This window comes from Mytilus galloprovincialis, chromosome 2 (genome assembly GCF_965363235.1).
Source record: "Mytilus galloprovincialis chromosome 2, xbMytGall1.hap1.1, whole genome shotgun sequence".
Classification (NCBI taxonomy): domain Eukaryota; kingdom Metazoa; phylum Mollusca; class Bivalvia; order Mytilida; family Mytilidae; genus Mytilus; species Mytilus galloprovincialis.
In genome coordinates, this window is record NC_134839.1 from 63723774 (window position 1) to 63867952 (window position 144179).

Genomic DNA, 144179 nt, shown 5'->3' on the forward strand with positions numbered 1-144179 from the left:
ACAGCTATGGGATTTAATTTAAGTTCACATGCATACTGATTCAATGAGGTTGAACTATTGACCTTCAAGTCAATAATACATCAGCGATGTTTATGAGCTGCTTTTCTATTTTGAAAAATTTGGACCAAACTTACTGCCTTTAAAGGGGCACTAGCTGTCAAATTCATGGTCACCGATTTGACTCAAATTCTCATATTTGATTTATAACAATGTAAAACATTTATCCAAACTATCAAAAGTCTAAAATAAACAGTTTATAGAGCATGGGGTAGATAATATATAGGTTCGTTTCGTGTGTATTTTAGTCCAGACGCCATCTAATTAACTGTCGATTTGACCTCAGATGACCATAAGAGCGATGTAAACATAAACAAAGATATGAAAAGATTAAACCAACACGTGCAATTGGATTTTTATAGGTCTGTTTGATTTTATTTCATAGATTAAAAATAGATGTTTCTCATTGTTTTTAACCGTATAAGAATGGTTTTATGTGCATCGAATTAGTAATTAAATGATTTACCGTAGTTTCACTTTCATTATTGACATTCTTCTTCTTTAAATAACAAGTACACGTACAATGCACGCGTTGTCAATCTCTAGCTTGGGGTTAAATTGAAGTTCACATGAATACGGATTTAAAGAGGTCAACTCATTCACTTTCAAGTGAATAACTAATTATCAATGTTTCTTAGCGTAATTTGACAAAATTGAACCTTTTTGGCTGCAAAAAGCGAATTGTTATTTCACTATTTCACTTCCATTATTTTTTGAACAGAAAAAAATCAAACTTTAGATTTTTTATATATCTCGTAGCTAGTGCTCCTTTAACGAAATACTATTTCAAAATTACGTTTTTGATTAAAATACTTCACACCAATAAAAATCGTATTTTGGATTTTAGTCTAAATCGTATATGTGATTTTTTAAGTAAGAAAATATCGACATTATGTATGTAAATTGTAACTAACATATGTAGATATTTCAACTGCATAACACGACGAAATATATCCTATTTATAAACGTAGTATGCATACCTAATTCTGACTCATGTTGAACATTATTAGCGTCTATTTCTTCAGATAACAAGAAAGATTGTATTCTGCCAAGGGAAACAACTGTCTAAAATTATACAAACTATCTTAGAAGTGAAAAGGGTAATAATGTTCATCAGACTATGAGGTAAAACAATGTAAAAAAAACATGAAAGTTTAAAGGCTAACGTTCTTTAGACTATAAAGTTGTGCTAGGTCAATAAAAACCATTATAAAAAACAAAGAATGTTATGTGGTTATTTATTATATGAGAAATATGTTATTATGGTGAATGTTAAGTGTAGGATACCAATCAACTACCATGAAAACAGAATCTGGGAGTGTCCATGATGTTTGCATAACGAGTTTTTGTAATTTCATTTCAAATGTTGTTTACCAAATGCGAAATAAAGAATATATCGTAATGTTGGCTTTGTTTCAAATTACAATCAATTCTGAAAAAAGTTAACGCCTTTTAATCTAACAGATAGACCATAGTTCTATATAAAACATTGTTGTCAAATATTGTTTTTTTTTCTCATACTCTCTTTGTATTTATTGTTTTAGTTGTAATTTTCCATGGGTGAGAGCATAAATTCTGTTTAAGTTGTTTTTGTTGAACATACACTGTTTGGTATCGAATTCTTCTGTTGTCGGTCGTTTTCTTTTTTATATAAATATATCAAGTAGATAAAAAGTAAGTTGGCAACAAGCGCAGTGTTAAAAAATTGTTAAATTATTCAAAATGATGCTCTCTGATATCACCTACGTAAATAAGTATTTGGTTTGGGTTCTCTTTTTGTTATTTTATCTCATTTGGTGTTTAGACTGTACTTGTCATTGGCCGAGATCCTAATTTCGAGTTTGCTCTAGATATGATTTCTTTTGTCACATTTGCTTTGTTCAGTTTCATACTTTTCTGTTGTTGGTTATAGTTCTGTGTTATACAGATAAATAAAAGTAAAAGTGAATTATATAAGTAAATGTTAGAGTATTCAGATAATATGCTCACTTGAACGACTCCACCAATAACAAATGGCATCAGTGTCAATTGACCCCTAACTACATTGACAACCGAAAGAGCTAGAAATGCTCGCTGAGCATCGTAGGGATGAGTTGCAATAAAACTGTATATTAACACCATGAAAAAGTTCATCTAAAATAGTATGGGAAAAATACAAATTAATCATCAAAACAAATTTATATTGCCCACACTGTATAATCAACAATTCAATTTCACGATATATTTGTGTATACTACTCGGTACTTTTATCTTTTATTTTTATTTTCATTTGTAAATATTTCATACTGAAAATAATCTTGTTAATTTGAAAATCAAAGAATAAAATAAGTAGTGTTGTATATACTGTATATTGAATTAATCAGGGATTGTGCTTAACGAATCAACACTTTATCAATTCTAACGACTAGGATAAAGGGCGGGGGGCAATCTGGAAAATAAGGGTAAATTAAATAGTGACAGACGTTTTGCCTAAAAATCTTCAAAGGTTTGTTGCATGAGTTCTTAACATTTGGAGAGCATCGGATTTAACGGTTTCATTCTGACCGGACGTTGCTGTGTGCATTCATACATCCCTCTCACTCAAATGATCGCTGTGCTTTGGTAATCATTATATTACCTGGCAAAGGAAGACAACGGGTTTATCATATTTCTATAACACGTCAACTATTGTGGTGCACTTGTAGTTATAAATCATTGGTTGATGTCAGTTCTAAGGCATGAAATGATTTGTTTAGACTCGTGTCAATTTTAAACTTGACATAGAGTATAAACGTATCAATTTTGGTGAAATCTTTATGTTTCTTTATTTTGTTTGCTTGTTATTTCTTATTTGTTTACTGTCATTTTATTTCAATAATAAGTTTAAAAAACAAAATCAAAGACTTATTGATATAGATAATCCATGACCATACAAATTAAGCAAAAATGTAATCTTAGATAAACTTATCAATCCGTTTAAAAAAAACTACATATAAAAGGTTATCATTTCAAAACTGTAGTAAGATCTTTAAATAATGTATTTATCGGTATGAATATTGATTTTGCTATCAGTAAATTTAAACAAAACTTAATATTTTTGATATTTACACATTTACATTACAGTTCTCTGATCTGTCGATACCAATTTTTTTCACATTCCACAAGGTCTTGTTTTTCTCTGACTGTTAGTCGTTATACTGAATCCATTAGATGCTGTACTGATGCTGGGTGTGTACTGATTGATATCTTAGTCTTATGCACATGATTTTATATTCGTTGCTAATGATTTTGAACTTGCTTTCAGTAACTGTGAGAACTCTCATTGGTTCCTCGTAGAGAATTTTTTCATTGGTAATCATATCACTTCTCCTTTTTTACATATGGAACAGGTATAAAATATATATACATATACATCAACAAAAGTCAGGTGATTTGTAACATAACGTAGAAAAATGATAAATTCAAAGTTACCAAGAATGGAGTAATGTTATTATTAACACCTTCCCCGGCTGCAACTTTAATCAGCTTGATGATAATTTCTATTTCTTTTGTCCTAATAGATGATACTTTCTCAGTATAAAATACTTCCCAAGCATACATTTTAATAATCTGCAATTTATAGAAAAAGATTAGAAAACTATGATATTTGTATGTATATGTTAAATAAAATGTCAATATTATAAACAGAACATACGATTTTTAAGTGTTAAATAACAATGTAGATGTATCGTGAAAACTCGCTTATCCCAATTGTTGCTTATTTCTATTTGCAGCAATTTCAAGGAAAGAAGTTCATAAGTAACAGTAACGAAACGCAAACTGTGTGGTTTCTTACCATAATACATCACTATTACACCTAAAAAAAGTGGTTCTATATCAAATGCATAATAAAAGGGTCCAGAAAATTTCACCATAAAACAGGAAAAGTTATTAACAATTTCCCCTTTGTCGTTATTATTATCCTCCGACACTCAATAACTGATGTTTATGGTTTGACCCAAATTTCTCATTCTGTCAATTCGTCCGTCCGCAATGAAAATGCGCTAATTCCGGTGTTCTGAAATCAAACAGTCGTCACCTTTTCAGAGAATGAAAGGACATAACAAAATGAAACTATTTTTTGGTTTTATGAATGTCGCTGCGAGGTTTCAGTGTGGTAAATTCAATAGAACCAAAATTGCATTTCCTGAACGAAGATTTATTTTTATATTCGAAGCTCTCTTTTTTGTAGTCCTCGTCTTAGCAACTTATTCGTCTCAAGCATATATACCATGAAGTTCATTCCTGAAACAAGTAGTGCCATGGCGGTCGAGTTACATCAAACTTTCTGGTCAGGCCGGGTATATTGAAACAACGGATAATTCGAAAACAAATAATCCAATAATCTGTAGTCTTGTTTTCAAAGAAATATACAAGTAAATTCACTAATCTATTTATTTAAAACTCCATTCCAGGACACAATTTACATTATATACAGTTTACAAAATGCATAGTTCATATATTCATTGGCACATTACTTTCACACATCACAAATGGATTTCATTACAATTCCGCATCAAAATCGGCAACAGTGTCCAATACTGTGCACCCCAAAGAAAAACGCCACAGGCATAGTGTTCTAAACCACGCAACAGTCTGAGCGGACAAAATATCAAAAATGCATACAGTTGAATAGTAATGACACAACTTTCTAAGAATCTATAAATTCTCCCAAAATCGGCTAAAAAGTGACCACAATAATAAAATCTTTTTAACGTTTCATAATGTATATATAGTTCCTTTCTCAACTTCAATTTCCATCCCCACTAAAACTTCTAAGGGCTCTTATATACATATTGCCACCAAAAATGCACCAACTATGCACCAATAATTTGACCTAAATTCTACTTGTTTATCTGACCTAAATTGCCACCAAATATGCACCAAAAATGCACCAACCTATTTATACATAATAAAATACTACTTAAACTAACACATACTAAAAGGCTATGACCTCTATGGAATCAGATACATTACAAACTACTGATAAATATTATACAAAAATAAAATGTAAAAGAATGAAATAAATGACTTTAGCAGATGATAATCAAAACGTAAATATGACAAAATTAATAACAGTGGACAAAATAACACTTGTACATTCCTTCCCCTCTAAATGATGACTGACCTCAGTCATCGAACTCTACTACAATGTCTATATTAAAATTTGATAAATAAAACATATTGATTGTTCAGATAAAATCCAACATAAACACCATTATAAATTGTCTGCACTTGTAAATCTTTTGTTTAAATATTTTGTATGTTCATTGACTTCACTAACGGTATTATAGCTGCCAAGGCGGAAAAGTCTATTTCTCTGAATTCAATCTGTTTGGATATTGGATATGGCTTCCACGTACTGTTTTCATCACCCCATTGAAATAAGAAAAGTCTCTTTGTATTAATCCATGATAATAGTTATAATTGTTTCATCTGTAATAACATGAGAAGAACTATTCATATCTCCAAATGTCAAAGTATCTGATATGGAAATAATGTCATCACCAGTGTCGTCTTCTTTGTGTTCAGATTTATTGGCACTGTCCTTAACAAGTTGGAAGTTATTTGAGATATCACAAAACGTTTTGTCCAAATTATCTAAATGTTTTTCTCCATCTATTAAAATTTCATTGTCCGAAACATCACTATGTAAAATTAGCGAAAATGTTGTATAAGGGTCTTCTGGTAGTGGTTCCTCATCAGAAAGCTCATCCATTTCCTCAAATGTACCAATGCTTGTATCCTTGAATAGTTTAGTAACTGGTTTTGAAGTTTGATTCAACACTTAAAACACAACATCTTTGTCACATACTTTAGTTAAAACTCTTGCCGGTATAACACTGTATTTTGAAGTTAATTGACTCTTAGGTTCAACGATCCCAACCATCCCATTTACATCTCCGTTTATTCTTCGAATTAAATCCATCCTGAACAAAGCACTTGATTCGACACTATTTTGATCACCACTTCCTGTAAACTTTACATACATATTATTCCAGTAAGCTGCTTCATCTTTCATATCAATAACTATTCCAATTCGTTTCATAATATCAGTCCCAATGATAGCATCATACAGTAAATTATCGACAACATACATATTGTGCACGGACACTTCAGAATTAACACTAATTTCACATCCAATAATTCCAGTAATATTAAGAGGCTGGCCGGTTGCTGAAACAATGTGTTTATAATTTGGTTTAATATTTAAAAGTTCAATATCTGGCACCATGTTTTTGTTGACTAAAGAAACAACTGCTCCTGTGTCAATTAATAAGGTTGCATCTCGCATGAAAACTTTTCTTTTCATCTTAATTCCTTGCATTAAAATCTACATTATCTACACAATCACTATGGAAATGTTGAACGTCAGTCCTATTCGAAAACGAGGGATTTTTATTTACACAAATGGCAGCCTTCCCCTCTATGAAAGAGACCGGTCTTAGTTTAAACCAGTCAGTCCACCTCCTCTCTGCTGTTGTTGTACACCTTGTTTAGAACAGCAGTACCGCTCAATATGGCCTATTTTATGACAGTAATGACATATCGGCTTTCCATCTTTTGACCTCATGTTTAAACCACTTCCTCTAGGATTTCCTTGTGCGAACTGGGTTGTATTACTCTGTCCTGGATATGATTGAACACTTACACTATTCATTTTTCTCTCCAGCATATCTAATTTTTGGGTTACATCTTCAAGTTTTTGAATAACACTTGCATCAGTGGATACTGCATTTACAGCGCAAGCAGTACTGACCTCTTCTATGCGTGTAAGCCGTTCATTACACTCTTCCCGTTTGGCAATTCGAAACGCCTGCTCAAAGCTCTGGGGGTCGCTCATCATAACAAAGGGTCTAAAACTAGGATGAAGTCCTTGCAAAAAGTGTTCCATAGCTAACCTGTCGTGCTCGTCAAGTGACACGCCTCCATGTGCCCGTCTTGCCAGTTTTAAGATTGCATTTCCGTAATCTTCAACACTTTCACCAGAAATCTGTTTCCTCTGAAATAACTCACTGTAGTACATACGCTCAAGTTCCTTTGGGCAAAATCTTTGCTTTAACTTTTGCACAGCTGTATCAAAATCATTTTGAATTTCACTATCCAAATCCTCAAAATAGTCAGCAGCTCTTTCCCTCAAGTACGATTTCTCCCTTCCTGCCATCACTCCAACGATTGGCTCGGCTGATTCTATCAAATATTTTTATCCAGCTTTCAAAATCTTCCCAAACTTCTCCAAAAATTTCGACGGTGTTACTTGGGATTTCACTTCAGGCAAATATCTGCGCTCATGAGGTGTAGATGAAATTGGTGTTCGCACTACAAACACAGATGGAGCAGGTGAAAGACTTCTATTTCTGGTTTTCCTAGTACGGCCCATAATTACGTATTTAAATAATCAAAAATAAAAATAATATTACGAAACACTTACAGTTCAGAAATATATTAACGTACATCCAAAAGCTATATCTGGTAGTCCATATGTTGAATATTTAAAATCCACCAGTTGTTCTGGTTGGATCCCACTTCTGACACCAAAAATGCCATGGCGGTCGAGTTACATCAAACTTTCTGGTCAGACCGGGTATATTGAAACAACGGATAATTCGAAAACAAATAATCCAATAATCTGTAGTCTTGTTTTCAAAGAAATATACAAGTAAATTCACTAATCTATTTATTTAAAACTCCATTCCAGGACACAATTTACATTATATACAGTTTACAAAATGTATAGTTCACATATTCATTGGCACATTACTTTCACACATCACAAATGGATTTCATTACAATTCCGCATCAAAATCGGCAACAGTGTCCAATACTGTGCACCCCAAAGAAAAACGCCACAGGCATAGTGTTCTAAACCACGCAACAGTCTGAGCGGACAAAATATCAAAAATGCATACAGTTGAATAGTAATGACACAACTTTCTAAGAATCTATAAATTCTCCCAAAATCGGCTAAAAACTGACCACAATAATAAAATCTTTTTAACGTTTCATAATGTATATATAGTTCCTTTCTCAACTTCAATTTCCATCCCCACTAAAACTTCTAAGGGCTCTTATATACATATTGCCACCAAAAATGCACCAACTATGCACCAATAATTTGACCTAAATTCTACTTGTTTATCTGACCTAAATTGCCACCAAATATGCACCAAAAATGCACCAACCTATTTATACATAATAAAATACTACTTAAACTAACACATGCTAAAAGGCTATGACCTCTATGGAATCAGATACATTACAAACTACTGATAAATATTATACAAAAATAAAATGTAAAAGAATGAAATAAATGACTTTAGCAGATGATAATCAAAACGTAAATATGACAAAATTAATTACAGTGGACAAACATGACAAAATAACACTTGTACAGTAGCATGCGCACTGAAATAGCTATCCTTCATTTATATTACTTTGGAAATATCTAGTACTAGTATCAACAAGACGAAATATTTTCTTTTCTATCAGATTCCTCTCTTGTGTATCTTTATTTCATATAAGAGGACAACGAACCAATGGTGACTATTGAATATTCCTACTGATTAATTTTTTAAAGGAATTATGAATACCTTTGTTTAGACAATACAATCGGTCTGGAAAAGTGGCAAGGTCTAAAGTAACCACATAACCATAAGGATCATATTTCTCCCTCTTATCTCTATAGTCTTAAGAACTAGAGTATGGCGTTCATTATCACTGAACTAGTATATATATATGTTTAGGGCCAGCTGAAGGGTGCGGGAATTTCTCGCTGCATTGAAGACCTGTTGGTGACCTTCTGCTGTTGTCTTCTCTATGATCGGGTTGTTGTCTCTTTGACACATTCTCCATTTCCATTCTCAATTTTAGAATTGTTGTTTTCAATATCAAGGTTGGACGTAATAGATATGTTAAAAATTGCTTACGCAGATCTGAATATGCAACGAAAACATCACATATACTTTTAAAAGTATAATTATTTTATTTTTTTAGGGGTGGGCAACAGCATCCTGTTACACTATTAAACAAAACTATGCATGGACAATAGTTTATCACACAACTGTGTGTATTGACATACTTTTATCCCCTTCACTATCTCGTCAAATAGCTTAACTCTTCTGCCTTTTAGTGCCAAGATATCTCCGAAGTAATTCTGTCGGATTTTTCCAAATAAAACATTTGTCACTGCTGCAGTAATAATTGCAATCACACATCCAAATAATGATATCCCTAATGGTTCCCATAGTTCATAAATGCCTATTGCCACTATGAACCAGATTGACATTAAAGATTGGGAAAATGCAAATGAATCTTGAATTCGCTGACAATCCACTGACACCAGGCTAAGAATTTCTCCAGTGGTAAAGTCTTTTTTAGAACTGTTACTTGACTTTAAGCACTAAAAAAACAATGTCAAATTTTAAAAATGGATACATAGATAAATATTTTTGGTATCAGTTTGAATAATTTCAAAATCTCGGCACTCGTGTCCAGTAATCCTGTCTTATCAATTGTTGCATAGCGTAACCGTAGTGTGCTGACAAGAAACGCACACTATGTGTGTTTTTTACAAAAGTATGTGTTTGTCCATTTTGGTTTTATCAGTACTGTACTCAAATGAGGGGGAGGACAGGGGTAAGGGAGACAGGGAGAAAAGGGTTAGGAGAAAGGAGAAAAAGTTGGAGAAAGGAGAAAAAATAAAATATCTCTCCTTTTAAAAAATTTTCTAATATTTCAAGAAAAAATATCTCAAAAGGAGATGTTTTATTCTAATGGGAGAAAGGAGAACGGGGGTAGGAGAAAGGAGAAGAGGGGTGGGAGAAGGGAGAAGGGTACCCCCTGTCCTCCCCCTCTCGAATAGTTACGCCAACAACAAAATATGGTACGGATATAACGTACCGTATCGGACCGTTGTTAAAATAAGTAAAACAAATAAAATAAATATTCGTTACAAAAGTATTTGTGTGTAAATTAATACTGTTTACATTAGCAAGCAATTATACAATAATATATGAAAAGTCATCTATATCTAGATCTGTAAATAATATGTAATTGATAATGGTAGTTTACATTCCTTTTCTATTCTTTTTTTAAGTTGGCAACTATATGTATAAAAGGGTGACAACTCAGCTTAGTCATCAATCCATTATTTTTTATTTTGCAACGTTTTTTATAGGCAATAATTATTATGAAACCATCGAAGTACTTATCGTCAATATAAATTTCAAATCATGTTTTTTTTTGTGCTATAATAGTTAATGTATGCAGCCTTCCAAAATAATGACGAACAATGATCACTGTTTTTCAATTTTAAGAACATTCCCCTTTCTTTCTAGCTAGCTATAAAGCAAAATATAATTTTCGTCGGGGAATGCATGTACCAAGTCATGAATATAACAATTGTTTCCATTCGTTCAGTTGGTCGATAAAGTCTAACGTTAGATTTTGTAAGTGTTTATGGACTTCCCCTTTTTGAAAAAATCTTGGAGTTCGGGATTTTTATTAATATTTTCTTTTTCTCCTCTAAATTTATTCGTGTCATTCATCACTGGCGTCAACGTGATGATCGTAACTGCAGTTATGATCATCCCAATATGGCGGACACAAATATAGGGATATTTTAGAAGGCTGATTTCTCCACTTTAACAGCTTATTTTCATATTTGTTTTATATCAAGAAAAATCTTTATAAGCATTGCCGTTGAATGTGTTTTTCATAAATTACAGAAAAACAACCACAAGAACGAAAATCGAGATTCAAAAAATCACGATGATGATCGTAACTTCCTCTACAGATGATCGTAACTTTGACTTGTTTTTATAAAAAGATGATCGTAACTCAGAATTTACGAATTTTTTTCCCACTTAATGAACACCCTATTTAGCAGTCACGATAAAAAAAATATTATTTTAAAATCGAACAAAGAATAAATGAAAACCGCTATGTCCTCAACATTATTTTCTTATGAGTAATTAAGTTAACATTCAAAATGGATTTACGTGGATATGAAGTTGATATAAATATCATTCTCATAAAAAGTAAAATCACAAAAATACTGAACTCAGAGGAAAATCAATTCGGAAAGTCCATAATCACATGGCAAAATCAAATAACAAAACGCATCAAAAACGAATGGACAAGAACTGTCATATTCCTGACTTGGTACAGGCATTTTCAAATGTAGAAAATGGTGGATTGAACCTGGTTTTATAGCTAGCTAAACCTCTCACTTGTATGACAGTCGCATCAAATTCCATTATATAGTCACCGATGCGTGAACAAAACAAACAGACATAATAGGTAAAAATGTCAAAAATAGGGGTACAGCAGTCAACATTGTGTTATCATCTTAATCACTTTAAAAACAACAAATGTAACGAAGAAGCACAAAAAGGCATACATCAAATTAACATCCTCATTTTGATTATATTATACGATTATATTTGTCTATGTAAAATGCACCCATCAAGGAAGGAGGGTATGGGTACTGGTGTAAAATTGCGCGTTTGAAATTCGCACAGGTAGACATGAAATAATTTTGTCGTTCAAAGTATGTCGGGATGCATAAATACAGTCACGCAAAATAGATATAACAAACACTGACTTAGCAGTTAAAGTAATAATAATAAATAAAATAATAGTGTGGTTCAAAGTATGACGTGATACATAAGTACAGAGTCACGTAAAATGTATATCACAAAAAAAGGGGTGGTTAACAGTAAAAGTAATATTAATGAATATAAAATAATTTTGTCATTCAAAGTATGACAAGATACATAGGTACAGAGTCACATCATAAAATAATTTTGTCATTCAAAGTATGACAAGATACAGTTTAAGAATACAGACCAAAACTTTCACTGAATAAAGTAAAGGAGGGCATGAAGTTACATTATTTTGATGACTTTCTATCGGTTTTAAATTGTTGACTGGCCTTGGTTTTTCTTAATCAAACTATGACTGTTAAAAATTGGAAGACTACAGAGGTGGACTTCGAGGGAGGGTCAAGGTGCTCGCATCACCTTTTTGTGGAGGAAATTTGGTTGATTGTATAGGGAATCAATGAAGCATGACTGTAGCAGGCCTACTCTTAGGCAGCCAGTCCCCAATCCCTTTTTGAAAATCTCTAGATACGCCACTGAACTACTGTTGCCTATATTTACCATGGGTTGACTACTTATGTAAAGAAGGAAAAGTTGAAATAGATGGTATACACGTTCATATTAGATTTTTCAAGCTACAAATTATTACATTTATACGGTATATGACATGTATTATTGAAGTTGGTCGAAGAAGTTGTGATGAGCCAAACAGATCAATAAAGGATCTACCATAAGGGGGGATGTTTGGGAAAAGGCAGGACAGGAGATTTGAGTTAAAAAAGGCCGGATGACAATTTATGTAAAAAAGAATCAGGATGAAAAAAGGAGGACCGAATAGAGTAAAAATAAAAACACAGGATAGAGAGTTCAACAAAAAAAATGCAGGACAAAATTATTCATCCTAGCCCCTCCCCCAAAATAAAAATCAAATAGTAGCTCCCTTTATTGACGGTTTCATTGGGTTTTTTTTTATTTAACAGATATGATTTCACTTCTTAATGCTTTATTTTTCCAGCCTCTCCCTTAAAAATCGTCAGTTAATAAAAGAAACTGTAAAGTCTGAATTCCCCCAAAATACCAGATTCTCGAAAGGTACTATTGTCCCTATAAACTGAAGGGAAAAAAATGAAAAAAAAATCTTCAATTTTAACAAACTGGTCATTACTATGAACTGTCCAATACCTTATTTATACAAAACATATGAAATCAATATAAAGCTGTTAACCCCCAATGCATTTTAATATTGAACTAGATAAATAAGAAATTCCTAATCTCGCGAAGTCATAACCATTTGTGCACTTACCAATAGGACGTTATGCTCCCCTCAGTGATTATTCCTCATTATTATCACAATATCAGCTGATAACGTACATTTTGTCGCATACTAGACAGCTGTATTTGTCATTATTTATCAGAAAATGCTTCGTTGGAACAGACAGTTACGATCATCTTAAGTACAAGTTACGATCATCGTTGATAAAAATAAATAAAAGTTACGATCATCATCGTGATTTTTTGTATCTCGATTTTCATTCTTCTTGTTGCTTTTCCATCCAGTCCGAAAAAAATATTTCATTGGCAATGCTTATAAAGATGTTTCTTGAAATAATACATATCTGAAAATAAGCTGTTAAAGTGGGGAAATCAGCCTTATAAAATTTCCCTATATTTGTGTCCACCATATTGGGAAGATTCATTGGTAATAGTTTTATCCTTGTTTTCAAAGTTGTTCTCATATACAATGTTCTATTGATAATTGCTAACCTTGTGATAAATAATTCCGATAAGTGACGTCTTTACTTTCAAAGCCAAGCGCAACATCATTTGTTCAGAATGTTGAAAACAAAAACAATTCATTTGAGATACAACATAAAACAGTACAGCAAGTAGAACACTTTTCCAAGTTCTTCTTTCTTCCACGATTTCGACTTGATGTATTATTTCCCTAAACATTAAAAACAGATATTTCTCGTTAAATCAGCTTTCATCGCGTGGATTTTACTAAATTCAAAGTTTGGTTAAAATGGTTTCGGAATCATCAATTGATGCTACTTATAAAAATGTTAACTCTTACATGAGAAACATGAGAAACACGACTGATGCCACATGTAAAACAGTTGGACCTGATTTACCTCCCCCTCCCGGACCAGCTAAGATTACCCCCGCCTTTTGGTTGTGTATGTTGGGTTTCGTTTACTGGTTTTTTTTTTTTTTTTATTTTGATCATGTTTAGTCTTTTGCAATGACATTGTTTGAATGTTTATTTGGTATTTTTCACCTCTATTTTACAAAAATGCACCCCTTACATTATGCAATAAGGCTTAAAGTCAATTATTTGTAATGAAGAATGTAAAGAACAAGAAAACAACTATACTTATACATTGTATGCGCGAAAACAGCAATATTAAACGGTACAATTAAATGCACCACATGAACATTTCGATCAATAACGCGATACTCGAAGCAATACTAATGAAACGAAATGTCAACAGCAGAAAAATTGACTATACATCACTTTTCTACTGTTTTAATCGAGTACCAATTGTTAATCGTTGTAGATGATACTCGTGTGTGTACACAATTATAAGCTAGGTATATTTGATGAATTTTTACTGTTTATTTAATTTCATCACTTTCAAGTCTTAATCTCATTAGAATAAAAACAAAAGCGCAAAGTAATTGATACAATATTTCTTTTTAACATAACTTAAAATGTTTTTTTGTAATGTGTTCAAACATAGACATAGGTTTTTGTTGACCAAAATAATATAAAAACATAATGACCCACAGACACTTATCTCATGTAAAATATTGGTTACATTTTTCACAGACAAGTGCCTATGCATTTGTCATTTCAATGCAATTTCCTTATATGACAGCACTGAATAAAAAGTGCAAAATATATTACTAACTAATGAAGAACGTTTTTTTTCCTTCAAAACATGAATATAACTATTGCCATTTATTAACAATTGATTTCTTAGTGGGGAGCTGTACTGGAATGAGGGCAATTGTTGTTAGTTGTACATACCTTAAAATGATAGGATTGAGCAGTGTAGCTCCACAACCTAATAAATACAACAAAGATGACCGTAACCATTCGAACCCGTACAACTTTATTAGACAACTAGTAAGTGATGGGACTGCAGCTTTCTTTAGATGGTCATCATCGTTTGATATATTTTCATGAAGTAAAGAAGTCTCTTCGTCAGATGGTTCTTTACCTTTGTACTCTTTGAGATATGATACATTATGTTGAAAATTCCTTGGAAAAAAAAATTAGTTATTATATTAATTTATCTTTATGGAAATGTCCAACATTTTTTATCTTTATCGAGCCAAAAAACATTGGTTTAAAACAAAAAAAAATATATACAAACTCTTTAAGATATAATAAATGATGCTAAAAATCCCTTGAAAAACAGGAAAATATCAGTATTCTATTAAGTTGTCTTAATGAATATGTCCAACACTCAGGGGTCGAAATTAGCGCTGGTCCGGTAGTCCGGGACCAGTAAAAGGTGCGTCGGACCAGTAGATTTTGTCAGCTGGTGGTCCGGCGGACCAGTAGAAATTTGTCGATTAAAATCACTGATTGCATCACAATCTCCGTTTGGTTACAAAACAATTTACCTGTGAAATCAATTACACGGTACTGGGGATATTACAATTGATCAAGTTAATTAATATCTCGGGTGAGCGTCCTTCACAACAATATAAAATGTGGAAATTTTTGGAATGAGTTAAACCGCCGGACAAAAAAATTAAAATAAGTGAAAATCAAAAGGAAGATCGAAATAAAGTATATAAAATTGACAAAAGGAAACGCAAATACCAATAATCATGAGAAAAAGGTCGCGAATGGTTGAATTATATAGTAGATTGGATATAGCATCATTTGATCCGGTCCTGGCTATTGAAATGTGGAATATTTCTGGACAGCGCTCCAGACGACCAAGTCAGACACCCTATGGTCTTCGTGAGGATTGCGTTGACGTGGAAGACAATATTGATACTTTTTCTGTCCTTGATCCTGATTTTGATAAATAAAATCATTGAGATTATCAAGGCATTTATCAAAATCAGAATCAAGACTATCCCTTTGTTCTAACTTATGTAAACGAAAGCATCAAAATAAAATTAAACATCTATCATTTATATTAGTGTTTGTCAAATGAATGTCATTTTTGCAGGACCAGTAGATTTGGAGCCGGACCAGTAGAGTTTGCAGTCCACTGGTCCGGCTGGCAACACTTTATCGAAGCATCAGGGCTTAAACATTGGTTTAAAACAAAAAAGGATATTGTTGTCCAAAAAAAAATCAATCATGTTGAACACACCTGTGTGCACACCTCAATTCTTCAGATTTCCAAAGCGATTGTAGACCCGTAATATTCTTTTCTGCTTTCAAATCTTGTTCTTGATTCCAAAGATTAGCCTTAGTAATTGTTTGTTTATAACATAAAATTATCATTCTATAAAAGAAATATAAAAGAATATAAATTTTGATATCAACTATAGTTGTAGATAGTTATTGAAAAAGTTAAAACGAATTTGAAATTAATCAATATATACAATGTATGTGTATGCTGGTGTATGCTGGTTAAAAAGATTCGTGTAGCATACACAATCTTAGCTCGAAATCAGTGCATCAATCTATTTCGATTTCATTAACTTTTCCAGTGATGGAAAGTTCACCCTCTTTGAAAGGATAAAAATGAATTATGTGAAAAAACATTTTTGCATTTTGTACTTTTTATGCAAATGTTGATTTTTTCCATATTTACGTTTAATAATTTATTTTCAAATTTTATTTCAGATTTTAAATTTATTCACTTGAACTTACGGTGTAAACCAACTGATGAAAAGTTTAGAAATCACTGATGCATACTGCAGTGGGCAAACATTCTGAAAGAAAAACGCATTAATATGATATATGGATTTTTTATATACTTCTTCTATAAACTACCGTCTTTGAAAAGAAAGTTACTTTTTCATGTGATAAGTGATCGAGTTAAAGAGTTTAAAGTAGATGTGTTTGCTTTTCTCAGTATTAGATACATGTGACGCATAGTCAATAAGTAACCCAAACTTTACATACAGTATTAAAACGGGTATTTGTGTCGTGTTACTGTAAGAGCGTCGTCTGTGTCTTCTTTTATTAGTATGTCATCGTAAACAAAAAAGTGGATAGATGCATTACGTTTTATAATTGATTCAGTTTTAATGCAAATGCAACGCTATAAGAAATCGCTCAAAACTAAGCAAACTACAAGTTTTCAGATGTATTTAGATAAAGCCTATTTGAAACACAAAAGTAAATAATTCGAAAACCAGTTTCTCATTCTTATGCCATAAACGGTACTTACATACTGTAACTTCCAGTATTAAACATCGCATGCATATTAAAGTCTACTAGTATTACAGTTTAAACTGTTATGTTATACTATATCCATATGAAGAAACATATACATGTATATTTTAAACGACATAGCTTCCTCGTTGGTCATGTTAACAGAAATACGTGTCACCCTAACCATTAACATTAATCTTTCCTGACGCGAAGACGACATGTACTTATAATCCTATTCCAATCAACTTTAGACTACCAAGTAGGTTTTAATAGGCGCGTAGCTACGTTTACGTCAAAACGCCCGGGCGTACACTTGAATTTTGGTTAAAAAAATATATTCTAATCTCAATAAACTAAAATTATATAGGCCTTGTAAATCTTTCTTCAATGGCTTGTATAATTGCGAATAAAAGTGACGAAATTTACTTTTCAATCAAAAGGTATCCGCGTATTATAAATTTGTTCATCTTCTGTCAAAGTCTGACTGTACTGTGAATTCTACTACTTTCCCTTTGTTTAAAGCTACTTCATACTGTTAAGATTTGCATTTTTGTCGAGCCTGCAACATTTCAGTCGCGAAAGCGAGACATAGCGATCCTAGATTCCGTTGGAGGCGTCAACATTTAGGTTCAGCATGTTGTTAAACGTTTTTTTTTATATATATATATCAATGATCGATCATCAATAACTTTGTCAAACAATCATGATATTTTACGAAAGTTGGACATATATAATTAATTTTCTCGTATTTACTGATAAAAGAAAGTTGTTTTTGCAGTTATATAACAAGTAGATAAAGTCTAGGGTTAGTTTGTTACACATTAATTAATTTGTCAATCCTTCATCGAATTTTATGAAACTTTAGCAGAAGCTTTTTTATGATTACTGTCTTAAGCAAAATTTTATAAGAATTTTGTTTTTATTTTTCAGTTGTGGACTTATTTTTTCGCAATTAACAGACGGTCTGGTAAATTTGTAAACCTTCATAGATTGTCATATGAAACATTGGCAAAAGAAATTATCAAGAAAAAATATCTGAGGAAAATCTTTAATATTTTTAATTCCTGTAATGGACTGATAAATAGATTTTTTTGAGGGAAGTTGTCCTAGACCGGAGTGCCAGAATTCCACGGAAATCTTTACGAATTTTCATAATACACCTGAAAATCTATCAAAGTTGATTATTCCATGTCCACTAAAGAAATTTGCACATAAAAAGAGGTCTTGGTTGAGTGATTGATTTACCCCATGGCTCTTTTTAAACATATTTTAAAGTAACTGGTTGGGTCATTTTCTCTGAAACTAATAACCTTTATATCTCAAATCAACAAAATGAAGAAATTAAACACAAAAGATAAACAAATTAGACTCTAAGTATGTTTTAAATGACATAAAATAAATGGTATCTCGTTCTTGACAACTCGTTAGCTTCAGGGGGCTTCGCCACTCGAACCAAATACCAACAGGTGCTATGACCAAGACCCGATGGGGCCCTTAGACTTCATGTCGAGGTTCGGGCGTACACTTGAAAATGGCCTAGCTACGCCACTGTATGTTACAGGGTTCGTTTTAAAATACATATAAAAGATAAGAACATACTTCGTCTAGAGGGTAGTAGCTGTTATTGTGTTGATACTCAGCAAAACTGTACAGCACAACTTGTAGACATAAACAGCCGGAAATGACATAAGATATAATGCTGTTGACACAAGATGGCTGCAAAAATGAAAGAATGTTCAGGAAAAGACTAAAACTCCTATTTTCTACTTAAAAGATAAAACATTACTTTTGTCTCGTAATCAAGTTAATATTCTAATGCAATTTGTATGTAACATTTGTTTTCATTGGCTAAAAGTTGCCGTCAAATCCACAGGTGACCAGGCGTAACTAAGGAGGCACAACCATTTTGAAATGATTGAATCAACAAATGTTCGATTACTACTACACGGCCGACACTCGGCTAACCGAGAGATAGGTCGGTTAATCTATATTGAGTATGCGGCTATATCGGTGGTGGGTCTGTTAATCGGGTTGGCTAAAGTCTGTTAATCAGGTGTTATCGTGAAAATCAGTGCAAGGTCAGCATGTTTCATTGTATAACTTTTTAATTATATTTATATCATAAAAACTATTCATGTCTGACAAAACGATTTGGAGTACTGAATCCAGTGGTGTGATTAATTTTTTTCTAGCTTCAATAAACGATCTATAAAATGAAAAGGCGAGTTACTCATCAGTAAATTTATACACATTTTACACACACAAAATGTACACAAAAATGACAAGTTGGTTGAGTTTACTTGCATGCAATCTTTTGAACATCGAAAAAAGACTGGCATTATGTTTGTTTACCATATTAACATCAATATGTGAAAAATCTACACGAAAAACTGTATTTTGGTGACATAAATCAATTTTTTATAAAAATATGGTCTGTTAATGGGTCGGATGTATAAAACTCGGTCTGTTAATTGGTCTGTTAAGAGTTATGAATGACATTACAATTATATAATTCAACTGTTATATGGGGTGTTATCTGAATAAAGAGATAGGCCCAATATTAGTGGCTAGAATAAATGGAATTAACACATGAACAATGAAACATAAGTTTAGACAATGGAATCTGAAAATTGATATAAATGATTTTAAAAAGTGTAAAATCAGAGTAATATTATTTCATCAAAGAATGGTCGCATATATCATGTGGATTCTGTTTCATTGATATGAATGGCACCAATTTGTCATTTACATAGTTAACAAGTACATAAATCAGAGATAAACTTCGTAATGTTTTGATTTTTTTATCAAATGAACTGAAATATGTTTATAATGCAAACAAATATAGACAAACCTTTCAACATTAACCTTTCTCTACACCACCTTGAAGGTCACTCGATAGAAAAACAAGCACGTTTGCGGACTGCGAGTCGGCTAAATGACTTACGATATCATTGGTATAGATCATTACTCGAAAAATAAAATTATTATTATGCATTCATTGTGATTTACAGGAATATAAAATTGTCTTGTTGTTACACATTAGATAAGCACCCAACACTTTAAAAAAAAAAACTAATGTCTATCTCTTGTTTAGAACCACGGTTTAGAACTTGGTACAGACATTTCCTTAGGCGGCAGAAAATGAGAATGATGACTCGGTACAAAGGAATATACATACCGGAAATAAACTCCTCATAGATACCAGGATTGAAATTTGATACTTGCGCCTTATATTTACGCCAGACACGCGTTTCGTCTACGAAAAACTCATCAGTGACGCTCGAAAAAAATGTTTAAAACGCCAAAAACAAAGTTGAAAAGCATTGAGGAAATACAACTAATAATAACCAAGTCAGGAGCCTCTGTCCTTTGTTAGTCTTATATGATTTTTAATTTTAGTTTCTTGTGTATAATTCGGACTTTATTTTGACGTCCATTATCACTGTACTAGTATGCATATTTTTTAAGGGGCCAGCTGAAGGACGCCTACGGGTGCGGGAGTTTCTCTCTACATTGAAGAACCATTGGTGGCCTTTGTCTGTTGCCTGTTCTTTTGTCGGGTTGTTGTCGCTTTGACACATTCCCCATTTCCTTTCTCAATTTTACCTTTGTATTTCGACGTACTTCAAACTTATGCAACGCGCTTTGAACGATTGCTAAGCGTTCCTATGGCGTGCAACTAACGTATACCGACTTTGTCAGTTTTCTCTGTACGTTTGGTGCACGCTGGTCTATCCGCCAATGTGTGACGCCGGCATAAGGTAATCTATTCCTAAGGTAGAAAAGCCTTAGTATTCAAAAGAAAACGCATGGAATTTTAAAACCAGCTGAATTGCAACACATGACAGATTCATAGATGTTACAGACTTTGAACAGACAAAAAAATAAGGCTGATTGATAACTTGGCGTAAATAATAAATTCATGCGAATTCGAACGGCCAATTAGTCCATATAACGCTAATTAGAAGTGACACACCCTTTAAATGAAATGCAGAGAAAAAAAATTAAAATAAAAGTGCTCTTTCTATAAGGATACTGTTGCACCGTATTGTAATTTTTTCGTCATAAGTACATCTCATTTTTTTTTCATGTGAAAATATAAACTCAAGGTAGTAAGACTATTGTCGTGGCTAAATAACTCTTAACTGACAAGATTTAAATTGTCCAACCCATTAACAGACTGTATTCCCCTAATATTCATAAAAATGTGGTATAACTCAACTTATATAACAATTATGAAATATTTATCAATGACAATTGATTTTTTAGAACCAAAGTTCTACTTTGTGTCCTTTAAATCATATCTAAAAATGGTTTTTGGCCTTTTATCTAAAATATTGCTATGCGTACAAGCATAAAAACCACATACTTGCGCGACGCCTTTTGGTTTTACTTAAAATTGCGCAGGCTATGCATTTTTTTTAATTGTGGAAAATGTTCTATGATAGATATCATTTTGTCAGACACTTTTCTTTTTTTGATGTGATTCTCATAATGTGCCAAAAAATCTGTATATTTAACAGAGTTCAACATTAAATTGTGAGTTTTACTCTTAACAGACTTTAGCCAACCCGATTAACAGACCCACCGCCGATATAGCCGCATACTCAATATAGATTAACTGACCTATCTCTCGGTTAGCCGAGTGTCGGCCGTGTACTATATAATCCAAAACAAAACAACTCATACCTCGAATTCGCCGTTTTAAAGTTATTTTATCCGAATTTGAAGCGTACAGGTAACGTAATAACCTCCAGTTTGTAAAGTTAATATTGTATTGTTGTTGCCATATGGGATAGCTATTGGCAATCATAACACAACTTCTTTTTATGTATAAATGTAAAGAACATGATTCTTGACTAAATTTCTCTTGTTGTTGTTCGTTTTTGTTGCTGACAATTTCTGTCTACTATAGTGTTTGCCAAGGTGGCAAAATGAGTAAAAATTTATTATCATTAAATGGCAATGACTTCTATAAGGAGTCAACTGACGATTTTCATCTATGTGACTTTTTGTAGATATTGTCTTGTCGACCTTTTCGCGTTTGATATTTTCCTTATAATGCTCAATCATTATTAGACCGTTGGTTTTCCCGTTTGAATGGTTTTACACTAGTAATTTTGGGGCCCTTTATAGCTTGTTGTTCGGTGTGAGCCAAGGCTCCGTGTTGAAGGCCGTACTTTAACCTATGATGGTTTACTTTTTAAATTGTTATTTGTATGGAGAGTTGTCTCATTGGCACTCACACCACATCTTCCTATATCTATTAGCCTAACAATATCGACACAATCCTTATTTACGTGCAATGACTCCTATTAGGAGTTGACTGATGATTTCGGCTATTTTGACTTTAAAGTTGATCTAGTGTTGATGAACATTTTTACTCAATTGTTAAAATCGTCATTTTACGGTAATAAATCCAATTTATGAGTCTTAAATTTTTAACCGGTCGGTAGGTATTTCTCATCGTTTTTAACATTTTTGCCCCGTCAGATTTTTACCAGTCAGGATCCTACTTCGTCAAAATTATCTCCCCATTAAGCTGGGGTCAAACATTCACGATTTTACTTCCGTCCTTGACAGGACCATTCCCAATTAAAATTTGTCAAAAGTCTGATCAAGATCCTGTTAATCGTGGATAGAAATTCAAACTTTAATTATTTTTTTTTTTTTTTTTAATCACGACAACAATCAGATATTGTTCAGGAGGGTCGAGATTCAACCGTTTCCAAGCGAATTTGTCCCGATAATCCCGTTCTCAATCCGATTCTAATCAGATTGGTGTCTTTCGTATGGTAAAATTCGTTATAGTCTGTCCCTTCTGCGTCCCGATTCTACCGAATGTAATCTGAAAGAGTTCAGACAGTGACCAGACAGTTAACCGACGCTGACGGAAGTTATCCGTTAGAAAACCGTCGGCATATTCGGGATAATCAGGTACTGTCGGAACTGTAATCCTATCATGGTCCGCTCTATCGCATTGCAAACGGCTTTGTCGGGTCTCAGTCGTATTGCTTTCTGTAATTGTCGGGACTCTGACGTGGGTATCATTGACGAATTTCGTATTAATACCAGGACTGTTCCGGAACGGTTTCGGCAAAGACGGTTCGCAATCGACAAGATCTGGATGCAATCTGGGCTCAGTCGGCAGAAAACAGCAATGAAAAATTTCTCCAAATCATTCCCGTTCCACAGGACACCGTCCAGATAACACAAAACATTGTTAGGATTTTGATCCGATACAGCAGAATATGTCACGACATAGTCACGGTTGTAATCCGACTAGACAAAATCGGCTGAGTTCAAACGGGAGCAATTATCGGCAATGTGTGAACGCCGCATTAAGCTGGGGTCAAACATTCACGATTTAACTGCCGTCCATGACAGGACCATTCCCGATTAAAATTTATTAAAAGACTGACCAAGATCCTATGAATCGTGGATAGAAATTCAAACTTTAATTAAAATTTGTGAAAAAATTAATTTAATCACGACAACAATCAGATATTGTTCATGAAGTGTCAATATTCAACGGTTTCCAAGCGAATTAATCCCGATAATCCCGTTCTAAATCCGCTTATAATCCGATTTGTATCTTTCGCCAGGTAAAATTCGACCGAGTCTGTCACGACTGCGTCCAGATTCTACCGAATGTAATCCGACAGAGATCAGATAGTGACAAGACAGTGAACCGACGCTGACGGAAGTTATCCTTTCGAAAACTGTCGGCATACTCGGGATGATCAGGTACTGTCGGAACGTAATCCTATCACGGTCCGCTCTATCGCATTGCAAACGGCTTTGTCTGGTCTCAGTCGTATTGTATTCTGTAATTGTCGGGACTTTGACGTGGGTATCATTAACTAATTTAGAATTAATAACGGGACTGTTTCGGAACGATTTCGGCAAAAACGGTTCGCAATCGACAAGATCTGGATGCAGTCTGGACTCAATCGGTAGAAAAACAGCAATGGAAAATTCTCTCCAGATCATTCCCGTTCTACAGGACACCGTCCCGAATACACAGAACATTGTTACGAATTCGATCCGATTCAGCAGAATCTGTCACCACATAGGCACGATTGTAATCCGACTAGACAAAATCGGCTGAGTTTCCCCGAATGTTACGGGACGCACCTACCTATCGGGGTGCTTTGTCGAAATATTCGCACCCTTCCCGACCAGTAGGAATCTGTTACGAACTAAAACGACTGCGTTCAGACAATAATAGAACATTCCAGATAATTGAGGATACTAATCCAACTTTTTCACTTTTCGTGTCGTATCGCTGTCTGATCTCAAACGGGAGCAATAATTGGCAATGTGTGAACCCCGCATTACGCCAGTTAATTTTCACAATCGTAGAAATGAAATCCATTGTAGGGATGACGCGCTGCCAATTTTGCTGTTGAAAACCGATAAATTTATCCGCATAGCATCATTACGATCCTTATATGTCAGTTGTATTTTAAAAGACAAATGTATCTTCTAGCTGATGAGCATCAGTTAATGATCTTGTCTGCATTGATTCCACTTAAAACTAGTGTCTAATCGGTTGTCAGGTGAAATTTTTGAAAATTCATAAACATTTAAAAAATTTCTAATCAAATATTTCGTGGACGGGCAGACTAGATTTTTTTAGTGGTTGAAGACTATAAACCTTAGTTATCACACACAAAAAATTATTATTTTTTCATCATCCGACTTGAAAGACTGTCGTCAAGTACTTTTAGTAAAAAAAATACTTATTCGATGACACCTTCTCTGTTTTTATGATTCACTAGATAGGTATTCACAAGACCCATATATTTCATCTTTTAGTACTGTGCTGTTTTTATGTTATAAAGTCAACCTGTAGCTTTGATATATAAAAATGATAGAATCTGAAGCGAGATGATGTGTCAAATATTCTTCCTTTGTACGTTTTCAAGACAAAATATTCAACTGAAACACGCCCTAACATAAAAAAGTGCACTCGATTTTCTCTTTTCGTTACAATTGTTACTCATTTTTTAGAATTTTTTTCTTGAGTCACATAATGGAAGACACGAAAATTACAGAACTATTGATTGTTCTCCGTCCGTGGTAATTTTTTCCAAAAAATGGGAGGTTATGAATTTTCTACATCCAACTTGATAGATACCCATGTCGTTGACTTGATATCTAATTATTCTACTTAACTATGTAACAGATAAATTGAAACCTTATGCAAATAGTGTTTTTAAAATAGAACACTTCGTAATTGAGAAGAAAATTGTCATTTTATTTGTTTCTATTAACTTTAAAAGTTTTTGTTACTTGAGTAAACATTACAGTAAGCATTTATCGCCTTCTCTAACAAAGAGCTTCGATTCTTTTGTTCCATTTCAATTGGGTTTCCGCCTGTGACTTTCTAATGCAGTTTACAAAAATCAATACTTGTATTTAACCCCTATATTATATGTTTTTAGTCTTGGTGGTAAAGTTGGTTTGCAGTATGGGTCATAGAAAATGCTTTTGAAGATACCTCAAGAGTGATTTGGCCTAGTCTTTGATGATTGTTAAAATTAACGTCATACAGACGACCGAGAGCTCACATTTAAAAAGAAACACATGATCGTTAAACAAATAGACACTTTCGAATTCTTTGCATTTCAGTAAAAAAAATGGATTTAGTGAACATATACTTGCGTGCATTTAGGGGAATCTTCACTTCCATTACCATGTTGAGCGAGTGGTTAAAATATGATGCTATATTGCACAAATTCTTTGGCAATTAAAATTCTGAACAAACATTATTTCTAGTTATCCTACTTAATGTAGATCAGAAAGACGATTGATAAACTTTAATAGTATAGGTTGGTTCCCTCTGTAAAATATTCACTATGCCTTCGGAATATACAAGCTTGTCAATAACGGCCGGATACCAGTCTAGGGAAACGATGTCATAAAGGCGCGCATAATTGACGAATTTTAACGACGAAGGACAAAAATCGACAGTGGTATGTTAAATCATAAATTGTTACCTGATTCTGTATGTCATTTTGAAGAGTAAAAATAGACAAAACAACAGAAATTATCCAGTATATCCATAAATACCACGATGTTGTAATTCCTTTCATTCGGTTGATCTGTGTTACAATAGCTAAGAAGAACTTAAAAAATATGTTTAATACAGTTGAATGGTATATTGTAAATGTACAGTAGCAGCATTCATATCCATTGTGTTGTGCCGAGTATAATCATCGGAAATGGTTATTTTTTTTTAGATTTACCTACATCACTTCATAAGACAATTTGAGTAATGACACGATTGATTTCTTAGTTATGTTTAAGCTTTTCGACTTGTGTTTCCTAAGACATTGGCCATCGACGTACCTGACACTGAGAAACGAAATTTGTGAAATATATGAATGATTAGCTATGTTTGCACAATAGGAACGAGAGAATATTTCGTATTCTGCAAAAAATCGAAATTATAAAGATACAGATTCCAGGTGTAGAACATACAAGGATACAGCAGTGATTGCGTTTATATATGAAAGTTGAAAATTGTTTGTTTTATTTAAAACATAGAATATACTTACGTAAGAAATAACATTTAGTATAAGACCAACCAGTAGTGACAGTGGGACAGGTTTGTGTTCGTCACATCTGTAACCATAATGGACATAGGACAAAAGATAGAACAGACTCAGTACCAACAGAAGGACACATATAACCTGAATTATCAAAACGTTTACAATATACAAAGAAAGAGTGATACAACTCTTGAATTAACTTTCATTCAGATTTGATGAGATGAAATTAATGTATAAAATTATATTCTGTTGTTTTTGGTATGTATTAGTTTTCAGAGCTTCTTAAAAATTTATTATGACCAAAAATGAATATCGGACCGATAAGCGAAATTGATTTTCAGCGTAGTTTAGTGTTGAAACATATAGAATTGTATCAGTTCCTTAAAAGGAAATATAACGTTTTTTATTCAGTTGAAAATTTATCAGATACTTTATAAATAAAACGTGTAATGCACAAAAAAATAAAAAGAGGCTGTGAGTGTACGCCAATAAGACAGCAATCAAACATTGTGCACGTGAGAACATGCAAATGTATTTTTATAATCAAATTGTCAATTTTCCCCAAAAGTCAAATGTAAGAAGTACTTGCAGTTTTGAACACGCTTATAGTTCCTACTGCCAAGGGTGGATTCTGAACCTTCCTTGAAATAAAGCAATCGTATATAAAGGATATAAGAAGCCATCCTGTAGGTATCCAAATTGGTATAGTAGTGAGAAAACAATCAGTTAAATTTGGCACTTCACCGGTCAGAACATTTTCATCCTAAAAATAATGTTACAAGTTGTAAAGTGTATAATAACTGTGGCTTTTAATGATACTTTTCGTAGAAATAAACACATTTAATTCTGTATAAAGGCAACAGTAGTTAACCGATGTTCAGAAGTCATAAATCGATTGAGGGAAAACAAATCCAGGCTACAAACTAAAACTGAGTTATCTCCTTAATTAAAAACAACTTCAACTTTCCGACATTCCATTTATATAACTCAGCATTCATTTTAAAACATTCAACATTCGATTTGATAAGTAATCATCGAATGTTGAAAATATGATTGTTGATATCCAACGTTGAATGTTGAAAAAAAAAACGGATGTTGAATGTTAAAATCGAATGTTGAATGTTGAAAATTAAATGTTGAATGTTATCACTCCAATATTGAAAATTCAAGATCAAAATCGGATGTTTGACAGCCGCTATAGTTCAATTTTGTCCAATGTAAATTCTTTCAGACCTTTTCAAAATCATTAACAAATGTCTATGGTCAAAGCTTAAATGTCCGTGGCAATACTGTAACAGATTGAAATAGAGATACGATATCAACTCTGCTTCTGACAATAACGAGAGTTTTCAGTAGAGTGACTGTACACTTCTTAAACTATACCAAGTCAGGAATATGACAGTTGTTATCAATTCGTTTAATATGTTGGAGCTTTTGATTTTGCCATTAGAGACTTTCCGTTTTGAATTTCCTCCGAGTTCAGTAGTTATGTGATTTTACTTTTTTCTGGAGATAATGAGAGTTTTAGTAGAGTAACTGCACACTTCTTGAACTCAAAGACTGCTGTAGAGTAACAAAAAAATCCTACCCAAAAAGTTGAATTCCCACAAAATCCTTGAAACACCATTCTCTACAATTAATTTGTTTATCAATACATAACATTAATGTATGTCAGTCGACATCAAGTTTAAACAAAGGTGTTTACTGTTTAGGAATATCTAATCGTGGTGCATGCTCAGAAATGAATTAAGAAGACGTTTACCTAGCTGTCATTCAACTTTGTACATGGTATCGTTTCTGTGAGGAATATTGTGTGTTTACGGTTCGATCGTTCACACAGTATATTTATAATTATATATGATTTTCATATAGTATATATTCACAGTAGAAGGAAACAAATGTGGTCAATTATTCAATATATCTAACCCCTTAACACCATAGTCAGGTGGTGACGTATAGGTGTTTTATATATCTATGTTTTATATATCTAACACCATAGTCAGGTGGTGATGTACAGGTGTTTTATATATCTAACCCCTTTACACCATAGTCAGGTGGTGATGTACAGGTGTTTTATATATCTAACCCCTTAACACCATAGTCAGGTGGTGATGTATAGGTGTTTTATATATCTAACCCCTTAACACCAAAGTCAGGTGTAGATGTACAGGTGTTTTATATATCTAACCCCTTAACACCATAGTCAGGTGGTGATGTATAGGTGTTTTATATATCTAACCCCTTAACACCATAGTCAGGTGGTGATGAATAGGTGTTTTATATATCTAACCCCTTAACACCATAGTCAGGTGGTGATGTATAGGTGTTTTATATATCTTACCCCTTAACACCATAGTCAGGTGGTGATGAATAGGTGTTTTATATATCTAACCCCTTAACACCATAGTCAGGTGGTGATGAATAGGTGTTTTATTATCTAACCCCTTAATACCATAGTCAGGTGGTAATGTACATGTGTTTTATATATCTAACCCCTTAACACCATAGTCAGGTGGTGATGTATAGGTGTTTTATATATCTAACCCCTTAACACCATAGTCAGGTGGTGATGTACAGGTGTTTTATATATCTGACCCCTTAACACCATAGTCAGGTGGTGATGTATAGGTGTTTTATATATCTAATCCCTTAACACCATAGTCAGGGGTGATGTATAGGTGTTTTATATATCTAACCCCTTAACACCATAGTCAGGTGGTGATGTATAGGTGTTTTATATATCTAACCCCTTAACACCATAGTCAGGTGGTGATGTACAGGTGTTTTATATATCTAACCCCTTAACACCATAGTCAGGTGGTGATGTATAGGTGTTTTATATATCTAACCCCTTAACACCATAGTCAGGGGTGATGTATAGGTGTTTTATATATCTAACCCCTTAACACCATAGTCAGGTGGTGATGTACAGGTGTTTTATATATCTAACCCCTTAACACCATAGTCAGGTGGTGATGTACAGGTGTTTTATATAACTAACCCCTTAACACCATAGTCAGGTGGTGATGTATAGATGTTTTATATATCTAACCCCTTAACACCATAGTCAGGTGGTGATGTATAGGTGTTTTATATATCTAACTCCTTAACACCATAGTCAGGTGGTGATGTATAGGTGTTTTATATATCTAACCCCTTAACACCATAGTCAGTTGGTGATGTATAGGTGTTTTATATATCTAACCTCTTAACACCATAGTCAGGTGGTGATGTGTATGTGTTTTATATATCTAGCCCTTAACACCATAGTCAGGTGGTGATGTACATGGATTGTAAAAGCCTGACTACTGAAAAAAATCTAACCCCTTAACACCATAGTCAGGTGGTGATGTACAGGGAATTTGTAAAAGCCTGACTACTGAAAAAAATCTAACCCCTTAACACCATTGTCAGGTGGTGATGTACAGGGATTGTAAAACCCTGACTACTGAAAAACAAATAAAGCAATGACTTGTTTTGGGGTATTTTTTTACTTTCAGAAAATCAGCATTTTCTCATAGCATGTAAAAACATGTTTTCATTAAAAAAAGAAATTGTCAAAATGTATTCAGACCTTTTTAATACTCTATGTACGTTTAACATTCTATTTAATCAAAGTCACAGCATGAAGATTGGTGGTTCGAAATATTCCATTCAATTTCTTGTTTGATTATCTATTATACAACATTCCATTTCGGACCGAAGGACAAATATCCATGATATGAACAATAACAGACCAATATAATAGAATGATACACTAGAAATGCAAAATAAGATGTCGTATAATAATACGCAATGCGATATAGGTCAACGTAATGCATTCGATAATGAACAAAACCATTATCATAAAGTAAGCTATGTCAGCATATATAGATGCATGCTTTCTTGTTTTATCTATAGTCATGCCAAATCGAAACCCTACACCTTTAAGACTATGCAGAACATAAGACATTCCATTGGAAAGTTAAATAAAAATATTCATGTCCAGCAAATTTCACACAGAAGTTTTAGTACAGGTGTACAGATAATTATACTATAGATATTTCGTATGAGATTGTATTACTGAATAATTTTTAGGCCTGATATAGTGTAGACTCCAAATATTCAATTATAAAGCTGTGTCGATTTAAGGCGCTAGTTCCCTATTAAATGTATATTGAATAGTGACAAATAAACTGTCTTAACATGCTAATCTGTTTATTTCGATGAATATGATTAGGCAAATATTCAAATGCAGAATGCATTTATATAGTTTAAGTGTATATATGAATTACGAAAATATCACAAGTAGTTAAACAGCTTTACCAAATCCACGGAAAAAACAAAAATGGCAAAAATGGCAAGTTATATAGTACGTACGGACAAAACTTTATGAGACGATTTAACATTTTTACTGTTTATTTTGTTTTATGCCTGTATCGTAACAAGTTTTTATATGATACAGTTTTCAATTTTCTTGTTTTATTATTTCAAATTAATGAGAGTGTAATATTTTTTTGTTTATAGTTTTCAATACAACGACTTGTTTCCGCTTCGATTTGGATAATGGTAATGAGGCTTTGTACAAGTAAGTTAAACTTAGTTTCGTTCATTTCTTGCTGTTTTCATAATTTCATATACTAGTACTTTTATTTGTATCAGCAGCGGTAACTCTGTAGCACTCTTGAAAGATATCACACTACTAAAAATAATGAAAGTACAGTCCAATTATATATATGTCCGAAGCCTGTTTATCGGTGTGATGAGCATGAAAATTTCAAGCTAGATGCTTAATTTGACCTTATTTCCCACATTATATATTATCGCTCCATGCGTTAATCGGACAAAACTTAAATAACATATTCTAATGTTTAATTCATAATAACAATAGTCAGTGTTACGATCGCACTTACAGCATTTTGGCATGCTATGGAGTCGCCCAAGGTACAAACTATCTGCTATTTTGATTAAGTGAAATCTGTGAGATTTCAATTGGTTATTGTTGACCCTAATTGTTCTTCTGAATAAAGTTTCAAATCGTGTAATTTATAAATTACTTTACACTATTACTGTTACGAGAGCTATTCATTTGTTTGTTTCTCCTTTTCATTGTTTCACAAAGTACTATAAATGATGATCAGGTTCTACTACTCTATTAACAATCAATCAGTAGTATAATAAATAATTTAAATAAGTATATATTTTAGACGGTACTGTACATAAAATACATTTAACCACCAGTTCATATCAAATTGCTTGTGATCATTGTAAATATTGAGATAACCCCTTTTTGAAATCAAAGGGTTCCTGTCTTAGGCATTAGTTGAATGTGTCTGTATCAATTTATAGTTTACAAACATGTTATAGTTGTAGAAGTCAGAGGCGGATTTAGGGGGGGGGCAGGGGGCCCGCCCCCCCCCCTTTTGGGAAAAATTTGGTTGCTTATATAGGGAATCACTGTAGCGTGACTGGAGCGGGCCCCCTAGTAGGTCAGTCAGTGGGCCCCCACTTATGAAAATTTCTGGATCCGCCACTGGAAGTTTCAGTATCAGTAGCAGTAGTAGTAGACGTAGTATCACATAAATAAGAGTGTGGTTTGATTTTCAATGTGACAAATATCCAATAGAGACAAAATGACGCATAATTATGTAAAAAGTAAAATCACAAACTCTGAACTCTGAGGAAAATTCAAAACGGAAAATCCCTAAACAAATGCCAAAATCAAAATCTCAAACACATCAAACGAATGGATTACAACTAAGCAACTATAGCTCACCGTTGTTCGGATACTGTTGTTACTGTTGTTTTCTGATAATTTTATTTTATATGGAGATATAATCTTTTTCAGGTGACTGCCCAGGAGAGTTTACATGTGGTGAAAATGAGTGTATACCATACAGTTTGGTTTGTAATGGGAATATTGATTGCCAAAACGAACACAGCATTGCATATGAAGAATATTATGTTTGCTTGATAGGTATCTTATATTTTATATTCTATAATTTAATACATCATTCGATTTTGCACCAGGTAATAATAAAAACCAAACTGTTGAAATATTAAAAAGTTACAAAAAAAATATATATTGCCTTTGAATAGCGCTCAGCAATACTTCATTCACTTCCTGGTGTTGATGTGCTTTCGTTTACTCTAAATAGTTATCAAAGGTACCAGGATTATAATTAAGTACGCCAGACACGCGTTTCGTCTACATAAGACTCATCAGTGACGCTCATATCAAAATATTTATAGAGCCAAACAAGTACAAAGTTGAAGAGCATTGAGAATTCAAAATTCCTAAAAGTTGTGCCAAATACGGCTAAGGTAATATATGCCTGGGATAAGAAAATCCTTAGTTTTTTTTCGAAAAATTAAAAATTTTGTAAACAGGAAATTTATAAAAATGATAAAAATTCTTAACAGTTACCTCACAGTATGACTACGTAAAACAGTACAACAATATGCACAAGTCTTAACTAAAGTATTTGTTCTTCATTCATTCCACAGAAGGCTGTAATGAAAATTTTAAATGTGACGACGGAACATGCATTCCTTTTGAAAAGTTGTGCGATTCCCATAGTGATTGTGCCGGAGGTGAAGACGAAACAAGATGTTATATATCAGGTCGGTTTTAGATTAATCAAAATATATTTACTGATTGTGATAAAGAAAATAGTATATAATGTTTAAATTAATATATTAGTAAATGTAATATGATTGCCAATGAGACAACTATCCACCCAAGTTCAAATGAAGTTGATGTAAGTAATTCAAGGCTACCGTACGGACTTCAATGATAAAAGAAAAAACTACTGTATAGTAGGCTATAAAAGGCGCCAAAATAAAGAATAGGAATCAATTGAATTGAGAAAACCAACGACCTAATTTAAAATAAAACAATTTACAAACAAACAATATGGCAGACTTTCAGACATCACGTCGACATTATCTAGTTTCTTCTGAACAAAAGATATTAAGGCTCAACATATATTCGTATCACGACAACGGAAATGTTTATAGCAATAACCAGTCATAGACATTTTCGACAGGTTTCAAGAATTCGCAATTAAAAATGAATAAAATAAGGGTTATGTATGCATTGACGTGTAGCTTTATATTCATAGATCTATTATTTCATGTATGTGAAGTTAGCAGCCGGTTCGTTATTCGATATTCGATATTCTAAATGAAGTTCAAAATCATAAAAAAAAATTACTTGATAACATTAAAAGCATCATTTTCATAGTAAAAAGGACTGATAAGTTACGTAGGAACTCGTTTAATGGCCTCTTCAATCTGTCGTAAATTCTCGTGGTCCTCGAATATTAACCCTTTTCTAAACTCTTTTCTAAGTTGCATATTTGTCTTTATGTAATGTAGATTTTTATCAATAAAACAACCTCAAAGATGTACTTTTATATATGATATTTCTTGAAGCAAAAAGGAAAACATATAACTCTAGAAACATTTAGAAATATAAATAGAAATACTAATGGAAAGCCAAAAAAGATATAGATAGTGAAAACCTATCTGAGACCGCTTAAATGAGGGTGAGACCCCCTGGTCTCTCAATGTCCATAAAATTCAGGTAAATCATAGACCCTGTTTATATAAAGGTTATATTAGAAGTATTTCCCAAAATAATGTCACCTTCGATATCTATGGAGGGCTTAGATTGTCACTTTTTAGCTAAAAATTGTCAAAATTTTAGGACATTGAAAAAACAGGGGGTCTCACCATCTTATCAGCGGTCTAATGTAGGTTATCTCTATATATATCGAATATCCAACTGGCACTTTAGGCCCTCCGTACATATATAAGACAGAAAGTGTATCCAAATACTTTTTTTCACGATTGTATCTACCTATTAACTAACTGTCTGCCTAATATTAGGCAGATTGAGAGTTCAGGGGCTCTCACTATTGTCCAGTGCCCTTTGATTTGACATTTTGACAATGTTTAGCTGAAAATGACAATCTAAGCCCGCCGTAAACATCGAAGATGACATTATTCTGGTAAATGCTTTTGATAAAAAACTTTATGTATACAGAATCTATAAATTCGTCGAACTTTATGGACATTGAAAAACAGGGGGGTCTCGCAATCATTTCAGCGGTCTCAGGTAGGTATTATTTTCAACTAAATTTGAATATCAAGCCGAATGCTAGCAGCCGGTTGGATATCAAATATCGAATAACGAACCGGCTGCTTACTTCACATCCATATCATAATTTCACAAAATTTTATGTTATTGTATCGTTGAGAGCATAAATGTGTCATATACCTTTTTATTTTAAAGTAATACGCATTCAATAATGTTACGGTGATCATTACCGTAGCCGTTACTACCGGAAGTATGTTTTGATAAAACTGATGATAGTGTGGTCGTCCAATTTCTCTGCGCAGGCCACATATTTCTGTTATGTTATAACCTTCATCGGGTACACTTGAGACTAACGCCACTCAGCTTACGTTCGAGAGCCAAATAATAAAGGAAAGAAATACAACAGTTTCTAATTTGCCTGTTACTAAAACCTCGGTCACACCTTAACGGATAGCTCGAACGGATGCCGAACGGATCACTTTTTTCAATCCGTTAGACGTCCGGCCATATCCGTTTCATGCCCGTTTAACGTACGTTTTATCCGTCGACGTATGTTCTGTCCGGTAGAAAATTTTGAGCATGTTCAAAACTTTGAACGGACGTCCAACGGATGAAGTGTCCGTTGAACGTACGGTAGACGTCCGTTTTGTCGGTACTCTTCCGTTTCGTTTCCGTTTTGTATCCGTTCCTTGTCTGTTAAGCCTCGGTCACATCTTAACGGATATCTCGAACGGATGTCGAAAGGATAACTTTTTTCAATCCGTTCATGTCCGTAAGACGTCCGTTCTTATCCGTTCGACGTCCGTCCATATCCGTTTTATGTCCGTTTAGCGTACATTTTATTCGTCGACGTCCGTTCTGTCCGCTGGGAAATTTTGAGATTGTTCAAAATTTTGAAAAGACGTTTAACAGATGAAAAGTCTGTTGAACGTCCGGTAGGCGTCTGTTTTTGTACGGTACTCATCCGTTTCGTTTCCGTTTTGTATCCGTTACTTTTCCGTTATACATCCGTTGGAGGTCCGGTAGACAAATTCACCACCGACTTCTACCGGAAGTTGAACGAACGTGAAACGGACTTCTACCGGACGTATAACGGATAAAACAGATGATGAATGGATGAGAAACGGATATATGTCAATTGAAATTTTTGCGTCAGAAATGCCAATTATTGGTATGTCAGATTTCTTGAGTGTCATGAATTCTTATTATTCATAATCGATCTTAGAGTTCACGTCTTCCCTATGAAGCAGCTCTTATTAAGGCCAGACACTACCCTTTGGTTGCATTTTGAAGGACAAACCAAAACCAGTTTACACAGAAACTGTTTGAATATTGATGCGACTTACATGTATTATCATTGTCGCCTTTAATTTGTCCGTATATCTTGTTCATACATTTTATTCGGTGCGCTTTCGTTAGTTGTCCGTTTTATATGGTACTCGTTCGTTTGATGTACGTTCGACATCCGTTCTGTCCGGTACGTTTCCGTTTCTTGTACGTTGCATATCCAGTCTGTGTTTGTTAACCATTCGTTACGCGTCCATTTTATTTGGTCAGTACATCAACGGACTCCGAACGGATAACAATTTTGTCAACGGACAACTTTTATTTTCATCCGTTAGGCGTCCGTTCGTGCTATCCGGTAAGGCGTGACCACAGCTTTAAACATCCGTTAGCGGTCTGGTAGACGAATTCACCAACGGGTTTTACTGGACGTTTAACGGATAAAACGCATGTAGAACGGATCTGAAACGGAAAATGCCAATTGAAAGTTTCGCATCAGAAATGCCAATTATTGGTATGTCAGATTTCTTGAGTGTCATGAATTCATATTATTCATAATTGATATTAGAGTAAGGGCACGTCTTCACTATCAGGCAGCTCTTAGTAAGGCCAGACACTACCCTTTGGACATCCGTTCTGTCCGGTACTTGTTCGTTTCTATTATGTTGCATATCCGGCGTGTGTCCGTTATGCATACGTTACGCGTCCGTTTTATTTCGTCAGTACATCAACGGACTCCCAACGGATAACAATTTTGTCAACGGACATATTTCATGTCCATCCGTTAGGCGTCCGGTCGTGGTATCCGCTAAGGTGTGACCACAGCTTAATGAACAGGAAAGTATACCGACAAATCGGACTATACATAACAAATAAATAAATTTCAAATTAATGTTGACCTCAGTCAGATGATTTGAAAAATAGTGCAAAATAAAGTGTGCAGATATTTAGAATTTTAACCATTAAAGTTTTTATTAACATATGCACATACAATGTTTTTGGTAGGTTTGGTATGTCCAGGTGGGTCTAAATGCAAAAATGGAATGTGTATCCCAGCAGATTGGATGTGTGATGGTACTCCACACTGCCATGACGAAAGCGATGAATCACCTACAACCTGTAACCCAGAAGGTACACGCTCTCTCTCACAAGAAAGATTCACCTGTTAAGAATCAAGTATTTGGAGTTATGTCATTGTTCGTTCACTAAAAAAAATTGCGTACACTTTTTGTTTTATTTCGATCATTAGAATTCATGTGTGTCTTTAATTTGAACGTCATACTAATTGTGGTGTAAAAAGAGACATTTCAATGTGTCTTAAAATACTTGTTTCATTCAAATAATCAATAGTGGAATAATACTTTTTTTACATCTAAATATAAATTTTATCCTTACACATTTTACAATTCACGACTGTCATCAAAATCAAAATATATATTTACAGTTCTAAACATTGAGTACTCGAGTAGTTATTATAAATATCCATTCGATTTAGTTGAAGAAGCAGGAATTATTTTGTTGTTTGGGGTTGTGGTGTAGCTGTCATTGACGTTCTGGTAATGTAAGATCACTATAAAGTCGCTTTGTCCAACGGGTCACATGTGTATGCTACATAAGTTGTGTAGTAAACATATAACGACTTGGTAGTTCATTCAATATATTTTTTTTACGAAATAAAGCATATTGGTTATTTATAACATATTTTTACTTAAAACAACATTTTCTATATTTTTCTCCGTAGAATTTACAACACAGGTGATGGAGGCATCAACAAATTCATCAAACGAAGACCAACCAAAACGGGAGACAAAAGAACAATCAAGATACCAGACAACTTCTCCAATGCATCAAAGTAATGATACGAACGGTCGGTAGATATTATATGTTTTGGAAACTAAGAGTTTAATTACCACTCGTTAAGCCAACAATAAGAAAAAGGATAATACGTGTGTTGATGACAAGTATTCGGGACTTAAAAGTAAAAATTGTCGACGAATTCGATTTTTTTCAGGTTTAAATTTCTTTAACTGTCATCATCGGAAAGGTTGCATATGATGCAAAACTTCTTGTTGTAATCAAATACTTCTTTCACTTTTTTGTTTTATCTATCATTTCATAATTGAATTTTAAAATTTTCACTGGACATCTTCATCTCATTTTCGTTTTCTTTAAAACATGTATCTATCCGATTTTGTTTATGCGTATCTCAATCTAATTAAAATATAGATCTCTGTAGCATTACGAAATCAGATATGTATATTTTAATTAGATTGCGTTTATCTATTTTAGGCGGTGAAAGTGGGATTGAGAATAGTAGCGCCAGTGTAAGCGGAGGGGGAGTGCTCATGGGCAATAATGGCGATGTTCTTCGATCAAGCATGAACAATGGTTAGTGTAAAACATTAGGATTTTTTTAAAAATATATTTTCACAATATGTAACATTCGCAAGCACTAAAACCGAATATAAAATCGTCACTATAGATTGCAATTCTGTAAATATTGACAATGCAATTTACCATATGAACTCTTTTTCACGGCTAAAACTGTACCACTTTTACTATGAAGTTTTGAAAAAAAATCTTATCCTACAAATTGAAAGTTCATATGCACCACATTTTTTTCAAAGGTCAAAATATAGGGCTGTGCGGAATATTTTCAACGTTTATATGCCATGAACTTCTCAGAGTTTAAACTAAGACTAATATTCTTAACTACCCCTACCTCGAGGTACCACAGATTTCAATGTAAACAATATGCATATGTAAATTTACTGGTAACATTCCCAAGTTATATCTCTGTGAGATGGAACACAGAGAGCATAACTGGTAACCAGTATGTAAACAAAATTATTTTTCTATGAATATTCAAGTTCTCCCCAAAAAAGGCGTGTTTTGAGAAACAGCTGTATTTACAAAGTGCAACCTATACAAATACTTATTCAAATAGAAAACTCTCTAGAATCAGTTTTTCTCACATTAATACTCATTTATCAGAATTATAGCCTTAAAGAAATAACTGCATATACTCTAACTTTTTTCTTTACTGTACATTTTATACCATCTCCCCTGTTTCAATTTTTTAAAGAATTTGAAAACAAGACTTTAATAATTGCCAGCTTACCGTATTTGCATATTTTCTGATAAAAAATGCATTGAACCTGTTTAAAATTGTTTTTATAACATATTGAAAGCATATCAGAATACTGTAAAAGTAATGTTTAGCAGTCAATCATTACAATATTCAAGATTATATAAAGTATCAAATCCAGCCTCTTTCTCCAGTCCACATCTTACTGTATGCCTATTTGTCAATTAAAACACACATTTTCTGCCTCAAATGGTCAATTTAGAATTCTTGTCACAACAGTATCATCTGTAACCATATATCTGGCACATTTTAGCTTATATATATACTAGAAGTGTTCAAACAAAGCCATATTTGCAATAGTTGTATGTATGCAGATACCAGTCTGGGATATAAATTCACTTTAAAATGTTATAGAGATGACTGCTAACATCTGATTTTTGCGTAACTTTCAAGCATAGTTATTGTTTTCTATATCAAGAACTTTAAAATCATCAAATCATAGCATTTACAACTTAAATTATTTGTTTTATGACCCAAGGGGTAGGCAATTTTCTCTGTTTTTTTTGCCCCTGGGGCCTAAAATTTCCTAAATCATTCTGCTGTTTCTACCAATTTGGAATATTTAGTACACATTCAGAATAGAATACACTAGTGGTAAGTTTTGTTGAGATATTCTTGTTTTTCTAGCTTGTATTTATTATGCCGTGGTGATAAAAAAGCAGATTTAGGTGTTGCGGCTTACTTTTGGGTTATTGAAAGGACACAAACACCCCATAAATAATATTAAGGAAGGATCTACAAGTTTCAATGACTGTGAAGAGTAAATATAAGTACTTCTTAACAATTTAACTTACAAATATGCAAATATTATGAATTATTTTTGTATCCAGGACTTTAAGTAAACTATGCACAGTGTAAACTGTGAATTTATGCTGAGTCGTCATATTTAAGGCCCAGGATTCTATTAATCTTCATTAAATATTTATAAAACTTCATATTTGAGTTAATTTCTTTAAAATCTGTGAAATAAAGCAAATTTTGTAAAAAAAATGTTCCCCTTTTTCATCCTATATAGATTGCAATTCTGTAAATATTGACAATGCAATTTCCAATAGTAACTCCTTTTACGGCTAAAACGGTACCTCTTTTACTATAAAGTTTTGAAAAAAATCTTATCCTAGAATTGAAAGTTCATATGCACCACAATTTTTTTCAAAGGTCAAAAAATAGGGCTGTGCGGCATATTTTCAACGTTTATATGAACTTCTCAGAGTTGAAACTTAGTTATGCCCCTGTGAGATGGAACACAGAGAGCATAACTGGGATTAAGTATGTAAACAAAATTAATTTTCTATGAATATTCAAGTTCTCTCCAAAAATGGGCGTGTTTTGAGAAACAGCTGTATTTACAAAGTGCAATCTCTAGAGTCAACCGATGTTTACTGTAGAAGTCAAATTTAAAACTACTACTGAAATTTTTCAAGTACCTATGATCTTCTTTAGCTGTTTCTTCATCAAAAAGAGTAAAAATAGTTATTTGGTATGGAAATAAGGAGATGTGATGTGCCTGTCTGTTAGACGACTATTTTTTAGCTCACCTGGCCCAAAGGGCCAAGTGAGCTTTTCCCATCACTTTGCGTCCGGCGTCCGTCGTCCGTCGTCGTCCGTCGTCCGTCGTCGTCCGTCGTCGTTAACTTTTACAAAAATCTTCTCCTCTAAAACTACTGGGCCAAATTAAACCAAACTTGGTCACAATCATTATTGGGGTATCTAGTTTAAAAAATGTGTCTGGTGACCCGGTCAACTAACCAAGATGGCCGCTATGGCTAAAAATAGAACATAGGGGTAAAATGCAGTTTTTGACTTATAACTCAAAAACCAAAGCATTTAGAGCAAATCTGACATGGATAAAATTGTTTATCATGTCAAGATCTATCTGCCCTGAAATTTTCAGATGAATCGGACAACCCGTTGTTGGGTTGCTGCCCCTAAAATGGTAATCTTAAGGAAATTTTACTGTTTTTGGTTATTATCTTGAATATTATTATAGATAGAGATAAACTGTTAACAGCAATAATGTTCAGCAAAGTTAGATTTACAAATAAGTCAACATGACCGAAATGGTCAGTTGACCCCGTTAGGAGTTATTGCCCTTTATAGTAAATTTTTAACCATTTTTCGTAAATCTTAGTAATCTTTTACAAAAATCTTCTCCTCTGAAACTACTGGGCTAAATTAATCCAAACTTGGCCACAATCATCTTTGGGGTATCTAGTTTACAAAATGAGTCCGGTGACCTGGCCATCCAACCAAGATGGCCGCAATGGCTAAAAATAGAACATAGGGGTAAAATGCAGTTTTGGGCTTATAACTCAAAATCAAAGCCTTTAGAGCAAATCTGACATGGATAAAATTGTTTATCAGGTCAAAATCTATCTGCCCTGAAATTTTCAGATGAATCGGACAACCCGTTGTTGGGTTGCTGCCCCTAAATTGGTAATTTTAAGGAAATTTTACTGATTTGGGTTATTATCTTGAATATTATTATAGATAGAGATAAACTTTAAACAGCAATAATGTACAGCAAAGTAAGATTTACAAATAAGTCAACATGACTGAAATGGTCAATTGACCCCCTAAGGAGTTATTGTCCTTTATAGTCAATTTTAAACAATTTTTATAAAATTTGTAAATTTTTACTAACATTTTCCACTGAAACTAGATAGAGATAACTGTAAGCAGCAAGAATGTTCAGTAAAGTAAGACGTACAAACACATCACCATCACCAAAACACAATTTTGTCATGAATTCATCTGCTTCCTTTGTTTAATATTCACATCGACCAAGGTGAGCGACACAGGCTCTTTAGAGCCTCTAGTTTCTTTTAAGACTTGCGGTACAGGATATAAAAAAGTACAGGTTATCGTAAGGCGTCCAGCAAGGAGCGAACCCAAACCGTATAGAAATAAATAAAAGGTTTAGTTTAAACCAGACGGTTATACCGTGTCATTAGATCTACGATTATCAAAAGCAAAATAAACCAAAAATACCGAACTCTACATTAAATTCCCAAAAATACCGAACTCTTCATTAAATTCCAAGAGGGGAAGTCCATAAAAATTGACAAAATTAAAATTAGCAAAATTAGACAATATCAACTGTCATAAACAAAATGTGTTCCTTAAAAGTTAAGATTCAACACGTCGTATAAATTAACCAATTAGTTATTTTGGCCATAAATATTATGCAAAGTCAAATTCAGAAGCTGTTTCTCATAACTCTCCTTAAAGAGTACACGTATTATTAAACGGCTAGGGGTCTGAACAATTATTGTAAATTAAAAGTTGTTATTATATTTGAGTTACGCATAACTTCTTTCTTCAAATGTTCTTCAGATCGAATTTGGATTTTACTTTTGTGGTATATAATTTATGTTTTTTAAGATATACTTTTTAGTTGTAACGGATGGAAAAAAGTAAAATCACAAAAATATTGCACTCGAAGGAAAATTCAAGACAAAAATGTCGTTATCAAATGGCAAAATCAAATTAGAAAAACACATCAAACGAATGAACAACAACTATCAAATTCCTGACTTGGTACAAGCATTGTCAAATGTAGAATATGTTATGGTTCTAAATTTCCCTATGAAGTAGGAGGAAATTGTGGAAAGAAGCATTTTTTTAACCAACAGTTAAAGCATTTGCCATTTTCTAAAACTGAAAATTGTCATTTCTCTTTTTCAGGTTTATATTTAAGAATGAATGCCATGACAATATTTGTTGGACTAAGTTTAGTTCGAATACTGATAAGCAGTTCATTAGTCATCGTATTTTGAACACAAAACTATTCTATACATTTAACATTTTGTAAATATGTAGACTTTTTGATTAACTCTCTCTTACATCTGCTACACTTCGAAGATTATTCTTTCTTCCAAACGCCATTTATTTCCATTTAGATGTATGTCGATACTGCAAAGTGAACTTAATTCGATTATGTTTTATGTATGCAAATACAGCTAATCTAATATCAATGACTTTGTCAAATACTTTTGTAGTTGTGTCCATATTGACTTGCCAGAGCTAAAATGCATCAAGGTTCATTAAAAATACGTGTTTAATTATCTAGCTCATACATGCAGAGGATTATATATAAAGGCAATATATCCGACAAAGATAATTATAGCATATGTCTTGATATTTATTTTACTAATTGTACTGCACCAGATGCGTATATACCTAATCAATGTTCCTTCTTTGATTCTTAATGACAAACAATTACAAAATACAATAACAAAAACTCTATAGTTTGCATTTCTCTAAATATTGACAATGCAATTTCTCATATGAATTCTTTTAACTGCTTAAACGGTGCCACTTTCACTATGAAGTTTAGAAAAAAAAAATCAAATCCTGAAATGGAAATTTCGTATGCCCTTCTATTTTTGGCAAAGGTCAAAAATAAAGTCATGTGGCTTATTTTCAACATGTATATGCATCGAAATTTTAAGAGCTTAACTTCTATTAAAATGCTACTAAAATTCTACTAAAATGATGTACTTCTTCTTCTTTTACCTTGAGAACTCATGATTATTCATTTTGACCGCTTTCAAAAGGTATTCAGATTGTTAAAATTCCCAAATTGTTTCTATGATCATATCTGGGAACCCGTAGGTAAACATAACAAAATATTTACAAAATATCATAGTTCTCTTTAAAAGAGGCGTGGTTTGTTTATAAAATGCAACATTTAGAGCTGATAAAAAATAAAACCAAGGATGATTCCAGGACCTTATATAGCTTACTATGCGGTATGGGATTTGCTCATGTTTGAGGGCCGTATGGTGACCTATAGCTGATAATTTCTGTAAAAGAAGTATTGTAGGCTGCTAGTGGAAGAGGTTTCCTCTAATAAGAATTTGGCTGTATTTTGTCTCATTGTATTTTCTCTGTTTTTATGAATTACCTTATAGGTATGCTTGAAGCCAGTAAATAAACTCATCATAGATACCAGGACTAAATTTAGTATATACGCCAGAAATGCGTTTCGGCTACAAATGACTCATCAGTGACGCTCGATAATTTGGACGTATAGATCTCGGAGACTCTTCACAAATTTTAAACTCATGAAAGTTTCTTGATGGTGAATTCCCTATCGGGAGGTCTGGGGAAGACACTATGTATAATGTCTGCTAGATATGACAAATGACTTTGCATCTAAGTGCACGTGAATTTTAGAATTTAACCCAAACATTTCCAAGACTGAAGATGAATTATATCTCAAAGTCTTATCTTATCATAGAATTTGGATAGGAGCTAATAAGCGATTTTCTTGATTGATTTAAGATGTCGTATTTTGCTAGGACTCGTGGCCTAGATACAAATAAGTTAAGTTGAATTGTATTTGAAGAGCTAAAGTCATTAACGCTTCAAAGGGGTGGAATTTACCACAGTATATGATAAATGTGTTTAATATGGTTGGTCTTGATCACTTGTACGAATCGAATGTTAACTTGAACATATTTAAACAGTTTCTTGGAAAGTTTGTTCGTAGAAGGAAATTATAAAAGCAGTCTAGATATTTTCTCTTAATATAATTTTGTAACCGTAAAACAGCCGAATTTTTCGAACTTGTTTGATTTAAGTCTGCGACACCTTAATTGTGAACACGAAAAATACTGATTACTTGTAAAACAAGTAATATATAGGATAAATCTTAGCGATAGTCACACTTGTCAAATATATTTATGTTGATTTGACGAGTCCGTTGAAAACTCCCTTCTTTATTGTTCTGATTTTTCGGATCTATGTTATTCCTACCTAGCCAGGCCTCTGCCTCACAGAGTTATCGACTTACGATAAATTCAAATATTGGTAGATTATCATTTTGATTAGGTTGGTCCCTAAATTAGTAAAAATATGACAGGTTAAGTCAAATCAATGTTGAGTGAAGTATGATCAAGTATAGTCTTACAGATCATTGGTTTTGGATGTCAAGTTTAAATGTGATTTGTTTGTGTAATACGATTTATGATACTTTGAGTATTTTTTTTCTATATGTTGTATTCAGAAATACGTTTGTTATAACTTCCATGTAAGCTGTCTTAATTTGTAATGCATAAATTTTCATCTCTGATAATGACATGGATATTTTTACGTTTTGTCAGGAACTTTACCGTTGTTATCCATTCGTTTGATCTTTTGATATTGCCAATAGATTAGGGACTTTCGTTTTGAATTTTCCTCTGAGTTATGTATTTTTGTTATTTTACTTTTTAATGCATATTCTAATAGAAGCATTTGTGTGCATCCGTACGCAATTGCGCCCGTTGTAAAAGAGTAGTTTCTAAAATAAATAAATCAGGAAGTAAAAAAAATTATCTATTTCAAAGACTAGCGTTACGAGTACCACGTGTTTATATCTTTTTGTTTGTTTGTGGGTTTTATTTTGTTTTTTTTTCTTTCTTCTGTCTTCTCTTGTGTGGAATCCCCATTATATTATCAAAAACTTCAAGGCACTAAAAAGCTTTATTATCCAAAATTTATGAAAACATTGATATATATTAAAATTTGATTAAGGCTCAATACAACAATTTTTTATTGTTAAAACTACTAACAATACCACGATCAAGCATTGATGCGGATGGCTAAAAGAGACACTTCAGTAAAATTGAAGTCTCGGTTCTTTGATGAGTGTTTCTCTTCGTTATAATGTTGTATTTCGAAGCATGCGCAAATCAAGTTTTTAATGGATTTGGCGTAAATAAATTACATTGGAGTTCAACTAATTTTTCATTTCTACCAGATAAAGGCAATTATAGTATAACGGTGTTCAAATTATAAATCTTTAACACCTGTGTATAAAAAAATGTCTGAAATTATTTTGACAGTTTAGATATAATTGACTTTGTGCCCGCAATGCTTGATCGCGTATATTTCCATACATTACAAACCTGAATTTGGTTTATAGTCTAAAATATACTAACAGCTATAATGTAACAACCTTCTATAAACAACATTTTACACTAACCGATATGACTTCCCGACACTGATATATCAGAACAAAATTGGGTGCTAGTGCCAAAGCAAGACAAAATACATATGATAAAGAAAAATAAAACCATTGTGTCTTTTACGCGACATATTCTTAGACTATAGGAGAAAAATATAAGATACATTATAGCAAACACGAACAGCTTGGTATGTGAAACTAAAATACAATCGAAGCTTTGCATTAATATAGGTCTTACTAGAATTGGAATATGTTAAGGATATCATCAATTAAATAAATCAAGAAAAGCAAAAAAAATGAAATACCACAAAAAGCATTAAAAACAAATAGTTTACTACAGATTTTGTTAACATTACTAGTAGGTTATTCAAGTTCTTGAAATTGCCTATTTTTCAAATCAAAAAAATAGTTTTGATATGTGTAATATTATTAATTTTTCACACTAAGTTGTCTACAATTAAACGAAATATCAGTACACCATAACAGAAATTAGAATATTGATAAACTAAACTGTAAAACTGTATAAAATGTCTGCAAAACGATAAAGAGAATCAATAAAAAGCAAGCTTGCGCATAAACATCACTAATTCTGTCACTGCAAAAGCTGTGCCTCGTCCCCTGATTTAATAAATTAAGTCCAATTTTACATAATGTTTTTCACTGATGCATACTAGTTGAAAAGAGTGCTTTTATGCCTGTTAACTTCCAGCTATTCTCAAACAAGTCACTCACTGAAATATAGCTTACATATTATTACTTTTTAAATATTCAATGAGGTCCGACATTCTTTTTACTCCAGCAGTTTCATTGCCTCTCTTTCCTCCTACAAAGAGAGCCACCATGACTGCTGTTTTTGATCCTGCTATGAATGCCTGGTACATTTGTTTATCATTCAGTGTTTCTCCTTCTCTATGTTTCCTTTTCAAAGCCATTGTCCCTGCACTATCTTCAAGATGTCGGAGGAACGTGTAGGGGTTACCATCAAGAGTTATCCCGTGTGTGTAGTCACTGCCTTCTTTGTCATCCAGCCATGTACGTGCCTTTTGGATTTCATCTGCCATTATATTTACTCCTTCAGTACTTGCCCATTTACTTCCATCATTACCATATATTCCTGCGCCGACACATTCACCTGCTGCCGATAGATCTCTAACACTTGTGACGTATGAATCCCAACCTGACATGATGCTAATTTATTCTGTAAAAACAAGACAAAAACTATTAAGATGAAATGTAGCAGATCTTTCATATAAAGTATAAACCATGAACAAAGTCAACCATGAAAATAAGGGCAATGTCAAATGAAATTTACCAAACGGACATTACATCTTATAGTAATTCAAAAAAAGCAAAAAGGCCATTTTCTATGGGGTTGTTATAAGGCTACATTTTTTGACTGTGCCATTTATTCATTTGCCATTTCCAGCAGTGTGTTTTTAATGTACAATTTCATCGGTTATCAAATATTCATATTTTGTTGATCATGTCCATGGCCTCAAAATATCTTGATTTGTCAGGCATGATCAAACGATCAATCAATGATTGAAATGTGGTCATATATTGTATTGGATACATCTTTAAAATAAAAGACTATTGGTATGTAAGTTCACCATACACCACGCCATTATCTTAATTGTAAAAGACAACACTATGGGGACTTGTTAAAGCTTACTGTGTAATACAGTATCTGATTATCATATTACATCTTGACATCCTTTAAACAGGGTACTTATAACACTTTGTAAGGCATGAAATCACTGTGATTGTACTTTATAATTCTATGATATTTTACTATGCTGACTAAGTTGTCTAAGCTATCAATCTATACTGATCACTAGCTTATCAACACTTGAGGTTATGAGTCCGAACCCCGCACGTGGCCGATGAATTCGACTACGGTCTTTATTGACTTTCCTCTAATCAAGACTTACTCCACAATAAGCCAAGAGTGAGGTGGCATAAAACATCGACAATAAATTATATACATATTGATATATGCACGATCAGTGAATATATATTCCCAGGGATAAATACACATGGAAGGGACACACAGTTACCTCCAGTGCAAACACTGAAAACTGGATCTCTTCAAACATTGGCACGTTTTACACGTTGTGGTAAATTCACCAGAAATGTCCAGATAAATAGTAATAATATTTTTTGTGTCTTTTTCATTGACCTTTCGAAAACAAATTGTCAGTTTGCTTATTAAGATATTAATGTGCACTTACTATAGTTAATATATGTGTAGCTGGTCGTTTTCTTTTCAACTTACATGTGTAACCTTGCTCCTGTGTGTTTTTTTTTTTTCTTCATATAACAACCAAAATTGCAACAACAAAAAATTGAATAACATCTCAAGGTTAATTACTCCAAGGTTGGTTGTCAAAAATAGAGTAGATAGATCATGTAATGCAAATCATTTTTGCAGTTTTATCTTTTAATATAGCTCCTACAGTTGTTGTAATACATGTAACAAGTTGAAAAGTGTATTCTTCTTGGGTTATTACTACAAATATGTCCTGCAAATCATTTTTGCAAAATTTAGACTTTCAGCAGTGCTCTTCACGACATTGAAAAAATGTCAATAATGATTATTTCTGGGGCAAGAACTCCAAGCATGTCTAGTTTTTTTTCTCAAAGTTTCAATGTAGAAACATTTGCTTATTTTGAACCTTTTTGCATTTTACACTTGTAACCTAGCTCCTGTGTTGTTTGTTGTAACAGTAAAAATCTACAAATAAATGATTATTTTAGGGGTAATAACTTCACAACATTTTTTTTCCATTTTCAGAGTAGATATAATTACAGACCTTGTCATGCTGATCAATTTTTCAATTCCCGCTTTTAACTAAGCTTCTTAGTTTTTTTTTGAAAATATGGCAAGGAAATGCTAGAAAGGTTCAGATAGCATTTCCAGGGCTATAACTGCATACCAGGAGAACGCATTTTCTCCAATTTTCAGGGTAGAAGCTGAACCTTTTAGCAGTTGACAATTTTAACCTAGCTTCTGATTTTTTATAACAGCCACAACCTGAAAATAATTGATTATTTCAGGGGCAACAACTCTATAACATAACAACAGATTTTTCTCAAATAGTTAGGGTAGATACAACTTGTTGTATTAAACCTTTTTTACTTTTTACTTTATACCTTTAGTTTTCCTGATAACAGCCAAAAACTGCAAATTAATGTGAGCCGAGTTTCCCAATGTTCAGTGTACATTTTGCTCAAAAGTATGACAATTTCCTTGGCAATATCTCCAGAACAATTCCACAGCTGAATTTTCGGACACAAAATAAATGTGTCAAAAATCTTTAAGATATATTATACATGTGAGGTATGTTTATATGTTGCCATACACTTAAACAAATGTTATAGTCTGGAAACTAGAAAAGCCCCTTTATGAGCCCTAATTCCTGCATGTTTGGGCTATTACGCTCATTGACCGGAAACTACATTTTTTTATAATGCTTGTTTTGGCCCAATACTTAGCTGTTGGTACCATAATTCCCAACCATCCTTTTGTGGTATTAAACTTTCTGAAAAAAATTCTTTATGAGATCCATTCAATTAAACTAAAGTTATTGTCAGGAAACCAAATCATGTGTTTTGTACAACGCAAAATAAACATATTTTTTTTACCAATTTTTATTGTAGACGGTTCTGATCTTTCTATAATTTACAATTATGATCTAGGGCCTTTTTTTCTCGTGATAACAGCCAAAATCTGCAAATAAATGATTTTTTCAGGGGCAACAACACAATAACAAGTCTACAAATATTTCTTCACTTTTCAGGGTGGATACATCTTGTCCTGAAGATTTAAGTAGTTTATTCTTTTAACAAAGCTCCTGTACTTTTTATGATATCAGCCAAAATTTACAAATGATTGCACGGGTAATAATTCTGTAACAAGTGAACTAATTTTTCACCAATTTACAGAGTACATACATCTTGTGTGGATCCTTTTTGCACTCTAGACTTTGAACCTAGCTACTTTGTTTTCATGATGGCCAAAATCTCCAATACCATGAGTATTTCTTAAGCAATAACTCCAAATCGGGTCTCATAATTTCAAGGAAGATCAACATCTTGTCTTGTCAATCTTTGTTTACATTTTACATTTATACCCTAGCTCCTTTATTTTTAACAGCCAAACACTGCAAATTGATAATTTTTTCAAACCTCAACAAGATGCTCCGCAGGGCACAGATTTATACGACTGCAGATGTTGAACCCTGAACAGTTGGGGCAAGTATGGACACAACATTTAAGCTTGATACAGCTCTGAATTTGGATTGTGATTAAATAGTTGACACAACATAGGTTTCTGACACAGAATGAATGTGGTCTAAGAACTTAAACTTAAAAACTAAAAAATTTAAAATTGGACATTTACCTATTATGGTCCAATATCCAAAATGTAAATACATGGTTAGATTCAGCATATCATAGAACCCCAAGAATTCAATTTTTGATGAAATCAAATAATGTTCAATTTTAGACCCTTTAGACCTCAATGTGGAACAATTTGATAACCGGGCCTAAATATTAAAAATCTAAATACATGATTAAATTCAGAATATTGAAGAACCCATATATTCAATTTTGTTGAAATCAAAAAAAGTTTAATTTTTGACCCTTTGGTTTATCTTATTTGGGCCCTTTTTGGCCCCTAATTCCTAAACTGTTGGGACCAAAAAACCCAAAATCAATCCCAACTTTTCTTTTATGGTCATTAACCTTGTGTTTAAATTTCATAGATTTCTATATACTTTTACTAAAGTTAGAGTACGAAAACCAAATGTCTTCGGACGACGATGATGACGCCAACATGATTCCAATATACAATTTTCAATTTTTGCGGTCGTATATAAATAGGGCAACACTTTTCTCCCAACTTTCAGGGTTGATACATCTTGTCGAGCTGATGACATTTGCAATAAACACTTTTTTTGTACCATTGAACTAGTCACGATTGAAAAATTGTAAAAATAAGGATTATTTTTATTTTTTTGTTCACTTAAATGAAAACTGATTATCTAAGTTGTGTTTAAAATTAATCTCAAAAGTAGTGATAAACCTTGGAAGATTTTTAAAAATATCAACTCGTGCAAATCTTTACCCCAATCTTTTATAAAGTATTTATTAAACTGTTGTTTAAGCTTTGAATTAAGACTTAACATTTAAAGGGTATTTCAATTAATTTGATAAACAACAGTCCTGGTGCTAAAATGACCTTTTGATACTCGTAAATGTCTACTACAGCATGCTTTACAGGGGTGAAATACTATGATCCTAGACATTTTTCACAGGGACATGGAAATACTTTCATATTAAATCATAAGTCTCAAAGGCATTATAAAAGCTTTATTAAGCAAGGAAATTAATAAAGTAAAAGAAAGCTGGTATAAAAAGGTATACCTGGCACTATTAAGTAAACATGTATATGACATGTGTGTATGACATATGTAGTGATGGCTGAACTGAAAACATACTTATGACAAAAATGCTCAAATCCTCAATACATATAACAAACAAGAGGCTCTCAAGAGCCTGAATCGCTCACCTGGTAAACAATGCCTTATTGAACATATTGAACCATGCCAGGCAAACATGTACAGCTAACAATTCTTCAATATTACAAATATATATACTTTGCTGATCATTTTTGCTGTTTACAGTTTATCTTTATCTATAATGATATTCAAGATAATGACCAAAAACTGCAAAATTTCCTTAAAATTACCAATTAAGTGGCAGCAACCCAACAATGGTTTGTTTGATTCGTCTGAAAATTTCAGGGCTGATAGATCTTGACCTAATGAACATTTTTACCCCTTGTCAGATTTGCTCTAAATGCTTTCGTTTTTGAGATATAAGCCAAAAACTGCATTTGACCCCTATGTTCTATTTAAAGTAAGGGCGGCCATGTTTTTTGACGGATCAAAAATCGAAGCACACACTTTGTGCAGGATAATCTAAGGAACTATCATGCTAAGTTTCATCCAAATCCATTCAGTAGTTTCAGAGGAGAAGATTTTTTAAAGTTAGCAAATATGATGAACAAATTGTGAAAAATTGTCATTAAAGGACATTTACCCCTTAATGGGTCAATTGACAATTTTGGTCATATTAACCTATTTGTAGATCTTACTTTGCTGATCATTTTTGCTGTTTACAGTTTATCTTTGCTGTTTACAGTTTATCTTTATCTATAATGATATTCAAGATAATGACCAAAAACTGCAAAATTTCCTTAAAATTTCCAATTAAGTGGCAGCAACCCAACAATGGTTTGTTTGATTCATCTGAAAATTTCTGGGCTGATAGATCTTGACCTAATGAACATTTTTACCCCATGTCAGATTTGCTCTAAATGCTTCCGTTTTTGAGATATAAGCCAACCAGGTGCTCCGCAGGGCGCAGCTTTATACGACCGCAGAGGTCGAACCCTGAACAGTTGGGGCAAGTATGGACAAAACATTCAAGCATGATACAGCTCTGAATTTGGATTGTGATCAAATTTTTGACATTACATGGTTTTTTTTTACACAAAACAAATGCCAAGATTTTACAAATCAATTAAAGATTTCTTCTTCAAACTTTTTAAATCTAAAATTAAATAGTTGACACAGCATAGGTTTCTGACACAGAATGAATGTGGTCTAATGAACTTAAAAGGTTTTTTTTGCCTTTGAGCAAATCACTATGCTGTTGAATATTAATCCTCTCAAAAAAATGTTTGAAGAAATTTTCTTTTTATTTATGAAATCTGAAATGAGAAAAATTTACCCCCCCCCCCTTTTTTTCACATCCCCGTTTCCCTTTTTCAAAACTGATATCAATTCAAATTTCTAATGGAGTTTGCAACAATAACTACTCATTTAAATACATCATAAAATATTAAGATGTAAAAAAACTGCTTGTTATCACTGAATGGTAAAGATTATTTAAATTTATCAGTTGGTAGTAAAAAGTGTATATACATTGTATATTGTATATAACAAAGATTTAAGTTGATTCTGGACAAAGAAAGATAACTCCAATTAAAAAAAATTCTTGCTATTGCACAAATAGGATATTTCTTGCTTACTATTCTGGACAAAGAAAGATAACTCTAATTAAAAAAAATTTGCTATTTCACAATATTGTGCAATTAGATATTTCTTGCCATTGCACAATACTGTGCAATTGAAAAGACTTGCTATTGCACAATACTTAATATAATAATTTTAGATTCTGATTTGGACCAACTTGAAAACTGGGCCCATAATCAAAAATCTACGTACATGTTTAGATTCAGCATATCAAAGAGGCCCAAGAATTCAATTTTTGTTAAAATCAAACTTAGTTTAATTTTGGACCCTTTGGACTTTAATGTAGAATTTGAAATTTGAAAACAGGACCAAAAATGAAGAATCTACATACACAGTTAGATTTGGCATATCAAAGAACCCCAAGGATTCAATTTTTGATGAAATCAAACAAAGTTTAATTTTGGACCCTTTGGACCTTAATGTAGACCAATTTGAAAACTGGACCAAAAAAACTTCAATAATCAAGAATCTAAGTACATTTTTAGATTCAACATATCAAAGAACCCAACCGATTCATTTTTTGTCAAAATCAAACTAAGTTTAATTTTGGACCCTTTGGACCTTAATGTAGACCAATTTGAAAACGGGACCAAAAGTTGAGAATCTACATATACAGTTAGATTCGGCATATCAAAGAACCCCAATTATTCAATTTTGATGAAATCAAACAAAGTTTAATTTTGGACCCTTTGGGCCCCTTTTTCCTAAACTGTTGGGACCAAAACTCCCAAAATCAATACCAACCTTCCTTTTATGGTCATAAGCCTTGTGTTTAAATTTCATAGATTTGTATTTACTTATACTAACATTATAGTGCGAAAACCAAGAAAAATGCTTATTTGGGTCCCCTTTTGGCCCCTAATTCCTAATCTGTTGGGTCCTAAACTCCCAAAATAAATACCAACCTTCCTTTTGTGGTCAGTAACATTGTGTTTAAATTTCATAGATTTCCATTTACTTAACCTAAGGTTATTGTGCAAAAACCAAGAAAAATGCTTATTTGGGCCCTTTATTGGCCCCTTATTCCTAAACTATTGAAACCAAAACTCCCAAAATCAATCCCAATCTTTCTTTTGTGGTCATAAACCTCGTGTCAAAATTTCATAGATTTCTATTAACTTAAACTAAAGTTATGGTGCGAAAACCAAGAAAATGCTTATTTGGGCCCTTTTTGGCCCCTTATTCCTAAAATGTTGGGACCAAAACTCCCAAAATCAATACCAACCTTCCTTTTATGGTCATAAACCTTGTGTTAAAATTTCATAGATTTCTATTCACTTTTACTAAAGTTAGAGTGCGAAAACTAAAAGTATTCGGACGCCGGACGACGACGACGACGACGACGACGACGACGACGACGCAGACGCCAACGTGATAGCAATATACGACGAAAATTTTTTCAAAATTTGCGGTCGTATAAAAACTGCATTTGACCCCTATGTTCTATTTTAAGTAACGGCGGCCATGTTTTTTGACGGATCAAAAATCGAAGCACACACTTTGTGCAGGATAATCTAAGGAACAATCATTTTAAGTTTCATTCAAATCTATTCAGTAGTTTCAGAGGAGAAGATGTTTGAAAAATTGTTAACGACGACAGACGACGACGACGGACGCCAAGTGATGAGAAAAGCTCACATGGCCTTTTAGGCCAGGTGAGCTAAAAATGCTTAAACATATGTTGTACCATCTTACATCAATATAATTGTGAAAATCTGAACATTTATCTTTTTCTTACTATATTTGGCACATACACTGAAATATAGATAATTCACTAAATCCTAACATAAAATCTCTACATCATTGAAGCTTTATTCTAATTTTGTATACAAGAAATTAACAATATGAGGTCTATGGTTTTCTATAATTTCTGACCTGCAAGATATGTATCACATATAATAATGTTAAAAAAAATATCTCTAAAAAAGATAATATAAAGTTTTTTTCAAAGAGAAGTAAGTTTTTTTAAATATGTTCACTTTGTGATACATATATTCTACTATATTTCTGTGTATATGTTTGTGTGAAAATGTAAACATTTATAGCACTTTTTCTGCATATTTATAGCACTTGTTATGTATATTTATATCACTTGTTCTAACAATAATGAACGAACACATCTAGCTTATACTAGCAATGCACAGATCTACCTAAATGTCCTAATAGAACACTGTTATTATGCTTTGAAGGTACATGTATATGAACCTTCAGTAATACTTTCACTGTGATAAATTTAAGTCGAAAAAATACATGTACATTATGGTAAAACATTAAAAAAAATTTACTCTGTGTATTTCAAATCAACTGGTAACATCATCAGAAAGTTTCTTTAGATAAGCGATGCAAATATTTCAGACATTTTTTATTCTTTTTAATTCCTTTCTTCAAATTTTTATAACATTTCTACCGTTTTCACATTTACTTAGAAAGTTAAACTTTGCTTTCCTTCCAGTAAACCTTTAGATAACTACTGTCCATGAACATCCCAGTATAATAAAAGAATATACATGTATATATAACGACCAAATTTCCACATCAAAAACAATTTCTTAGGAAAAAATAGAACTGTCAGTGAACTTAATTGAAGTTGGATTATCTCCCCTTGATGATGGAAGTTTTTAACGACCTTGACAGGCTAAACAGCCCTGGCACGGCTCCCCTTCAACATGTTGGACAGGGATTATCTCCCCTTTACTGCACATCCTGGGGTACATGAAGAAAAGTGTAGTGTATTAATTTTACAACCATGGCAAATTTCATCGATTTCAATCAAGTCGTAACAGAAATGTGTTTACAGGGCACATAAACAGACTAACAAACAGGGTGGTTACTATGTACCCTCTAAAATCAACCAATCAAAATACTGGATTTGGTGTTGTTATGAGCACTTATTTTCTACTCTGAGTACTAAGTTAAATTTCATAACCAAGGGCCCAGGTCTTCTGTTATCTAACCAAGAAAAATCCTTCTTGTGTGATCTTACACATGCAGACCTTCCAGAAAAAAACATGAACTTATGCAAATGTACAACTTCATATTTTTGAATTTCTCTCAATATGTATAAGCACGTTTCAATGTAATGCCAGAGCTGTGGGTTAATGTTTCAAAACTAGAAAGTATTTAATATCAAATTATATAAACTTATCACAAATGAAAATATCAACCTTGTACGTTAAACACAAATGCCCAAAAATATAACTCAATTTACGTATTTCTTTATCAACGAAAGTTCATTCAAATTCACAACCAACTGCTGAAAAAATTTCTTAACATTTCAGATTATGTAAAATCTCTTATTAAATTAGAAAAAATAATGGTTATATGTGTATTGCTGAAATCAAAAGAGGTCTTCTTCATGTACAAAAATTAGGACTTGTAACTTAATTGTTCTTGCATGTTGCCTAACTGGCAGATTGTTATATGTTATTTCAAACAGTAATTATCATTATCAGTGTAAAAATCTTTGATTGCTTAAATAATAACTTTTGTAAAAAGCTTTGATTTCTGAAAAGTGCAAAAGCACAAAACAACCAGCAAAGAGACAATAATGCAGCGTATTGTTACAACTTATCTGCTGGGCAATTAAAAATTCTGGCAAATCCCATCACAATATAATGTAACAAAACAATCAAACAAGCATATGACATCAAAATGCAATCACTTTAGCATGGTAAATTGGAACATGTATTTAAACATCTGTCTGAAAACAATACGTCATAATGCTCATCATTCATTTTCTATTTACTAACTACCCTAGTAATACTTGTTTGTATGTTTATCACAGTGTTTACATCCTGTCTCAACCTATCAACATTTAATATATTTATATATGTATAAAAATACTAGTAAATCGCAATTAAGTACAAAACTTTTGGCAAATTACTCTTTCAAAAACGAGTTACACCCTTTGAACAAGAGAATGATTCTTTCTTTGTGCCGCATACTACTAATTCATCAATATTTTTTAATTAGACAATGTTTTTATATGATTATGATGTTAGACAGCAACCCAAAGACAGAAAAAACAAAAACAAAACAAGACATTAACAGGTCAGACAAATGGTTTGAAACTTTAGAAAATTGTGTATACTCTTAAATCTAAATCCCCAAAAAATGTCTTCTTCTAGGGAATTTATACACGAAAAAAATCATAATAATAAAACGAAACTGTAATGCTATATACACTTCATAGATATAATGCTGTCAAAACATAATAGGTATGCTTAATGTTTAGACACTTTTACCCTTGAAATAGAATTATACCCAGAGCATAAATAATACTAGATGTACCCCTTTTCTCTTAAAATTCCATACAACTTGAACAGCATACAACATATTTTAAATGTATGTTTGTACCATGAAACAGATGAAAATACTTCTTAATATACTGCTTATAATTAATTAATGTATATCTTACAACCACTTAAAAAAAATGTAAAAATTTTACCACTTAAAAATGTAAAAATTCTGTGTTATTTGCCGAAATGTTTCAATATTATGATACAAATATAACTACATGTAAAAATTTTATGACTAAAGTATAAATGTATAAAAATCATTACATCAACACTGGTATCCCCAAAAAAAACATAACAAAGTCAATACTCTTACAATTCTATTAAACGTACATTTGAAAGGAATCATTCATTTTCAATCATACTGTTTTTCCATTAACAATAACATGTGATAGATTTGAATCATTGAAGTTTGCCGTCATTTTTGGGAAGAGTCTTTGCCCTTCAAAAATGCTATTACTATTCAGTAACTTACAATTGTATTCAAGAGCCTACAACAAACACTCATACAAACAGATACTGTAAAAAATTAACAAATGCATCTACTGATCGGTATATCTATTTACACATTTATCACAGAACTATTATAATACAAATTTGAATCAATCTACCAGTTTTCAATAATGTCTGTTTTAACTGTGGTATAGTGTTACTGTACCCTCAATTTAAGTAGTAGTGACAATCTATCTACTTGTAAGGCAAGATATCCATATTAATACTCAACAATTGATACAAGAAAAATCAAATATTTTCGTAGATTATACATTATGAAAACTGATAGACTGATTCACATTGACTTAAAACATATGCACCAAAATGCCTTTCCTCGTTTCAATTCAATTACTTTACTTCCAATTTTTTGAAATATCAGATAAGGGAGCATTGATTAATAAACCTCCAAAGCTATGAACATTCATGACATTTTAAATATCTTCTTTCTTCAGACTGAATCAATTTATAAAAATAACTAAGGCAAGCTCTTCATAAAATGCTTCTGTTTTAACACCTATAGCTAACCAACGGTTTCATCTAGCCAGAAGTTTAATTTTTAAATATGCAATTTTAAGATTATGAAAATTTGTGTAAGTGTTTATAGCATAAATACCCTAATAATTATGACTTACAATTATGAGAGGCCATAGACCATTCAATACCTTCAAGGCAGTAAACAAACAGTTCCATAGAAGTAGTTTTTATAAGTATACATGTTATATAGACAAAAACTCACAAAGATTGTCAGAAAGGCAGTTTATCAAAGCCTACTAACTTCTCACTCAAAATACAAATATTTTCTATGCTCTTTTCTCTTAGCTACAGTTTACAAAACCATTTTACTCAATTCAGAAAAGTGAAATAATAATTAAATTTATTTTTAATCTTTACATAGGATAAAGATTTTTTTGACAAAGATATGAAACCAAGACAAAACACATGCATGAAGGTGTCTATATTATATATAGGTTCACTACAAATACAGCATACCGGGATTAAAATCTTTGGTTTACTTATTGAAGTAGACAGCAATCTGTACACAAATGCATTGATTACAAATGCAAAGGTCTTATGATATTTTGAATAGATTCTGAAAGGTTTTAAATGATAAAATTATAAAGGTCTAAATTTGCATGAAAATTTCTCGAAGTACATTTTTTTTGGGGTACAAACATCTAAACATTTTTTAACTTTCATTTTCATGAAAGCCTGACAGATCTTTATAAATGACTAGTTAATATTATATAAATACTGGATTAAGTTATCTAATTGGAACTACTTGCTACTTGTTAAACATACAGTTACCTTATCTAGGTAAATGTATAATTCTTACTAAACAAAAGATGCATCTTATATATACATAAATAGACCTGAACGTCTTACATATCTATTTATACAGCACATGGTTTTAGTTGAATATCACACTCTGGTTTTCTCTTTTCTTTTTTTCACATTTCTCAAGTACAATAAAAATAAAAATTTGAAATATTGTGGGTACAATGACATATAATAATATCAGACAATAAAAGCCACAATTTGCACTCTGAAAAGAGAAAAAAACAGGTTTTGTTTAATTGCTCTGAATTTTGAGTCTAGAGAAAACTAAAAGTATTAGATTGGTAAATAGAAACTCAGCATCAGTTTTTTTGTTTTAAAATTTTGTACTAGTTTAACAGGATTGGAAGTTATTCTTGATCTAGATTGTCATTGGCTGAATTCCAACTAACTTACAGTACATTTCAAACATACGTTTTTACAAATTCAAATACAGCATATGTTTCTTAGTTTTAAAAGAAAGACAAAGAAACAAAAGATTGCCAAGATTTTCCTTCCTGCTTTGTAGAAGAAATAAAACCACTAACATATCTGATATCTGAAGAATATGATCTTTTGAATTGTATCCAAAGATATTGGTCTTATAAATACTGCTATTTCTCTGGAATAAATGTTCAGTACATTTTACTTCAAACCTTCTAAAAGAAAAATATATTCATTTGAGTTCAGCAAACAGAACTGATTCATCTTATGGTCACTGTATATTTACAGTATAAAACAAATGAAATGTACATGTACAATGAAATGCTACAAAATGTGTTGTCAAATATAATATCATAAGCGAACTGCAATTTACAATCATCTAAACTTAATTAGCTTGTACATATATACTAAGGAAAGGATGAATTGCTGGACTGTTTTCGTCTTTGTTTGATCGTTTGACAGTATAATTTGCGAATTTGTTAATTCTAATGTAAACATGATTACATACTAACGCTTTTCAGGTATTCAATAAGATCATTCATTCTTTTTACTCCTTCAGTGTGGTTTCCTTGCAAGTCCCCTTTGAAAAGTGTGATCATTAGTGATGCTTTAGCTATCTGCATAAACATCTGATATTTTTCTGCAGAATCAAGTTGTTCTATTTCATCTCCATTTTCATTTCTTTTTGCTTTTCTTTTAAATACAAATGTGTCCGTTCCATCTTCAAATTTTCTTAAATAGGCAAATTTCAATCCCCCAATTTCCAAACCAGCACCTTGTTCATATTTTTTTTTTTCAACATAGTCAACTGCACTCCTTACATCTTCTGGTGTAAAATCAGGCATGGTACTAGTTTTAGCATAAGTACTGCCGTTTGCTAGACCATAAATAGCAGAACCTGCACATGCATTTGGTGCTGAGCAAGATGCAACACTTTCTGGGTACTGACTCCAATCACTCATCTTTCTGAAGAAAAAAAAAATAAAGCAAGGTTTAAAGACAACATTATACAGATACATACATTTTTTCAGGAATAGAAAAAAAAACTTATTGGTAAATATTTTCATCTTAAATATGCTACTAGAATTATCTTGCAAAAATGCTTTCATTCAATGTTCTGAAGAAAACCTGAGGGAAAAAAGTAACAAAAACTTGAGTGCATCAGAAAATTACTTGTATTAAACTTTGACTTTTCTGTTTTTCTTAATCTGTTAAATCTGAATAGCAGTATTCAGGCCTCTTTTAATACATATCTAGACTAATTAGAATGTACATTTTTCAGTAGTTTATAAATGTTGGACGAGTACTGTGTTGTCAAATAGTCATCATTCCAACACTTTTCATATTTAGGTTATATAATTTTGTTTTCAAACCATGCACTTATTTTGGTCTCCATTAATTAATTATAACATGTTATTTTTCATGCCTAGGTTGCACTTTGTAAATACAGCTGTTTCTAAAACCACACCTCTTTTGCTGAGATATCCAACTTCCCAGGTCAAAGGTAATGGTCAAAAACTTTGGTTTCAGTTAACAACCCCTTGTCCTATGGTGTAGACATATTCATAGATAATTTTGTTTACATACTGGATCCCAGATATGATCTCTATGTTTCATCTTGTAGAGACATAACTTGGGGATGTTACCAGTTAATATTTATATTCATGCAATCAAATTGAACTCTGTGGAAATCCTTATACATATAGGAATAGTACAGGATTTTAATGTAAGTTTAAACTCTTAGAAGTTCTGGGCATATAAACGTTGAAAATATGCCGCACAGCCCTATATTTTGACCTTTGAAAAAATATTGTAGTGCATATGAACTTTCCATTCTAGGATACAAATTTTTTTAAAGTACAGTTTAAGCCATTCCTATGGGAAATTGCAGTGTTCGTATTTACAGAAATGTAATTTTTAAAGAAAACTTTTTAACCAGCAAAAAATGAACGTAATCAACCTCCTTTAGTAACAACAAGCTCTTAAAATCGTGCATTAAATGTCACATTTTTCAGCCCTTTATAGCTTGCTGTTCAGTTTGAAAGGCTGTACTTTGACCTTTGATGGTTTACTTTTACAAATTGTGACTTGGATGGAGAGTTGTCCCATTGACACTCATACACATTTTATATCTATACACAGTACATGTATCTTTCATTGCGGAGTTTAAATTTGTAATCTGTGAGTAAAAATCTAAAAAATCTACTTCATGCATAGTCATGCAAAATGTTAACATTTAATAGCAAATTTACATATTTTTCAGTCCAACATGTTACAAATTGAAACCACAGTACACAAATATGCAGATAAATTTATAAATATACATGTACACTTGATTTTATTTTATTTTTCATTGATATACACATGTAAATACATACATCACAGAACACATGCTGACTTGTATAAATGACAGTACAATCATTTATGAAAATGACGAGAGCTAGCAAAATCACTGACAATGTACATCAAAATATTTTATAACAGTCCACTCTAGAAACATTGTTAAATTTACTAATTTGAAGCATTAAAAACTCAAAAGTACAATACTGTACATGCTTGTACTTTTAATGTTCCTTTTTTGAACACACAAAATGTACATCAATGCTGACAACAACTGTACAATGCAATGCAGACAGGCATGCATTGTACCAACCTGAAAGGGACTTTCTTGGTAAGAAAAATTCCATCTAAATAAAATCTCCAACTCAATAACATGTGACTACTGTTCAGGACTGAATAAATTGCCGTTCTTCTTCCTTGGACAGTGAATTCAACAGCAATCAACAAAGTATCTGTCTTTAATGCCATTGCATCCTTACAGTTGTAATAATTATGCCTTCGGAACATTCCATGAAAGGATATATTTGAAAATGTTTGATAGTTTGGCTCAGCGAATTATAATATGGCTTTTCCAAGTAAAGCCTTTCAACCATACATGTCTACAACATATTATGTTTCCCAGGGTGAAAATTTCAGGGATTGAATTTATGGCGCTCTCCATTTGCCAGTATGGTCTTGAGCAACAATGATAGTCCGTCAGAAGTTGACGATAAATGGCTAAAAGACACCCTTGTAGATTTCTTAAAAGAGCAGGCTACTGGCACTGCCGCTTCAAGGCAGCACTTGCAACCTCAAAGTGGAATGGGACTGATATACATGTAAGTTGTAATAACTTGTTTCCCAATCCACTATAAATAAGTATGTTTTTGCTAAGGTTTAGGAATTTTAAATAACAGTTAAAATTGATGCATAAACTGAAGGATACATTTCAAGATGTAGCTTGTCAGATTATATAGTAATGTATGAAAATTAACATCTCCACCATGACTGCATCATACACCCATTGTGTATTCAAAGAAATAAAGTTCAATATCTTCTCAATGTCATATCAGAAATTTATGAAAACCTAAAGGGGGGTTATCTTAATCTTTACAAACTATTCATGAAAACTTTATGCTTTTTAGTCATTGTCTGACATGTTGATGATGGACAGACAGACAAACGGACAATAGTAAAACCTCCCCTAAACAGTTTTATAAACCAAGGTTGGAGGTACCATTTAAATACACCATTTGCTATTTGCCTGCCGTTACAGGACATTACAAAGGTTCCTGTAAAATTTGGCGTCACAATAGAAAATGTCTGAAGCCAAAAGAAAAAGTGATTGTTGTTGTATGACGTCAATCAGTTTTTTGTCAATATTTCAAAGTGTTGCAGACTCCCAAATAACAATAAGTTATATTGGTCAATCACAAAGTCTTAATCAAACAAAAATAGACACCAGGACAAAAAGCAAATGATGATCACTATGAACAGTCTTCAAATCTCTTCATAGAAAAACTGAACACTGAGCAGTACCAATCCCACCAATAATAAATTGGGTGTGATCTCAGGTGCTTTTGAATGGTAAGCAGGTACTAAAAATAGGGATGACCAGTTTTCTGCTAAAGTGACAAAACTTGCAATTTATTGTATACCTATCTGAACACCTGATCAACAACAAAAGGAATAGTTGACCTTTAAATTTCATGTTAAATCTAACAATAGAAATTCTGTTCAGTGAGGCATAAGTGAGTAGAATTTACCTGATCATCACAGCTTTCAATCATGGTGAACAATAGATTGTATATTTATTCAGATAAGCAGCAACTTGGGCATGTGTATATTAAATTTAAAAGTACACAAATTGGTGCATCAACTGTTGCAGGTTACTGCCATAAGTAGAAAATGCCATTCTGCCCTATTTTGATTTAAATCTAGTCTAAACAAAAATACCCCTCTACAGAAGTATAGAAGGATTATCCCTCTATACAGGTATAATCACCATATAGAGGGTTTGTTCCCAACCAAGTGCCGAAGTGGTCACGCCCCTTTTTTTTAAGGTTTTAAAGAATTTGATAGAGGGGATGAGTAATCGCATGAACAAAGTTTCAATAATTACAAGTATCAAGCAAATTGAGAGTTCATTCCTCAATCTTTTAAAGTTGATTGGAACGATATATTAAACCTCAGACATGTGCCCGGAAGTGAATTATTGAGTGTCCCGATGAGGACATTTCCTAACACTTGAAGCAACACATACATATCACGTGGGTATTTACAATGGAATTTGGGATATAATTTACTGATTTAGTGTACTTTTTACCTGTATGTTTTGTATTAATTATGTATTAGCCGTATTACTGTTTTAGTTCTTCGCAGACAAACTTTTGCCGGTATGACAGTCTGACTTTCTTCTATCGGAAGTGATTCTAAAAGGAAGATGACATCACAACTTTCCCACAATTCCATATAATTACCATCTTTAGGTTAAAGAACGTTCTTTGAAATTCGAAGAATTTAAGGTTACCCGCAGTATTTAATATATTATATAATAAAGTCGTACAAAAATGAATACAACAATGAACAGATGTGCGACTTCTGCAATCGTTACTGTACAGTTCGAAGAAACACTGCTCTGAAAAAAAAATTCATACATTCTCAGAGGCGGACTTAAGGGGGGGGAGGGGGCAGGGGTCCCGGCCCCCCTTTTTGGGAAAAAATTTGGTTGCTTATATAGGGAATCACTGAAGCTTGACTGGAGCGGGCCCCCTCTTAGATCAGTCAGTGGGCCCCCCCACTTATGAAAATTTCTGGATCCGCCACTGATTCTCATTGTTTTTTATTTCTCTTTTTGGGGGGGGGGGGTGGAGGGGTACAAGTGAACTCGTCACTAATGGAAAAGTCAAATCGGCACCTTTTTATAGTCTATTCGGCAATTAGGCCATCTGATGAACTTTCATATACTATATATAAATAATTGGCAATCAAACTCGCATGTCAAGTTGGGGAAGGGAGGAGGGTGCATGCCAAGAATTCCTCGCTAAAACTTCGGGTCGACCTCCTACGGCTCCCATTAGTAAGTAAAGGTTTGATTCATTCAGCAAATTAATGTATGACCTTCATGTACCTGTCGTTTAGAATACGGCAATATACCAAATGGTCAATATTGATCATCCATGTAATTTGTTCCATGGGATATTTGCAGAACTTCAACGAGGGTCTTCAACGGAGGCAATTTCTTGGCATGTATTGTAAGCAAAATATTTCTGACCTAGACCTTTTGTCCTTTTCTTATTTAAAACATATTCATTGAAATCCAGGAATTTGTTTAATGATGAATCTGAAAACGCATCACACGGTATAGCTAACTTATATGTAAATCCTGAAACCAAATTTCAGAAATTCTTGTATTGTAGTTCCTGTGAAAGATGTGACGAAATATTCATGGGACGGACGTACTGACGGATCATCGGGATGGACTGACTGATGAATGGACTGCCGGACGGATAGACAGAGGTAAAACAGTATACCCCCACTTTTTGTATAGCGGGGTATTAAAAGGAATATGTACATTTGTTGGTTTTTGTTGTTGTTGGTTTTTTTTTTTTTTTTTTTTTGGGGGGGGGGGTCCGTGCCTCCGTCAAAGCTCTAAAATTACACCACTGAAACTAAATGTCCCAACTTCAAAAATACTGCATATCGTATTAGAATAGATAGACTACTTTACAATTTAACAAATCTTACAAGGTATTTGCATAGGGTATTTTTTCAAAAATCCGACCCCCTCGCCTCCCCATTAATTTGGCTAGAGATACAGGGCTAGAGTTTGGATCTCAACATGGTTAATTCCGCCGCATTTTTGCCCTTATCCCAATTCCGGTATTCTTGGCCTTTGTTAGTCTTGTATGTCTTTTTTATATCCTTGTTCATTTATATGTTTTTGAGTTTAGTGTGACGTTACTTTACTATATGCACTAGTACACATTCTTTGTTTTGGGCCAGCTAGAGCCCGTCTCTGGTTGCGGTAATTTCACGCTGTGTCAATGAAGAACCATGAGTGGCCTTGTGCATTTTTCTGCTCTTTGATCGGGTTGTTGTCTTTTTGATACATTCCCCGTTTCCATTCTCAATTTTATGTTGATGTTTAAGTTAAAGTTTTTTCTCATTTCTATTTTCATAGTTTTGAACAGTTTAATGAGTATACTATCACTTTCTAACAAAAATCAAAACGTTACTTCACCGACAGAATGTCTCAGTTCTATTCAAAGGGGGGGCAAGGGGGGTCCCCATAACAGCAAATTTGGTGAAAAACAGATAACAAGGAATTGAAAAGGGATAATAACAGATAACAGTAATGAAATATGAAAATAAATCTGTCAAAGACCAATCCAGTAGATGACTCGTAGATCTTAGTATATAACTTGTGGTATGGACCTAGAAAATTTGTGCAAACAAGACGTTTCGGCCGTTGAGGCAGTTCTACCTTGGTTGATTTTTTTTCCGTAACTTGGATGTTGAATTTTTCTGAACGAAATTACTAGTTTCTGTTTTTGATATAGGGATATTTTTAATCTAGGGCATTTGAGGGATCAATTTTTAATGATTTAGATTTTTTTATTTAATTTTTGAAAATAGTGCAGCCAGTGACACTTTATTATCAATTTGATTTTTAGATTATTTTTTTTCTGAAAAGCAATATATATACTTTACAAGTAATAAAAAAAACATTGATGCACAATATATTTTTTTTATTTAATGACCTCATGATAAAACTTACTTATAAAATACAAAAATACCCAGATCAGTGGAGACAGGACATGTAACTGAAACACGCATGCCAGTTGTGGTTATTCTGATAATAGAAATTGACTCAAGTGACAATTCTGATAGTATAATAGAAATTGGACCTAGTGAAAATTTGGATGACACCAAGTGAAAAACCAATCATGTATCTTATGTGAAATTATAATATATGGAAAATTTGGGTACAGCAATGGAGAAGCTGAAGGATTTTAAAAAGGGTATTTGTCGAAAAATTAAACTGAAGACACATCTGTATTTGCATCAATGGTTTCTGAGCTTCAATTTTCGCCATGTGAAGCAGCTAAAAAGCTTTTAAAAATATGGTGATCAGGATTCTCTTTCATGTAAATGAAAAGAGAGGGAGTAGCACTTATAATATAAATGCTAAAGGAAAAAGATGTTGTATAATTCCCAAAGCCATAATTCAAACCCACACCACTTAGTAATGTAAAACAATTCAAAGGAGAAAACTAACTGCCTAATTTATCCACAAAATAGTGAACGAGAAACTTAGTAACACAGTAACAAACTACAACCACTGAATCCAGGCTCCTGACTTGGAAATAGGCACATACAGAATGTGACTGCGTCAACTTTAGCATGCTAGTTGGTGTCCAATCCTCCCCAAATCAGGGACAATAGTACAACATAAAGATTATTATGTGGTCATTGAATAAAAAAATCTATAGGGAGTACCAATGCCTTTTATATAACAAAATCCATACTATAAGTTATTGTACAAGTAATAAGTGAATTATAATTTGTACAAACTGCTACATGTTCACAGACAATGGAATTTATTACAAAGGATAATAATAATATATACTGGAATGGTCCTGGGTCCAATTGATTTTATATGTTTATGTGATGTGTGTTACTGAAATTCTTCTGCAAATACAGGTCCACCCGATATTACCAGTAGAAAGACCCCAATAGATATACATTGTTAAAAGATGCTGTAAGCGTGCCAATGAGACTATTATCCATTCAAATCACAATTTTCAATTATCTTCAATTTCGACGGAAGATTGGCTGTCAAAATGCTAACATTCCAATTTTCAATAACAGTTAACAGCAAATAGATTCTCACAATAACAGATAACAAAATAGATAATAGTCCTATAACAGATAACAAAGAATAAGACAATAACAGCTAACAGTAAATATATTTTCAGAATAACAGATAACAAAGAATTAAAATGCCCCATAACAGCATAACAGTTAAACCCCTTGCCCCCCTCTTCAAACGAGCAAATAAAAAAAGCAAATACGATGTTTGAATCTGTATTATACGTCAAACGATCTACATTGGAATTGTTGTTTTCTAAAGATTAACGCAGAATTAGCAAATTACCGAAATTCTTATGGTTTGGTTCAGCGATTGACATAGTTCGGTTTAGTGTTTAGAAAATATTCATGGTTTTGATCAAGAAAGTCATGGTTTAGATCCAAATTAATATATATATGTCTTTCACCTCAATATTGATAGTTTGTTTGAAAACGCTTGTAAATAAACGAAAATACGCAAATTACCAACTAACCGTAAGAAGAAAAAAACATTAAACAATATTTGGAGGATGTTGTCGATAAACCGTACATTAAATCATTTTACTTTTCGTGTATTGTCTTTGTATGCAAATCATACAACTAAGAGTGTCTTCTAAAAGAATTAGGAATAAATAAGCACTCATGTAAGTACACATACAAAAAAAATATGAAAAGGATGAGATTTTGGCGAATCATAAGTCCCTCTTGGCTTCTATGAACATTTAACATTGAGCATGCAGCAAATCGGAAGACCTAAAAGAGGGACGAAAGATACCAAAGGGACAGTCAAACTCATAAATCTAAAACAAACTGACAACGCCATGGCTAAAAATGAAAAAGACAAACAAATAACAGCACACACGACACAACATAGAAAACTAAAGAATAGACAACACGAACCCCACAAAAAAAAACTAGGGGTGATCTCAGGTGTTTCGGCAGGGTAAGCAGATCCTGCTCCACATGCGGTACCCGTCGTGTTGCTTATGTGATAACAAATCCGGTGAATAGTATTCGGTAGGTAACATTCATGAAAGGGAAGGGGATTGTAGTTACGACGTAAGGAACATATCCGATATCATTTGTGAAACGGTTATTCCATAACGGTCAACCAACTCGTGATGGCGTCCGTAAAATTTACGAAGGGATGATTTCAACTTCACCATTTGGAACTCTTGGTTTAATAGCTTCCTTGTGAGCAGCAACCCTCTATCAAGAAAATCATGATAGGAAATGCAAGCACGGGAATATCGTTTCAATTGGGAGATATATACCCCGTATGCAGGTGCTGCTGGAAAGTTGCTTCTTAGAAATGGAAAGTTCACAATTGGAAAGCTGAAATCATCTCTTTTGTCGTAAAGTTTTGTTTTCAACCGACCCTCATTATCAATTTCTAGATGTAAGTCAAGATATGAGGCCGACTTAACTGTATCTGTAGTATCCTTTATCTCTAGCTCGATTGGATAGATGCGTTCCACATAGTCACCAAATTTTGAATTATTTAGTGAAAGAACATCATCTATATAGCGAAAAGTAGAGTTAAAGGATATTGCTAACTTCTTATCTTTCTTCCTAAGAAGTTCCTGCATGAAGTCAGCCTCATAATAATAAAGAAACAAGTCGGCAAGTAGAGGGGCACAGTTTGTTCCCATTGGAATGCCGACAGTCTGTTGAAAAACACGTCCTCCGAACGTAACAAATATGTTGTCAATCAAGAAATCAAGAATCTTGATAATATCAGTTTCAGGGAATTTTTTGTTCGAATCAGAGTGATCATTTACAAAGTAGGATTTATCCCTCCCTAAGACAAGATACTTTTATCTACGTTGGCCATTCTTTTTTACGAAGCAAAGCAATACCAACTCTTTCAATTTGTCTTTTAGTTTGGAATGTGGAATACTAGCGTACAGAGTAGAAAAGTCAAATGTTTTAATACTGTTACAAGATGAAAGAGAGTTAGATTGTATGTACTCTAAAAGATCTTTGGAATTTTTAAGTATCCACATCTGATTCACGCCCCCTCTAGAATAGGCAGTTTCACAATAACTTTGAAGCCCGTCTTTGATTGCTGATAAAATAGATGTTAATAATTTAGAAAGAGGTTTCGTGGAGCACTTGGAAGTCCCAGCAATATACCGTTGTTTGTAAGGACACTTATGTAGTTTAGGTATCCAATACAGTGATGGCAGATCCAGTTCTTCATCTTTGGTTGAAATTCCAAAGGAACACAGCACAGACCTATGATTATCCAGGATTTCCTCTTTGGTAAATGTCGTGAGGGTATATGTTGAGTTTCCAAGTGAATTGTCAATACCTAATTCGTTTATCAAGCAGTTAATGTAATGAGTTTTACATACAAAAGCGATGTTGTTTGGGGCTTTATCTGCGGGGACAACAACATATTTGTCATGGAGGTAGGATAGGTGTTTTGCAACATTGGGTCTTTAAAGATTGACGTAGCATGGGCATTGATTCTTAATTCTGATTTGTATCAACGACCTCACTGCCTTAATCCATTCGGAAAGAGTGTCTACGTCTTCCTTCTCGCGTTTAGCCCATTTCCTGGCATAATCCTCAACTGAACTCAAGTACAATTTCATAAAGATGCATCAAATATACTCAAAGTTATTGGACAATGGAAACCCAACATCTGTGGACGATAAGGACATGGCCATACCATTATACAACCTAAAATAATTTTGCTGCTGCATAAAATCTGAACACTCAGCGACACGAATTCCACAAGAAACCTGGGATGCACTCAGGTGTAATGAAAGTGTAAGCCTGACTGCTTCACTAGTGCCATACGCTGTCTGTTCTATAAATTGAAAGGATGAGCAAGCAAGGATACCCCTTAGTCCTAAGTGTGTATTTTGTCAGTCTGCTGATCCAGTCTAAAAGAAGACTAAGTACAGACTTTTATAATGCCTAGTCAAATGGTTTTCTTTTTTTTATGCCCCACCTACGATAGTAGAGGGGCATTATGTTTTCTGGTCTGTGCGTCCGTTCGTCCGTCTGTTCGTTCGTCCGTCTGTTCGTTCGTCCGTTCGTCCGTTCGTCCGTCTGTCCCGCTTCAGGTTAAAGTTTTTGGTCAAGGTAGTTTTTGATGAAGTTGAAGTCCAATCAACTTGAAACTTAGTATACATGTGCCCTATGATATGATCTTTCTAATTTAAATGCCAAATTATAGTTTTGACCCCAATTTTACGGTTCACTGAACATAGAAAATGATAGTGCAAATTTCAGGTTAAAGTTTTTGGTCAAGGTAGTTTTTGATGAAGTTGAAGTCCAATTAACTTGGAACTTAGTATACATGTGCCCTATGATATGATCTTTCTAATTTAAATGCCAAGTTATAGTTTTGACCCCAATTTTACGGTTCACTGAACATAGAAAATGATAGTGCAAACTTCAGGTTAAAGTTTTTGGTCAAGGTAGTTTTTGATAAAGTAGAAGTCCAATCAACTTGAAACTTAGTATACATGTTTCCTTTGATAAGATCATTCTAATTTTAATGCCAAATTAGAGAATTTATTCCAATTTCACGGTCCACTAAACATAGAAAATGATAGTGCGAGTGGGGCATCCGTGTACTGTGGACACATTCTTGTTTCTTTTGCCTTTTGTTAGTGATCTAGAATAAAAGGAAACAAGAGTGCACACGCTGAAATGTCTCGCCTATTTAATTATCATTGATATTATGTTGATAATCCTAAATATAAAGCTTTACTACAACTATCACATAAACTTAACATGATCCACGAAAATGAGGTCAAGGTCATATGAACCAAACAAGTAATACATGTACACCACACAATCATTCAATACACTAAATATAGTTGACCTTTTGCTTAAAGTTTCGAGCCGTGGTGTAGTGGTTAGTGCATCGGACTACTAACACAAAGGCTCCTGGTGCGATTCCCGTTTGGGATGAAAATTTCAGGAACTCAATTTTCGGCTCTCCCTTGACACCATCTGCGAGTATGGTCTTGAGGGAACGATGATAGTCCGTCGGAAGGGGACGATAAATGGCTGACCCGTGTTAAGAGAGAGCCATATCTCTTGCACGTTAAAGACACCCTTGTAGATTTCGAAAAAGAGTAGCACTCGCATCCGCAAAATTGAAAGGGATTAATATAAGTTGCAAAACTTGTTTCCCAATCCACTATAAATAAATATCTTCAGTAAACTAAAGTTTCTAAACAACAGACTTAACCATGAAACTAATTTAATATCGATCAATAAACCATGAAAACGAGGTCAAGTTCAGATGAACCTTGCCAGACAAACATGTACAACTTACAATTCTTCCATACAACAAATATATTTTACCTATTGCTTATAGTTTTAAGAAAAAAAAACCAGAGCAATCACAAAACTTAACACTGAGCTATGACACCTGCCAGCTAGACATGTACACCTTACAATCATTCCATACACCAAATATATTAGACCTATTGCATACAGTATAAGAAAAATGATAAAAACACAAAAACTTAACTATAACCACTGAACCATGAAAATGAGGTCAAGGTCAGATGACATCTGCCAGTTGGACAGGTACACCTTACAGTCCTTCCATACTCCGAATTTACTAGACCTATTGCTGAGATATGGACTTAACCTTGTTCACTGATCCATGAAATGAGGTCGTGGCATGGGTTCGAATTCCGGCGAGGGAAGAACCAAAAATTTGCGAAAGCAAAAAAATATAAAGCTTTTGAGCAGTGAGTTAATGCCCCTGTAGCTGCCAGATCACTATCCCTATGTCAAGCTTTCTGCGACAAAAGTTGCATGCTCAACAAAAAAGGGGAAGGGTGATGAGATATGTGCAGATTTTATATATATCTAAGAGTCTATCCTAAAGTAAGGTAAATGTTATGGCCCTCAAAATACCGTTTCTATCTCTGACATCACTGAAGAGACATTAGTTGTCAAAATCCGGATATGATGTAAAAAAATTTGCACATTGTATTTGCGATATACCAGGTTATCTGCAAGTTTATTGTTTCCTGTTTGGTATCAAATTAAAAATTAAGATTCATCTTAAATCTTGTAATCAATTTATTTGGTAATCATCAATGGCAGTCAGCAGGGTTTATGAACATCAGTTGTTCGACCTGTTAGTCAAATGCGTGCTGTTAAAATAAACATTTTACTTTTTTTGTCTTTTGGAAAATGGTGGTTGTGCTGTATTTAGACCCCTGTATCAAGAAATTTGTTTTACATGCACATGTATAAAAATTGCATTTTTTTTCAAACACAATCATAGGATTGAATGTTGTTTTCAATTTAAACTTGTATTTATATACATGAGATATAGTATAATTGACAATATGACAACTATACATCTGTTCTTTTATGTACATTTTGACTTTTGTTTGACAACTGATTTAGGCTTAAAGAAGGGAAGGGTTGAGATATGAAAAACCATCAAATGTTCTTGTATGAGTTCAAGAACCTTGTCTGTATTAGTGAAGTTTCTGCTGATGGCAAATAAGTCCATCACATTTATTCACTCCTTTGCTCAATGCCATTACGAGATTGCTGTCTTGTGTAGACACCCTTCTATTACTTAAGTCTTTAGAGATGTTTATCCAAAGTAGTATTTGTTGTTGTCTCATTGATATTTGACGAAAAAAAAACAACTTTTATATGAACTTAGATTAACACTCTTTTTTTCTCATAGCACTCCGTGCCAGCATTTACTAGTTCACTAGCTGTGACTATTAAAATTTGATTTGGGCATGTGGAAATGTGAAATAATTTTGGTTAAATAAATTGAAGCATTTTCTTGAAATAAGCTTTCCAGAGAGTAGGTATAAAAGTTTTATGCAAAGGCTGTAATAAATGTCTTATATAAGGTAAACTCTATATTTAAACTATTCTAATGCACTTAAATCCAGTGAAAATCATCTTTTAATAAATATAAAATAGAATTGAGAATTGAAATGGTGAATGTGTTAAAGAGGTAACAACTCCACCAAAGAGCAGTAAACAGCCAAAGACCACTGATGGGTCCTCATGCCAGAGAGAAAATCCTGTTCCTAGAGGCAGGCTTCAGATACATGCATCAGACAAGAAAACAAGCTACATGAGTTTACATTTCTTTTATTTTTTTCAAGTCTATACAAACAGGCTTTTTTAAAAATCAAAAGCTGAATAAAAATGTACAAGATTCTGAATTAATGCATATATGTTGAACAGTCGGCATAAAAATGGCAGTTGCAAGGAAATATCTCTTGCTGTGTTGGACGGTTTGTTTGTTTGATTAAGGCACTATAGAAGGTTCTGTAAAGGGATTTTCTTTAAAAAAAAAAAGGATTTGGAAAATAATAAAAAGAAATGCCCAAATATATGACTTCATACCAATATCTGAAGCAAATTATTTATTTTATCATGATTCTTAACATGTTATAAAATTTACCCAATTTGGTCAACAATACTGCTAGTTTTTGTACATTATAAATCAAACATTGAATTATTTTACAATCAAAACTGCAATAACATTGATGGTAAAGTTCCAAGAACATAATTGAAATGTTTGATTCTTTATCAATCCCTTTTACAGAAACTTTTTGTGGCAGTGGTTAATTTTGAAAACGAATGGTGTTTGAGCAAAATTAATGAAAAAAATTGACATTGAATTAAATGTAAGGAGACATAGTTGCCTTTTATTATTTTACATAATAATACTTTTCCAATATCATTTAAGTATGCCAAGAAAAAAATGCTGATGTTGAAGAGAATGCTGCAGACACACAAACATATGAGGGACAAACAGGATGTGTGTAAAGTACATTTGCTGTTGTACTATGCATGAAAAAGTAGATATAATATAGACATGATAATCAAATAATATACTACATTGTATTTGCTGAATACCAATTATCTGCCCAAAACACAAAATTTCCATTTATTTTATCAATTTCTAAACAGTAAATAGTAATCATATAATATTTTCCGTTAACTGTGATGGCTGGTACCCAACATTTCAAAGCTTATTCCACGTCAGCTTGTATGAGTTTGATTTAAATATCATTTTCTGTAAAAATTGAAATATACATGTATGTAGATCTAGATAAAAATTTGGATTCATATATATCTATATAGATTCTGACAGGAAAAAAACCTAAGTGGTAGTAACTTCATAATAGAGAAATTTTTAAGGTAAGGGTACATCACATTTTAGAAAAAAATAACGTGCAATACATAGTGAGTTCTCAAGATCCTTTTCAAGAAGTATCTATTAATCTAAAATATGATTTTGTTTCTGGTAGACAATTATGTATTTTTAACTAGAATGGTAATGTCCATATCTGTTTTCCTTTAAAAGGTCATTTCATAAAATTTGATTTATATGATGCTTCGTTAGTTTCAACAATGGATGTACATTATAGAGATATTTTATTTATATGAGAAAGAGGTTTATTTAAAAATTTATAAAATTTATATAACACAATATTGATCTTAAAATTAATTACAAATGCATGTTACCAATAACTCAACATAATGAACATGTATTTTAAACATAGGAAACTTTTATACTTTTTGAAAATAAAAGATAAACTGCTGATCCAACTTCTCTAAATTTGAAAGTACTGAAAAACATTCAGTTGATGTCGTCTTTACAGACTTAAAAAATTGCCAAAAATTTAAGCCAAGGGATGACAATATCAAAATAATACTTCACACTGGCTGAAGTTAACGAATAATGCAAAATATGAACGAATAATGCCATGGTATATTGATGTTTTGATGCTTGAGTATACCAACCACAAAAGAAAAAAAATACAAAAAAAAACTGTAATAAAAAAAATATCAATGCCAATTCAAAAATATATATAAAGTATATGAGCTAAAACAGCTGACAGAAATGTAACGGTGGGAAGGAATGTTTATTGTTTTCACCTTGATTAAATTCATTCATAACTAAATTTACATTTTAATAATATTCTCTTGCATAATTTTGATACATTTGAACAAATTATTTGTAAATCAATAAACTAGCAGTATCAAATAAGATATAATATACATACAAAAAAATCAGTCTTGGTCCAATTATATAACTTGTTCGTCTTTAATAAGCATGGATGTAAATAATACAATTAATAAACTGTTGACAGAGATTTATCTCCCCTGTTGGCAAAATTCAGAAAAAAGATCTAACATTGCTTATCAATTCAAAAGTTAAAAAATAATAACAATTGAAAAATTGCTAATTAAATTCAAAGTCACTTGACAATGAACTAGGATGATTTTTGTTATTGAAAGGACTTCAGCTAGGCCTGAAACATTTTTCGGTGTGATCCCTTCTACTATTTAATGAAACAAATCAGATAGAATGTGTGGTGATGTAATGTTTGTGCCCTAAAATTTATAATCAAAATATAAATTTCAGAATTTTTTTTTTAGGACTCCTGCATACCAAAATTAATTAATAACCAGCTTTATAGTACATATAGTACAATCATTTTAAAATAAAAGCATAAAAAAAATAAACTATGACATTACAAAGTTGATTTTTTTCTCTCTAGTAATTTCAAGTTAAATGTATTTGTAATAAAAAAAAACAGAAGTTTTTTCTTTTTTTAATTTGTTCAATATTAAAAATAAAATACATCAAAAGAGAAAATATACTTATGCTAAGCAAAATCAAAGGAAATTTATCTCCAAAAATTCTAAGCAAATTTAGATACATTACTTATTAATCAGAAATCCTTTTTAGAGTCTATAAATAAAACAATAACCATCTATGTTTCTTTCTCGTATATTTAAAAGCATGAACTTTGTGAGTTGATCGAGTGAGAAGTTCTATATTTTGAACTACATATATGTTGAGATTTTTTTTTAATAAAATTATGCCACAGTTTGAGACTTAAACAACAAAATGTAAAAATTTGTTCAAAATATATAAACATTTGTACAATATATTTACAAAATTTACATAACATTATATATATAGTCATAAGCAAATATATCAGGCAGTTCAATATCTGGCAAAACCAATATTGTGTATAAATGCATAAAATTCATAACAGAATACTTTTGGTCCCAAATACACTATAAAAATGAATCTAAAAAAGTTTAAAAATTGGAATTTATACTGTTACAATATTAATAAGTTGGAAAAAAAACCCAACAAAATGTTAATGCGATATATGATTTAATAATATGGGATTTATTAATACCAAATTATGAAATGTCATATAAAAATGGAATATTGAAGACTTTTAACAAATAATAAAATGCACCAATGCCAACTTGAATTAAAAATATACTAAATCAAGGCTATCTTGCCAATATTGTGACTCAATGATGTGGAAAATGACCAACAAGGTAACAAATGTCATTGTGATTCCTCGAGCCTCTTTTTAAAAATGTTCAGATGTCTGCCCAACAACTCAATTACAATGTGCCTTACATGGTGCACGTGATTCTAAGTAGGTATTGAAAGAATATGGTATTAAATTGACTTATTTTAGTGCCCTTTCATACATTTTTTCATTCTGAAATTTAATGTGTACAATTTTTATTGAAAATCAAGGGCAACATACACTTCTACTCAGAGCTTGTTAACAGCAAAGTTAGGAACAGAGGGCGACTATAGGGCGACATAGTTGCTCACTTTGCCTAGTAAAGTGACCCCAGAACTCCTTATACCAATACACCATTATTACAATTTTACAATTTTTAAAAGTAAAAATGCTCAAAATTGGATTCTTATTAATATTCCATATTGATGTAAGATCAAGCCAAAAAAACAGAATTTATATTCTAAAATTAATTAAACAGGTATCAAAATTTCTTTGTAAATCACTAAGAACCTAGGGTGTTAGGTCTAATGGTGTAATTTTCAATGCAATATGTATTTCATCTCTTCAGTCAATTCTAATATCTATAAATTTACAGAAAGCTTAGAAAAACAAAAAAAGAAAACTGTTGTAAATTTTTGCTTATTTCAAATTTTAATTTTGAATGTAAAACTACTGGGATTTCCTATTCACTATTGGATATTTATTGTGTATACATGTATTACAAAATATTTTTTTTTTTAACAAGAACAAAAAATAATATTCCTATCTATATGTTATACACACAAAAAAATCTAATTTAACGGAAACAAAAATAACATGCCTTTTTATATTTTTACAAACAATTCAGTAATGAACAAAAACAAAATTTAACATGCCTCTTCAATATTTTTTACAAACAATTTCTTATCTAAACAAATACAAAATTAACATGCCCATTTATATACAATTGATATAAAGACCGTTATTATCAAAGTCCACATATATAAGATATAGTGCTAAATGAGTTTGCACATATAATTATTCCAGCAATTAAGCTTAAAATTGAAAGAAAGGAATACCCATAACACAAAGTAATCACAGTTTGAAAGTAAGAAATCACAGCTAAAAATGCTCAAACATTTTCAAGTTTAAAAGTAAATACAAGTATGACATCATCACATCTGATTTATCATTTTGCATAAGACATTGTTATCAATTTTATATTTTTTGAAAACACTTTAGGGATGGCTGCAGTAATCATTATCAAGATTTGATATTTTGTTTAACAGCCTTATATTACCAAAGACTAAGCTATTGTATCTTAACTGGCTTTGGTCCTTTAAATTTAAAAAAAAACAAACACAAAAATCTGCAATATAGTAGTAAGGGTATTGAACATTACTTGAAAGTGAAAGTTAAATTTTATATTAATTCTAAATCTGTAAATTCAAAGTTATATTCTTTTTTTTTTACATATCCTTCTCGCACTTTGTATTAAAACAGTCAGATTAAAAGTTCAGATTTTGACAAAACTGTTTCAACTTGAGTCTTTATATATGCTTAGTTTAAAAACATGAAAATTTTAGATTCGGCCAGATGTGATGATGTTACAATTTTCAAAAAAACCAACAAGAACTGATTCATACTTCGCAAATTATTTCATTTCATTTACACCATACAGTGTTCTCCCCAGGCCGTTTTAGCGTCGCGGTACCGCGACGCTATATTTTTTTACCGTGATGCTATAATAATTCCCGCTACGCTATAATTATTTTGAAGATGCTATTTTACTTGTCCTCAATTTTGAACTTTCATCTATTATCGATTATGATCATAAAAATCGTATCACCTTTAATTGTAATCCCTTTAGGTCGGACACTAAAGGCAATTAAGAGATTAAATAGCTAGGTGTTAATTGCCCTCAGGGTGATAACTGTTTGGATGCGAATATCCCAAGCTGACACTTGTCACATGTGACATGACTAATACCACGTGTCTGCAATCACCAATATCGACATGGAGAAATGCAATCACAAAACAATTCGAAATCTACGTTTTGTATTACGAAATTTCAAAGATTGAAACGATTTCTATTTTTTTTTTTTTTTTAAAAGGTCGTTTATTTGTGCAACTCTCTCTTTCTCTTCTGGTAATACGAGAGCGGGAATTTTGGTTTAGAGCTAAAATAAGTCTAATACTTCTTTAAAAAGTTATCATAATTGGCTTAAGTTTATGTTTAATCCATTTAATGCATTAAAAGCATCTTATGCATTCACAATCTCTTGTCAAACAATGTTTATTCTCGGACTCATTTTCGTAAATTTTACTACGGCCGCCATTGCACATTTTTGTGTAAACTACGGATCGGAACCGGACCAGATATGACCAAAATCCGCATTTTCACGATAATGACAACAGATGGACAGTAGACAGAAAAATTAAACCAAGAGAGAAAACTACGCATTAACAAACTATTTGTTAGATAACTTTGTTAAAAATACATATGACTTTGATGTAAAGATAAGAAACAACTGGGACTAATTCATTGAGTGGCATGAAACAATGAATTTCATAAACATGATAAAAAAAAGTTTTTAAATTGATTTTTTTTTGCTTCTTTTGCTACTTTATCTTTACTTGATATAATATAAAAAGTAGTTAATTTTGTATACTAGATAATTTAGTTTTGTATATATACAGGTTGCACTCTGTCAATTCATTTGACTTATTGTTGGGTAACTGAAACCACATATTTATTTTTATTTGGCACAAGAGGAAAAAAATAATTCTGTAACTATAAATGAATAAAGAAGACATAAACAGAAACAACTGTTTTTGTGGTTATAGTTTAATTGTATTCTCAGTTATGAATTGACCAATATAAACTAAAACATATAAAGGAAATAGAGCATCAACGCGACGCGACAAACGACATTAAAAAAAATACAGTTACTTTTTTTTACGCAAAATGTGATGCTATCCAAAATTTCTGGGGAGAACACTGCCATAGTAAGAACACACTTAAAATCATAACAAATTTCATTATAACTGTCGCATTTGTATGCATTTTTTAGAAAACATTTAATTTTCCTCATTTTAAATAAACATGTGTGCTATTACCTTCAATTTTTTTTTTATTTCTAATGATTTCATAGCAAAAACTGATTTTTTCTTTCCCCCTATAATCAAGATCAATTTTTTTTGTTCAAAATGTGAAAAATCATGGAAATTGGATGATACATAATGATTATTTTGTTTGATCATAAGCTTTTTGTGAATTTACCAAATAAACTCGTAAAAAACATGTACATTTTAAAAAGAAATGCAGATAAATGGAAGCTGTGTTTATGTATATATAAGTCGTATGATAGATCTAGTTAAAATGAATTTTCAAATGTATGATTTATAACAAATACATTTTTACCAATAGTTGACACACTAAAATGCCCTGCCTGCTGCAACAATTTGATACAATTACTGAAAAGGTCAATTAACTTTGAAAACTGAGGTCAAGGTCAAATTCTACCTGTCACCCTTTAATGTAAATTTTCTTTAATGAATTCATATTACTGGTATCAAAACACTGTTTAACTATTATAATAATCAAGTATTGTTTCTGAGAGAAAAATATTTAGTCAAAAAAGGAATAAGGTAAAACAATATGTTTAAATGTTAACCCCACTGACTTAAAAGTAATCTTCAACGAGTCACTGGTGAGACAAATCATCTTTTTTAAATTGCCATTTGGTAGTTCATAGATTATAAAAATATTAAAATATTAAATCACTTTCTTCTTAACAATGAATGTATACACATTTCTGTTTTTGTTCAGCATTACAAAAATACTCCTCTGACTAATGTTTGTATACACATTTCTGTTTTTGTTCAGCAGTGCAAAAATACTATCTTGACAACTCTTGGAAGTTTTATATACAACTATCTTTTTTACTATTCACTCATTTGTATTCCTGAATTATTCTTTTCTGTCCTTGCATTGATTTAGCCAACCATAAAATTCTTGTACCCTACAATGGAATTCAATAATTGATGGATAAACCTTATTACCAGCAAACCCCTGATCCTAATGTTCTACCCAATCACAGAAAAGGAATCATCTCCCTGACACTGCTAAGCAATCCAATCAAAACAAGGGTTTCATTTCCCTGACACTACTCAGCAATCCAATCAAAATAAGGGTTTCATTTACTGACTGGAGTATCAGATCTGCTGCTAGTATCCAATCCTGAATCACTTTCTGACACTGACATAGAACTTGACGTCCGTAAACTATCTATTTCATCTCTAAAATAACTATGGTTCAAAGCATTTCTTGCACTTATTCTTTTATGTGGATTAAACTGCAACAGTTTCTGAAAAAAAAGTGAAAATTTATAATAATAAACACATGTTTTATTAATATTGTACAAAGGAGACTGCACAGTGTTTTTTCATTAGCTGCTGTATCATATATATCTATTTTGTTTATGGCTTTATCGCAAACCAGGCTGTTAGTTTACTTATTTTATATTATGTCATTTAAGAGCCTTTCAAAGCTCAATTATTATTTTTGGTTTTGCTCATTGTTGAAGGTAATACAATACCATATAGTTGTTTGAATCCACATCATTTAGTCTCTAGTGAATAGTTTATTTGTCTCATTGGCAATCATACCATATCTCTTTATTTTTATATACATAGAAAAAGTTTTATATCTTCTTAAATACTAACACTTGGTATATTGTAAAAACAAAAACCCACCAGCAAAGCTTTATAACATTATAACTATTAATTAACTCTTCTTGAAAGTGAGTAAACTTCTTATATGCATTTGTGTATTAAAAAAAACAACTAGTGTTGACTACTAGTGATACAGTGAGTCTTGAGTAAATTGTTTCTGGTTGTAATCTATCAATTACCTCTAGTAAATCTTGAGCGTCAGATTCTATTTCTGGAATATAATGTTGTAGTGGCTGTGGTGGGACTGGTTTAAATGAGCTCCATGGTAACGTAACATTTTCTGGCCAATCATGTTCCATTGGAAGTCCCAGAATTCTACAAGTTAAAAAAACTGCCAAAATTACAAACTATAATCTGATGAAACTGATTAACAATTAGACAGACCTTGATAAATATTTAACAAATGAAATGAGTGAAAGCAAATAAAGCAATATTTAAAAAAAAAAACTCATAGTAATTATAAGAAAAGAACAATCTACTTCATAATATAAATTAAATTTGTGCATGTAAATGTATGTATATTTTCTTATATGTTAATGATATGACTACTGGTCTTTAATGATTTTCTTCTAACGTTAAAAACATTCTGAGAAATTAGCAATACAACATGAAAATCACTAAAGAACTAAAATTATGACTAAACAGTATGGAATTTGCTCATCCCTCATGGCTGAACAGTGATCTATAGACGCTTACATCCACATCATTTTGTCTCAATTGGTGAATGGTTGCATCATGGGCAATCATACCACATCTTCTTATTTCTATATTTTTAGTGTATGGCTGTTTTGCTATGATAAATATATATGATGGATGAAACTACCATCCTTAAATTGAAATTTTAGATTCTAGGTTATATATTATTGCAAAATATGGTGCTACTCCATCTGAGATCATACAAGTGGTTTAAATTTTGGTTAAATATTACAATTTAACCATTAATGAAAAATATAATTTTATTTAACATTCAAACTTAGTCTTGTATCATTTTAACTTTTAGTTTCTTGTGTACAATTTGGAGTTTAGTATGGTGTTCATTATCACTGAACCAGTATATATTTGTTTTGGGGCCAGCTGAAGGACGCCTCCGGGTGCGAGAATTTCTTGTTGCATTGAAGACCTGTTGGTGACCTTCTGCTGTTCTCTGCTCTATGGTCGGGTTGTTGTCTCTTTGGCACATTCCCCATTTCCATTCTCAATTTTATTATCAATACTTTTTCTTTACTAACACAATCAGAATCCTACAATTTATTATGAAACCACAGTACTTTAAAATTCACCACAAAACTTACTCAAATATTTTGGCTAACTGATCTATATCTGACTGTCCACAAAACAATGGCCTGTAAAGATACAGTATGTAAATTACACATGTAAGGCAATAATAAATACACATACTATACATAGCTGCATAAAATGTTTATGAATAAACACAATGAAAAAATCTCTAGTAACCGTGACATCAAAAAAAGTTAAATAGAAGATAGCATTGATCTTTAAAAGCTTTTATAGTCATGTAATCATCTTTATGCAAATCATATGCAAATGTTTCAATAAAACATAATAAATAGAAAGTAATTATTGGTTGGGTTTAGTGTTGCTAAGTCTTTCATTTTCTTTTGTGATCCATATATTGTTGTATGTCGTCGTTTTTTTGTTTTGTGTTCTGCCATGGTATCGTCAGTATGAATGTCCCATTGGTATTTGTCATAACAAGTGGGAGGTTTAGTATAACCAGGAATATAGCAGTTATATTTCACTTGTTCCGCTGATAGACAGCATTTGATTTGATCAGTATTTATTGTCTTCCCCCTTTTTTAATTTGCCTTGAAAGTTCAGTATTTTTGTTATACTTTTCTCCCCTTCATTTTTATATTCTTCCAATATATGCATAAGTACTATCATACCTTCTGATGAAAAGTTCTGCAAATATGCACCCACAGCTCCATAAATCTACAGGTGTGGCATAAGATGCTTGTAAAATTACCTCTGGAGCCCTATACCATAGTGTTACCACCTGAAATTCATAAGATTTGTTAACATCAGTTTCAATATATCAAAGATCCAATGATTACAACTTTAATAATAAAAGAATATAAGGAAGGGTAGGTAGATGTCAATGAGCCTCTTTTTAGTTTTATCCTCCTTATCTGTTAGTATTCATCCATTGATAAGTTGAGCATTTTTTCCATTAAATTTTTATATTGTGTCGTTTTGTTGTATTGTTGCACTACTGTATCAGATTAGAGTGCAGGTTGAGGCTAAATATAATGTTCAAACCTGCTGCGTTTGTTTGCATCTGTTCTTTGTCAGGAGCATGATGTTTAGTGGTTGTCGTTTGCTGATGTGGTTCTTAAGTGTTTCTCATTTTTTTTATAAAGATTAGACCTTTGGTTTTCATGTTAAAATGGTTTCACAGTTAGTCATTTCAGGGGCCCTCTATAGCTTGCTGTTCGGTGTGAGCCAAGACTGCCTGTTGCAGTTAAAAGGCAGTTTATTTGCATCTTACTGATAAATCTTTTTAAGAAGTCACTGTTAAATTAAAATTTGTTTTGATCATATAGACTGAGATTAAGTTAAAGCATGTGTCAACATTTAAGTTGTAGTTTGCAATTTTTTTTTTTAGTTCATGTACCTGCAAACATTAAGCTAAATATTGTATAATGCTTATCAATGATTAGTCCACTAACCACTGAAGTAAGAGCCATCTGAAACCCGTAAACTCGAGCAAGACCAAAATCAGCAAGTTTTAACTGGCCATTTCTTGTTATAAGTATGTTCTGTGGCTTTAAGTCTCGATGTACAATTCGATGAGCATGAAGAAAGTCTACACCATTTAGTAACTGATACATTAAGTCCTGAAATATGAAGAATATCAATTAATTACATTATTCATTAAAGACTTTGTTTCATTACAATAGAATGTTCTTGTTCTTATCTTTGCTCTAATTTAGAGTATTTTTTTCCATTCATGTAGGTTTTTTAAGAACCAGCATATCTTTTCGATTTTCTGAGTTGAAGGAAGTAAGAGAACTTGAATTCTGTTTTCAAGCTTTTGTTTGATATTTGTCATTGGCAATTATGTCAAATCTACTCTTTTGTATAAATCATTTTGGGGTTCTTGGGGTTTTTTTTTGTGGGGACAAAAGCACACTCCTTTAATTTTTGTGAATGTGAATGATTCATGTTTTTTCCTAGTTGAGTCCTGTAAAGTTATCTATCTAAATATGTAGTTTCATAAATACATTACAGTTAGATGTTTACTTGACCAACCATATGGAACAATGATAAAAAAAATACAATGACACAATTATCATACATTGTGCGTGTATTACCCTTATAAATTGATTTGGTTTGTAGCAAACATCCATGTCTTGATTGTTTTAGTTTCAGGTAAATAGTATAAAACAAGATCTGATATTTTCAAAAACTCTTACTCTAATTCTGTCTGGCCCTAGTCCTGGTGATGGACATCTTTCTAAATAGGCTGCCAAATCCTGGTCTATGAATTCAAATACTAAATTGAGACGGATTTCATTTGCAGTTTGATTTGTATGTTTCACATCAAGAAATCTGAAAAAAAAGGAGTTTGAAATATATTTTCACATTTGTTTGAAAGCCATAATGATAAGACTGAAAATTGCAAAACATTCATTCTTGATTCTGTTTACAATAAAAGTGTGGAACCTTCAGTCTAAGATCTGAAGTTTGGAAAATGAGAAACAAACTCCTAAAACAATCATGTAATAGCAGCTGCACATCTTGAACAAAAGTACAACCTGCCTTAAAAGATCTTAGAAAATTCAGGGATCAGGGTTAAAATCTGTAGGAAGAGTCAAAAATTAAACAAAATAGGTTCTCAATTTTCCTCGCCTGCCCATTTGCCATCCTATATGGCCAAAAATCATATTTATGAAAAATACAGAGACCAACAAAAGAAGTTAAGGTTAAAATTTGGGAAGGAGTTTAAATATGGGTATACTTACAACATTGGTGCGAAGCTGACATTATTCAGACACTGTTTAAAGTAACAGAATATAAAATTGGCACGAAGCTGACATTATTCAGACACTGTTTAAAGTATCAGAATATAAACAACAATTAGTTAAAAACTAATCAGTGGCGTAGCTAGGTCATTTTAACTTGTACACCCGAACCTGGGCAAGGAGCCTAAAGGTCTCAAGCGGGTCCAGGTCAAGGCACCTGCTGTTAGTGGGTTTAAGAGGGCAAATCCCCAAAAAGCTATAGAGTTATCGAGAATGAGATACGATCCCCGTCATTAATAAAACTCATTAGTAGCACATACTATAGAATATAAATGGTTTATTTTTTTATGTTTAATTCGTTCATGTGCTAATTAGGAATCTAATGGTCAAAGAGAAAACATCCAAACCAATAACTTTGAAATATGTGTAAAGGGAGCTGCGGGTAAAGCATTTAATTGACAAAAAAAAATCTTTAATGAACATGAAATAATTTTTTTCAGAGATGTTCAGGTGCAATATTAAAAATCGTTAAGAGTTCTTTGCTAACCCGCAAAGTGAATCCCTTTATTATTTATTCGTCCTTTACAGGATTTAAACAAATCAAACTTTTTCTTTAGATATTTTTTTTCAATGTGGAACACTAACGTTTGCCCAATATTCATGACAATCTATAGAGGTTTATAAGTTTTATCATGGAAAAAAATCAGACCATCTATAGTCCGTCTGTCAGTACAGAACTGAAAAAACAAACGAAAATAATAAACTTTCAAATTTTTTGCTTAAGACATTAATCTAAAAAAAAAAAATCTTCCAAAGTTTCATAAAATTCGATGTAGGTTTGGCTAAGAAATTAATATGAGGAACAATCTTAACTTTAACTCCAAACTGTAACTTCTTGTTAACTGGAAACTCTTTTAGTCATAAACAGTTTTTGACCAACTTCTATAACATTTCAAGAAGGTTTGACTAAGTAATGATAGATATTTAAAAAAAACCTTTAACCACATACTGTACCTAAATATTGCCACCGAGAAAAGAACTGCTTTGAAAAAAAAAAAGAAATTACGCAGAATTCACAGTAGTTTCAGACTTCTACAGAAAATAAACGAATATACAGTTAATATGATACCATTTTGTTAAAAAATTAAATTTCGTCCCTTTAATTGAAGAAATAAGTACAAGGCTGATGTAGATTTAACTACTTCTTTTTATTTTTAGATTGATTTTTTTTATAATTAAAAATCAAGTGTACGCCCGGGCGCTTTGACGTAAACGTAGCTATGCACATGCTTATTGATAAATACTGTACTCTTTAAAAACATCATACTTAACTAACATAAAAAATAATAACCTGATACCCCTTTACAGGATTTGATTGGAACAGCCCAATCAGGTAGAAATCTATTGATCTATTTAATAAGGTTAGCTACATAGATTTACCTATTACATATGTAGAAAATAAGCAAACAAAATTTAAATCAATACTTGTAGGTAAATGATATTCATGACCAAGAGAAAGCCATTTAAACTGTTTGGAGCATTGACTTTTAAAGAACCTGCAAGAATTTCTAAAATATGAATGAAATTTGGTGTAGGTTGAAATTTAAAAGGGAGAATTCAAATAATTTTCATTTAAATTTCAATCTTACGTGACTAAAATTCATATAAGAAAAGTTCATTCAAATAAATTTTTCAGGTTCCAACTTGTGGTTAAATGATTTTTTGGTTTAATATAACAAACTGAAATAACACTACTTTTAATAGAACTATTAAATTTGTGAAAGTATTCATCTAACTTAATAACATTTTTCAGTAGCATTTAAAGAGAGCGCCAGCACATATCGAGGTCTATTTGGATATGCAGTTTTTATGTGTAGATCTAAGCACATTTAAATGAAAAATATCCCTGACAGATACAGTTCTTAAAATATGTCAATATCTAAAAAAAAAAAATGTTTTCTTTAAAGTACAAAATTATATCTTATAAAGGGAAACAAGCTAGTCAAAGTATCATTAAATACTAAGACTATTAATTATGCATATATAAAATAATCACATGATCCATGATCATACACTTGATTAGGTGACTTCAACATTAACTAACTGGGCAAATAACCAACAGAATAATACTATCTTCTGGTATAAAAATTAGTGTCTAGAGCATAGATCACGTCCTTAAATTTGACAGAAAAAGTGTCTATGGCATGGATCATGTTTTTAAATTCTACATATATGAACAATCCCAGGCAGATTTCAAAGACATTCATGAAATCCTATCTGGACATCAAGCTGGACAGCTCAATGTTGAAGGTTATACTTTATCCTATACACCACTAATTCATGGTCCCATTGCTTTCTATGTTAAATTCCTCCATTTCAAACAGGCACACCTCTTTCATTTTAAGTTCAAATATAGTGGCAGTCATTGCATGTCAAAGAAACGCTTTATGGTGTCCTGTACTGAAAAAATCAACATACCTTTAATGGCATATAAGAAAGAACTGGTTCCCGGAACTTCGGATGTACCAAAACAGGTACTTCAGATCTGACAAACAGACTAAATGTACCCTCTTTTTTAAATTTGGTGCAGTTTTTTTAATATTCAAAATTTTAAGTCCAAAAGTGTTCTACAATGATCACCAGTCCTTCAGCTTTCATTTGATGCCAAAAATACCTAAATATTCCACATATTTTGAAAGTTACACTCATGCGTAGGAACTATTTTGTGTTAAATATGTACTTCTTTCTGGTATGTGCTTTCTGGCAGGGCCTGAATTAGTGGTGTTACACCATAACCATGATAATGGTTTACTTTCACAAATTGTGACTTGGATGGAGAGTTGTCTCATTGACACTCATACCACATCTTCTTAATCTCTCTAAAAGTTTTCAAAAACATGATTATTTGAACAGAACCTCTTTAAGATCAGCAAGACTCTCCTATTAAGAATAATTTATTGCCATTCAACTTGCAGTTCTTAGAGGCTGTGCAGGAGGTCAAATTTCCATGCTATTATGATCTGGCCATATGGCCATTGCAAACATCACCTTATTTTATCAAATACATTTTCCTATTTAACCCTTTTAAATTTGTCTTTATCTAATACTTTAAGTGTCTAAATTGACTAAAAAGCATTGTTCTAGGATCATTTCCTATATAAAGTAAAATGTCTTATTTGACTCAAAATCTTAATTGTCCTATGAATTTTCCACACATATCTACTGGCAATAACTATAGTGTCTTATTTGACCCAATGCACTGTCTTATAAACACTCTGTATATAAAACCTTTAGCGTCTTATTTGGTCGTCTTATTTGGTCGTATTGTCCAAGGAACATTTGTTGTATGTAAAAGCTCCTTATTTGACCCAAATTACCTCATCCATTGTCTTATAACTTATACAATATTCTGTCACATTATCATTACTTCGGCTGACTACAGGAAAACACTTATTAATACTTCCCATTAAGTATTGTTATCTTCATTTTAAACAAGTATCAAAGTATTTCTGTAACATTAAATTCATATAAACAGTTTCAGTCAGTAAGTTTTGCTAATTTTATAAAATTTAAAAAAACAAAAGGGGAGATAATTAGCAATATCTTATTCACTGTTGTCTTCTAACGCTATAACAATGCAAATCATAAACAAAGACAGCAAATTGTGAAAGATGTGCAGTTTATATGTAAACAATCAGTAACCCATTGAAACAAAAAAAGAAATAAATTCAAAAGACATTCTCTTCTCATTGATTGATTAAAGTTAAATAAATGCAAAGTTCTAAATAAGTGAGTCTCAGGGTTTTTCCCACCAAACTTTGCAAAGGACTGACACAATTTTGATATTTTGCAATAGAAATATTGATATAAGGACCATCAGATTTTCTTCAAGGACCACGGTGCACCAAGAGGAAAAGTTTTTGAGAACTGACAAGCTGTTGAGCAACAATACTTTTTTTTCTTTTAAACCTAAACGTACCATTACTGTTTCAATCTGTTATCATGAAAATTAGTACTAGTTAGTTAAGATCCATCTCCACAATAATTGAGACTTGGTGTACTATGAACCTCACCACTATCAAATAATCCCAGCTCTTTTTACTCATTAGAAACAACTTTGGGGAGTCTTTTCAGAAACCATTAGTACATGTATAATAATATGCTAGGTCAGGCCAAAAGTTTTAACCTCCAGTGGAATTATCCGAATATTTCTACCAGAAAATGTATTAATCATTCCATCAGCATAAGACGTACAGTGACACATTTTATCAAAGCATTCTATTTGCTAACTTATAGTCTTCACCTTTTCATATATTTACAATATTATATTAAACTGAATCATGCCAACAGTGTCATCTGAAATCGTGATTCAGTGATTTTTGTTTGATCAGCAATAACTTATCATTATTGTATCACATATACTGTACCTATACCATTTTAATTGACCTTAATTTATAGAATAAGAATCTTTTTAAACTGGTAGACTGTCCTAATCTCTCTAAAGTGGATCATTTATTCTGAATTAAAAATGGCAATGAATGCATGGTAGCTTAGCACTGACATTATGGTGGATAATATGTATGTATACATTCTTTTAAAGGGATCTTTGTATATTATCTACATGAGTAAATATATCGTAAATTCTTTGGAAATAATAGTACAGCCTTCAGGTTAAATTTATATACACTATTATGTATATATATTTCAACTTATGTATTTATATACCATTTACTGAAGAAAGTAAAAGTCAACTTGAGAAATATGTATATTAACGGCATGCCTCATTTATGAACCTCTTTAACTGTCCTCAATGCTTAGGTTTCTTTCTGACAATTACCAAGGTTTTATACTATATATGCTACCCACAATACATACTGTCCACATTATCTTGAATTGATAACTGTAATTCCAAATACATGTACTTCTGAAAATCTGTTGAGTTTTTGGAGGTTCAAAGCAAGATACATCAACTACATCAGAGAACAAAATGTATTTTTTAAAATGAAGTCTCAAAAGTGGTATTCATGGTGCAAAATTTTCTTTAATTTGAAATGTAGGTCATGGTTTCTATTTCTTGTGGAATGCAGGTTTCACAGAATCTCCTGATTGTCATTCATCATATCTATACAAGTATCCATATCAAATATCATAATTTACATTGTCAAAAATGAAGACAAGTTGTTCATTTCAGGGATTGATGTGTTCTCCCTTTATAAGCCAATAAAAGGGTCTAATTACAAAATCATTGATTGTTGATTACTCAATCCCAGTGGCAAATATTTCATGCATGTTCAAGAACAGGATCAATTAACAAAACATACAATAGATAGGTTCTGTAAAATAAAAAGTCTGGTATAAAGGTCGGAAAAATTTGAAATGCCATCGGAGAAGGAAGGGATATATATTGAATAGGTAAGAAGATTTGCCTTGTAACAGTCTTCATATAGTATGACGCTCTCCCTACAATAGGCATCAGATTAAGTTCCTGATCTGAATGGATGTGGCTGCCTACTTGTAGTTGTACATTCTGCCAAATGGATGGCCCCGATTGGAAAAGGTTTTACTGACCGTTGGAAGAAGACCTAAGTGACCATATCTCTATTCCCCATGTCATTCTACAGAATGATATATATCTACACAGTTGAAAGTTCAAGTATTATCTCATAATGGGTTAATGATAATTCAATAACCTTTAAATTATAAATAAAAAGGTCAGACAGATTTGAAAAAGCTTAATTGTAAATTCCCTTTGAGTTTATTCCAAATCTGAAACTGATCTATAGGTATATTTGCCAACGGTAAAATTATGGAAATTTAATCAATCTTATAAATGATATGACGTCAGTTCATTAAGAACCTTGTAGATTAATTATAGTCTACATGTAGATTATCGTTTAGTATGAAATCTAATCCTGATATTAAATTACTGCTCTATGTGATTAAATCAACCAAAATATGTGTCATATACTGATGATGTGCATCATGATCAGCTAAAATTGTAATTTGGGTTATAGAATTTGGGTTCTTGGTATAGCGAGTCCATGAGCACTGGACTTATCATTTTCAAAACTGGTGAGGTCAAAAATACATCAAAATTGTAAAATGCTGTATCAACTGAGCACACATATATCATCATTTTAAAACATAATATAAAAAATAAAAACAAAACAAATCAAAACCTTGTAATTTTTTGACAACTTAACAATTATAAGAATCAATTAAAACGTTTAACCATTCCAACTTTCAATGTCTTATGATCAGGTTACTTCAAAAATATAAATATAACATGAAACAAACGCTATGTTTAAAATAAACAATAATATTATGTTTTATTTTAACTATTTGCACTTTCAACAATCATATGATTTGACACAAAACAATAGCTTATACAATTTAAAAAACAAAATATTATCACGTTTTAAATGCGTTGAAAATGACAGCGCATAATCTCTTCAGATTTTTTTTTTCATTTCTGGTATGAAATCTGGACAAATAAACAAACGAGTAGGTGGTATTATTCAGGAAGGATACCACATATATTTGAATCTATCTTCCTTTTACATATGCTTTCTTACTAGAACATCAGCTGCCGTCAAGTGCTCACGGACTTGAATGACATCTAACTACATGTATTGCAGTATATCCAAATTGAGCTTGAGTTTTATGCTTTTGAGTTTGGAGTTCTGGTACACTTTTGATTTATTAAGTCAGTTTAGAAGCTTATATTTATAATAATGATGAATCTTCCAACTATGTATACTATAACTTTCAAATATATCAGGAAGTCCTTGATCATTGATGAAAAGTTTATATACATGATTTTTGCAGGATTTTCTCAGCCCGTCACATCTGTTCTCAACATACAATTTAGACATGGAAAATTGAGAATGGAAATGAGGAATGTATCAGAGACAATTGAAAACCCTGACCAAAGAGCAGAAAAACAGCCCAAAAACGCCAATGGGTCTTCGACTGAAAAACCCACACCCAGAGGTGCACACAGCTGCCACCTAAACACAAATTTCTACTAGTTCTGTGAAAAATGGACATAACACTATATTCTGAAACATATAAATGAACTAAAATTAACAAAACATACCAGACTAATAAAGGCCAGAGGCTCCTGACAAAATTCAGACAAGTCCTTATTGTAATTTGAATCTTCAAGTGAAAGTTAACTCTCATACTTGAATTTGAAAAATATTAGCTGTTGAGTTAGGAAAGGAAGTTTTTCTTCAAGTATTGAATAAGTGGATAGATTGAACTAAACCTTATGGTTTTGACAAATTCTCCATACAAGCCTATTAGGAAATTTAAATTTAGTTGAACCTTCAAATTCATGGTACACCTAGGCCTACATCTGCAGTCCAGGAAAATTAGCACATAATGAATAATAATCATATAATGTTGAATCTACTTCTTGCTTTCTTCCATATAAATGTACCTACATTAGCATTCAAGATCACATTTTTAAGATAACCCAAACTTTCACTTATTACTGTTAGTATTTGGGTGTTAAATGACCTATATATAAACAAGTCTATATTTGTACAGTGAAGTATTTTGCTACACCTCTATAAATATATAAGGTCCATTATAGATTTTCTTTTGGGTTGGGTTTTATGTACAATAAATTTAGTAACTTCTTATCGGTAGACTAATTTGATAGTTTAAAAGAAAAAATAATTTGAGATCTCATATTGAATTATAATTGGATGGGTTAGGTGTTTAAAGTCCACTTGCCATTATTAAATGCAATGCACATAAAATTCAGAATGGGAAAATTGAGAATGGAAATTGGGTATATAATCTGACCAAAGAGCAAAAAAACAGCCCAAGGCCAAAAATGGGTCTTCAACACAGCAAGAAAATCTAGCACCTGGGGACAACTTAAGCTGACCCCTAAACAAACCTGTGTTCTTGTCCAGAATATGCAAAATGGGACAGGAACAAGTAAATGTGATATTTCATTTGACAGATCAGCACTTTAGGTCAGTTTGTATGGTTAGTTTGATGCTGATGTAGATGGAATCAACAACATCCTACAATCATGGCAAGCCTTATAAATATCACAAGGATTTAGAGCGCAGAGTAAAATCCAACTAATGAAAAACTTTATAAAAAGTGTTTAAGCTATATACATACACATCTTTACATAATTTGAATGGTTTTTGTATTCTTAGCTTTGTGTGCAATTAATGTATCATTTAAAAGGAATAATGTTTCAAGATTTTGTTTGAATCTGAATATTTTTAAAATGTTATTCAAATCAAAATTTTTTAAACTTTTTATTTTGAAAGGAGAGAAACTTGGTTGTATTCATATTCATTTATAAAAAAAGTTACTCTAAATAAAATTTTAGTTCAAATACAGATTCTTATACTGGGTCAATATTTCATATTTTTCATAATTGGCCCAGCAGTTTCTGGGGACATATTAGTAAAAGTCAATGAATGATGATTGCCAATTGATAGGAATTAGCTCTTTTTGTCCTGGTGAGCCAAAACGATATAATTTTCTAAAAGGATTTTTACAGTTTTTCCAAATGAATTTGACTAAAAATCAAGTACATTTACCATTGTATATATTTGAAACCTTACATTCTCTTTTTGAAAAGACTAAATCTTTATGATTTATCTAGTTATTGTGTACATGTATTTTAGCAGTAACTAAACTGCATTTCAATCAATCAACAGAAGTAAACACTGTATGAAATGAACACCACTATAAACAATAATTGTAATAAATATATTGTCACATTTATTCCTCACTGGGGCCTCATATAAATCATCAAATTAGTCATGTATGTGGTTAGTAACAAAGAACTGACCTCACACTGTGACCTGGTCAGTATAATCAGATTAACTAATCGTAGTAATTAAAGTTTGATGCTAGTAATTTAGTCAAAGGTTAAAGTAATTAGCCAGGCTAGTATTAAGATAACTGTCCTAGTTTTCAGACAACTTTAACATGTAGAATAATGAACCACAACTGTATTGTTAGAGTTTATACTTCAGAAAAATGGAAGAAATAAGTACATTGTAATGATTCATCCAAAATTGCAGGCTAGATATCAGGGACAAATAATACAATTAAAAAAAGCTTTGATAACACTTCAATTTTGTTTTTCTGATTTATTTTGATGAAGGCCACAGACAATTAATTTAATCGTATATACATGTAATAACAAAAGTATATACATGTATATGTACATTCATAAACATGTGGTAAATGTGTTATAATTTACTCTATCTCTAAAAGTCGTGAAGATCTGGAATCATCTAATGGACAATGAAATGGAGGTCACTGTGAACTCTATTTGGTGTCATTCTAGTCGAAAAGCCATAGAATGTTTAGCGAACAAATAATATTTTAAACAAAAGTAAATGAAGCATGAAATGTATGTCACGGTGACCACCATTTAGTGTTAATCATGAACATACACTAACAAATAGTCTTCATATGATATTGAGATAATTGTGAAGATAGTACCTATTTTTTGTTTTGGAAAATCACACAATTCAATGAAGCATGAAGATCTATATGTACTTCCAGACTTATCATAAGTAGGTTTGATTGACATATTCTAAAGGTGTTTAAAAGTGCGTTTTCCAAGTTCATGAAACATGTAGATATGTCTAAATTACAAGTACAAAAAAATGTAACATGTACATGATGATTTTTTTTTTTGCAACCAGTGAACAGATCCCATACATGTGAGGGAAAAAAAACATGAGACAATTGCAATAAAGCATTTAATAAAAGTTACAATGTTATACTACAGTATTTTATGGCATAAATGAAGCTAGCTTTTTCTCCTTAATGTATTCCTCCCTAATAAAGGATGCCTGTTAGAACTGACACATAGTATCCAAAATTTGTTTTAATAGACAAGACCACAAAAATTTGAGTCATTCGTATATGAACTTCATTATAATTTAGGTGGGAGAGCCTAATATGATTCATCTTAAATTCCTAATTGTGTGGTTCTAGCTTATATTGTTTCTAAAATAAAACAACTGATGTGTAAAAAAATAATAGTATTCAATTTTAAAATACTTTATGAAGATCAACTGAAATGAAAATTACAAAGATGGAGTTATTATAATATATAATTAAGTTAAATCAAAGATGCCATCAAAAACTTCAATTTACATACAATGTGAACATTATAAAGGACTTTTTTTAAAAGTCAAAGACAATGACATGAACTTCTTCTTTATTTGAACTTTCTGAACTGAATATTTGAACTGTATGATGGTATATTTAATCATACTAAAGTTTTTAAATTTTGCCATGTCACACCTTGAAGTCTTAAGAATACTTTAACAGTAAACTATTGATTGGTTTTGAACTGTTCACCAGTATTTGTCTGACCTTGTTGAACTGGGTCACTTTAAATCTAGATTTCCCCATTTCCATTCTCAATTTTATTACATCCCTTTATAAATCATTTGCTTAATATTTTACATAATAAAACATAGGTAATCCAGTGGAATTGATCTACATAATATACACCCAAATAAGTTATTTTCATAAGAATTTAACAAGGTCAACCATGCATGAGTATCATATTTTTCTTACTTATTTTGTTTCTTACCCACATTGTTCATTGTCTTAAATTGAACCGCACCCTCAAAATTGAATGATTTGGGAATCATAGTAATGCAACCAATTTTTTCAAGGTTATCCTCTCCCCGACTAGAATATATATCTTACTGTTTTTTACTAAAACAACTTAATCCTTATTTTGAAAAATTTTGCTTTGATCTTTTTGTTTTATAATTTCTGTCTCGGTCTACTCTTTTTTTCAGATAAGAAGAGTGAGAACACTATTACTTCACAAGCAAATTTCATTGTTGTGACCTTAAAAAGACTAGTGATAATTAAATACTGTTGACACTCAAAATTGTATAATTTTACAATGTCTTGAAAGGAGGTCAAACTATATGTAATTTAAAGTTGGGTTAAGGCATTTTTATCACAAAAAATCTCTAACAAGAAAATAACAACTCTGCTCCTTTTGTATTGTTCATGAGCTGTGTAAGAGACTATACACAGGACATTTGAACCTTTAAAAGAAACTATGATATGTGACCTCAGCATACACAATAATTCATTACAAGTTTTGAATACTTTAATGTCACATATTTCTTTATATGATAAACATTTCATGTTGTTATATGAATAATAAATGATTATTAAAAAATATATATAATTATTCATACATTTCTAGCATTGTTTCATGCATGTAAAATATTTTTCTCAATTATTTTTAATACTATTTTGTACTTCAAATCTTTGAAAGTTTATAAGACATATGGCTACACTCAATTACATCACTAATTTATGCATGATGTAAAAATGTGTTAAACGTTCTCTCTGGAAACATTCATTATTTTACTTGAAATTGCCTACAATTGACAAAAGTACTCAAAAATGAAACTGATGTACTGTAAACTAGTTTTATTTACATTGCATATTCATGAATGTTGATTTCTTTGTTCACATTATATGTCAGTTCCTAAATACAAAGTGAATTGAATTTTAGAAAAGAAAAAAATATTTAAAATTCAGAATTTATTTTGGCATTTATTAATTGAAAAGCTTTGTAAAAATAAATGCTTTATAAAATAACTCATAGGCTCATAGACAAGGTGCTTTTGTCAGACAATCCTAGATGATTCTGTTAAATCAAAATGTGATTCAAGGAGGGTAAAGTTCTTCCTAAACCATTCAAACTCATATTTATTATATACTTGAAATATTAGTCAGTTTACTTTTTGGACTGCAATTGTGTCACTGAACTTTGTGTTTCAGACAACCCTTAAGCAATCAATATTTTGATGTTCTTCATGATTTTTATATTGTAAATTTAACAATGGTCTTTTTTCAAAATAGCTAATCAATATCTGATAAACCAAAGGTTTAATCATAAATTCAAATTAAGGTACTTCAAATAAATCCAAACTAACATCTGTATCAGATACCAACACCAAAGCTGTGTATATAGCCTTAGGAAGCTGTAAATTTTCAAAACTCTTAAATTACCTGACAATGTTTGGATGTTCATAGTTTTCCAGTTGTTTTAATAAAGCAATTTCTCTAATTGCGCTCATTGGCATGCCTTCTTCTGTGTTTTGTATTCGAATCTTTTTCATCGCCACAAGTTGTCCCTCTTTGTCACGAGCCTTATACACTGTTCCGTAGGCACCATTTCCGATAACTGATATCACCTCATAGTTGTTGTTATCAAACCTTTCTTTTCGACTGGTCATCGCTAACATCCCTTCCCTCAATTACCATGGCAACCTTAATAACATGTCTTTTGCTGCCATGGAATTACATGATGAAACCTTCAAGATAAGATATTAAAACTTAAAAAATTCTTGTTATGAAATAGTTCTCTTTCCTTTACATACTGGAGAGTTAAGAAATGACAATAAAATATGTTTGTTACAAAGTGAAATCAATGCCATCCACTTCATTTTTAGCTTCAACGAAAAGATGTCTTGTTGGAAAGCATACCACAACTTCAATCTTTATAAAGCATATGTAATAGATAAGATATGTTCAACATGTTCAAATGACTTTTGATGAGAATTTTTCATGATTTCCTTTCTGTTGATGTTTAATAAAAAAAAAAAATACACAAAAAGGCACATCTGATATTCAGACATAGGAATAACCAATGCAAGGAAAATGCTTGTCGAATTTTATTTTCAATTGATCTTGCGGTTCTCACTAGAAATAATTGTATGTGTAAGTGTATCATATATATTAACTTATTAAGTCAACACTTGTGGCTGATAGTCAGGTGAAAACTGTCTCATCATACCCATGCCTAAGTGGGTAGTCAATAAGTCAAATAAAGAAGTTGATATTATAGCTGTAGTCTAGTAAAGGTTTGTGTACACGTCTAGGATACCACCAAGACAGGGAGATCTTCTGAATCTTTTTAATGAGATACATTTATAATGCAAAAGAATTGAAGAAAATAGGTCCTTTAACCCAAAATATTCAAATGCTTTCTTACTTATTGAAGGTTGAATCAATAATAAATCAATAAAACATAGCTATTTTCACATAAAACAAGTCATCAAGACTGTAAAACAGCAGTAATACTGAAAAATGGCAAAACATGATTAGACATCTTTGTCACAGATTTATACCTGTACTACCTAGTAAATCATTTATCTTCACCACCTAATCCAAAGATTATTTATAAACTGTACAGTTATTCTAGATTATCAGTTTCACCTACATTGACTTTTTACCCTAATTTGATATCAATATTTAAGTTTTTCCAAGAAAAATGATTATTTAATATTCATATGTTCATATTTATGTAATTTTCTTTGCTCAACTGTAAATTCAATGCATTTGTACCAAGCCACAATTTTGTCACATGTGAAGTTCAATTATCAAAGTTACAAGATCAAGAAAATTGTCTTAGTTTAAGTGTATATACTTAAAATTTCTACTGATTGAAAGTGGATAACACTATCTTCAATCATCAGACATACATGTATATATATCTACATGTAGCTTATAAGATTATTTACTTTTATCCTGCAATTGGGTGTTCTAATATACAGATACAGCCCTACAGATATCGCTATTCTGTATCTGTATACTATACAGATATCGCTTTAAAGCTACGCCCACTGTCGGACTGAGTATTGTATGAACCCGCATGACCTCAGAATGTGTATTGCAATCCCATTCCAACGACGTATCAATTGCGAATTAACGATTTCTTTTATGCGTTCTGTTTCATTTCCAACATTTCTTTAGAGCAATAAGAATCACACCAATTTTCTGAAAACATACACAAATAAACAGCAGTCTTTTCTACGATGACAACTATAACTATCGATATAAAAACTTGAATGTGTATGATTGTGTAACAAAACTAACCATGTCAATTTCAGCATGCATTTTTAGTGAATGTCGAGTCTGAAGCGTAGGACAACTTGTACACTCCTGTTTCAAATTGAACAATGTCTTGTTATTTGTTTTTACTGTTGAAATTAGTTGTTATGATAAAATAGATTATTATTCACTTTCAGCGATGTATTATTGTTGACAATTCGAGATTCTTTTTTTGCGAACCCATCTTCAGCTGAATGTGTGATTACTGTACATCGTATTACTACACCGGCCTCAAGGGATTTCAAATCAAAAATAAATGCGAAACATGTGTTTTTGTGTCTTTTAAAACACAAATAATATACAGAATTAATTGCAGGATAAAGACAATAACTGTTTAGTGTCTTTAAATATCAGCTGTATTTGTACTTGGCTCGAAACAGGTGTAATAGCTCCCTAAAAGCTCGCATACACTTTGTTTCCCAGCCTCTTACAAATACAGCTGATATTTAAAGACACTAAACAGTTATTGTCTATGTATATAAAATCTTCAAAATGGATTATTCATGTATAAGAATGCAGTATGACATTTCATACTTTTACAGGGCAGAATTCATGCATACCAAATGAAGAACAGCAATGAAAGAGTTGTTCCTTTGATTTTTGTGGGGTTTTTTTGTTGCTGTGACTTGTGTCATGGATGGATGACATACATTGTATCCCATTTCCTGTGATTTCTCTTATATGCAGTCTCATTCCAGGTTAACATATGGTTTTTTGTCAACAATAGAAATTTTCAATTAAATTTTTTCAAAACAGAATTCCACCAAAAAAAAAAATCATGGTTTGAAATGATTGGCCAAATATGTCATTCATGTATAAAATGATTATTTTTTTTGTGTAATTCCAATTTTAATCTGAAACATTTACATCTTGCAAGGTACATTGATATTATATTTTATTTACATATACCAAGGATTTGTATAGTAAGTTACTTACTATACAAATCCTTGCATATACATATAAACATTCTATTAAAAAAAGAAAACTTAATATCATAAATAATGTAAATATTTCTTGTGGATGTTATAAATCAGCAAATTATGAATAAATATTCAACAATTCTAAGTTCTTTGTATTAGGGCTTTCTCGTGCTGCTTACAATTTCACCATCCTTTACCATTAAAACTTCAATAATCTTGCTCATAAGTTATCTCCCATGTACTACTTATCATTGATTATCTCCCATTATTAATAAACATTCTCTTCTTAATTTGGATGTCGCTTCTCTTATTTTAAATTATTGATGCATTTAAAGATTTACCATCTGTAGACGGTTTACATGTACATGCATTATATACATATAAAACTCAAAAATATGTCTGTATCATATTAAATGGTAAAATTAAAAATATATTACACTTTTTTTAATTTCCATTAATAATTCTTATTAAAAAAAAAGCTTAAAACATTATCATTGTTGATGGGATGTGATTTCCAGGAACAAATCAAATCAATCTTTTTACCATGTTTTTGTCTAATTGCGGGTAGCAAAAAAAATTGGGCAATGTACAATGTAGACATTTTCATCAAACATTTTCTGTAAAAACGACAACAAACATCTAGTCATCTATTGGTGTGGCCTAGCATATAAATATGTATAGATAGCAGTTTATCTGTCTAAAAACATATATCTATGATTTAATTTGTATATTGCTTTTTGATACGGATGCTTCTCATAGGCCATATATATTGGTATATTAATAAATGTCAGGTTTAGGTTGTTAGGTTGTTAGGTTGCTTAATTTAATGACATTTATCCAGGATCTCCTTTGATTTATCATTCTTCTGTAATCATGGTAATGGTCATTTTCAATAAAATGTTATCAATTAATCAAAATTAACAGATTTTTATAGACATACAAGGGACAAAAAATTCATGTGAAAATACAGGAAAATTATTTAAAAGTTCAAATTTCAACCACGCTTTTCATAGTTTCAGTGAATGATACACCTGTTGGAGTGTCATCTGTGTTGTTAACTTGTTATACAGTATTCACAAAGACCTTTTGCAGCTACAAGCATGTGATGCTCATTTAAATAAATGGAGAATGATGCCACTGTTTGCATTTAACATTAAATAAAGGGAGATAACTCAGATATAGTAAAAGTGAAGCTACCGAAGTTTGTACTTGATCTGAATTGTGTGGTAATAAGCTAAAACATTGTGTATAAATTTCATCACATTTGGTTGAGGTTAACTTGGAGAATGGAAACAAATTGAAAATAATCAGCAATTTAACTGTTAGTAAAGGGGCATCAAATTCAATCTAGAATGATAAAAATAGCTACCAAAATTCAAACTGTTTACATGATCTGTCTTTAGTGGTTACAAATGTATGTTCTTCTAATATATTATATGATAGTATAATACTAAACCCCTAATAGGAGGAATTGTACTTGATATTCATATGATGAAGAAATAATCTTTCAATCAGTTTAATTGAGATCAGGAGCTGGCATGTCAGTAACTGCTAACTAGAAGTCCTTTCTTAATTTATATATCATTGTCATTTTGTTTAGCTTCTTTTGTTACCTATTCTGACATCAGACTCTGGAGTTCTTTTGAACTGAGTATTACTGTGGGTATTGTTGTGTGTTTGTTTTTTCTACACTAGCTAGAGGTATAAGGGGAGGGTTGAGATCTCAAAAATCCTGTTTAACCATGCCACATTTCTTTGCCTGTCCCAAGTCAGGAGCCTCTGGCCTTTATGTCTTGTATGATTTTTTTTTCCTGCATATTTAAGAGTTTAGTATGACGTCCATTATCACTGAACTTGTATAAATTTTTGTTTAGGGGCCAGCTGAAGCATGCCTCCAGGTGAGGGAGTTTCTTGCTACATTGAAGACCCATTGGTGGCCTGTCTGCTCTTTGGTCAGGTTGTTGTCTCTTTGACACATCCACATTTTCATTCTCAATTTTATAAAAATTAGAAAAAGGATATGAATTTGGGGACATACAGTAGTACAGACAGACAATGGTAAGACTTAAATAAAATACCCCTTTCTGCAAAGACAGGGGCATACCAAAAAATTGTTTAGATTTTATTGGCCTGTAGTTGAAATTTTTACAGGCCTGATAGAAATTTTACAAGAATGAGTAAGGCTGATGATAGTGAGTCATATATTTGTATCATCATCAAACCTTATAGTGCTGCTTATAATATTTTGAAAACAAAATGCAAACTTACAAAAGTAAATGTATGTCATTGATATTAACCATTGTTTATCATGTTTATAGGCTTATAATTTGGATTGTATACATGATATATGTATATTTTTGTAGACAGTCACACTCAATGCAATTGGTAATTTTTTGCTTTCTTTGATCTACATAAAAAATATTTAATCATTATTTTACATAAATTAAATATATATTACATGTATACATGTACATGGTTGAGTCTCGTTTAAAGACCTATTATGAGGGTAGTAATGCCCTTTACTGTCCGGCGTCAAACGGTCATTTTTCAGCTATCAATAGCGTCAAATTGGTTACAAATTTACTGTGTTTTGACAAAACATTTTTATTGGGATTCGTCAGAGGTTTCAAATAATTTTCGTTACTGTCATTTTTAAGAAAAAATAAACGTGATTTGTCAAAATCAGCCAATTTTTTTTTATCAACTAAAAGAAAGTGTGCATTTTATCATCATGCGCCAAAAATTACTGTTAATGTCATTTGGAAAGATTTTTTACCGTTATTCCTCATGAAGGTATACCCCCCATTACCACCCTTTATTATCATTTATTTGTTTCTGTATTTAATTTTTAATCATTTTAGTTTTATTTTGTTCTGGATTTTTTTCTTTCTCCATCAAGTTCAAAAACCTTATTTAAACATGTTCAACTTTTTTTTTCAGGTGGATGCATTATATGGCCATCATGGGCCCCCAGATAGGCCTGAAGCAGCGTGTATACAAATTATTTGTAGTAAAACAGTAACATGTCAGAGAAAATCCACATACTTTTGAAATTTAAAGTTAAACGGGACTTTTTTTCACCTTGGACAGGTGTTGTCTTTGATTTACTGTGATCAGCTAGTATTAAAAGTATTAAAAACGTTTCACCTCTATGCAAATTTTTTCATTCATATGTCGGCTTCTATTCTATGAATGAATGAACATGGTCGGTCTATTCGGAACATCGTTTCTCTTGATCTTTTGTTTGCTAGAATGGAATGCAATGTAAATAAATCTAAAATTTTGATATAAATCATGATATTACACACAAACTCACCTGTTCAACTTAAAGTCTAGTTAAATATGTATCATCCAAACATTTCTTTTTGGTAAATAATTCCTTTTCTGATTTTTAATTAATTTTCTTTATCTTTTTTCTCTTGTTGATACGTTGAGCACTCAGAAATATTCCGCGTAAAGCCACGACATCGAACGCAGTTTTGATTGGTTTAGATAAACTATTTCTAAATTATGCATACCTTTCAATAGGTTAAAGGTCAAGTGGAATAGTCAATCGGAATATCGCGGGGGTGTTTTAAACAGGTATTTGGCAATAACGATATACAAAAAAAATTGTGTAATTTCGAAATTCACAAAAAGAAAAATATAGTTCCTTATTAAAAAGGAATAATACTTCACAATAAAAATACTTAAAAAATAAACTTTTCCGCAAAATTCACTCCTGGACACTTTTGCATGGTTTTCTGTGAGACAAGCTCTTAAATGGGTAACATTTTCAATCATGGTTATTCATGTCAGTGTCGTGACAAAAATGACTTACATGTCAACGTCTTTGCACAAACGATACGGTTATTAACGCCACTTTTATTGGTGACAATTTTCCCTTAAATTTTGAAACTGCAAAAATTGAAAAAAAATAATAACTAGTATTATCTATTACAAGTTTACCTGAAACAGACCTGGCTGAGGTATCCAGAACGTAGGTAGAACCGGACGTTATTTATCTAACTTTACACGTTTATCGTTTTAGGAAACCACATAAATTGAAAAGTAACATTTACCAACACATTTAAGAAGTACAATCATCAGCATATCAAATGTTTAACAGATCAATTTTAAGAAGTAAATAAGCAACAGCCAGGGGAATCTCATTCAAAACGTGTACGGCAACAGAAAATAATTGATTTGATAAATTGGATTTAAAAAAAATACACTGAGACAGATGATCCTTTCGGTCTCGAAAATAATATCATGGAAATATTAGTAATCTATCAAGAACCAATTCTGTTGACGTTTTGAATATAGTTTTTACTCACGGAAAACTGTATATAAAACAGTTCGCATTGCCGGACCAAGGATTAACTCGGGCTTCTTTTGCCTTGAACTGAGTTAACTATATGCATTTTGCTGTCCACATTAGCTACCGGTATATGGTTAGGGTTGAGATCTCACAAAACATGTTATTAACCCAGCCACATTTTTCTCGTGTCCCATGATGCATGCGAGGAACCTCTACATCCTTTTTTAATCTCACGGTGTATATTTTTTTCTTTCTATTTTCTTCCTTTGCATGTTAATGAGATAAATGTGGAGTCCATTTTGCTGAATAAGTACACAATACTGTTTATGTACTTATTGCTTATATAGGGGCAAGCAGATTTCCACCTCCGAGAATGGCATTGGGAGACAAAAGACAAGGGATAACTTCAAAACAATGGTATTGAAAACCATAGAAGAGTCAATTCCAACTCAAATGATAAATAACACAAAACAGAAACTAACATGCCTTGCGTCAATAAAGAGATACAATCACTTCAAGTATTTATAGAAGAAGAAAAAGAATAAATTGTTCAAAAAATGAAAACTGAATAAAAGGATAAGATATAGTTGACAGTAAAAGGAAACAAAAAAAAAAACTACTAAGAATATGAGATAAGAAAAGCTTACTGGATATATTTAGAAAACATAATTTGCCATGACGGAAGCCTAGAAGCTTATCAAAAACAGAAAGAAAATGGAATGTCATCAGATCCAGAAAAAAAGACAGTTCGTGCGTTGCACCGTTTAGATCTGAGGGCATGCTGATAGATAACACAAAACAAGAACCCGAAATAATATGAATAAACAATATCATTCTGTTTTTATACCAGAAAATTACGATGAACAAATACCCGGCACTCTTTCAGACAACTCATCATCTAAGTCAGAAATACATGTAACATCAAAGGTACAGAAAAAGTTTTTAAACTCTTCACGAATCTTAATCCATCTAAAGCCACAGGTCTAGATGAAATACCAGCACACATATATGCACCACATCTCATTTCATTTAAAACATCTTTTTTGAAAGGAAATGTACCATATGATTGGATATTCATATGTTTAAAAAGGCCAAAAGTAACCTAGTCAGTATAACTACAGACCTATCTCCTTAACGTGTCTATATGCTGCAAGCTGTTAAAACAAAATGTAGTATGTAACATCCTAAACATCTGGACAACTTTAACACACTATAGTGGACAATCATACCACATCTTCTTTTCTACAATGATCCTGGCTTCAGAGCAAAACGCAGATGTGAAACACAACTTCTTACATTAAGGCATGAATTACTCAGTAATTTCCATAGTGGCATACAAACATATCTGACAATTTAGACTTCTCCAAGGCATTTGACAAGGTGCCTCATAAAAATATATTAAGGAAGATAATTTTTGCGTATGTCGGTAAATACCTTGAATAAGTTATCAGCTTTCATTAATAATATAACGGAACTCGTTGTCTTAGATGGGGAGGTATCACTTAGCTATAGTCAAATGCATGCATGTTGTCAGTGGTGGTACCTCAAGGCTCATTCTTGGGTACTCTTCTTTTCCTAATTTTCATAAATGACCTTCTTGTAACAGTAACAAAAAAAACCCCGCTTGTTTGCAGATGACTGTATTTTATACAGAATAATTACAAATCGGCAATAGTGTACCATCCTACAAAATGGCTTAAAATGCCTTAACCACATACTTGATGAATGCATTTCCACCCAGAAAAATGCAACTCCCTCACTGTAACAATTAAGATCAAAGTCCCCATACAAACAAAATATATTGTTACCACCTTATCCAACATGTCACGGGATGTTCATATCAACAACATCACTGCTAAAGCGAATAAGATCTCGGGCTATTAAAAAAGAAACTTAATATTATACTTGATAGAAAGTATAAAAAGTAAAATCACAAAAATACTGAACTCAGAGGAAAATTAAAAAAGAAAGTCCCCAATCAAAAAAAGGCAAAATCAAAAGTTCAAACACATCAAACGAATGGATAACAACTGTCATATTCCTGACTTGGTACAGGCATTTTCTTATGTAGAAAATGGTGGATTGAACTTGGTTTTAAAGCTATAAATGACATTAATAAATGATCTACATGATCAAATATTAAATTTACCCTCCAAGGATTTATTGCCCTTGTTGAACATTTTTTCGTGCATGTCTAAAGACTATTACTTTTAGAAAAATTCTTCTTCTCTGAAACTACACTTGACCAAATATACTTAAAAAAACTTTAATTTAATGTTGCTTAGGGTATCTAGTTTATATATTGTCTTAAGGGATTTGAATGATCCATTCAAAAACATGGCGGCAGTTACTATAAAGAAAATAGGGGTCAAATGAAGATTTTGACTTTCATCTCGAAAACTAAACCAGTAAGAGCAAAATTTACATAGGTGCCGGAAAGTGTTTAACAGGTTTAGATCCTACCTGTTCAGTAATCTTCAAACCGATAAGACAACTTATTGTTGGGTAATTAATAGTCAAGAAATATTTAATTTTTAGGAAATTTTACGGTTTTGGGTTATGTACATTATCTTTAGTATAATTATAGAAAGAGAGCAAGATTACTTGACAAATCAATTCAGCAAAGTAAGATCTCCGTACAAACAAGTCGAATGTCTGAAGCTGATATTAAAGGTGATCAAAGGTGAGCGACAGCAAGCTCTCATGAGACGTTCTTGTTTTCGTCCCACTCCCTCAGGCAAAGTTGTCCATATGTGAATTGACTTCTTTTTTTGTATGGTCCGATATAGCTCCTCACGTTTCTATGTATTTTAACATCCCTGGGTTTCAAACGTTTAGGTAAATTATAGCGTTCATAATGAAAGTAGGCCAAGAAACTGTATGTTGCCCCCACGTGGTTTCCTCTTAGATATGATTTTTTTATATTCTTGTCGTTGGGTTGCTGATTGACTGAAACCCATTTCTTTTATGGGATAACCATTTGATGTTCTCGGGGTTGAAAAGTGGCTAATGACCATTAGCTTGGGTTCTCGGATAAGTTTTTGTTTATGACAGCCACTGAGAGACATATATAAAATTGAGAATGGAAATAGAGAATATTTCAAAGAGACAACAACCCGACCAAACAGCAGACAACAGCCGAAAGCCACCAACGGGTCTTCAATGCAGCGAGAAAAACCTCCGGGCTATAATATTATGAGGGTGGTAATTAGAGAACCTTCACAGCGACGAATGTCCCTTGAATAACGGTAACAAAAAATTGCCAAATTACGTTAACGGAATTTTTTTGGTACATGCCCATAAAAGTACACTTTCTTTTAGACGATATAAAAATCGATTTATTTTGACGAATCACGTTAATTTTTCCCCAAAAAAATGACGGTAACGATAATTATTTGAGACCTCTGACGAATCACGTCAATGATATTTTGACGAATCACGGTAAAGATTTTAACCAATTTTACGCTAACAGTATCCGAAAATGACCGTTTAACGCCTGACGGTAAAAAGCATTATGTCTCAGCCTCATGCAGGTTCAGATGTTCATTTTTTATTTTCACAATAATCCCTGCATATTGTTGGACAGAAAATTCTTCACCGTCTAGGGTGTAGTAACCTGTTTCAACAGTATCAGACCTATATGTATTTGACGAGCTCAAATGCAATAAAAAAGTTTTTAAAAAATAGCGGGAAAATTATAAAGGGTAAATATGACTCGGACTTTTTTTATCACGTGATAGGCAAAATGGCGACAACACCAAAAGAGAGATTTGACGCTGCAGTCAAAGTTATTCATGGTTTGCCAAAAGAGGGTGAGAATAAAAGCTTCGAAACATATTTAGAAATGAAAACAAAAGTTTAAATGATGATTAATTTATAATAATATATTCATTCAGATTGTAAAAACAAAATAGTACATGTATACTTTTATGTTTTATTTTGTTCTGTTTTGGTTAAAAATTATCTGATAAAAACCAAATTTATATTGCAAACGTTTAATGGTTTATCAAAACAAGCACATAGCCCAAGTCCGGTAATTCAAATCGTCTGGTTTATTCTTTAATCTGGTAACAATGAATGAACGGTCATAACATGGTACACTGTACATGTCCGTTTTTGTCAAACCAAGGATTTACTATATCCAGGTGTAATGATAAGTCGTTATCCTAAGGCTATTTTTTTCTTATTTTTTCTGTACACTTAGCTTTCATTTTTTATTACCATGCATTGTCAAGCTTGGTAACTCATAATTATTTGTCAGTAACTAAATGTACGATGCTGTCCCATACTGAACCTTCTAACCTTGTTTGTTTACATTTACATTTCAATGGCGTCAAAATCACGTGATGTCAATTCGTTCTACCCAATCAAATTGCTCTACTGTCAATTAGGGGATTTTCCAGTCTACGGCAATTATGTTATTTCTTTGTGGGATATTGCTTCAAAATAGTTTGCAATAATTTTGGGTTTTATTCAACAGGAAAAGTCTTTTTTTGCCATCCTTTTTGACATCAATAGAATTCTGTATGAATATTTATCTACAGTCATGATGGTCAGAATATCGATCTTTTTATAATGAATAAAAAGAAAATTCTATGAAAAATAAATGTAAATTATTTTTCATTAACCTACTCTATATTCCTGTACAAAATTATGGCATGGGCATCGTTTTTTCAATTAGTTTTCCATTCATTTTGGTTGGGCTTTTTTTCGCGGGAAAATCGCGAAAGACGTAAGGAGCATGTCATTTTAAAATTCCTAAAAATACGATTTGCTTGACCTGTATTGCCTGCCACAAGATTGATGACGCTGAATGGAATGTACACAAAGCAATGGAGGCCGGAAGTGGGATTTTGTGAAGTTCTAGAATGTTTTTAGACATTTGGAAGTCGGGATTGAAACGGGCATTAGAAATTTGGCATTTTTTAGCAATAATTGAGAACAACAATGAAAACTTACCTTCAGAAATGTTTTTTTATTCAAAAGTGCAGAAAAAACGTATTCTACATTGTTTTTCTACGCCGGAAGTAGCGTAGTGACGTCAATGCGGAGTTTCCCCGTGTGTTAAGTTCAAACACAAATACCTAACGAACTGACAAGATGAACGATTTTAGACTACGGTAGGATACAAATCCTTGGTCAAACGTAGGTTTTTTTGATGAGGTTAAATAATAGCAACAAATGAAATTTAATTTTTTATTGTCAAATCAAAATTTTTATCTACAGTAAGTATCAAATGAAGTAGAATGTTAATCACTTTTTTTTTTTTTAATTTACTGTCATTTTTCATGTGGACAGTGGGGTACCCTATATTCCTACCCTCACTTAGCAGACAAAATAAATTACAGACTATCATTGTATGTAGGTTTGGCTCCCTGTACTGCTTAAGTTTAACTCAAAGACAAAGCATGCATTCCAGGGATCTCCATGGATGAAAATTGATCGATGGAGGAATTTTCACCATTACAAACCGTGTCTACGCTGTACAGTGTAGCGCAATTGGAAGTATTTTATCCCTCCATACAAGGAATGGTGAACATGCTAATTCATTGCTTATTTAAATTATATTTATTTGAATTTTCATTAATACAGAATTAGAAGTATCAATATTTTCATTTATTGCCGTTTTTAACCATTCAAATGCCAAGTCTTCATGGTCCCCCCTTAGTCGAGAATGATCAATGCTGTCCCCATGTAGATTCCTTGTATTTTTGGTAATTGTTATGGGGGTTAAAAATCATATGATTTGGAGCTTAATTTTCATGGACACTGTCAAATTCAGAACCCATTACCGGTATGGCTGATTTGCAGCAACAACAAAACGATTCGTACGGGTTATGTTAAAGGTTAAAGAGATTTGTAAAGCAAACGTTGACAAATGAAAAGGTTTTTAATGACTTTATCTGGCAAATTGATGCTGTGCAACATGCATCTTTCGAGTCTGAATAGAAACCAGAAACGAGGATGTATCAATTTGATTGTAATATACGAAATGAATTTGGAATTACAATACGATATTTCTTTACAGGACATATTTAAGTTTTTACTTTTAAACTTTTTTAAAGTAATTCTAAATTATCGGTACAGCAGTACTCAAGTTATTTGTGATGAAATAATATTTACTGTTTTGCGTCTTATTTTGTACTTCTTAAAAAAGGGGGATGCTGATTGCGTAAGTCAAAATAAAGCATGTGTTCGACTTGTTAAACTGTTTTCTTTGTAACTGGATTATTAATTTATTTATTTAATCTAAATTATCATACATTTGCTGAAACTTAGTTGATCTTAATCTGGATATCTCTCAGGCGTTAGAACTGTATTGGATTATAACATAAAAAGCCTAAGGCCAGTAAGTGTTATGCAATGACATGCATTTGATTATAATTGATAAAAAAAATGGTGTCGGGCTACAAAAAAACGATGAAGTTTTGAACGATGGCGGAAGACAATTTAACGATGGCGCGAGTCATTTGATGATGGCGCAAGACATTTGAACGATGGCGGGGTGCCATCGTTAAACAGGCCATGGAGATCCCTGCATTCATATTGGTTATATATACATTGTATTGTTTTTAGCATAATGTTCATTATTTGACAATGAACGATAATGAACATTGAATAAACAATAATTTATCAACTGATTAAATTCAAGATTTTCCTTATTTATAAATAAAACTAATTTTTAATTTTAATGTTGCATTCATTTGCATAATTTGACAACCCTGCATACCAAGGTATCCACTTCAGGGACTCTATCGAAATGATTCACACAGGCGTTGGTTCACCTCGAGGTGTTTAATTTAATATTATTTATGCGTGAACCCCTGCATCTGAAAGGAACCGCCTTGCTACACGCGCCGATCTACAGGCCACCAGCATATACATGGACCAAGGAATATTCCATACTTACGACGAAATAACAACTGAATCAAGATGACCAAGATGTCCGATACCACCTATACATCTATAAATGATAGCAGATATAAATGATTGCAGAAGAAACGTACCACGGGCGCCGGTCTTAAATGAACTAGGAATTCACAACTATGCCATTATACAGACCAACTACTGCAGACGATCCAAAAATTATATAGAGTCACCAAATAATTAACAAAGGAACAGTTTTTGACAATTTTATTATCCACAGCGGCGATCATAATCTTCCTATTGTTGCCGACGCGCCGGGAAGTAGTAACCTCCAACTATGGCCAGGTTGGAAGAGAAGCCTTGCGAAGTGGTAGGAACCATGGGAAGTTCGTCCTATTAGATGCCAAGCCTTTAGAACAATTTAATGTATCATATAATAGTAAAACGAACTCAAGTTACATTGTATACAAACTTTAATTTTCTATATTTATCTTATCTATTTATAACTCTGTATTGCTACTTTCACTTTTCATTGTTTCTCTCACCATGACGACGTCAAATTCAATGCACCACTTTGAGTACTTCAGGGGCTCAATTTCTGTATAAAAATTGTCCTGATGAAGCCTGCCTTGCAGGCGAAACATGTAGACCATAGCAAATAAAATTGCAGACCAATTGAAGTGTTGTTGTCAATTTGGAGTATTATTTTAATGTTGCATTCATTTGCATAATTTGACAACCCTGCATACCAAGGTATCCACTTCAGGGACTCTATCGAAATGATTCACACAGGCGTTGGTTCACCTCGAGGTGTTTAATTATTTATAAATAGTAGACAGTATTGGGACAGTGCTATAACCTAAAAAAAAAAGTTAAAAGTCTAGATTTTTGAATACACCATCTAGCATTAGTAAGGTTCTTCAAATATTAATGAACAAGTCAACAAGAAGTTATAATTAACTTGAAGAAAATATGGCATGACTGTAAAAATTAGGCAGTGGAAGCTCTGGCAAAATAGCCTCCTTGGCAGTTGCAATGTATATATATGAGAATAATAATGTATGTTGTACAAGTTTAAGCATTGAATTATATGAGAATTACATATATATAATTTATAATTTATAATATTTTATCTTGTAGGACCCTTCCAGCCTTCATATGAAATAATGTTAACATTTTATGGGTTGTATAAACAAGCCACAGAGGGAACATGTACAAAACCAAAGCCATGGAGCTGGGATATAGTAGCTAAGAAGAAATGGTTAGTACTCTGTACAGTAACAATAATACTTGGAGTTTGATATATATATATATATATTTTTATCTATAATAGAAAGGAGATATGAAGTACCAGTATACTCAAAATTGACAGCAAACCAAGAACACAAAGAAACAAAACATTAAGAGATCAACATACATATGAAAAAGAAGATGTGGTATGATTGCCAATGATACACTAATTATTACAACTCTTCACAGGAGACTAAAAGACACAGAAATTAACAGATACATGTATAGGTCTTCAACATTGAGCAAAGCCCATACTGCACACAGTTCTGTTTTAAGTTGGGGAAAAAAGAAATATTGGAACTAATAATTGAACATTAAATACCAGTGAAGTCATAAAGCTTTAGTTGTAATTAGTTTTCACAAAGATAATTTATAGTGTGGAAGATTGCATGTTGACAGACCTCTACTTTTATAGATGTCATTGTTATTTTGATGGCTGCTGCTTCTTTTGCATACTGTGAAAGTACTTTTATTCGTGGGGTACCAATTTTCGTGGTTTTCGTGGATGACTTTATCCACGAATTTAAGTGTCCAACGAAATAAAACAACCATTGTCCAAATCAAGTCATGGAAAGATCCCCATCGGTAGGTTTGACTATTGATATGATCTAGAGAAATATTGAATAACGCCAAATCTGAGAATACTTTAATAGCAGTCACAGAACTACAACCGTATGCAGGATTATACCCATTTAATCTTTAATAACCTAAACTGTACAACTGTTGATCTTTTTATTCTCATAAAAGATATTTTTGATCGACGAAAGTCAGATTTCCGGTATTGATATGCCAGTATGATAAAGTGTTCATTTTATATCCTAATAGTTCTCGTACATATGGGAAATAATAATTTCATGCTGGGCTTGATTTTGATAAGAATTATTTGACAATTCAAGGTACGTTTAAAGCATTTGTTTATGTTACTGTTTTCTTTAGGTGACATATTTATGGCCTAATTAACACCTTTGATGGTCTTTAATCTGTTGATCACTTTATCATGGGTTAATTAGTGTTATCACTACGATTTACACGGGTCAATGTTTACTTTGCAATTTCTTTCAATTATTTTTTTTATTAGAAAACTAAAATCCACGAATTTAAAAACCCACGAACATGTTAATATTGATCAAACCACGAAAATTGATACCCACGAATTAAAGTACTTTCACAGTATACCCAATATCACCATATATTCATTCTCTAAATATTCATATGGAGAAAATTACTAAAAATGTCATAATAAATAATAAATGTTATCTCACCCCAAGATTTCTTTTTATTTGTATACTAGTATACAGAAGGTATTTGAAAAGTTTTAACTAAAAGAAGATGCAAATTCACTGTAAAAAAAAATTGACCATCTCACAAGTGAACAAAAATTAATCTGGCATTTTTTAATTCAACAAATGCATACAAATAACAAATAAGTAAACAGAAATCCTACATGTACATGTCCCTGTTCTCTGGCTGTAGGTGGGCCATCATTGTACTGGATATTAGATATCAAGTTCAACATTTAAGCCACCAGAGTACTTTAGACACAGTGAAGTTATTCAAGTTACTGTGTAATCAACAAAGATATTTATTAAAGCTTCACTTTGAGATAGTTGGTTTCTTTTTATTAGCCATAAAAAAACCTATTATTACAATGCCTATAAAACTACAAGATTACATTTAAAGAATTATATTATGGTGTGATTGAATTTTTTTAATATGACTATGATACAGCATACATCTTTATTTTTTTAATAGGGATGCGTGGAACAAGCTTGGAACTTTAACAAGTGAACAAGCCATGGATCTTTATGTTGAAGAACTAAAGAAGGTATTGGGTACTTAATGTACTTTAAAGTTGAAGGCCATGATATAGTAAATATCTCTCTTCGATTCTTGGCAATTTTTGTTATTTCCCTGAATGATTGATTATTTTTGTATGCTTTCCTCTGATTTCAATATTGTGACATCACAAATCAGAGAACTATTCTTAATAACATCACTTAAAAATAAAAAGAACCTTTTTGTAGATTATATTAAAGTATGGAAAAGAAAGTAAAAGCTCGCCTATAAATTGTCAAAATCTTATTAGAGAAATAGATTCCACCACCCTATCTCGTACATGTGCAATAAGATATCTATCCACTTCTGGCAGTTCAATTTAAGATATATGTATGTAAAAGCTTTTCAAGCCTTGCATCTGCAACTAAAACTTTTATTTTGAATGCGTTTGAAACGTTCCTTTCCTCAATCTCCTGTTTACATGCTCATAATGAAAAGTATAAAAGATATTACTTTAAAGCCAAATAAATTTTGTTTTATATACATGTCAAATTAATTTTAATATAGAAAAAAACAAAGTTTGAAATATTCCATTTTTGAATCTGAAACATGTCAAAAGTACAGGAAATGTTTGAAATGTTTTAGGAATGTATTACTGTTATTTGCCCAAGGGAGGTAATTTTTACACAAATCTGTTATATTCAAGGGGAGATAATTTAGAAAAAAATATATATTTTTATGAACTGACTGGTTTTGCAACAGAAAACAGTAATGGATGCCCAATTTCATGTAGAATCATTAGGTCTTTTTACAGTTAACTTATAAAAGAAAAAAGAAAAACTATTGCTTGAAATATAAAAACCACACAAATTACAATCCATCAGATTTTTCTTGAAACAGTGTATTGAAAAATGTTATTGTGAAGAAAATATGATAATAAGTACATTGATAACTTACAAAAGAAAATGGTTTCGTTCTGTGAAGACTATAATTGTCATTCAGCAATAACAGGAAACTATTGAGTCTGCCTGTCTGATTAAGTCCTGTTAGTTTGAATACTGCCAGTAAGTTTTATATATTTCCTGTATCATGGTTATCAGCCTATATCTTATGTTTGGTTACTGTACATTGTAAGGCATGTTGATTTTAATTATTTCATTCCGTATTCACTTCATTTTTTTTATTTTCCTTATAATTTCAGCATTTTATTTCACAATAGCATATATATGTTTATAATACTTGTTTATAAATCATATTGTTAAATTTATGGTGTTAAGTTTATTGTTAGTGCAGACTTGATAATTAATGATACATAGGTTTGTGATATCTAAACAATATAAATCCTTTAACATGAATTTTATAGGAGCAGGAAAATTGGTGAATATCCACGAGACAAAATGAAAAAATTGTAAAAAAAATAAAAATTCTTTTTTCCCAAAATGTAAAGAGAAAAAAAACTTAAATTTTATTTTACCTTTTCAGAGTATTGCCTTGTCCACAAACAAGTGGAACACAATGGGTGACAAGGATAAAAGGGTACGGATGATTTCTGAAACCTAGCACTAACATATTTATCACTTTAAATCATCTTTACCACTAGTTCTCTGTCTCTTTACATTAATTTGAATAGAAAAATATATTCTGCTACTAATGCATATTCAGCATTTCGTTTTAAAATCAGTTTTGCTTGCATTTATTTACTGAGCTAGTATTGGAAAGTCAAGTCCATGAGTAGTGATAGTTAGATAATTGAAAAGATGTAAGAGCTATTTCAGATATTAAAGCTTTACATGTTTTCCTATTTTTCACAAAACATGACTGGAATACAAGGAACAGTGAAGCAAGAGTTTTTTTTGTTTTAGAACAGAACATAATGCAAACAATGCTTATACAAATGGTATACATGGGCTATTTTTCCTACCCATAGTGTAAATTTTTATGATGTTTGTAGGAATGGATGCAGAGAGGAAATTGATTGTGTCAAGGGGCCATTAAGTATTTAAAAATAATAACATAAATGAATTCATACTGCTTGACTGCGTACTTTACAGTACATTATAACTTAATTCAAAATTATAGTAAATTTCAAAAATTGTCTAATTTGTGATTGTTTTTGCATATACCTATATATATGACATAAGCCACAAATTTTTGCATAAGAAAATCATTTATTTTTGAAAGGAATTTTAATGCATCTATCATTATCAGTTCTAGAATTATCAAATTTGTTTAACTGTTTATTTTCATCCATGTCATAGTTTTAAAGACTGATTCCTGTAGAAAAATTTAAATAAAGGGTGTCTCAACCCAGATTTTCAGGTTTTGATTTATAGAACTGCAGCTAATCACATGTTAAAGTATGCTGTTTCCCCAGAACTGATTGATTTATATTCTTGTTGCCTTGTTTTAAAAGGTTTTTTTTTAAATTATTATTATAGATTGTTGAAGCCATGCCACAAGAGAAGCCTGTAAGGGATTTTATGTCCACCATTGGAACATTTTATGAATTGATAGACGAGAGGTCACCGTTTGAGGATGAAAAGCATTCTTATGATCTTGCTAATGGTGATACAAATAGAAATGTGATACAAGCAGATATAAGTATGTTTAATGGCATATTCTAATGAAATCTTTATGTCAAGAAAAATGTCTTAACTGTCAAATCCACAATTGGCAGGTCTTGGTCCACCATTTTGAATTATTGGATCCACAAATTTCGATTATTTTACAAGATAAATAAAAATAAAACAACTCCAACCTTAAAATATGCTGTTTTAATGACATATTATCCAAATTTTAATCTTACAAGTAATGAAATAAAGTTCAGTTTGAGGGTTTCATTTGTACATGTATGATGTCATGTTTTGTATGATAATTTTGCACCCTCAATGGTGTAAATTTATTTTATTTTGGTTGTATTCTTTTTGGTAGGAGCAAATTTCCTCATTTGGGGGGTAACTTATTTTTGCAGTTTAGTATAATAGAGATTTAGATAAACAGAAGGTCATTATTGAGAAAGACACTAGGTAATTTCAAAGCCAGCCATACAAATAAAGAATAGAGAATAATGGGCAAAAAAATTAAGAGCAAAACGAATAAAGAATAATGGAGAAAGCAAATAAAGAAAGGAGAATAATAGGCAAAACAAATAGAAAATAATGGGCAAAGCAAATAAAGAATACAGAATAATGTGTTAAATAAATAAAATATAAAGAATAATCAGCTAAAGAGTAAAGAGCAAAACAAAGATTAGAGAATAATGGTCAAAACAAATATAGAATAGAGAATGATGGATAAAAAAATAAAGAATTATGCGTAAAACAAATAGAGAATTATAGGCAAAGCAAATAAAGAATAGAGTAAAATTATCTGGAAACTTAAGGAATACGTACAGAAATTAGAATTAACCCATTAAGAACTTTGTAAATGACATTTTTAAAAATATGGAGCAGTTTTCTGCGTCCGAGATCAGGAACGCTCAAAGCTGGATATTTGAAAGGCAAAGGTGCATGAGAACTGAAACAGTTTAAAAATTATATGACCAAAAAGAACCAAAAAAATTGCCAAATCCATCTAAGGTCAACTTTACCTGAGAAAGTTGAAACCTTAATTTCTGAATAATTTATAAATTTATAAACAAACAATTTTTGAAAGGTTTGTTATAAGTCATGTCAGTGACATCATGCAAGATACATATATATATATGCAACATGACCCATTCTCAAAAATATTGTATAACTACAAGATCATGAATAAAAAAAATTAACTTGAGAAATTTCTGTTACCCTTTTGTCTGTTAATAAAACCCACTTTTGTTTTACAGGTAATGGAAATGAAATGGCAATGAACCACTCCATGCTGGTTGATCCTCTACTTAAAGATCTAGTCAAACAAGACATCAAGATGAATGGCATGCCTAGAGGTTTTCAAGATAAGGACTTTGGTGAAGATAAACCAACAGAATCAGCTTTATCTCTTTTAGATTCAGGTATTTACAACTTGAAAATTTAAAACCTTGTGCACCAAATTTGCAGAAATGTATTATGATTTGTATCCACCTGTCTTTCATCATTTCATCGCCACCTGGATAGAACAAGGATATTGAAGGAAATGCATTTATTGCCAACAGTGATGTAACAAAAGTTATTTTATGGGGAAAATGCAGAAACTTACTCAACTCGAGATATTTTCTTCTTACTGTAGTGTAAATTCAGAATTTAATGTGTGCATTTATTGTTGCAAATCATTGACCTCTGACAAGAATTTGGATTCTAATTAATGTGATTACAAATATTTTATGAAGGAAAATCACTGATGAAATTATGACTGCAAGTTTTTATTCTTGCAAACATAAAAATGTTGCATTTTTCACTATCCGTAAATAAAAAACATGGCAATAGTTTCTGAATTTACATTAATTGGATTTGACCAAAAGTGTATCCAAAAAATCTTTTAACGATATTGCTTAGATGTCAAGTTTTTGATAAGGCTGTTGCTTGCATTTTATGTTACCAAAATGTATGCATACATATTTGTAGTAAAATATTTGATATATGACATGCTTATGATATGACAGTAACATTGCAAATGAAATATAAGTCACCTGACAATATTATCCTTTTAATTTATCAATCCAGTGATAATAAATGCATGTTAAGGGAAGATTTGAAGAAAAGATACCATTTAATTTCAGAAAGACAAAACTGGGACAGAATTTCTAGTATAAAAAATGCTCAGGACCAAGATATCAATGGTGGTATGAATGGTTTCCATGACGACCAGGATGACGGAGATCTAGATGAATCAGAAATACACACACCAGAAATCCAGACCCAAAACCATACTAGGAAAAACAGTGAAATGCTGTATGATAATATAGAGCATCCAGTTAATGGTGAAGCAGTGAAAGATGATAAAGTGCCCTCTAGTGACAGACTTACAAGTGAGAGTGAAAGTGATGAGGAGTTTTGTGACACATCAGATCAACCATCACCGGTATATTTCTTGTCAAATTTACAATGTATTACTAGGGTGGAAAGAAAAATGTTTAGTTTCCCTTTTAGTTAAATTCTAGCTCCAAGGATCTTTTTGTCGTTCAAAATCTGTATTTTAAAAATAACTACACCTTATAAAGTACCAAGATTTTCATTGATTGATAGATGGAGCAACTTTTTGAATTTTCTTTTATTAGATAAATTTTGCTTATATTTCACAATATTCAAAAGCCAGCAGGGTATATGTTTATGACTAAGGATATACCTTTTTTGTCCTCTTTTTAAGGTATTTCACAAAACTTGCCTCCAGGTGCTGCATTTTTTTTGTTGAAGACCCAGTGGTTGCTTTCCACTGTTATCTGACCTTTGGTTTGGTTTTTGTCTCTTTGACACATTCCTTATTTCCAATGTCTATTTTATTTTATGTGTATGCTTGAATAAATACATGACTTTTTATGTCATTACAGGAGGAGTTGTCTAGAATGACCTCTAAAGATCAACAGATGTCAACACCATTAAAAGGAAATTTACAAAATAATAGACAGAAATATGTTCATTTTAGTGCTAATCCATCATTACGAACTGATGTTGAAGTAGATCAACAGACATTTTCACCAATTCCAAATCGTTTACATCGAGATAATATATCAATGTCACGGAACTTCCCTTTTGGATTAAATTTTCAACAGAAGTCTCCACATGATAGTTTAATTGTTCATGGACCATCGGAAGATTCATTAAATGTTACAGGGCTTAGTGAAATAGGAAGTGAGAATTCAAATTCATCTGCTCAATCAAATAGTTTAACCAAATCTGAAGTATTAATGGAAGAAAATATAAGGACTTGTGGTGGGGGTCAGATATCCCCACCTGGTGGAAGTTCTAGTGGGAAACTTCCTAGTCAAGGATCATACAGTTCACAGGGTTATAGACCAGGTACAATGAACTGTTTTTCACTAAAATTTATAGAGTCAGAAACTGCATTGAAAATGATTAATAAAGTAATCAAACAATTTCTCCTTTAATAATAAATGCATTTTTTGTACATTTTATATTAATTGGAAAGAAATAAGCAATTTATTTCATAAAATAAATTAGCCTTGTGCTATATCAAAAAAAAATTTCAATGATTTTTAGTTGAACAAAGGAGTGCTTTTTAATGAGATTTTGATATATGACTAGTTATACACAATCCTTATTGAGCTAATTTAAAAAAAATTAAAATAAACTGTTTAAACAGGTATCGATAAGATGCTTATTGAACAGTCAGGGGACTTACTTAAACAAGTGATTTTCTAAATCACTGATTCAAGTAACATTATTTCCATAAAGGTTTGAAGTTAGAGTTGTCTTTCTTTAATAATCACCTATTTAAGTAGTACAAATTAATCACTAGAAGAAGTGATTTAATATTAGTGTAGCTTTAAATATAGAATACTAATGATCCAGGGACTAATTATGTTTCTAAACTTATCAGAACCAACATCTGTGTTGTCTAGGATGACCAGGTCATTTCAGGTGATGACCTTGTACTGAATCTAGGATAATGACATAAAAATCACTTGTTTAAGTATCATTCTTTTAATAACCCCCACTAATTTCAACACCCCCGAACAGTGAAATTTTTATCGCGAACAGTAGAATTTTATTACATAATCTGAAAGATGAAACCTTGAACTTCACAGGAAAAATACTCCCACTGCTGTGAAAAATCTTTGAAGAAAGTATCAGTTCATTATGTAAAGCCATTATTATAGCATTTTTTCAACTAAAATAGAATTTTCAGGTAAATGATAGCATCAAAGGCATAAACCTTGCTACTTAAAAGAAGCAAAAAGTTCATATTTTTTAATTTTACTAATTAAAAGATGTTATTTAATCCTATGTGTTTAAAATTTTGAAAAAACTACAAAATCCCAATTTGTGACAAAACCTTGAATTTGCTACTCAAATAAGTGATTTAAAAATCACTTATTTCAGTAAGTCCCCTGACTGTTGAACAGTGAGTTTGTAAAATTTGCATGTATTATTAATAATTTTTAGGAATATGCAGGAAACTTTTCATCAATGTCATTCTATATTAAAAAAAAAATACACCATTGGATATATATCTGTTTTGACTTATATTGATCATGAAAACATTTATGTTTTTATTGGTCTAAAAAAATTATGTATAATTAAGTTTGTTTTATTTGGTTATAGTTAAGTGAAATTGCAATAGATATTTGGTTATTTTTAATGATATACAGAAAAAGTAAATAAAATTAAAATCTTGTTCTGTTGATTTCAGTTGAAGGTTATGGGTTTTATGATGGATTCCCTGTTGAGGGAGGACAGGGAGGAGAAGGAGGAGGAGGAAGAGACCCTCGATATCCACCACAGATGTATGGATCAGTCAATGAACAGATTGCTGTTACATTAATGAGGCTTCAACAAGATATGCACACAGTATTACAAAGGCTAGACAGTTTAGAAGCTGTTTCTAGGCAACAGGTAAATATTTATTTACTGACAACAAAATCTGGGAGAATAATATTTGTTAAGTACCTTTAATTTTCTGTCCATTCATTTGCCCAGCTGCTTTTAGTCCATCCGAAACATGGTTTGCAGACAGTTCTCCTCAACCAAATATTATTCTACTTTGTCATCAATGCTATTGACTATAGAACAGTCAGGTTTGACTACCATTGGAATTGGTGCCATTTCTATACTTGAAAAAATGAATGGTCCGAACTTTGGTTTCTAAATACTTTTTTTTTTCAATTGATAAAAGAGATCATTTCAGTATTTCTTTCAGCATAAGTAATAAATAAATGTAGTTAATCAGTAGACAATGTGAATTTTGAAATTAAGCATATTGCTATATTGTATATTTATTAACATTAGATATATATACCTCTAGATATTGTTAATTATATAGGGTTGTTGTTTCATTGACATATATATTTACCCAACATTTTTTTTATTCATGTGTAAAATAAAATTAATTTTACCCCAATTTCACATGTGTCTTCTAGTATCCTGCAATCATGATTATCCTTCATTGGAATATTAATGTCCTGCATATAAACCTTGTGGAATTTGGGAAGCCTCTATTGGCAATGCAAACATTTTACTTACTGTGCATTCATTATTATTCATTGGATACTCATTTTTGTGGATTTTGTGGTTACACGGTTAACAAGAATTCCATTGTTCAATGAATAACAATTTTTCTATAGACTTTAGCAACACCACAAAATCAATTATCAAAGAAAGTGCAAGTTTTCCTCAATCCATGCAAATTGGTATCCATGAAAATAATGTATACACAGTATTTTTCAATGAATTCCAGACTATTTATTTATGAATTTATGTGATAGTACTTTCAAATGTTGGTTTGAACAAGAATTAAATAAAAACATAAATGAAACTGTAGTCACACCAGCACTAGCTCAGAATTTTGTTCCCCTATATACCTTTCTATAACACAAGGCATAAGGATTGCTTAAGATGATTCTGACAACAAAAGTAGGCGTATTATACACCATTGTGAAGATAAATCAATTTAGATTACGAAATAACAAGTTTTAGTGGGGTTGACAGCGGAGAAATTGGGATATAGCGGAATTTCGTCACCACCTGACATTTTTCTAAATCGCGAGTTAAGTATCTTGTGTTATATAAAGGTATATAGGGAAAAAAAGTTCTGAGACGAGTGCCTGTGTGTACTCACTAGAAAACTCAGTTAACTTATCTTGATTATAATATATGTAATATTTTTCAAAAATATGTGTCATTACAGTTTGAATTTCTTATTTCAGAGAAAAGCCGAACAAAGCAATTCAATATTTGTAAGTATTTATATAAATAGGAAGATGTGTATGAGTGCTGATAAGACAACTCTCCATCCAAGTCACAATTTGCTTTCATTAACTGAAAGAGAATTTAAGCCTGCAGGGATTGTCTTAGTAAATCAGTTAAAACATCTCAAGCTAGAATTAAATGTAGTTTCTGCATTGTCTCTTTTATCTAATGAATGTATTTTTTATGCCCCACCTATATGCATTATGTTTTAAGGTCTTTGGGTCCGTTCCATCGTCTATCTGTCTCGCTTCAAATAACAGTTTTGGTTTAATTTTTTGGTCATGGTAGTTTTTGATGAAGTTGAAGTTTAATCATCTAGAAACTTGGTATACATGTTCCCTATGATATGATCTTTGTAATATAATGCCAAATTAGGAGTTTTGACACCAATTTCATGGTCCACTAAACATAGAAAATGATATTTTGAGTGGAACAGCAGTGTACTATGGACACATTGTTGTTTTTACCTGATATACTTTTCTATTTAAAAAAAAAAGAAGAGTTTAAGATAAATTATGAGGGTCCATTCCTCTTTGATTATATTATGGTAAAAAAATAATGGGAAATTCTGTGATATTCTCCAATGGAGAAAAAAGAGAGGCAACATGTACTAGGGGAACATTTAACCTCATTAGAAGAAAATAAGCTAACAAAGCCATGGCTAAAAATGAAAAATACCAACAAAAGTACACAAAACACAACATAGAAAACTAAAGACTGAGCAACATGAACACCACCAAAAGCTCTGGGTAATCTCCGAGAAAATATAAGTAAAATATAAAACAATGTAATGTACTGTGGATTCATTATTATTCGTTGGATACCAATTTTCATGGATTTCGTGGTTACAGGTGAACTTAAATGTTTAATGTCTACCAAATTTTCTGAAGGCTTTTATGTAGACTTTGGCAAAACCATAAAATTATATATCCTCGAACATGCAAGTTTTCCTCAATCCACGAAAATTGGTAACCACGAAAATAAATGAATCAACAGTATGTCTTTTTATTATAAACTAAGTGCAATGTTAACAATCTTTTACAGATGTCTGGATGGTGGCCTTTTCCCAACTTAACAGGGAAGACATTTTTGTTTGTAGTTATCTGGCCTATGTTTGTGTACTGGTTAATGTCAAGAAGGAGAAGAAGGTGCGTTTGAAAAAAATCACAAGCTTAAAATAGCTATTAAAGATAGAGGGTCATAACATTAACAGCTTAAAAAATCTTCAAATATTTAACTATTTATGTTAAAGTGTCTCTTTCTAGTTTTTATTAGTCATATTTTTTAACTTTAACAAAAGAAAAGATAATGTTATATGATTCAGTCATTTTAAAGAGGAAAAAATAAAAGAATTGATGTTTTTTTCTTTAATTTTCTGATTTTTAGCTCACCTGACCCAAAGGGCCAAGTGAGCTTTTCTCATCACTTTGCGTACGGCGTCGGCGTCCAAAGTCCTCGTCAATTGTTAGTCTTTACAAAAATCTTCTCCTCTGAAACTACTGTGCCAAATTAAACCAAACTTGGCCACAATCATCATTGGGGTATCTAGTTTAAAAATTGTGTGGCGTGACCTGGCCAACCAACCAAGATGGCCGCCATGGCTAAAAATAGATAATAGGGGTAAATGTAGATTTTGGCTTATAACTTTGAAACCAGAGCATTTAGAGCAAATCTTACATGGTGGTAAAATTGTTAATCAGGTAAAGATCTATCTGCCCTGAAATTTTCAGACGAATCTGACAATCGGTTGTTGGGTTGCTGCCCCTGAATTGGCAATTTTAAGGAAATTATACCGTTTTTTTGCTATTATCTTGAATATTATTATAGATAGAGATAAACTGTAAACAGTAATAATGTTCAGCAAAGTAAGATCTACAAATAAGGTAATATGACTAAAATGGTCAGTTGATCCCTTAAGGAGTTATTACCCTTTATAGTCATTTTTACCAATTTTTCGTAATTTTTCTAATCTTTTACAAAAATCTTCTCTAAAATACTGGTCCAAATTTAACCATACTTGGCCATAATGATCATTTAGGTATCTAGTTTAAAAAATGTGTGCGGTGATCCTGCCAACCAACCAAGATGGCCGCCATAGCTAAAAATAGGACATAGGGGTAAAATGTAGATTTTGGCTTATAACTCTGAAACCAAAGCATTAAGAGCACCTCAGACATGGTGTTAAATTGTTTTGCAAGTCAAGATCTATCTGCCCTGAAATTTTCAGATGAATCGGACAACTGGTTGTTGGGTTGCTGCCCCTGAATTGGAAATTTTTAAGGAAATTTTGCTGTTTTTGGTTATTATCTTGTATATTATTAAAGATAGAGATAAACTGTAAACAGCAATAATGTTCATTAAAGTAAGATCCACAAACAAGTCAACATGACCAAAAAGGTCAGTTGACCCCTTAGGAGTTATTGCCCTTTATAGTCAATTTTTAATAATTTTGTAAATTTTGAAAATTTTTGTCAATTTTAACAAAATATTTTCCTCTGTAACTAATGGGACAAGTTTATTATAAATTAGTCTAGTTAGTCTAGTAATTTGTTTGCATGGTAAGCAAATGAATGATTTTATTTCTTACATTCAATAAAAGCTCATATTTTCTTCTAGTTTAAATTACTGTATTCTGAATAGCATTTATTTATTCATTTTGTTTTACAGGACAAATTAAGAAATTCATATTGTGAGAGAATATGTTATCTCAAAAAATGGACCAGCAAGAAAGAACAAGTCAGCTTTAAATTACACTGTCTGCATAACAAAATTATTAACTATTTGTGAAGAAAAAGAATCTTTATACCATTTTGATGATGATTGATATACCTTGAATTGACAAATAATCAGTTTATATGTGTAGCTGTTAAAAGTCAAACCAAAAATTCATGTTTGCATTAGTGTAAATTAGTGAATTTTTAAGAATCTATTATTTTTGCATCTATTTATTTTTGTGATTATCTAAACTATCTTTTGTTGATGTGTTCAGATACAAAATGATCTAGATTTTACATATTCAGGATAATTCATATTGACGTTATTTTTGGCCTTGTAATTCTATATGCTGGCTACCAAAAGTTGCTAATACTAAGCATTAGACAAAAACTCTAATTCGGAGATGTTAGTCATATTTCGTTGTTCTGGCTAGTATAGAGAAATTGGTACTAATTTGAATGGCATTTAGAAATGGTTGTGTTTACAAAGACTTTCCAGAAAAATATTGCACCTTAATAATTTTATTGCTTGTAATGTTAATGAACATAAATTTTGAAAATTTTGTTTACAAGCATTTTAATTGAAATGACGTATATCAGGGATTTTTTATTGAGCCTAGATCATAACATGTGTATACAACTTATACATAAATCAAATTCTTAAAATGGTGACAGTAAATTTATGAAGATTATTTTCTAAATAGTCATAATTATAGCAATTATTCACAATAAGAAGATACTAGGACAGCAGTGATTTGCTTCATACAGTCATTATTCTGCACCATCAGCCAAATACAAAAATCAATTAAAATCATGAAAAATTCCATAAAAGCATGTATATCATAATAGGCTAATTGTTTTATGAACAATTTTTGTTATTCACTCCAAGAGTTATTGGTGTTATTTGTGTTATAAAGATCATTTTACAAATACAATCATAACCATAGGACATGATGAGTGTATATTGTATGTATGTTTATGAATGGAATTATTTTTTAAATTATTTTGTTTTGATTGTAAAAAAGTGAATAATTCAAATGAAGAATATGTCTGAAAGTTAGAAATATAATAAGAAAATTGTAACTGATAAGCATAATGACATTTTATCTTTTTATGTCCCATTTATGGGTATTATGTTTTCTGGTCTGTTCGTCTGTTTGTCTGGTTTCAAGTTAAATTTTTTGGTCGAGGTAGTTTTTTGATGAAGTTGAAGTACAATCATCTTGAAACTTAATGATATGACCTTTCTAATGTTAATGCCAAATTAGAGTTTTACCCCATTTTCACGGTCCACTGAACATAGAAAATTATAGTACGCATGGGGCATCTGTGTACTAGGGACACATTCTTGTTTATGAATGTCCAGCCAACAGGTATATTTTGTTGAGAGCTTTTCAAATACAATTTTTGTTGTTGACATTTGACCTTATAATATTCTATCTTTTCCATGAATGCATCTTTTGTATATCAGTAAATAGTACTAATGTTATTTAAGAAATGACTAATGTTTTTTTCTGTCTATGAAGAAATAGCATAAAAAAATGTTATGGACACCATGGGATATTTAAAGTGTGCACCACATTTATTATGTTATTTCGAATAGACAGAAGAAACATAACAGTTATATCTTATAATTTTATTCCAAATTCCATTATTAACCGGAGTAAACCATGAAAAAAACGTTGATGACATCACAGTCACATGACTAAATTATGTCTATGAGCTGATAAACAAAACAAGTCAACCAATCAGAAGACGCATTACATCCAAAATCAAATTATTCAATTTTAAATTTTGATTAAGGTCTTCACTGATTTGCTTTAGAACATAAAAGGTAGGATCTAAATAAATCATAATCTCAGCTTTGTCTTTTACCTGCCCTGTACAAATGTAAGACATATGTCTTCAATTCTTTGTGGTAGTTATATTTTACATTATTGTGAATACATTTTTACTCGTAAATCATTTATAAAACATCTGTGAAGATTATGGCACATTATCTACTTCAGATAATATAATATACTTTTTAGATCAGTGTTATAAACCAAATATTACGAAGACCCGTCTAACCAGGTTGTGACAATAGCCACAAAACAAATGTATGATTGAAATTGCAATATCTTTTTAGAATGGAAGTGATTATTATGTTCATTTTGTATAAAGAACCAAATTTTATTTTAATGAATCTGTGATATTTTTATTGATTTATTTTAAAACTAAATAAATGAAAATTTATTGTTCTGAATGTATTTGCTTATTATGCCCCACTTTATACAGGCTTTAAATTTTGCGGTCTCTGTGACCATCAGTTCTTTCTTTTGTTCGTTTGTCCGTCTGTCTTGCTTCAGCTTGAAGTTGAAGTCCAATCAATTTGAAACTTTAATAGTACACATGTTCCCTGTGATATTATCTTTCTAATTTTAATGCCAAGTTAGAGTTTAGAGTTTCATAGTTCACTAAACATAGAAAATGATTGCATGTGTGGGGCATCTATGTACTATGGACACATTCTAGTTCTTCTCCCAGTCTGCTATACAGTTTATAAAAACCAGTATATATTCATGCTTACTCATGTAAGATATGCATATAGATATATGTATCTGATATCTTATTATTGTGATACTCATTCATTGCATTATTCACATAATAAAATCTTAGCAACAATTGTTAATTTAGAGTAAAGTATTATCTTTTAAAAAAATTTTCTGTTGTGGTATAAGAACAATTTAGAGAATTTTCAAAGTTAAAGGTATATCTTGTAATAGAAAAACAAAGGATATAGAAGAGTATCCATCCATGACACAAAATCAGTACCTGCACAACCAAATAAACACACAAAAAGCAAATTAACAGCGCTTTTATTGATCATCTCAAAGTCCCAGGCAGGCCAGTTTCCTTTTTTTTTAGCATTACATTATTGCACATTGCAAAAATTCTTTTTATTTGGTTAAATTTTTTTTACCATGTTTCATTCAATATACTACCAAGAATTTTATCACATGTTGTTTGTACATTTTAACCCTCTTGTAAATCAGTACTGAACAGCTACATGATAAAATTGTCATGGTCTACTTTTGGTAAAATCAGTTCTATAATTGTCCCATCCGGTAGGAAAATTCATGGCCAGGGGTAGGGTTATGGGAAATTTATGTATTTTATATCAACAGAAATGTCTGGTCAGAATAAGGACTTTAAATCAAATACTTCATGTCAAATCTTGTGGCACACTTTCTACAGAATTAAAACTGTTTCATTTACAGATGGAGTTATACTCTATGAAGGGAATGCATTTGTACAATATTGGATCTGTTGCATGCTGTGCAATGTTCCTGTCTCTGTCAAACATACCATTTTTCCCAGTGGCAATTTAAATTTCAGGTTGACACATTCTGTTTATTTAGAACAATAGAACTTGGAACAAGCATGGTGTGAAGTTGAAGTTTTAGGGAGAAATTGTATTAGCCTTTTGATCATGTGATCAACTGGTTTAGTTTTTGAACCAAATTGTTTTCCACACACCATATTTGAAGAAGATTGTTCCTGCATGTATTTCTAGAAGATGTAAACCTATCAGGATTTAAGTTTTGTGTATACATAGTATCATAATCTAGATGTAGGTAATTTTAATGAGAAAATCAAAGTGTTGAAACTATGAGACATTGCATCATAAAGACATCGACATTATAGATAGAAACATGTTTTAGGTGGCTCAGCTGTCTTCCTCTATCTTGGATTTTGAAAAAGCAGAATGCAATCGTATAGATATTTAATGAAATTTGCAAATTTTTGAAATAGTAATGTAAGACATGTAAGACTGTTTGTGTTATTAGAGGAGATTGTAGGTTTTATCATATTTATGGCTGTATTTTACAAAAAAAATGTTTTTTATTTGTTTGATTTACTTTTTTCTCTAATTCTACATAAGGGGAGGTAACACAGATAAAGTAATTTTAATAATACAATATGTTGTGAATTTACCTATTATATAATGTAGGAAGAAAATGAGTCCCGTGACCCCATTTTTATTTTTATTTTTTTAAGACCCTGTCCCAGTACCTTAACTTGATATTCGGTGCAAAAAGATCAATACACTCATACACGCTTACCAAGACAAATGCATATGTTGCAATGGTCAGATCCAACCTAAACTACTGCGCAACAGTATGGAATTCATACCAAAAAGAGCAAGTAAAAAAGGTTGAAATGGTCCAGCGTCGAGAAGCCTGTTATGCCACCAACCGCTATAGGAACACCAGTAGTGTGGGCAGCATGTTAGAAGAACTAGACTGGGAATCATTGGAAAACAGAAAAGTTAATAAGCTTTCATTACTCTACAAAGTGGTTAATGTTCTTGTGGACATAACATGCGACATGTACTTAACACCAATGTCATCGAGATCAAGATCGTCACATACCAAGAAATTCCGGCAATATTCAACCAAGACTAACGGCTACAAATACAGTTTTTTTCACAAGAACAGTTACAGTTTGGAACTCACTACCAGCAACTATAGCTGAGGCTTCCTCCTTGGTATCTTTCAAGAGGGAGCTTTCAACACTTTCTATCTAATCTGTGCAGTCCCCCATTTGCCAAGTAAGTCAAATGATGGACTGGAGCTGTGCCGGCGGGGATCATTTCCCTAGTACCGCCACGGAAGCCGGATTGGTTCAGGCCAGATGAACGAAAAGCAAATGGGCACTCCCTTTTTTATACATTGCTTAATCATTATTTTTATTAGTTTTTTCTGTCATACTTTATACTCGCTTAATTGTATATTCTTTGGTTATCTTACAAAATTACTCTTTTTCTTGCGCCCACCGGAAGCGTTGAGTATTGGTCAAATTTAACAGATCAACGCAAAATTTAGATGTAGATGTAGATGCATAGGGGAAGGGTTGAGACCTCACAAAACATGTTTAATCTCGCCGTAATTTTGCGCATGTCCGAAGTCAGGAGCTTGGTCTTGTATGTTTTATAATTTTAGTTCATTTATATGATTTGGAGTTTAGTGTGGCGTACATTTTCACTGAACTAGTACACAATTTTATTTAGGGGCCAGCTGAGGACCACCTCCGTGTGCGCCGGAATTTTCTCGCTGCCTTGAAGACCCATTGGTGGCCTTCAGCTGTTGTCTGCTCTTTGGTCTGGTTGTTATCTCTTTGACATATTCCCTATTTCCATTCTCAATTTTATTTACTATTCCAAAGCTTTCAGAAATGAAGAGCAAACTTCTATGGTTCTATATTTGCAACATTTGTATGATCATTGTACATATATCAAGAACTGTTAAGAAGCCAGCTCTTTGTAAGTTTACTTCTTATTGTTTATAATTTCTTGTAAACTTAAAAGAAGAATTCAATATATATCACATCTGTAATGATTCTGCTCCATTGTGTATTGCATTGAATTTGTGTTTGTTCCAATCAGCAAACCCAGTTGGATCGATCCGTTATATATACTTCTTATTATAGGAAACTGCTTATAAAGTCGATTTCTGGTTAAGGACCCCAAGTATTCCTCTTGACCAGTCCTCCATATATAGTGAACTTATGGAGACATCCGTGCTTTTTAATAACCGAAATAGATGTGTACATATTTCCAAAATTTATCATGTCAATTTAAAAGCACTAATAGACGTGAATTCAGTTTTTCTGTTTGGTAGTTTATTCCATGTTTGTGCTTTCCTTACATAGAAAAGTGTCTTCGGATGTTCGATTGAAACATCTGATCGAGCACCTTGTTGCGGTGTTGTTCTACTACTATATATATAACTCTTTGTTGTGAAAAATTCTCAGTGCGAATCAAAGTTTCACTTGAAGAAGGAGACTGTGTTCCTGTCATGACTTCGTTTATCAGATTAAAAAAAAAGTCAACCATATCTCCCTTGTAGTACTATTGATTCGTAAAAAAAGTATTAAAAAAAAACGAACCGGCAACTAAGATAAATCAAAACAGTCGTTTAAACCTGACAAAATCAGAAACTCGCCTATATAAACCAACTGAACAAATGGAAACCAGCTATCATATTCCTGACTGATTTGATGTAGACATTTAACGGTTGAAGAAAATGGTAGGGTAAACCAGGTTTTATAGCCCTATGATATTAATTTTGAGACCACTAGCATGACTAGGGCTACTGGCAATTATTCAATTATACCATTCTTTTTTCTTGTAGGTATAAACGTGATAAATAAGAATCAGATAGGATATATCATTGGTTTAAACTCTAAAACTACCGCATTATTACCAGACAATAAACATTGGACAGCTATATATGCATTAACATACAAACATATGTGACCCATATGTCAGTCCTTATAATTTATACAAACATTGTCCTCAATTATTTAAAAAAAAAACATTGATTAATCTCTGCTGATAAAGTAGTACCACACAGTTATTTGTTACTCAATAAAGTATTTCTGGAATTCAACATGTCATTTATGAATTTAATTTTAGTTTAATAAATGTGATCAATTTCTGAATGCAATAATATGATTTGTTTTCAACAGATTTTTCCAATCTACTATGATCTACTATAGATAACTTTTTAGACAACTTGAAACGGCTATACTTCAATATTTAGATGGACCAAAAATGCATCTCCGCCGCTAGACAAGGGTTACGATCCACTCCCCTCGCTCCTCGAGCATTAACTCTTGACTAGCGCAGATGTTAAAAATGCATTACTGGTGAAATTTTAGAATTTCCAATTATTACTTCAACTGGGGGAGAGAAGAGAAGCAAAATGTCTAGTTACGACTGTCTATATTCAGGTCTGTTTGTTTCGACGCAACATTGATTTTATTTTACGTAGGTGGGTCATTATAAAAAAAAGTGCAAATTTCGACGAGGTAACATTTTGAAAAATGATGTCATTGTTTAAAACATTTAAATGTGTTCCGCTATTCTATAGTATGGTAGCAACGATATTCAGAAATATGCAATGGGAAAAATGAAAGAGTTCCTTCAATTTTAACAATTTTAGGTCATGCTTTGATAGAATTGTGTCAATGGTGTTACCAATTTAAAGCATACATTTAGCCGCTACTAAATATTATTGTTTAACATCAAACAACTGTTCCAATTTGTTGTTTAGGTTAAAATTACGACTTATTGACATTATTCATATAGCTGTGCATTCTATTCAAAAATAATTTCAGAATACATTGTAAAAAAGTTGACTGTCCTAATCATGGCCGTTGTAAACTACTAAAATATGCACTTAAAATGAATATATGTGAATTGTGTAAGATTAAATGATAATGATAATAATATACCTAATCCTTCGTACACGACCTAAAAACACTTATATTTATGAATGAAAATAAAAGAAAATGTCGCATTTTTATATAGTAACACCACTGACCCTTCAGTAACTCCAATGACACAAAAGTATCACCATTGACATCACATTTCAAATTTTACCTGTATTAAGTTCTGAACACAGAGCCAAGAACACCGAGCAAAAGAAAAAGATAATAAAATAATTCTTAGGCTAAAATATCTCAAATTATATAACATAACATTAATAACTAAAAATATCAATATTGTTACTAAATAGTGTCATAAGCTAGAGGGGGTCTCATCCCGATTTCCCGGTTTTAATATCAGAAAATCCCGAAATCCCGGACATATTTTGTTAAAAATCTCGATCCCGATAAATTTGTTCCAAAATTTAAAAGTTTAAAGTTTCAATGCTTACGATTTAAACGTCTCCGATATGATTGATGTATAAAGTCTTTCAGCGTAACCAATCCGAATATGTATTATCAATATTACCGTGACATCAAGCTGCATATAAGCATTTTTGTTCACATAAATCTTCAGTAGCCCGGCAGTCAGAAAATTGGCCAAATTCCAGTTCAAGTCAATATTTTACAAGAATTTGGCTCGATAAGAAACTGGATGCACACGTTTATTGGAAAATAAACGGGGGGTAAGGTTTTGTATATATACAACTCTTTATAAAAAATCAAACGATATTTTCAAGTTGATTGAATGAAGACTTATTTGTACTATAACCATGATAACAGAAAGAGATATTTTTTTTTACATGTACCTATCAAAGGAGTAGGTCCGGTAAGGACCGATTTTGGCCTCAAATTTCAGGTTCATCTGACGAAAGATTTTGACGACTTTTTAAACACTTAAGTGTCTATTTTATTTGATTCTATTAGTTCGTGTGAAAGATTTTAACTGATTTTGTCATTAAAAACGACCGAATCAAGCTCAAATATGAAAAATCCACCAAATATGCCGAAAATGCCACTTTTCAGATGGTTTTTGTCAAAAATGAAAGTGGCCGCATCCGTGTTCATCCTCAACCTTTATATATGTTATGTAATATCATCAAATACAACTAACATTTTAATATTAAGGATGAACACGAATGCGGCCACTTTCGATTTACACGAAAACCGTCTAAAATTTAACTAAAATGTTAGAATTGTGAAGATTTCAGTGATTAAGCATGACTTAATGGTGCTAGTACCCGATATATGTGCATTGTATTGTCAAAAACAGCCCATATTTATGTAGCAGAAGCATTCTACTGTCCAATAAATAACTAAAAGTCAACTTTTAAATAATTTTGTAAAACTGCTATATTTTGGGGCCAAAAAAGGGGTCTTACCGGACCTAGTCCTTTGATCTTTCAGTTTGAAGGAATTTTTTCTCGTGATCCCATTGATGCTGTGTACACTGCAAATATTGCAGACGCCTGACGCGTCTGGACGCGTTCCAATTTTAAACACAATATGTTCAGTTATTAACATTAGTGTTCCACATTGAACGCCAGCGTTAAAGAATATAACACATTGTGTTCAGTCTTTTAACGCACATATTCAAGACAAGTGTTCTAAATTGAACACTAAAAATGTTCTTATATTGTAATGGGGAGTGAAAAAAAAATCATCATTTCAGAGTCAAACAGACGATGAATAAGGGTGATTCGTACTATGGTTTGACGATAAATGTTTTTAGCTGTATCGGCATATAAGCAAATTATAGTTTGGTAAAAAAAAATGAAACATTTTACAAGAGCGTATTTATAAGCGTGCAAATGATTGATTTTTAATATGAATCTTTTTCTAAACGACTTAAGTTCTTATAAGGTATTTTTTTTAACAATGTAAATGCGTAAATGCTCATGAAAACGTGATGAAAACGTTGCTCTTGTAAAAGCGTTCTGGTGTCGAACATGATGCGTTCAAATTTACCATTTTCCCTGAACGCCATGTGTTCCAAACATACCCGCGTACATAACAGCGCGTGACGTATTAATGTACCGGAAGTTTGGTTTTTGATCGTGATTGAAGAAGCTTCACTGAAGAAAATTAACAACAAAACTTGATATAATAGGTATGTTTATCTATATTTATCTACACATGACGAACATAAAAAATATTTTTTTTAGTCATGAAATCAACAAATGTCTTCTTGGACAGGACACACTGAAGTATAAATGGAAGAACATTTTGTTCGAACATAAAACTGCCCCCTCCACTTCCACTTAACTGCAGTGGCGGATCCAGGGAGGGGGGGTTCCGGGGGTGCGCACCCCCCCTTTATTTTTGCCGATCAATGCATTTGTATCGGGACATATGTTTTGCACCCCCCCTTTGCCCTGGGTGCCCTGGGTTAGCACCCCCCCCCCCCCCCTTTCGAAAATTCCTGCATCCGCCCCTGTAACTGTGCTGTCATAATTCGATTAAAAAAGTAGCGGTTCTTTGAGAGATTACATTCAAATTATCATGTTTCAAAAAAAATTAACCTCTGTAAATTTATACGTAAATGTTAAATGATATCGTTGCTATTGTAAATGTGTTCTGGTCTCGAACATGATGCGTTCAAGCTAATCGTTTTCTCCGAACGCCATGTATTCCTAACACAACTCAAACATTGTGTATAGAAAGCATTAAGAAGATCAAACGATCATCTACACTTTTGAGGATGTACATTTTTTAATTAAATAAAACCAATGCATAAGGATTTGTTCACAAATGCAAAAACTGTCATGACATTGCAATGTCAAGACAGAAGTTTGTAAAAAAAGGCATACTGCAACACTAATTTTAAATTTCTCATGTATATGTTATTTATAATAGCTTTGTAATTAGTAATTCATTTAGCAAATGTCCACCCTTGTGCACTGCATTCATGTATTGTAATGTATTCCTATGTTACTTTTATAGGGTACAAACCCAACTATACTGTACTTACGGGTAATTGTTCGTGCATACCTCGAGAATAAAGAGAACATGTTGCAGTTCGAGAGATGACTACTTATCCTGCACCATAAAAGTACTATATGTAAGTTTAAGAATTTTGAATAGGAGTGCATGTCCACTGACTTCTTACAAGTGTTGTTATTGCAGATTTATCAATAAAATGTGCACCATTCACTTGTTTACATTAATCAGAAAGCTATTTGAGCTAAATTTGATGCAATTACATCATCCGTCAATTATCCGTATACAGATCATAAGTGAAAAAATTACTAAATATCTTTCAAAATAAAGGCAAATGGTAATTAGTTTCTTGAAATGTTAGCAGTTAATTTAGTGACAAGTCTAAGTTGACGATAAAGTTTTGCCTAAAAAACATAATAGCACTTGCTGGACACTTTCTATCATTTTTTTAAAAAGATAAAGAACACGAGAGCACATTTGACCACTCAATTACCACTCATTGGCAAATGCATCTTGTCTTATAATGCTGACAAGTATAATGGAATTACAAAAACGAAATAAGATTTTCTAATATTCTTAAGGAATGTCGACATGATGAATAATTTGTTTACTCATACACTTCATATTTCACATTTTAGAACTTACGGTTGATGGATAACAAGGTTAAAGAATAATTATAACCCAAGGAGACGAATCCTCTAAAAATGGAAGCTCAAAATCAGTTGTAAACGACTCAAATCATGTTTAAAAGTGTCCAAGGAAGCAGTGTTACATGAACACCGACTCGACTACTAGCATCATATACACAGGGTATTTTATGTTTGATATTGACTATCTGAGTGCTATGCAGCCAGTGGATTATGGAACATTTTGGTGATAAAAGAGTCAGTGGCATCAGTATTTTGTAAAGAAATTCAGAACAGTTCTTGACTTAGGAAGTTGCAAACGATGAGTTAAACATAAGACACTTGACTTTGTTGTAGCATAATAATTTTAAATATATGACGAACATTTTGTTTATGAGTAAATATTTGGACACATTTTGCAAATTACAAATGTTATATTTCTAACTTGTCTAACTTGTCATTTTAAAGTTGCTTCAATATTTCACATTTTATTTTATTTTTTTTTTTTAAATGTTACCTTTTTTAATCAATTAAAGACGTTTTTAATCAATTAAAATATTTGTTTTACAAGACCACAATAATGTTTCAGAGAATATAACACTTTTTCTGGAACATGTAAAATTGTGTTCCAGTAATATACACTATGTGTTCTGGATATTAACACATATTTCTGGAACACAGTCCGAGCGTTCCAGAAGTGTTACAAGACTTAGAACGCGTAACGGCATACAATTTTGCTCACAAGGACATGTTCCAGATTCAAACACTAGGCGTTCAAGAAGTACACGCTATCCGTTCAAGAATAACACATAGCGTTCGAAAGATGCACACATGATGTTAAAAACTGGAACACGAAAGTTAATATCTAGAACACTGTTACGCGTTCCAGATTCAAACACTAGGTGTTCAAGGAGTACACACTATCCGTTCAAAAATAACACACATAGCGTTCGAAAGATGCACACATAATGTTAAAAACTGGAACACCAATGTTAATATTGAGAACACCGTTACGCGTTCCAGAAGTGTTACAAAAGGGCGTTCAAAAAGTGTTCAGATTCTTAACACTTTTATTTACAGTGTATAAATGGAAAAGTTTATTACTTTTCCTTTGTCATCTTTGTATTGCTGTCATATCTTTGTATTAACATTTCTCCCCATCCTTTCTTCACAGGCCGATTCATTAATTCCCCAATAATTGATAACATATTTTTTAAATTTGTTTAAGTCAGTGTAGCTTTCGCTGTCCTTTAGCACAATGTTTGTTTTTTTCCTTAAGGAAAGGCAAAGAATGTTCGTCTTTGTGGAACAACAAAAGGGTTCTAATTGATATAATTTGAGAATCTTCTGTCATGAGGATTTTCAAAAATGCATCGTCTGCTACAGGAAGTTTATATATGTAATTAAATCAAAATAGTTTAATTAATGGTATAATTGAAGACCTGATCCGAGCTCAAAGCTTATCTCTAAACTTACTGTTACATGTACTCTTATTGATTTGATTGATTGTTGGTTGCTTAACGTCCAGTGGCAAATATTTCATGCATATTCAGGACGAGAACAAGTTCACAATAAATACAATAGGTAGGTCTTGTCATAATAGAGGCCCTTTGGAATGATAGTCGGAGATATTTGGACCGCCACTGGAAAATGAGAGTAGATTAGATAGGGACAGAAATTATGCCTTGCAACAGGCCTCAAAGAGTTTTTGCAAGATTTCTTATCGTGCAACGAGCATGGCACTCTCTTTACACGAGGCATCCGATTTAACGTCCCCATTGTGACCGACGTGACTGCGAACTTGATACATCTCGCACAGCCAAACAGACGCCCAACTCCAGCAAGCGTTTTACTGCCGGCCGGGAGAAGACCAAGTGACAACCTCAGTCACCCTTGGGGTTTACATGTACTCTGATCTGGATCTACTCTGTTTCCAGATGCGATTCTGATTGAAGTATAATGAAAATGGCACAGTTGTTTGTCAATCCCGTTATATTTCAACATAATAATCCCAAATTCCCGTGGCTAAAGGATGTTTGCTCCTTTCTTTTTTTGATTTTTTGCCAGATTTTCGGAATCCTCTGGTTTTATCCATGTATTGTCATTAAAAAAATTTGCCCACAAACACCTACTTTTCTTTTCATAATTTTATATATATATAGGTTAAAAAGCCATATTTCAAAATTTTATAAAATTCTTGTCATTTTTTTTATTGTTTTTGAAACAAATACATTGTAGTTGCCAATGTTAAATGTAAGAAAAATCTAGAGAGAATTATTTCCCGCCAAATTTTCAATGGCTTATATCTCAGAAACGAGCACACAGACCCTCCATTTTTTTCTACTTTTTTAGTTTCTTTACTTATATACTATCAATTCAAAACAATCTTTTAAAAAGCTTGTTATTTTTTAACAGAGTAGCGAACATCCTTAAACAAGGCAATCCCGATTTCCCGTTGCTAAAATCGGCCGATCCGGCGTCCCGAACATGGACACTATTTTTAATTATATGAGATAGCTTTTACTTACTTTTAAGATTTTTTAATAAATTTTCAACATAATTGTTTGGTTTTTTTTGCAAAACATGCTTACAGGTAATATTGCTAAGGGAGAAACTGGTGTAAATGCCCAAATCTTGTGAAAGATAACTCTTATCCTACTAATTTGTCCTTTGGTTACACCATTCACTTAAAAAATGTAACATTTCCTTTGGTGATTTTTTTTTATTAGAAAACCAACATTCTACACCTCCTAAATCAATAAATCAATAAAAAAAATGTTTGTATGTATCAAAATGCAATAAAAAGTGATAAATCAAAAAAAACAAATCATATGAACAATAGTCCTATTTCAAGTCTGAAAGGATTTATAGTAAAAAATAACCGTTAATTCTGGCTATCTCCAAGGGTTTAAGAAAACATTAAGGATGTTTTTATAACATTTCATACTGAAAACTGTATATTGTGTATCACAAAACATTCATATCTCTAACATATGCAAGTGTTATTTTGATATATTTTCATGTCTGTGACTTAAAAAGACCCAATAACATAGTTTTGCATGTTTTTTTGATAGCGAACGGGAATGTTCCGGAAAACCTACTATCTTGCTTCCGAAGTTGGTGAAGAAGGGAGGTAACTCGTATATTGACGTTGTCATGACGTCATATGTAAACAACATGGCCGCCTCATAAGATGGGGCCATGGGTTTTAAAATTTATGATAGTTTTTAGCGTAATACTTCTTCAATATGTGAAAACTGATGTGAGTAGTGGAAATGGTGGAAGCCTGCAAGACACTGACAGAATTGATGTAAATAGCCGTCATAAGCGATCATATGGACGTTCTAAATTTAGGACAGGAAAAAGTACGACATCCCTTTTATACATTGACATTGTCAAATTCATTGTGCCATGGTGCTATACATTCGAAAGAGTAGAAAATACAAGACTGGAAGTTCGATTTAAAATTAATTATTATGATAATAATAATATGTGTTATGGTTAGCAAATCAACATGAGCTACACACGACATTATTTCGGATATACATGTATATGCATTTTATTGATCTATCGCCCTTACTCAAATAACTGACATTCCCATTGGGTTTCATCCATTCAAGTGCTACTTAGTACTTGCTCCTTCGTTGTACTTGCATGAAGGCGTCACAGCAAAAATGTAAATCAAAATAATACATTTCAAGACGTCGTGATAAGCGCCTGTGATATAAAAACACCCACACAAGTTTATATAAAAATCAAAACAGACAGCACTCTACAAAACACGACACATGAAATAAAGTTGATTAATAACCCCTCCCCATTTCCCTTTTTCCCCTTCAGACGTCAACTTCTTTTTCCCATCAACCGCCACAGTACAGTGGTCTTTGGCGCTCGGCTTTTATAGATGATTATAATTTATACAGTTGGTGTTTTTTTTTGCGTTTTAGTCTAGATTCCTTTATTAAGCAGAAAAAGCTACGATAAATAACGCGGACTTGGAAGGGGTGGTAGGGTGCCTGGGTCTCACCAATGAAGCTTTAATTAGCTATGGTTAATGCCGACTTCACATGTTCCACTCCAAACGTTTCATAGTTTTGTGGCCCCGGCCCCCCTTTTCGAACTCAGTCCTTGAACTGCATCTGAATATCTGACAGCAATATCCATGATGTGAACAAAGCGGATATTATATATGTAATGTATGTCAAAATAACTGTGATTGTCCTATATATATCACCAGGTATTTTAATATAATCAATCGATAAACGATATTTGAAATTGAATAAACATGAATTGAAATTCTCCATGTATTAGTATTTTCGTTCATGCCCAAATAAAAACAGTAAAATTATTGGAAACTTGTGAAGTAAAGATATGCTGTTAATCGACAACAGTTACAGCATGGCATCAATAACTTTGTAAAGTTTATTATATATGACAGTTCAGTACCTATAAACATGGTAAATTGGTTTCAGTAGTCCAAAGCTCAGAATGCACACTCAAAACAAAAGATAATTATTAAGAAATTACACAACTGAAAGATAAAATTCTACTTCTAGCAGCCTTTTTTGTATGTTATAAAAATGTTATAAAATGTGTTTTGATATAAACCAAAACCATATTCGGGACCGAATGTTATTTTGTGGATGTGAAAGGTATCAAAAAATGAAATTGACAAATTTTGCAAATTATTTTAGGACGAAGATACGACCCCTTAGGCAATCAACAGAAAACCAGAAACCCATTAGAAAGTAAGTGGTAATACATGTTAGAACCATCAACTACACAATCTGTACCATTAGTATTTCAGTGGCGGATCCAGAAATTTTCATAAGTGGGGCCCACTGATTGCCTATGAGGGTACCGCTTCATTCATGTTAAATGAAGTTTTAGTGATTCCCTATATAATCAACCAAATGTTTACCACAAAAGGGGGATGCGGCCCCCCTGACCCCTCTAAAACCGCCTCTGTACTTTTCTCTATCACTGTAATGCGATTATTATTTAAAAGTTTGTTGTTGTGGAGGATACATTATTATATGATTTTTTTGTTGTATTTTAGATCGATTACCTGTCGAACCGTGGTATTATAATACTGAACTATCAGGAAGACCATTAGCTTCCAGTAATCAGGAAAGACGGGGTGAGTAGGAAGTGAATACATTCTGACCTGGTGCAAACTGAGATTAAACTCTTGCCCAAGATTAGATCAATTGAAGTTCTACCCAACACATAGGTGGAAATTAATTTATTGTATGCAAAAGTAAAACTGAATACACACCAGCACCGGCGGATCCTGGGTTTCTGGTGTTGGAACGGGTTTTTTTTTTTACAATAAATGCTCCAGAGTCCAGGGGCAAAATAAAGGGCCCAAATAAGCATTTCTTTTATTTTTTTTCGCACAATAACTTTAGTATAAGTAAATAGAAATTTATAAAATTTAAACACAATGTTTATGACCACAAAAGGAAGATTGGGATTGATTTTTTGGAGATTTGGTCCCAACAGTTAAGGAATTAGGGACCAAAAGAGTCAACATTTATTATGATTATTAAACTTTGTTTGTTTTCACCAAAAATTGAATATATGGTGTTGTTGATATACTAGATTTTTGATATTTGGGCCCGTTATCAAATTGGTCCACATTGAGGTCTAAAGGGTCCAAAATTGAACTTTATTTGATTTCATCAAAAATTGAAACTTTGGGCTCTTTGATATACCGAATCTAACCATGTATTTAGATTTTGGATATTGGACCATAAAAGGTAAATGTCCAATTTAAAATTTTGAGGTTCTTAGACCACATTCATTCTGTGTCAGAAACCTATGCTGTGTCAACTATTTAATCACAATCCAAATTCAGAGCTGTATCAAGCTTACGTGTTGTGTCCATACTTGCCCTAAGTAACTGTCAGGGTTCGACATCTGCGGTCGTATCAAGCTGCGCCCTGCGGAGCATTTTATTTGAGTTACTATAAATTCGGACTTAAACTTTAACAAGTTAGGTAGGCTGAAATCATACTACTATTTCATTCTTTCGAATTTTAACTATTGTCCAGTTATTTGGCACTAATATACTCGATATTAAAATTCAAAAATATAATTTTAGATATTAATAAACAGCACTATAACCGAGAGTCAGAACTACAAGGTATGTATTGAGATCGTTTTTCTATAATGCTGCACACATCTTGAATGAGCTGCCTATCCATTGACAGGTATTGTTGAATGAAAACATTTTTTGACCAATTAAAAAAAATGGTACAAAGATGGTTTTCAAATAACAGCTAATGCCAGTGCATGGCATACATATAAGTGCCTTTATGTCTTTATTTTGTTAGACTTTTAAATTCGTTTAGCTTTTTTTACTTGTTTTTATCTGCTGTACTTATCATTAAAATGTTTGCTATGTTTAAGATATACTTGGTTTTGCATACTGTGCTTATAACTTTAACATGCCATCAATGGTATCTTACCATGCACGTTTACTGCATGTTTAAAATTGTGTTGTTTTCATGATATTTGTAAATGTGTATATAGTTTGTCAATTTGAAAAGATCACTAGAGCTTGTTTTTATGTAGCTATTGAATATCAACTTAAATTGAAACTTTGAATGAGGAATTTTAAAACTATGTTCCTTACGTCATGGATAAAAAAAAATGCTTGGTAGACATTAATGAGACAGCAACTCAACGACGAAAATAGTCATCTTGAGGTCAGCTACTTTAAAGGCCTTTGTTAAAACATTAATATTTATCCAATGAATATGCCAAAATCTAAGTTAATCTGTTCGAATTTTAAAAGGTTGAGGTGAAACAA

At 32.1% G+C, this 144179-nt stretch overlaps 4 protein-coding genes and 5 long non-coding RNA genes across 32 annotated transcripts in view; 5 read left to right on the forward strand and 4 right to left on the reverse strand.

Moving 5' to 3' along the window:
* Positions 1-1037: 1037 nt before the first annotated feature.
* Positions 1038-13617, reverse strand: LOC143064098 (uncharacterized). The gene is made up of 5 exons (XR_012975180.1): positions 13443-13617; positions 9155-9475; positions 3508-3645; positions 2047-2190; positions 1038-1122 (listed from the first exon to the last, which is right to left on the reverse strand). It is a non-coding gene; the product is annotated as an uncharacterized LOC143064098 (long non-coding RNA).
* Positions 13618-14714: 1097 nt separating this feature from the next.
* On the reverse strand, positions 14715-18884 carry LOC143062354 (uncharacterized). Of its 2 annotated transcripts, none has more exons than XR_012974709.1 (4): positions 18631-18884; positions 16525-16586; positions 16019-16153; positions 14715-14943 (listed from the first exon to the last, which is right to left on the reverse strand). It is a non-coding gene; the product is annotated as an uncharacterized LOC143062354 (long non-coding RNA). The 2 variants fall into 2 exon arrangements; XR_012974710.1 differs by lacking the exon at positions 18631-18884 and adding an exon at positions 17048-17137.
* A 12195-nt stretch (positions 18885-31079) lies between these two features.
* LOC143062355 (uncharacterized) lies at positions 31080-43083 on the forward strand. The gene is made up of 7 exons (XM_076234066.1): positions 31080-31158; positions 32419-32547; positions 33078-33194; positions 36964-37089; positions 37700-37825; positions 38248-38346; positions 42794-43083. Exons 1-7 carry the CDS (start codon positions 31137-31139, stop codon positions 42883-42885), a joined length of 711 nt encoding a protein of 236 aa, XP_076090181.1. The 5' UTR covers positions 31080-31136; the 3' UTR covers positions 42886-43083.
* An 8336-nt stretch (positions 43084-51419) lies between these two features.
* Positions 51420-64515, reverse strand: LOC143064099 (uncharacterized). Its single transcript, XR_012975181.1, has 2 exons — positions 64355-64515; positions 51420-60675 (listed from the first exon to the last, which is right to left on the reverse strand). It is a non-coding gene; the product is annotated as an uncharacterized LOC143064099 (long non-coding RNA).
* Positions 64516-80427: 15912 nt separating this feature from the next.
* Positions 80428-104232, reverse strand: LOC143064100 (cyclin-dependent kinase 4-like). Of its 2 annotated transcripts, none has more exons than XM_076236659.1 (8): positions 104072-104232; positions 97952-98256; positions 85352-85487; positions 84605-84772; positions 83822-83931; positions 83207-83257; positions 82094-82229; positions 80428-81547 (listed from the first exon to the last, which is right to left on the reverse strand). In XM_076236659.1, the coding sequence occupies exons 2-8, from the start codon at positions 98185-98187 to the stop codon at positions 81377-81379; spliced, it is 1008 nt and encodes a 335-aa protein (XP_076092774.1). In that variant the 5' UTR covers positions 98188-98256; positions 104072-104232; the 3' UTR covers positions 80428-81376. The 2 variants fall into 2 exon arrangements, with proteins under 2 accessions (XP_076092774.1, XP_076092775.1); XM_076236660.1 differs by lacking the exon at positions 104072-104232 and adding an exon at positions 103903-103967.
* Positions 102218-103907, forward strand: LOC143064101 (uncharacterized). Its single transcript, XR_012975182.1, has 2 exons — positions 102218-102813; positions 103696-103907. It is a non-coding gene; the product is annotated as an uncharacterized LOC143064101 (long non-coding RNA).
* Positions 104233-108796: 4564 nt separating the features above from the next.
* Positions 108797-128782, forward strand: LOC143064102 (acyl-CoA-binding domain-containing protein 5-like). Of its 2 annotated transcripts, XM_076236661.1 has the most exons (12): positions 108797-108867; positions 113063-113183; positions 114965-115037; positions 116471-116524; positions 117427-117589; positions 118812-118976; positions 119682-119983; positions 120450-120918; positions 122273-122475; positions 123786-123815; positions 124873-124976; positions 126496-128782. In XM_076236661.1, exons 1-12 carry the CDS (start codon positions 108801-108803, stop codon positions 126503-126505), a joined length of 1761 nt encoding a protein of 586 aa, XP_076092776.1. In that variant the 5' UTR covers positions 108797-108800; the 3' UTR covers positions 126506-128782. The 2 variants fall into 2 exon arrangements, with proteins under 2 accessions (XP_076092776.1, XP_076092777.1); XM_076236662.1 differs by lacking the exon at positions 116471-116524.
* Positions 128783-135805: 7023 nt separating this feature from the next.
* LOC143064104 (uncharacterized) lies at positions 135806-137848 on the forward strand. The gene is made up of 3 exons (XR_012975183.1): positions 135806-135906; positions 136740-136857; positions 137375-137848. It is a non-coding gene; the product is annotated as an uncharacterized LOC143064104 (long non-coding RNA).
* Positions 137849-140516: 2668 nt separating this feature from the next.
* The window catches only part of LOC143064105 (uncharacterized), a 17940-nt gene continuing 14277 nt past the window's right edge, over positions 140517-144179 (forward strand). For 12 of the 21 annotated variants that reach the window (XM_076236663.1, XM_076236669.1, XM_076236664.1 and 9 more), the window contains exons 1-4: positions 140517-140727; positions 142057-142110; positions 142422-142502; positions 143469-143510. In XM_076236663.1, coding sequence (XP_076092778.1) covers positions 140556-140727; positions 142057-142110; positions 142422-142502; positions 143469-143510 — 349 coding nt within the window. In that variant the 5' untranslated portion in view covers positions 140517-140555. The remainder of the gene's footprint in view (positions 140728-142056; positions 142111-142421; positions 142503-143468; positions 143511-144179) is intronic. The other 9 variants (XM_076236679.1, XM_076236680.1, XM_076236685.1 and 6 more) reach the window with 4 other exon arrangements.

Bases quoted from the DNA above. Each gene is read 5' to 3' on its own strand.
- LOC143062355 (XM_076234066.1), top strand. From the start codon at position 31,137: ATGGTAATGAGGCTTTGTACAA. The intron at 33,195-36,963 runs GTCGGTTTTAGA...TGTTTTTGGTAG, and splicing joins AACAAGATGTTATATATCAG to GTTTGGTATGTCCAGGTGGG. The intron at 37,826-38,247 runs GTCGGTAGATAT...TATCTATTTTAG, and splicing joins TCAAAGTAATGATACGAACG to GCGGTGAAAGTGGGATTGAG.
- LOC143064100 (XM_076236659.1), bottom strand. From the start codon at position 98,187: ATGTTAGCGATGACCAGTCGAAAAGAAAGGTTTGATAACAACAACTAT. The intron at 84,773-85,351 runs GTAAGAGTTTTT...TTCATATTTCAG, and splicing joins TAGGGCCAGACAGAATTAGA to GACTTAATGTATCAGTTACT. The intron at 81,548-82,093 runs GTAATTGATAGA...CTTTTTTTTCAG, and splicing joins ACGCTCAAGATTTACTAGAG to AAACTGTTGCAGTTTAATCC.
- LOC143064102 (XM_076236661.1), top strand. From the start codon at position 108,801: ATGGCGACAACACCAAAAGAGAGATTTGACGCTGCAGTCAAAGTTATT. The intron at 116,525-117,426 runs GTACGGATGATT...TTATTATTATAG, and splicing joins TGGGTGACAAGGATAAAAGG to ATTGTTGAAGCCATGCCACA. The intron at 119,984-120,449 runs GTATATTTCTTG...ATGTCATTACAG, and splicing joins CATCAGATCAACCATCACCG to GAGGAGTTGTCTAGAATGAC.